This window comes from Dermacentor silvarum, chromosome 4 (genome assembly GCF_013339745.2).
Source record: "Dermacentor silvarum isolate Dsil-2018 chromosome 4, BIME_Dsil_1.4, whole genome shotgun sequence".
NCBI lineage: Eukaryota > Metazoa > Arthropoda > Arachnida > Ixodida > Ixodidae > Dermacentor > Dermacentor silvarum.
Window position 1 is genome coordinate 121,473,734 of NC_051157.2, and position 144,179 is coordinate 121,617,912.

General features: G+C 46.7%; 2 protein-coding genes across 2 annotated transcripts; both read left to right on the top strand.

Moving 5' to 3' along the window:
- Positions 1-13,718: 13,718 nt before the first annotated feature.
- On the top strand, positions 13,719-84,279 carry LOC119450606 (sodium-dependent phosphate transport protein 3-like). Its single transcript, XM_037714110.2, is given in 14 exon segments — positions 13,719-14,028; positions 14,916-15,006; positions 29,901-30,005; positions 30,007-30,140; positions 33,777-33,911; positions 39,664-39,819; positions 41,755-41,938; positions 46,128-46,267; positions 52,125-52,274; positions 58,537-58,666; positions 61,763-61,918; positions 64,268-64,353; positions 71,812-74,978; positions 80,975-84,279. Coding segments are annotated over 12 exon segments (1,668 nt in total). The 5' UTR covers positions 13,719-14,028; positions 14,916-14,996; the 3' UTR covers positions 72,094-74,978; positions 80,975-84,279.
- A 21,040-nt stretch (positions 84,280-105,319) lies between these two features.
- On the top strand, positions 105,320-131,389 carry LOC119448871 (high-affinity choline transporter 1). Its single transcript, XM_037712083.2, has 9 exons — positions 105,320-105,688; positions 111,246-111,353; positions 112,034-112,189; positions 118,895-119,043; positions 119,535-119,684; positions 120,406-120,535; positions 121,084-121,301; positions 126,997-127,709; positions 130,268-131,389. Exons 1-9 carry the CDS (start codon positions 105,496-105,498, stop codon positions 130,473-130,475), a joined length of 2,025 nt encoding a protein of 674 aa, XP_037568011.1. The 5' UTR covers positions 105,320-105,495; the 3' UTR covers positions 130,476-131,389.
- The last annotated feature ends 12,790 nt before the right edge of the window (positions 131,390-144,179 follow it).

Here is a 144,179-nt window from a genome sequence, read left to right on the forward strand (position 1 = left end):
GGGCACTAGCCAAATTCCGCCCCTACTTGTACGGCCGCACATTTTCCGTGGTTACCGATCACCATGCCTTGTGCTGGCTCTCGTCACTTTAAAGACCCACTGGACGATTGGGTAGATGGGCGCTAGGGCTCCAAGAATATTCATTTGCTATTTCATACAATTAGGTCAGGCCGCTTCCACAAGGACGCCGACTGCCTCTCCCTTCATCCTGTCGATCACCCTGAATATGATGCGCATGACAGCGACGCTTGCGTACTAGTCATTTCTGGTCTGCATGACATATTCCCACTGAACAACGGCGTGATGACTGCTTACGTGTTCTTATCGATGATCTCAATTCTGCGCATTCGGAGCCCACCCTGCACATGTTCGTTCTCTACAGTCACAGCTTACGCCCTGAGGGACCAGAATATTTTCTCGTTCTCCCGCGCCATCTCCATACCTCTGTTCTTGAGCAGTTGCATGACGCACCTACTGCAGGCCACCTCGGAGTTTCTCGAACTTACAACCGTGTACGTCGCCGCTTCTACTGGCCAGGCCTGTACCACTCCGTGCACCGCTACGTTGCAGCCTGTGCTCTCTGTCAGTACCGCAAAAAGCCTGCTGTGCTGCCCGCTGAACACCTTCACCCCATCGACGTGCCCTCAAAGCCATTCTTTCGCGTCAGTCTTGATCTTCTCGGCCCTTTTCCGACATCGCAATCCGGCAATAAGTGGGTCGTTGTCTCGACTGACTGTATACGTAACCCGTTACACGCGATCACGCGAGCTTTGCCCACAAGCTGTGCAATTAAGGTGGCTGATTTCCTTTTACGTGACGTCATCCTCCATCATGGCGCACCCCGGCAACTCCTCACTGATCGCGACCGCGCATTCGTGTCCCGAGTTGTTGAAGACTCACTTCGTTCCTGTGAGCACAAGCTTTCCACCTCCTACCACCACGCAGACAAATGGACCCACGGAGCGGCTCAAACGCACGTTGATAGAAATGCTGTCTATGTACGTTTCTCACGACCGCAGTGATTGGGAAAACGCGTTACCCTTCGTAACCTTCGCTTACAATTCATTCCGTCTCGAGACCGCTGGCTTTTCCTCCTTTTACCTTGTGTTCCGCCGCCACCCTGCTATACATAAATATTGCACTTCGCATCTAGATGAGGCAGGACGTGTGTCGAGTGAGCTCCTGAACAACATTTTTCAAAGTGGGGAACGCAGTTTAAATCATGGATGCAGAGCCTCGAAGAGGTGCTACGTAATGGTAACGCATTTGCCTCGCATTTACCTCTGAATCGCCACATATATCTTTTTTTCAGTTTCGGTATTAAAAAAGGCAATTTTTGAGACTTTGTCGCGGCGCTCCCGCTCGCCTTTCAAACGTAAAGTTTTGCACGGAGGCTCCTCGTTTTTGCTGCGGCTCGCTTCTGGCGGAATGTGCTCACAAACGGCAATTTGCCGACATGCTCGAACGCATATCGAGAGCGACTAATTGAACTCCTACAAAACTTTGTCAATGAGCTACCGTCATAAATGAGTGCCGCAAGAAACTATCAGTTCTACAATATTCAATTTGCATTGTAAGCATCGGTGAACAGTTAATTTCGCTTTTAGTCCTCGGTGCACCTTAGTTATGTTATCTATTATGTGAGATGATTATGGACATGGCCTTGGCATATTATTATTATTATTATTATTATTATTATTATTATTATTATTATTATTATTATTATTATTATTATTATTATTATTATTCACAGCTGACCTGCTTGACGTATTCTTCCCTAGACTGGTCACCAATAATCTATGTATAGACTATCGCTTCAGATACAGTTGTATTTATTTCTCATGATTTATCAACAAAAACGATTCATTGGTTCATTTATTAACTGATTGATTGATTGATTGAAAATAACATATGTCTGCAAAACTTCAGTTTGAAGGGAACCTGAAGAGAAACACCAAATCAGTTCAGACTGATGAGGCATTCCTTCAAAACGGTATAATTCGTAAGCGTGTGGCAATGCGTCGATCATTAGAGGAGAAAATGTAGGTCAATGTCCTACTTGATTTTCGCACCAAAATCCAGACGTCAGAGTGACGTCACCGATTGTTAAGTATTTTCTCGCATTTTGGCCGTTGTGGGTCAGTAATAGTGGTCAAAACTGGCCAAATTCTGTCTTTGGCTTCTTGATAGTACAACGTAGTTAAATCTTTACCGATAAAATATTAACTAGATTTGAGTAAATGCCGCCAATATCCGCGACGTCGCTGCGGGCCGGCGCGGGATGCTCGAGGCGGTGTCTCTCCCGTCTCTCGGTCTGGCGTCTTTTCTGGCCGGTTAACTTAAGCTTCCTATCACGAAAGAGTGGCTTCGTTTTGCGTATTGCGTCGTCGTCGCCGTCGCCGTGAAGTTCCCTATAGATAAAATCTTCGCCGCGCGCCGTATGCCCGAGCGGAAGCGTGTGGGGACGCGCGCTATCACGGAGAGCGAACGCACTCAATGACCCACGCGCAAGCAAGGAAGCGGGAAGCCAGCGCCGGAGGGAGCGCAAGGAGGGGGGGGGGGGGGGGCGCACTTCTATTCTGCCAACAACCGCGCTCGTCGCTCGCTCGCCCGCGCCGTCTCTTATCTCCACACGGCTCTGACCTTTATGCGCCGTGCATTCGCCGCTCAGTTTCCGTTGAAGCGATAGACCGCACGTACCTTCGCCCGCTGCACGGCGTATGCGCTCGCTGCCAGCGTTTTGACAGTCGTTGTCTGCAGTCATTCAGTGTGATCTATTCATCTTTGTTTGTGCGCGCTCACACCACGCTTGTTAATCAGTTAGTAATAGTCGGGCCGCATTTTCCAACGCACGCTACACATGCAATGCTACCCGGGTCGGCAGTGCAGCGCTACAGGTGTGTCCCTTCGCACGCGCTGCCCACGGGAAGCGCTTCTCATCAACGCCACCGTTTCACACGCGCCTCCTCGTGGTCATCGAGTCTCTCTTCATGTCGGTCTACTTACGCCGCAGCACACCTGCTTACTTATTCAGCTCATGTTTACTACAATTCATATTGCTACCAAAGCCGCTCACCTTACTTCGTATGACATTGCTGTGTTGCTATCGCATTCGTTGCTTCGCCCTTAGGGCGAAACTTTGACAGTTTTTGATTTAGATAATCCCCTTTGAAAAGTAGTAATAAGTGCTAAATCTCGCCTACAGTTGTTCCAATAAAAACACAGGTCACTGTATTTCAAGTGCCTTGCCGTTCGCACAACATCACTGCAACAGCCGTACCCCCCGCCCCCCCTCTCCTCCCTCAAGAAAAAGCAATATACTGAAAACAGCTCGTGCAAATAATGACAAACATTCGGCGTGGTCTTCTTTCGTAGTCGGTTTACCAGACCTGGCAAATCAGCTCTGCGGAATTCCGCAAAGTGGAGGAGTGTTCATGAAGGGAAAAATTGGCATCCACCCGTATCCAGCACGAAGCTACAAAGGAAACCCACCCGGGTTCTCAGCAACAAAGTTTCGTAGTTGAAGAAAAATATTCGTCCCGGTCCGGGATTCGAACCCGGCACCAACGCCCTTCCGGGGTGGTCGCTCTGCCGTGTCAGCTAACCAGGAGGCCAGCAGATCGCAGCGCGAGGGTGAATTAATTGACAACTCGAAGCACAAGGACACTGAATATGGCAAATCAGTTGCTCAATTAAACTCAGTTTAAACTCAGTTTAAGCCTACAGTTTACTAGTGTGTGTCTGCGTACCATGCACGCCAGTATGATCAAAAGCAACCCCCTAGCCTGCAGTAAGAGCTCCCCTTCAAAAAATATAAGGCGCGAAAACTTGATTTCAGGTGAACTTTTTCAGAGATGATGACACCGCGCCAAAAATCACTTGGTTATACTGTTTACGTACGAAAATTCAAATGGATCCATGCACTTTTCGAATTGTACGGAACATGTTCAACATCGTAAATCAATAGAGCAAAATAATAATATCTGAATAAATTATCAGGCGTTGTGGGAAATCCACGACTCGTGTGGCAAACGAGTGAAGAGATATTCCATAAATCTGGTCTATACTTAGGAAGGCATTATTCCGTAAGAAGAAGCTGATGGACAGATAGACTCCCTATATTTTTTAGTTTATTTTCAAACAACCCCGCAAGTCAAGACATTGTAGCAGGACAGTAGATGCAATAGAATAAACAGAACTAGAATCACAAAGTAAAGAAAAAAGTGGACAGGTCGAACAGGAGAGCGCTCATATAGCAGTATACAAGAAGGGTAACTTTGGCGATTCATTGATTACGTTAAGAAATGCAGCTATATCCATGTTCACTATGTCTGCATGAAAAACATTTTATTCAGAAATGGTTCAAGGGAAAAAAAGGTTAACAATCAATTTTTTTAACTGTTGCAGCGCCCTTAAATACCGAGGTTAAAAGGGCCATGTAAAATTTTCATTTGGACAAATTGTCTTGACACAATATTTTTATTACGTGCTTGTCAACGTGGATTACACAAAGAAAGAGTGTCGCTCAGAAATATCTGTGCTTGCGGCGTTGATAACGTTGACATAAAATCTGTCAGTGGGACATTAAGCGTCCTGCTCACTCCCATTCTTATCATTTCAATATAATACATTAAACGGTTGTGTTTCCAACCGAAATGAAGATTGTGCGCATTCCTAAACACTAAGGCTGGTCAGATGAGAGTTCTTTTTTTCTAACAAGACATACCTGAGCGCATAATATACAAAAGAATCACAGCTTTTTAATCGACTTTAATCTCCTAGCTACTAAGATGTTCGTATTTTGCAACGGCTATAAGTGCTCTTCTTAAAACGAAAAATCAGATCCTCGGAAATATAGCAAACGAAATACTTACACCATGAGTGTTTATATATTTTAAAAAAAGCTTTTGATTGGGCGTTCAGCAAAATATTTTCTTAAGAAAGTTTCTGATGTGGCCGCGGCGTGTCAAAGTTAGAGCAACCGAATCAAACTGTTCACTTGGCAAGCTAGGCCATAACGGAAAGAATGAATCACAAACACAGCAGTGCCCACCAGCAACCGGAACGCCAGAAGACACATGACAGGCGCACACACGACTGCGCAGCGAAGCCACATGACAAGCGCAAAAACGCTTCTCTGATATACAGAACGACGCCACATGACTGAAAGCAAGAACGCGCGTCTGTGAGACCTTGCGTCCTCCTACGTGGAAAGGTCCGAGCCCTTCCAAAAGGCCTCCGAGGTGAGCGACAATCTGAAGGTTTCTATATTTATCACGGCAATAGGGAAGAAAGCCTATCAGAGGTTGCAAACACTGGTGAAACCGGAAAATTCTGAAAGCAAGAGCGCATCTGTGATAACACAACAGTTTCCATGAAATTCACAATATTTGCCTAGGGCTTTGGTAAAAAATTATTTAACTTTAATTGAGGAATTCCCTCTTCGCCTTTTCTGTAATAAGGAGGGAACAAGCTCATAATATACAATTATACGTCTTAAGTCATAAACATGGAACATTGTGTAGCCGTACGATCTATCTTCACACCCATGTCATTTTTGCTGTGAGTGATCATTGTGGGCAATAACCTCTACTCAGAAATTCAATTCGAATATACAAATGCATTCCTTGCAGTCATCGATAGACAAGGACTTTGTAACGCCAAGCAACTAGGTAGAGTGGGAAATTAGGTATTTGTGTGAAAACATATAATATTCAATTCAATAGTAAGGAAATAAAGTGATTGCTGTTAAAATAAAAGTGAGTAAGAGTATCTACAGATGTGCCGTTAGAATTTCAATATAATTTATCCAACGCTCAACAACTGTTTATTTTATCCCACTGTACTTCCAAACGCCGGGTGACTGACTTAAATAATGTGAATTTTACGTGCCAGAATCACGATCTCATACGAGGCACGCCGTAGTGGGGGACTACGAAATACTTTGGCCTCAAGGGGTTCTTAACGTGCACCTAAATCTAAGTGCACGGGTGTTTTCGCATTTCGCCCCCATCGAAATGCGACCGTCGTGGCCGGTATTTGATCCCGCGACCTCGTGCTTAGCAGTCCAACACCATAGCCACTAAGCAACCACGGTGAATGCCGGGTGGCTGACTAAAGCCACTGCAATGGAAGATAAAGGGCATCTGGCGGACTTAGTCGGCTTTGACAAAATTTGCCACTGAAAACCCAGCCAAGGTATTCAAGAATGTTTTCTCTCTCTCTACATGTCCTACTTCAGAAAAACGCTCGCTGTTTCCACATATTATATCGGTCGGGGACTCAGGGCCAGTATAAACAAGCGACTGGAAATCGAAGTAGGTTAATATCTCATTTACCTGTAAATAAAAACTTCAAATCTAAGGGTACTTGTCCACTAATGTCTAGATAGATAGATGGATAGAAACTTTATCGGTGAAAAGGAAAACAGGGTTTGGGGAGAAGATGGTCGGAGCCCTCTAGAGCAAGGCCCCACTGGCTTTAGCCGCCCGCCGGACCTGATCCTGGAGAGCCAGCTGCTCCTCCAGGTCTGAACTGGACAGTTGTGCCTCCCACTGCTCCGGGTTTTGGATTTTCTGTATGCTTAACTGTGTGTTAGTGTCTGTGGCTTTTGTGTGCAGCTCCACGATGCGTGATGTAAAATGGGGCTACCTTCGCGCCACTGGCGAAGGTAGCCCTGTGTCCCGGACAGGTACGCTACCGGTCAGGGACACAAAAGCTGAGAACAAGTTAAGGACCTCACAAAGAGCGATGGAACGAAAAATGTTAGGCCTAACGTTAGGAGACAGCAAGAGAGCGGTGTGGATCAGAGAACAAACGGAGACACCCGATATTCTAATTGACATTAAGTGGAAAAAAATGGAGCTGGGCAGTCCATGTAAGGCGTAGGATGGATAACCGGTGGACCATTAGAGTTACAGAATGCATACCAAGAGAAGGGGAGCGCAGTCGAGGATGACTGAAAACTAGGTGGGGTGATGAAGTTAGGAAATTTGCAGGCGCAAGTTTGCAATCAGCTAGCGCAAGACAGGGGTAATTGGGAGATCACAGGGAGAGGCCTTCGTCCTGCAGTGGACATAAATATAGAATGATGATGATGATGATGATGATGATGTTGATGACCGGTCAGGAAACATGGCGTCTACCTTACTGGTGTTTACAATGGTGTTTAACAACATAAACGAACATGAAGAAAAACGAGAAGGCGAAAGCCAGCCAGCTGTGGAAGAAGAAGACAGCGAACGCGCGAGCAGTGGCACGGGCGTGAGTGTATGGGAACGCTGGCATGATCAGCGGCATCGGAGCCAGCTGTGGAAGAAGACGACGAACGCGCGAGAAGTGGCACGAGCGCGTATCTGTGACCACGCGACGTATGCAATCGGGCACACACTAGGCACACCTTTATTGAGCCACAACCATGGAGCAGTCATGGCTTCCGGGTCGTCCGATTTGGGGATCAAAACAAAAATCACTTGTTGGTGGGGTCCTATCGTCCAATAAGGCTCACCAACGTGGATTACAAAATATTCATGAAATCACTGGCCAAAAGGCTGCAAAGTGTGATAAAAAATCTGGCTGTACCACACCAGACGTGTAGCATTAAAGGCCGTAGCATAGCAACAAATGTACACGTTGTACGAACAGTTTTGGAATGTTGTGACGTGCCCCTTGACCGAGTACCAATGATGCAACTCGACTTCGCCAAAGCATTTGACTGGGCATCGCACGATGCTCTGCTTCTGTTATTGGAACACTCAAAAGTGTTGTAGCGTTCTTTTGGATGGTTTGCGAATGGCAGTATATGAACTGCATGACGCGAAAAATTGTTAGCAGTGAGCTCACTGACAGTATCTTTGTGCGATCTTCACTAAGACAAGGCTGTCCGCTGTCACCCCTACTGTCCGCGGCCTATCTCGAGCATCTTTTCCTGGGGATCATAAACAATGATCGTTTAAATGATTTTAGGTATACAGTCAACGCATGTGAAACTACTAGCATACGCGGATGGCATTGCTGTATTTTGTTCGAGCAATGAAAGCATTCAAGAAGTTACTGCCCTTGTGGGAAAATGCTGTCAACAGACAGGCTGTATAGTCAACTGGGAAAAAAGTGCTCGGTTTTGGCATGGTGAGTGGGACGCCACACCCCAGAACTTTTCCCGCTTGCGATGGTCGAACTTGCCAAATCAATGTCTCGGCCTGCAGCTCGATTCATACCGTGATCCGCCTCCTTACTGGGCCGAACAGGCGGCGATGGCGAGAGAGAAAGCCATTGTCAATGTTCTCGCATGCTTATGTGTGCAATGCGTTTCTGGTTGCCAAGATATGGTATGCAATAAATATGCTTTCTGCTGTCCGTGTTAGCAGAGTCCTTCCAAAGATGGAAGGACTCTGGTGTTAGTATCAAGAAAATCAATCGTGTATTTGCCGTTTTCATGTGGTCATCAACGTGGGAAAGATGTAGCAGGACAAACTTGTTTCTTCCTGTTAAGGCTGGTGGGTTGGGGCTTGTGCATTTGTTTTTGCGGCAGGTTGTTGCACGATTCTTTTTGTTCGCGACCAAAGTGACGCATTCCTGCGGACTGTCATGCAAGTACGACTGTATAAAATGCTTTTCGAGTTTGTGGCATCTTCCCGTGGGAATATGAGTGGCGCAGTGACAGGATATATGCGCGAAGTTGTCTTGTCATTCAGAATGTCGCACGCGCATTTTTCAATGGACTACTTAGTACAGTGAGCAAAAGGAAGCTTTATAAGGATATTGTGGACGCGATGATACTGTTGCCAATGTACCGTTTACCACGCCATGGAGGGCCCGGACGGGATGTTTTAAAGCGTGTGAAAAAGATGCCCGTTCGACCTTCAGTTAAAACATTCTTTTTTAATTTACATTCCAACACCTTACCTGTTAAAATTGGTTACACGAAAAAGGGGTATTCATTCCGTGGACAACAAACTGCCTCCTTTGCAAGAAGCCCGAAACAATAGAGCATGTCTGTTTGGACTGTTGGGAGCCCATTGGGATGTCCTCCAGAGAACCCTTAAAAAAGAACTTCATTTAGACCCATACGGCATACGATTCCTACCGGTTGAAAGTGAAGGCATTCCTTTCGATGTAATCATGCTCCTGGGCATCCACAGCTTGTAGAAAACGAGGATGCAAGTCCGGCATGCTGATGTCAATGCACGTCATGTACGTGAAAACTTTATTGAGAGTGAGGTACTCCTCAGAGAAGCTTATAGGGCTCTACCAGACCTACCCGACTGGATTACCTTATTGGATGAGCTGGTCACTCTGAAGAAATTTTAAACCTGTCATGACAGCCGAAGTGTGGCAATTGTTTTATTTATCGTTCTTGTGAAATGTTGCATTTGAAAGACAAAACAGGCCATAAAGAAAAAAAAAGAACCGTGGCTTCAGGGAGGCGTGCTCGTCTTGCACCGCGAAGGCCCGAGTTATGATTCCCACCCCGACCGAAATTTGGCAAATTTTCTTTTTAAAGCCACACATTTACTTTGCTTACAGGTACCTCCCTGAGAAATGCGACGTCAATCCGAGCATGTTTAGACGTGTTTCTGCTCTTTGCGGCATCGGCCATTTTTCGTCACGGCGCAGTTCCGCCAAGGTCACTGCAAGGTCACTGTCAAGTGCACCGCCAACATAGACACTTAAGGCTTCCACCTTAAAATTTAATTGCTACAAAAACGAGCAATAGGAATCACAGCAAATATTTGCCTCCCTGAAGCGTCATGCCGTACTTTGAATGCTAAGCTCTCTTTGCTCACCATGGCTGCCACTGTTTTGCCTAATATCCGCATGCGTCACGTGCACACGTGCGTGCGTGACACTTTTCATTGGGACAAAGACCCAGGAATGAAACGCGCGAAAACCTCAACGCTGCCTTTTGCGTCGTACTTCAAGCATTCTGCCTGCATCTCAATTATTCTTTCTTCGATAAGATTCGTCCTTCACGTCATTGTGCATTCCCACGAACTGCTGTTTACATTTCGGCATAGCATGGGAACTGTGCAATATGCTTAAAGATAAACATTGAATGACATTAAAAGGTTCTTAACTGTGTGGCGAATAAGCATTGCATGATGATTGCGCGTTGCATAAGAGGACGATAAAGAAAATTATGCGCTTCACGCTTAGTTTTAACGCACTTAATTAACTGCGTCACGAAGCTTCGCTTCGTACATACCGAGTGATCATCTTTTAAGTTTTACAGAATTTTTTAGTCACCTCTGGCAGATAACTTAATTATATTCCTTGAGCTGGATTATTCAAAGAGGCGGACATAATTTGCTCGAGAAATCGAAACACATATTCAATAATTTATAAAATCACTAATCAATTTCCTAATTAATTACTTTACGGTACATATTGCAATTCACGAATTGTAGCCGGTGAGCTTGGAAGGCGTATCCACTTAGAATGAATTTTCAGAATGACACCAGTGTTGAGATATTCATTGCCGAAGTGTGCGATGAAATACATGGGCGTTCCAGGGCCAGTATTTGTACACCGCTCACGGCCGGCTGATCCCGTTGATAATGCGAGCGGACCATCGCTCTGACCACGGACAAAGCGCGATAAGCGCGAAAAGGCATTATTACTTTAAAGGCATCGCTACAAAATACCGGCCCTGGCCTACTCCCAAAATTGACTTTGCCCACCTCCAAAATTTGGGTGTCCACACCCAAAGAATTGACTTTGCCCAATTCTAAATTTGAGTTGAGCCACATTCCAAACCGACCTATAGCCTACTCCCAAAGTTGACTTCACCTATCCTCAAAATTTGGGTGGCCCACCCCCAAAATTGACTTTGCCCAATTAGAAAATTGAGTTGAGCCACTTTCAAAACCAAAATGTTCCATTACCAAAATTGACTTAATCCACCCCCAAAATTAACTTTGCCCAATTCAAAAATTGACTTGACCCACGTTCAAAACTGACCTGGGGCGCTATAACGTAAACTTATTCCAAACTGTTTCGATTCCAAACTCCTGACGTCAAATTTACGTAACCACCGACGCAAGCATCGGGCGGTGACCCGCAGCGTTGTCTGAACAACCCAATCAAACACTCTCCTCGTTTATAGGAGGTCACCTTTGTTCGCTTTCAAAACCAATGACATTGTCTACACTCAGCGGTTTTTCTTATGTAATTGGCTGACAAGAGGCGAGGAGCACGCTCTAGGGGAGAGGGTTTCGATGGGGCCGAGCCAGCACAGTGCAAATAGATAACCGCACGAAGAGGGTGGTGCCGGCTTCCCCGATTGGTCCGCTTCGCCTTACTTAGCTTGCGATGGCTGGTCGAAAATCGCGGCGGCGTGCAACGGAAGGATAAGAAGGCCGATAAAACAGATCCTCAGCAAGGAAGAGTCAGAGCGATGTCGTATGCACGCCGAAAGGGTTCGATAACGTTTTACTGCGACGCAAAAAGGTTTATCATGCGCAAATAAACACATGCTCACCGACAGGTGCGAGTAGCGAGGGTGTGAGCGATCGGCGGGCAGCCATCTTCTCTTTCTTTCGGAACGGGGCAGTCTGTGGCTATTCAGAAATTTTTTCAGTTTTGTTCGGCGTATTAATGCATTTCTTTCGCTTACACGTCACTTTGACGTGGTGACTTTTCGCGGTTTTGTGAGGTAGCGTGACAGACAGGCGAAGTGGGCGTAGCCAGAAAATATTGGACCAATAGCAGAGGGCTAATGGCGAAAAGGCGTCGAGTCATGAATGCTTATTTTTATTTTGTGCGGTTTAATCATGCATAATCAGTGTGTACGCGTTATATCAGATGGGGAGCTATCGTGGTTTTCGTGACGTCGCGTGACAGACAAGCGAACTTGGGAATGGCCCGAAAATGTTTTGACCAATCGTGGAGACTGCAGAAATTGGAATCAAAACAGTTTGGAATCATTTTACGTTATAGCGCCCCTGGCCCGCTCCTAAAGTTTGGGTATCCCACACCCAAAATTCACGTTGCCCAATTCGAAAATTGAGTTGACCCACATTCAAAACTGACCTGGCCCAACCTCAAAATTGACTTTGCCCAATTCGAGCACATGACCAAGTGATCACGTCATGTGACAACGTCACGTGATATGAACGTCGAAATAGTATGGACCTCAATAGAGCCGACACGGCCAGAATGCTCTCGCATTCAGTGCACATAAGGAGATTTAAGTGCCTCTGCAACTTTTTGTGCTTCAATGCCTGAAAGTGCGTTTTCTTAAAAAATAAGTGGAACAACAGTTCTACATTTGCAGTGAAATAATTTAGTAACAAGTTAATTAGTTAACTTTTGTGAAACAATTCATTATGTGTCTCGATTTCTCGAGCTAGCAATGTCCTCCTCTTTGAATAATCCAGCACAAGGAATAGAATTAAGCTATCGGCCAGAGGCGATTTTTGAAAGTTCTGTAAAACTTTAAAAAATGGTAATCACCCCTTATATAGATTCCAACGTGTGCATTGTATCTGCATAATTTTATAAATATAAGAAATACCGAAATTAAAGCAACTGTAAAAATGCAAATTAACGCCGGACACTTTCCGTGAGCATATCACAAAAGTACTGTACTTATCCTAATAATGCATGCGTGCACACATGCGGTGTAACAAAACAATCGATAAACCTCGTTAAAGCACGAACTATAGAGGCGGAAAATTAATTTCATTCCAGACATAAACCTTGCACCTTAGAACTTTCAAATGACGGAATCGCACTTGGTGAATTGAAAAATTAGGTTCTGAGATAGCTCATTTTCTAGTTATTGATGCCTGTTAATATTTGCTGTTGCAGTGTACGGTTCTCTGTTTGAATTTTTTAAAAATTTTTCTTACATATGAGAGTCATATACGCGACAGTTGATTGCGATCTGTTATCTTATTATACCCAATGTCAATCGTGAAAATACTCCTTTCGCATTGTATACTATGTCTCGTGTATAGCGTATTGTGATGAAACCTGCTGCTGCTCTTAGTGAATAGGGTGGCTTGGCCTCTCAGGCACTTGTCGTGACCTTTAGCCATGACTCCCCGCAACATTTTTTTTTTCGACTTCAGTATGTTTGTGACGCGTGTGAGTATTTGTGTGAGCTCACGAGCTTATTATGAGCACACTCTACCAATGAGTCACGTCTAAGCAGCAACAGCGGTTCATTTCAAAAGTGGCAGCAGGTCTTTGCGGATTTACGGAAGGAATCAGCACGGTCGAGATAAACAGATGTAATGCATGGATGGAAAACTCCGGTGAGGGTAGCTGACCTGTACCGAAAACCGTAATTTCTTTTTTTTTTTTTTTTTGTCCCGGTCTTGTTTCGGAGTGAAAGTTTTAGCGGTCCGTTTCTTCTTCACGCAAAAAAAAAAAGAGACAAAAGAAAAGTTTTTTTTTTTTTCCTGTTCTCTTTAAATTTTTTTCTACCTGGTTTTCAGCGTTAAAAAGTTATTTAATATTTTGAGCAGCGCTACAAAAATGCTCGTGAATGGGTTCTGCAGTTTCAGCGTGCAATTGAATATTAACTGAACAAGCATGAATTGCTGAATCACTACAGTGTGTGAAGCACTGCTAGCCACCCTAGCACTGGGCAGCAGCAAAGGAAGTTGTTTCGGTTTCATTTTCGTCAACCAACTGCCCTAGCGGCAAATGCTGCGCACTGCGACATCCGGTTCTTGCAAGTTCCTCACTTCCTTTTTGTTGTTTAGTTTTCCAGTTGCGGATAGTGCGCGGCGGGGCCAAATTCCGATTTCAGCGTTCGGTAGCGCTGCATATTTAGAGGCGGCGGCGGCGGTGTGGCGTGTCGTGTTTCCAAATGCTCGCCGTGGTCGTTGGCTCGGCGTCCCGCATTGTCCCTTGCGCCAGTCGTGTGATGCACGGACGAAAACCGACTGGCCATTTCGGGCGCACACCGTCAGCAACAGTCGGTGCACGTGAGACTGCAAGCAGCATGACAACAAACCACACGTGAGCAAGCATCCTTGCGCAACACGCGCTCTTCCGAGACGGGTGCCAGCTTGCACGGTGAGACGATAACGTTGTCGCGGTAATTTGGCTTGATGCTGTAAAAGAGCTATAGTGGCCTGATAGCCGCCGTCTCTTACGAAAAATCGTGCTGTTTCTCGCCGTCTTCGCACACCTGCGCTGCTGCAGCTGCCCAAGATCGGCGTGTAGTACCTTCTCTCGTTGCGTGTATTCGTCTTTTATCTCGCCAGCAGGCCGACTGCTGAGCGCCTTAGGCCGGACGGATACGCGATTGCCAGCCGTAATTCAATAAAGTCTCGGCCTCGCGTTTGCTGCCTTGATCGTGTTGTCATCTCGTTTCGTCGATCATGTCGCACAACACGCTTCCCGTCTTGTGCTACTACTTGGCGATTACTCCCTCCCAACAGAGCAAGGATGAATGGTCGTTGTGGCTGTTATGTACGCGTTCGGCTTTAGTTCTTTCTGCACTTCCCTTTCCACTTACCGAAGCGCGCTAAAGCCGATTTACACAACCAGTCAGCGCCGGCATCACTGGAGTAGGATGGGTGACGCCCGCGTGCTAATGTTGTGCGACCTCGACTTTCGTGACAACCCGTGCTGCCAGGTTGTTCTTAGTGCACTTTAAGTAGCTCTTTGACCCTGTATACTCGCTGGCCTTTGAGGGTGCAATTTTATTATCTCTGTGCACCGCTCGAGATACGGCCGAGCGCGTCAGCTCAACTGGCGTGCGCGCGGGAAAGAGAAAAACAAATTAGAGAGAGAGGTAGGGAGACAGAGGAGAGAGAAGTTGTCGTTCCTGTGTGGCGGTTGTCGCGGTCGTCGTGGGCAGCAGTTGTTTCCTTCTTTGCTCTTTCATTGCATCGGCGCGCGGCGGGTGCACTCACCGCCCGGCGGACGCATATACAGACGGGGGTTTCTCTTTACAGCGCTGTCTCGCCGCATTCGTGTACCTGCCAGCTGCACGGTGCGCTTCGGTTTCCGCGGCTCTGATGTGAAAGCTGCGAATCATGGCGAAATGTAAGTTTAGGCCATCAAGTGGCATGTCTCCGTTCTTCCTGCTCCAACCTTTTATCATCATCGTTTTTTTTTTTTTTTTTTTCACTTATTCGTGTGTGCTTGGTTGTGTGCGTGCCTGTGGATAATTGCACGCTTGTTCGCGTTATGCTAGTCGTGCATTTTTCTAAAAAGAACGATGGCGCTGCATTAAACTATCGGCAGACGTGTGCCATGATTGCAAATATGTACAGGGTTGTGCATACATCGTGTAAGAACTCATTAGCATTCAATGCAGTAAAACTCGCATTACTTGTAATCCACATTATTAAATGGGAGAGTGGGGGTATTTAATTACACAAAAGGCTGAGGAAGACAGTCTGAGCTATAGGTATCTCTGGCCTACTACATACTGGAAAAGGGTACGGAGAAGAAAAAAAAAAATTGATGGCGAAGACAAGGAAGTGCATGTATGCAAGACCACCATGTTGCGGCATCTCTAAATCCGTGGATTTTATAAAGGCTGCAGCTTCCCTTATAATCACTATTGTGCCGTTTGCATCAGACTGACGACTAAAGAACCCAAGTAGACTTTGCACTCGATAGAGTGCATTCTTATTGCAGGACAGTAAGCTTTAACATTTCCCTTTAACATTAAACTCCTAGTACTTTCCTGTCAGGAAAGCCATGCACATCTATATGTGCCCCACAGCTATCCTGACAGGAAAGTAGCAGGAACCAAGCAATAAAGAAAGGAGAAAGCCACATTGCAGCGAGACTGGAGGCCAGCTGGTCTATCCGAGCAAAAACACAGACTGTAATAACAGAATCCATGAGCGTTCCATTGCTTGCGCGGTGTTGTGCCAGCAGATAATGATTCTGGCGGGCTTTGATATCTCGCGCCGGATCCGATGAGAGGGCAGGTAGAATTCCCGTGTTGCCAGGTGGCTATTCTGTCATCTGCCAAGCTCGGCAAAACAGACCACGCTTGCACATCCATAAATTGGGGTAGACCCACGATTCTGTTATCGACCATGCTTGACGAAGACCATGCAGACGTGTCCAATGTTTGGGATAGATCTATGAAGCCACACTGCAACGAGACGGGAAGCCAGCATGTAAATCCGAGCAGAACAGACTGTAATAACAGAAGCGATGAGTGTCCATTTGCCGCATCGTCACCATGGCAATGCGACCCCGATGGGGCTTCGTCCCAACACACATCACCAGCGCTGGTGTACACAAATGTTTGATGTCTACAAATCCTCCCGATTTTTTTTTAGTTCAGGTTAACCACTCCCAAACATTTGTTAAGCGCTCCATGGTGGGTGCTTTCAGTGCATACCCCATATGCGGGGCGGGGCCCAGTCTGGGTAGCAGCCATGAAGAGTTCCGACGGGTGATGACGTAGTAAAGTGGAGCCTCATTTACGTGACGCATTTCCAAATTAATGACTATGCAGCGATGTGCGCAATCTAGAAGTGATAGTAGTGCAGATCTTATGTAAACAATGTGCTACATGTGCACATACGCTTGGAAAGCTACAGTGAGAAATATGCATGAATGCGATCCGGCATGCTTGCACGAGCCAAATAAGCATATTCAAATAACCGATGTTTCACGTACCTGCTGAGAATTCACCGCAAGTTGTTCCGCACATGTTAATATGGGAAATCCATCGCGTTGTCACTGTTCAAAAAGTTGCCTGGTTTTATCGCTCACACACATGCACACCTGGGTAAATGTTTTAAACAATGAAATTCCCACTACATTGTTTTAGCTAATCTTCTTGGTTGCTGCAACACACAACAGCGTATGACACCATTTATTTGATGCATACTTGCCACAGTACATGCATTCTTCTCCTCACTATGGAGTGCACCAACATGGTACGCTGCTTAGTCACTGCCGTTCGTGCATACGCCCTATGCAATACCTTGTGCTTTACAGAGCTAATAGAGAAGTCATCTGCTCTGCAATCAGATGACCTGCCCACACTTTTTAATTTTATTCTCATCTAGAATGTCATTAACTCGCATTCTCTAACTCACACTGCTGTCTCCCTGTCCCTTAACCCTTTAACTGCCATTACTGCCGAGATAACTCGTGAAACCACGCACGCGCACCCCCTGCTATTCCCAAATATACTCGTGTTTCTTTTTAAACTCACTTCCTGCCGCTCCCGAGACAACTCGTGCAAAAAAAAAAATTATTGCGTTCATATCCTGCCATCTATGGAGAGGTCACCTAAACACATAGAACTTGTAAATTAAATTTTAGACAACAGATGGAGCGCACATGTTTACACCCACGTCGCTTCGTCTCGGCAGAGCGCAGCAGCCATGGCGAGTCAGCGTGCCACGTGCGTCCGCGCTTTGACGGACGAATAAATTCAAGAACTGCTGATGAATATCTTTACATGTCCTGTGGAGTGTGATGGTGCATTACTAGCATGAAATTTCCACTGAACCAACATGAAAAAAATACCCAGCAGGGTGTGAGGAGCGGTCAGAAAAAAACCCGGCAGTGAAAGGGTTAATATGGTGCCTATTGTATTTTGTTCCTTTGCTCATTTTAAGTAACTGTCAAAGATTCCTTGTTTAGAAAGAGAATAAGAGCGGGCTTACGATATGAGAAGAGGCAAAACATGCAAAATATCAACCGTGCATTTAAGTTAAAGAATGCAACGCCTGTGCTTCACGAAGACCATGCAGGTACGTCCTAGGTTTGGGGTAAATTCATGAAGCCACATTGCAGTGGGACGGGAGGAGGTTAGCTATCCGTTGTCATGGCTTTTGAATTATTATGAATCTGTGAACTTTTATTCGTTTAAGGGCGCTTTAACTGCGGCACCGTAATTTGATCAGGTACAATTTCTTCAGTGTTGTTATTATATTTGTTATTGTGTTACCTTTATCTTAACAGCGAAGCTGTTCTAGCTAACCGTAAAAAGTGCCGCCTGCCACACAACAACTGCGCCATAGCCATAGCAACAGACACAGCTCCGGCGAGCTCTCGTCAGCTGCGCGCTACTACGCATGCGCTGTGATGTCATCCCGGCGTGTCGTCTGCTGCGTGCCGCCCGTACACTGTGCATAGCTTTCGCCCCACTTCCCCTACGTGTGCTCCGACTGCAAGTGCTTCGCGAGGTGTTCCCCTATGCCACGGACAACGAGGAAATGCCTATACACTTTGTATAACTAAGCATCACTTGGCATTACTTCGTATAACTTAGCACCACTTCGTATAGCGAGGACCAGCTAGGAACCGATCAGCTCCACTGTGTCTGTAGCTTTGCGCCACTAGTGCAAGCTACCCCAATTTTTTTAATATAATCTGTATCCATGTCTTTGTGCTGCTGTGAACCCTTGTAATGGGGGTTGCGGGCTCGTCAAGCTGCTGAATGCCAACTTTTATCCGCCGTTACTGTGTCTTTATCGAAATAGACGAAAATGAAATTATTGATTGATTGATCGATTGATTGATTGTGTGGTTCATAGCTTCTTCTCAGTTTTTCTCTTTCTCCTTTTTGTTTCTTCTTTCTTTTTTGTTATCCTCCAAGTTTCAAAGGTATGATGTGGTTCAGATGATGCGTAATCAAATCACTCTACATGATTAGCAGCACAAGCAACACTTATCTCCCCTTCAGGTGGCGGTTAATTCCATCCATTAAAAATTTTGCATAACACATTTGTTGGCATCCTCAGCAATAATAAAACTAGGTAACATAAGAGCACTTTCAAAATGGGGAAATTTTCTGCGACTTCTATCAGCATCTAAAAGTGTGGACTGCCCGTGTCTAAAATCTGCAAAAGAAATATTTTAAATGTGGGAGCAAAGTCGTCTGGCAATCATTGTTCTTGGAAATCAGCCAGGTATATCAGAACATTGCCTGTTATAAAGCCTCAATGTCAAAAACAGAAAGAAGGAAACCAGCCAGATGATGGCATATGGATCACTCCAGGAAAACTGAATGTCTTTCTTGCATCTCATTTTTCCCATCGGATATTGTCGTCTACTTAAACCTTTATGGGCACCATTTTGTATGCATAATATAGCAGGAGGAGGGTACAAAGGAAGAAAAATATGTTAAGACATGGCTTCATGAACATATAAAGCAACTAGATATTTCATAAAACACAGGTAAGCAAAATTTAAAGGGTGGCAAAAGATCAAGTATATCAGTTTCTGAGATTAACTGTCGGTAATTTCTTTGAACTTGAGAGAGTTATGATCATTAACAATTAGTTTTGGTACCTTGTCTGATTCTTCAGTCACTGTCGATAGAAGAAATTAGTTGAAGCCATTGGTAAAACCACGCAAACGGTGTGCACTCTGAGTGTTGCAAGTTTGGTGCGACATGTGGGTAGACGTAACGAGACTTGTCTATGTAAGTGATTGATGCTGAAATACAATTTATATGAAACAGGCCAAGTCTGGTAATCTTGTTGGGGAAATATAATGTACTGAGGCCAAGCAATGCTTCAGGTAATGCTGCGCTGAGGACTTTGCATAGGCATGACAAAATGCTTCCAAATTATTGTGAAGTACATTTGACAAAAGTCACGTTTGTGACATGAGTGGTGGTCCTCGTTTTCTATTTCTCCAAGGCGAGCACTAGAAAGACATCACGGTGTGGTTAGGGTAATAGAATGGAAGAAAACTTTTTACATTTATTTACATGAATTGGTACCTATAAGCACCTAAACACACACATAGATTCAGAAACATCTTGTCTCTTCCCAGTCCAAGTTCCGTCGGCACCTTACGGCCACACTTGGAACTACCCTCGTTGTAGAGGAGGTTTCTTTTCACTGGCAGCTTATCACCCAAGCAATTGCTTATAAAAACCGGGGGCCTTGCAGATGGTGAGCTGGTTGACCCTCCCCTGGGTGTAGCTGTTAGCCATTAAAGAGCACTTTTCAGGGAACTCGGGCAACGCTATCCCAGACCACCCATGGCTTCTTTGTCGATGCCGAGTTTTCTGTGCATCTTGAGACTGCTCTCGGGCAGTCTCGTGGTATCCCTTGCAGCCGCAGTCTCCACCAGCATTTCCTTTGCCAGAGCAAAGCTTTCCGCTGGAGATGGTCCACCACTGCGCACACGCGCAGACTTGTGTGTGTGTGTGAAAACTTTATTTAAAGAGATCCGGGCGCTCGACTTAAAGGGATACGGACACAAAAATTGGCGGCTGGTTTTTTGCGTCGGAACAAAAGTTGGGGAACTGTTGAAACTGACGAATACAACAAGCTGCTTTGGAAAAAAGAACCCGAAACATCTTTTTTTTTTTTGCGATTTTCTGTTGCACCTTGCCTCCAAGCGGCCGCCGGCAGAAGCTGAAATTTGACGTCATAACACCCACCCGCGCACGCGGCCAAGGTCGGTTACAGCCGTCGCAGTGTTTCCGGGGGTGTCAGTCCCTTGCAGCGTTTGTTTAACCCCTTTCGGCGATCTTCACACGTGGTCCGTCCGAAACATTATCCCCATCGGCGCTCCACGCAGGTGGTGCATCTTACATGCGCCTTCCCACGGTCGTGGCTTGGTATTGACGCGTTCGTCACAGCGGAAGGAAATGCCCAGACATTGCTGTTGTAACAGCATCGTCGGTCGGGACATGCCGTCGAACACGTTTCCCAGAGACGAGAACGTGCGTAAACTTTGGATACCAGCCTGTCGGCCATCACGCTCAGCCTGGAGACCTCTAAAAAATGACTTCTTTGCACGGACCACTTCGTCGACGATAATTCTGTGACCAGCCCGGCTGTGCTGAAAAGCCTCGGCATGCCGCTCAAAAGGCAACGCCTAAAGCTTGACGCTGTGCCATCGGTCTTCTCACGAAAATGCAAAGCAGAAATGATCAGCGGTGCGTTTAAAAAGAGGAGGCAAAAAGTTGTCGGTACTGTTTTTGTTCACTTGCAGCCTTCTTGAGCAGTGTGAGGGCAAGGCTGGGGCGAGATGCCCGAGGCTGGGCACGAAGGCAGTGATGTCTTTAAAAATGTTGGAAAAGCATAGTAAAACAATACAAGGCTAGCGCACGCGACTGCGACTCACGAGATCAGTCCTACATGGCAGCGGGGCAGACACACACACAGCTCTACTTCTCTACAGGATAAAAGCGGGGAAACTAGGGACAATGCCAGACAGGTGCTGCCATCTGTTGGGCGGCTGGCAAAGTGTATTTGAGAGTCTCGGAGGTACTGATACCTCACAGCAGTTGCTCACGCCGACGGCATAAACAGTCATTCACGCAGTGCGGAAGCACCCCGCAGCTGCCTCGCCTGCGTGCGCTCTTGAAAAAGCAAGTTTACAGAGGAAATAACAAATAATTCTTGCACAAGTGTCTGGTGCAGAGCGAAATCTTCACGCTACGGTTCGCGAAAACCTGATCGGCACTTCCACGGCCGCCTGCTCTTTTTCGACGCTTGATACGGAAGGCTCGTAACCATAAGCGGTAATATTTCTTGCCAAATTGGGATGGTCCTCGTCTTCAGACGTCTACTCATCGCTGGTAGAGGCACCAGAACTCGAATCCATGCTCGCGATGGCGGCGTCGGCGCGCTTCAAAGGACCGCGGCCGGCCGGCTGGCTATCCGACGAAGGTGTGCGCACTCACAAAAACGCCAGAAATAACGCCATCAGCTCGAAAATGAGCTAAGTGACTACTTCTTTTCGGTGTAATCACACACTGATGATTCATATTCAGCATTTTCGTAAAATTTTCAGATTTTGTGTCCATATCCCTTGAAGCCGAGGCGGGCCGCTCCCACGTTGGCACTGTCAGGCCAAGCCCTTCAGCGACATCATGGGTCCTCTGGACAGCCCTTAGTTGATCTTGAAGCAATGGGCTTTTGATTTTTTTTTCCTATTGTGTCTATTCTTCCAGGAGGCTGGGAAGAGTTGCGGGGCACCCCGCGAGCATATGTTTGATTTCAATGATGCCATTACAATCATTGCATTCCATCCTAACCTCCCTCTCTGGATATATTTTGTTAATGTGGTATGGCGTGGGGTATGTACCGGTTTGCCATAAGCGCAGTGAGACTGCCTGAGCCCTGTTTAGTTTTGAGTGTAGCAATGGAAATTGCCTGCGTCCTAGATAGTAATGTTTGGTAATCTCATTATAAGTTATTAAATGATCTCTATGTTCCCCGGCCTGATGGCGAATGGCTCGGTTATGGCTGTCACGGTTAGCAAGTCCTCGTGCCAAGTCATGTGCAACCTTGTTGAGGTTTACCCGAGTCTCGTCCACTTTCCCCATATCCGCAGGAAACCACCGGATTTCTGTTCTCCTAATCCTAATGTTTTCAAAGAGTTTAGCTGCAACTCCAGCTATGTAGCCTTTATCAAAACTTTTTATAGCGGCTTTTGAATCACTGTAAATGAAGGCCCACTTATTACTCCTGATTAGAGATGGGTCGCTCAGGAGCGAGCCGGATCTTGTGAGCGGCTCTTCTTAAAGGACGAGTGAGCCGTGGTTCGGTAAAAGTGAGCGGCGGTTCTTTTGGAGAAAGGGAGCCGGTTCTCTCTCGTTCAGTGAGCCGTGCCGATGCGTTCCGTCAGAGCCGGGTCTTCTGCTGGGTGCGACTTCCGCACCATCTATTAGCGGTACGAGAAAGCAACTGCCCTCCCACCCTTCCTCGCAAGAGTCGCCTTCACCCCTCTACCTTCGGCTGGCTTTTGAGCCGCTATTTTTGAAGAACGAATGAGTCGTGGTTGACGTGAGCGGCAGTTCTTTAGGAGAGAGGAAGCCAGTTCTCTCTCGTTCAGTGAGCCGTGACGAACCGTTCCTAGAGGGCGCTCAGGAGCGAGCCGGATCTTTTGAGCCGCTTTCTTGAAGAGTGAGGGAGCCGTGGTTCAGTAAGTGAGCGGCGTTTCTTTCAGAGAGAGGAAGCCGGCTCTCTCTCGTTCCGTGAGCCGTGACGAACCGTTCCTAGAGAGCACTCAGGAGCGAGCCGGATCTTTTGAGCCGCTCTTTTGAAGAGCGAGGGTACCGTGGTTCAGTAAGTGAGCGACGGTTCTTTCGGAGAGAGGAAGCCGGCTCTCTCATTCAGTGAGTCGTGCCGAACCATTCCGTCAGAGCCGGGTCTTCTGCTGGGTTTCGAGGTTTCATTTTCTGACCGACGTGGTGGCCGGCGTAGGCAGACTCCCGCTACTCGTACTCGCTCACAGTGTGTGGTGTGCACAGCAGTCCTTTTGTTTTTTTTTGTGCGTCCTATGCCACTGAAGGGAGAAGTAAAGAAGCCTTAATTGGCAAAGGATGGTACCATTCATTGCCTGCTGCTGTTTGAACGATGTCTCACGACTCTCACCAATCGCACATTGTGCGCTGGTGCAAGAAGACTTCGAAGATGGTCTTCCGTGTCTTTAAAGACAGCAGGTGAACGTACAGTTTACGTCCTGATCTTCATTTGTGCTAATTAGTGTAGTCATGAAAATGTCGCCCATGGCATCCACTTCTGTGCTTTTTCTGAGCGTGTATAATTAGCACATCATTAAAACGAGGTCAATGATCTGTTGTGTTGTAATAAAACTTAATTTCTTTTTTTTTTCTTTTTTGTACTGGCGCATGATGGCATGATCGCCAGTATCGCACGTGCGCTCAAGAGAAAAAAATTAATTAAAAAAAAACGAAAGGTACGTGCGGCAGTTTTGTGGATCTTTTGTATGATTTTTGGATTGTACTTCAAGAAATGATTTCTACATTATTTTGCATGGCGTTACTGCTCACTCATATTATAGTTAGCGTGCGTATGTGAATAAATGAATAAAGTTGAAAGATAATATACATTCATTTTGCGTTCTTATTTTGACGAAAATTGATTTTAATGTACCACAAAAACAGACAAGCTTCTGAAATGACGAAGTTACGTATTTTTTTTTCTGAAAAAAGTACGTCGCATTCTGCCTGTTACAGTATCGTAAGCATTTTATCCCCAATATCAGAAAAGAAAGTTTCATTGCAACTAAAAATTCATGCTTTTAATATATGTAAAAATATTCTCTAAACATAGCGAAAATACCAATAGCACAGTTATTTAATTATGCATATGTCATTTTTTCAAAGTCAAATAACTATAGAATATGCATAACACAGGTAGCACATTTAAATGAACCAGTGAGCCGTTCAAATGAACCGGTTCATTTCAGTGAGCTGAGCCGTTTTGCCCATCTCTACTCCTGATGGCTAGAGCAATTGCCACTTGTTCCGCCACCATGGGTTTCTTGGTAAAAATAGCGATAACGTCTTGCACCTTTCCTTGAGAATTTGATACAATGGCCGTATGGGCTTCTTTACCTTTCATCCAGGCAGCATCAACTATTGCTGCCAATTGGTTCTGCTGCTCTATCTCCTGCAAGAGTGCTTTAGCTCTTGCCTTTCTCCTTTTGATGTTACACTCTGGGCCGGTATTTTGTAGCGATGCCTTTCTGGGGGGTGCTAATGCCTCTTTGCGCTTTGTCAGTGGTCAGAGCGACGGGATCAGCCGGCCGTGAGCGGCGGATGATAAGACTAGTGTAGAATAAGTCATAAGGCATTGCTACAAAATACCGGCCCTGGATGCATGTTTCTGGGGAGAGGGTTGGTTCTGATCCTATCCCTAACTTCAGTATTTAATTGCTCTTCAGCCTGTATTGGGCTTCTTGATCTATTAATTTCTACACCTATTGTCTGTAATATGTTTCTGCCAGCACATGTTTTTTTCATACTTTTGTATTGCGCTAAGTGTTGGGCCTCAGCGATTTATTCCATTGTGTTGTGGACCCCTAGACTCATGAGGTTGTCAGTTGCAGTAGTACTCGGTATCCCTATGGCTATTTTAACAAGTTTCCTGATGATTACATTGAGTTTAGGTTCTGCCTGTGTCCATTTGAATAATCCGGCCATGTAAGTGAAGTGGCAGAGAGCAAAAAAATGTATTGGCCTCAAAGCACTGTCTTCCCCCAAGCCTCTGTGTCTGTTGGTAATTCTCCTTAGTAATCTAATCACTTCATCTGTTTTGTTCGAGATATGTTTTATTGTACTATAATTGGCATTGTTTTCTTCTATGCTATAACCAAGAACCTTGATTTTTCCAACTAGCCTGATTGCGGATCCTTCATGAGCGTATAAGCACACGCTTGGCTCCTCTTCTGGAATGTAGCCTCTTGGTTTACGACCTTTTCTGCGATGTTTAATGACCAAGAGTTCCGACTTAGCTGCTGAGCATTTCAGCCCCATGTCTTTCAGTGTGTTCTCTACAACATATACACTTTCCTGTAGTCTGGTCTCTGTCTGTCCTACATTACCCTTGGCACTCCAAATGGTTATGTCGTCGGCATATACAACATAATGTATACCCTCGATTTTCTCTAAATTACTTGCAACCTTAGACATTGCTAAATTGAATAGCATGGGCGAGAGCACAGCTCCTTCTGGAGTGCCCCTGTTTCCCAAATTCTTAGCTTCTGACTGAAGTTCTCCCATGATGAGGTGCACAGTTCTGTTTCTAAGAAAGTCCTTAATCATGTTAAAAAGCCTCTTACCTAACCCCATCTCAGAGAAAATGTCAAGTATTGCCTTATGTTTTAAACGATCAAAAGCTTTTTCCACATCCATTCCTAGAAGAGCTTTCATGTGCGTGGGGCTGGCCTGTAAGAGTTGGTGTTTGATTAAGAGCATAGCATCCCGGGTCGAAAGCCAATGAGGTTGTACGGGAGGATGTCGTTCTGCTCAACGTATTTCGTGAGCCGATTTAGGATGGCTTTGCCTAGACATGACTCGTGCACAAATTTTTTAACACGAAAGTGTTTTATGCCGGGGTCCACCAAGACTTCACTGACGTATTTCCGTCACGGAAATACGTCATAGAACATAATACAAAGAAAGAAACCAGAAGAAAAAGTTCCACAAACATGCAAAATTTCGAAATCGAACCCACGACCTCTCGGTCCGCGACGATAGATCGCCGAGCGTTTAACCCATTGCGCCACAAACGCATTTGCAGAGAGCTACACAGACGTGCCTTATATATCTAACACTCCTCCGTGTACCCGCGCTCTTGCTCGGGGCGGTGCCGCCGCCTACGAGCAGAAAAGAGAAGTACTGCATTATGACACTAACGCGCACCGACAGTGAACGCTTCGGTGGTCTCAGCACTACGACGCCTCGATGCCAGCATTCGAAGGGACGCTGGCATCAAGAAGCACTACCAACGCCACCTAGGTGGCGTTGGTAGTGGCGTTCACCGTACTCAGCACAGCGGAGCGTGGCCTCCGCAATTAGCTCTGAAAATGTTTCTGAAGTTGATCGCGGAGGCTGCAATTACGACGCGCTGTACGCGCCGATTTGACTCGGTGACGATTCAGTTACGTGCTTTGTCTTGCGCGTTGTATTAGTGTGTGAGTTACGTGCTTCGTCTTTCGCGTTGTGCTAGCGTGTGCAGCGTAGTGCAGCTTCCATATGCACGACGGTTGCTCATGGTCATCGACATTGGTAGTCGTGATGGAGGAGACGTGCCACCAGGCGTCAGCGTGGGTGCATCAACGCCTAAGGGCGCTTTAGCCACAAAACACCAATAGACATTATATATCAATGTGCAATAAACATTACACTACTTCTGTGAAGACACGTTTCACTTTCGTGTTCTATACCGATTCCTATATAAGAGGGATCAACCACATTTCTTTGCTGCCTCCAGTGCCAAAGAGCATCAAGCACAACAACAGGGATACTGACCAATTTTTCAGCATGGATGTAATCGGAAGTTTGACGTCACAGAGTGATGCAACACATGTTGAAAGTCATTATGCATGCACGTAAATTATGTTCTTGACAATGCTACTTGCACCTTAGGATTTCTGCGCTGCAATTTGTTGCATGCCACCACCCTCGTGAGACTTGAAATTTACAGTTCCTTGGTCAGATCCAAACTTGAGTATTCATGCTGGGTTGTTCAGGTAACGAACCATTTTGAATTCATCCAGAATTTGAGCACACAGCTTAATCCCATCCACTGTCGCTACTCTAGTGCTTCTGCAATGAAACAATTACTTAGCTTTCATGATCTGGCTTTGCACACCGGAAGTGTTTACAGCTCTGCTTTTCTCACATAATATTCTATTCTGATCAGACCCTTAAAGACAATTTGCTCCGTCAACCATTGGACGTATCACCTCGTGCTAACTGTTCTTGAAAAGTTGGTGTACCCTCATTTCACAGCAATATTTAACCTCACAATTAATTTCTACCAATAATCTCGAAAGATTAAAACCGCCTTCCCTCCTCCATCACTTGCCATCTGTAATACCAAAAACTTCAAGATAGCCACGATTACATCAATCTGTTCTTGCACCTCCTATTTGTGAAGCCTTTGAGCACTTGAAACTATGAATTTGTTATTTCTACTAGTGCTTGCAATACTGAGCTGTTAATTTAATTTGTACAATTTCGACACAACTTCTAAAAGGGATATACACATTGTATATAAACAATATGGTGCTGGTCACTCTCTCATTCTTTAGACAGAGCTCTTCAGGAAAACTGAGTTAAAGGAACTCTGAAACGATATTGGGACAACAAAATTGGTGACACATTAAGTGGCACATCTAAGCGCTTTGCGTAAAACATGTAATTTGTTATAAGGTTTTAAATATGTGCATCGCTACCGTTCACAGCGGCACCGCTCGCCTGAGTTTTCAGCTGCCCCATTACAATCTACATAGTGAGGATGAGGAACACCTTTATATAGGAGTAACTGCTAGTCCTCTATGAGTGTTTTTTCTGTATGTCTTGTCTGAACTATTTCCATGAAATCTTCTTAGGAAAACGTATGCCCCATTATATGTGCTTGCGGCCTGTAATTGATGCAAGTGGTGGGACATGCTCGACTATTAAAACGTGTTTGGCTGACATTTATGCAATACTGCACAAAGGATTTGGGCTGCTGTCCAGCACATCTTCAGATATCACATTTGTTCAATGAGGGCAGTTCTAGAGATGGTGTCTCTGTAAGCGTATGGCTGTGAAATATAAAAAGGCCTGTTAAATGCTTGACTTACAATGTCAAAACGTGCAGTTCTGTTACATTACAGCTGTCAGGAAATGACAGGGAAGGAATACTTTTTTCTCCTTCTTCTTCGTCCTTGAGCATTGGTCAGAAACATGTGGTATTCATTTTCTTTTTTTTTTTTGCTATTTTAAGGCCACAAAGTTATTACTCGGATGACGCTGTGGCTGAAATAAAAAATTTTTTCAAGTATGCGATGGAAATTGTAGCTTTCATGATAGCCTTTGTTTAGTGTGTGTGCATGTGCATACATGCTCGTTGCTTGCAACTTCAGTGTGTGTTCTTCCAGTTATGATTCCTCTTAATTCATAATTTCTGCTTCGAGTTTCAATACCTTTATGATACTTTTTTGCGACATTTCATGGAAGACATTAGTAAACGATGTCCCAAAATACTCTGCCTGCCAGACCTACTGTAAGAAAACTTGCTAACGAAATGCTAAACAAAATGGAGATTTCTTTGCAGAAACGCATTCACAATGGCATTACCTAATGCCAAAAAATGTACCATAATGTCTCAACCACCAATAATGAAACCTTATGTATGAAATTATAAACCAGTACTAGGGTGGGAGAACACAGTCATAATGAAGTAAATACATCTTTAGGAAATTCTGAAATGACATATGTACACTTGATTGTGGTTGCTGTAAGTGAGCCTAAATTGTAAGTGTAAGTGTACACTTCCAAATGGTTGCTGTAAGTGAGCCTAAACATATATGCAGTTGAAAATGGCAATATGGTTTTCTTTTTTAGTGGAGCTTCCTTTGGAAAAAGGTATGCTAGTTTGTTCAGAAAAGATGGTCATTTTATTCTATTAGGGGCAGCACCGAAAAATTGTTGGGTCAGCACAGATTGCAAGGGTCAGCCCAGATGCAAGCACGAAAGTAATTGAAGCTATGCTAAGTTGGCTGAGTGTGCTAACTCTCAGATGGTAAAAGTTCAGTGTTTAAGAACAAGGAGTTAGTAAATAAACTGCTTTGTTTCAAAGTTTGCTGAGGCACAACAAATGTGTAAATTGCATGTTACCTCACCTCGATAAAGCAGTTGAGATCACTGAAAAAAGTCGTTAAAAAAATGTGCCGGAGCACGTGTAATGGCAAAACGTTCAGTGCTTCTAGGGATTCAAATTTTGCATTCCAAACATGAAATAAAGTGTTTCAGTGACATTCACACTCTTATGCAACATGTTGCATAAAATGCAGTTCCTATTCAAGAACATTTGCGCAGCCAGAGTTGCATTGATGCCAAGCCTAGCAAACGCCAAGCTTGTGTTTGTGGAATGCCCTATCCATCTGCTGGTTAAAACACCACTGCGGAATGGGGTTGCAAAGTGGGCATCTTTGTAGGTTATCTTGAAAGCATCCGAGCATCATGCAAACTAGACACAGAAACATAAAGTATGGCGACACACAAAGGGTGATTTGTATGTTTTCACATAGCCTCCTATAGCACTGTGTGTGTCTATAAATCCTTACAAGACTAAGAAGTCACAGAAAGATGGACTTGCATTGAACAACAGTGCCCGAACAAGCCAGGTCTCAGTGCTCTGCAAATGTTTCAAAAAAGGATGTCTTCACTACAACGCTGATGAAGATGTTTCTGTTGAAACATTGGCTCTAGGTTCAGGCTTTTTTTTGTTCAGGGTTCTTGTTTGCCCACGGTCAATCTGTACACAATATAGCAGTATTTTCTACACGAATGTATGATGTGTCATTTTGATCTGCTTTAGGGGCCCAGCTGGTATATTTACATTACCTCTGACATCTGTCTTGTTGCCAATTAGTGTTGCCAATGCAAGAACTGTTCTAGAGGCTGCTTCTGACATTGAAAGTTCAGCATGTAATGCATCTGCACTTGTCTTTGTCATCAACAGGTCGTGTGCCGGGGCGTTACTTGCTCCTAGCCCTGCTCTTCGTCGGCAACACGATCCTCTCAACACACAAATTTGATCTGGGCATTGCAATTTTGGCCATGACTAACCAGGTGCCTGCCACAGACGAAGCTGGCTGGTCTTGTACCCGGTGATTCCTGGCTGCAGCATGACAATGACACATTAGCAAGACAGTTCAATGCTTCTGGCACTGCTGCAGTGAACAGCAGTGAGGAAACTGAAGTAAGTGAATACTAGTTTGTGTGTTTTTCTTAAGTGTAAGGGCATGCAAGTTTGCCACATTTTGCTGACACTACATGCTTATTATAGAGTTTATTGCTCTTGAAAGCGGGTGTGTAAGAAATACATGCTATTGTGATGACCTCTTGGAAGAGACATCTTCATCCGCTACATCAACATAGACTGAAGTTCTCCCATTTTTCTAACTCTGGGTTAAGATGAATTATCTGATAAGTCGATTAATTTGGAGACAATCTGTAGTTCATACTGATTGAGTGAACATCTGTTTAGACAAACTTATGATCAGGTTAATTGACTTTCCGGGTCCCTGTATTCTCGCCTTTATAGGATCTTGTTGTAATTACATGAAGCGCAGTTTTCGTTTTGGCCTTTGAGTACATAATTTTGAGATTTGCTTTTCTTAACTGGAGTTCTCAACTATCCAATTTTGAACTGTCTTGAGTTGATTGTAATTCCTTTTATGAAAATTTTATGGCTGTGGTGCATGCCTGTGAATATGGCAGTGCATTAGTTTATAGGGTGCACGTCAGAGTTCCTCACACATTATGGAAAAGGAATTAGAGTTGGACCCAGGTTAAATCTTTCTCTTGAGCCTTAGTTCTAAGGTTCAATTATGACGGTTTTCTCTGAATGTGGGACTAGAGAAAGCTTTTGTCCTTTGAACATTGTAATTCCAGACAAACAACTGTGATTTTGTCACTTGCCATTTCCTGGCTGTTTTAATGGCTGGCACAATTTGCTGTACATAGCTGAGCCTACTTGAAATACTTCTGATACTGCCTTAGTTGTATTTGATTTGAGTGGTGCTAATATATTTCTCCATATATCGTGAGTGCATCTCTCTTCAATATTGTGGAACAGTCGCTCACACTTGGGTGTCTGCTCATGCTTTCTACAGCTTACTCATGCTATGTATTGCTTTTGTATTGCTGTACATGCTGGGTAAGTGTTACTTCTGTGTTGTCAGTAAATATAACATTCAAAGTAATGATGTGTAAGCCTTAGCCATTTTTCTTTTTTTACTGGGTTTGCTTTGATTGCACTATTTTCTGAGATTTTTAATTTATTTGTTTCACTTGCTTTGATTTTCAGGGTACTGTACAGTTGAGACTTCCTGTAAAGGGAGCAGGTATCCCATCAAGCTGGCATATGACAAGCTTTTTATCCCTGTTCCCTGCATTTTTATAATTTCAGTAAAAATGGTAATAATTGAACATATCATTTTGATCATCATAGTCACGATTTTGGAATGGACATGATTTAGAAAAGTTGTGGGTGAGTGTACTGACTTTTGGGAAAGTGCAGTAGTGCTCAAGCAAAAATAATGAAGTACCATCATATGTCCTTATGCCAAGTATGCCATGCTGACTTCAGCGTGAGGCAGCATTTCTGTAGTATATTGAAGACACTGCTGTTTTAACTTACTCAATTTCAATCTTTATTGTTTAGTTACTATTTGTGATGACAGTTGCTTAATTGTTCCTGACAGACCTTCTGTTCCCTCATGTGTCATATCTGTGCAGTGCTGTAGGTGAAGCAAATACAGAAGCATCAAAAGGAATGTGAAGGCGAGCTCACTGTTGGCTCCCAGTTTTCAGTATACTTCATTCTTGTCTCTCATCCCATGTCAATGTCTCTTTTCTTTCTGTATCTGCAATGCCTGCAGCACTGCTTTTTAGTGATGAATCTTGTACAATATTCAGCTTCGCTATCTGTGTGTGAATTAGTTGTGTGCCTAGTGGCAAAGCTATGGAATCCAAGCCCCTGGTAAAACCTCGCAACTCGTGTTCACAACTCCTTGGTACACTTTCCGCTATGCGTATCCTGTGAATAGATTGTCAGTAGACATTGCAGATACTGTGCTCAAGCATGATTTGTAGCTACAACAGCGCTCCTAGTGATAAACATATTAGTTAAGCACACAGCTTTCCACTTGCTAGTGTCCTTCTAAACATGGCAGTTTTCTAAATGTTGTGGCTGTGCTTTTTGTCATGACATAATATAACAGGATATTTTGACAATGAGACAAGAATGGAGAGTACGCAATGGTTGTTGCAAAGTCGGTGCTTTTTGTCATGTCATGTGCGCCATCCTTGTCTCATGTCAGTGTTACATATGTGCTGGCAATTGTAAAACTGTCAGTATAAGCCAACTATTGTAATACGTACACTCGCTTTTCATTCTTTTGCATTTGTTTTGCCTGTTCTGCTATGCTGCACATGAGCGTTTTTGCTTCACAAGTTCTATTACTGTATGAATACACAAAGACTGCCTCGTTGTAACAGCAGGGAAGTCCTTGTAGTAAATGTCTAGTCAACTAGGAACAAGAGATTGCTGCACAGTGAAGTGTTTATAGCATGATTAGGTCCCATGCAGTTGTTCAACTAAGTTATTACATTTAGTGATAATACCTTACGTAATATTCAGGGGTGCAACAGCTGCGCCAATTGCGCCATTCTGATACAATTTCGTATTTTTGCGCCGAGCTGCGCCAAAGCCACGATATACGTTGAAATTGCGCCACGCTGCGCCAAAATGCCCCGACCAGCCGCGAAATTTCTCGGTTACGGTAGTTTTAGCGGGAAATAAATGCTGCGTTGGCAACTTGCAGCTTGACATGCCATTACAGTACCAGACGAGACATTGGCATGTTTGGTAGTGGGCGCCGAAGAATATTTTCGCTGCTGGTTACAGTGTGGCGTGTTGTATATATGCAGTAAAATCTTGCGAAGACGCGGAGTGCGCGTTGCTTGCAGTAACGAAAGCAGTTCACCATTGCCAGTTGACTCAGTGAGATCCGTGCCGTCTCTGTGCACGCAGTCACGAACGGAGCGGGTACGAATGCTCCACGGCCATGGGAAACTCGCTTGTACGATACAGCAAGCGAGCCCAGCACTGACGGCGTGAGCTTTGTAGGCGACGCAATGCACAAAATTAGCAAGGGTTCGGTCGCTGCATGTTTCGACTACCACCGGAACGTCGCGACATATCGTCAGAAAAAAAAAAAACTGAAAGGGAACCACTCGCGAAGAAATGCATGTGTACTTTCCACGTGTTTGGCGGAAAAAGTTGCGTGCAGTGCACTGCTGGGGCGCGATCAAGGTCATTGTTCGGAGCGCATGTTCAATTTCGCCGGGCGCGGCCTAGGTCAACCGTGCACGGCGAAACTGAACGCGCTGCGAACAACGATCTCCGATTGCGCCCCTGCCCTCACCTACTGCTGGTAATGTGAATTACCATATATACTTGCGTAATGAACGCACTTTTTTCCCCAGAAATCCATTGCAAAGTTGGGGGGTGCATTTATTATGCCGGGTAAATTTTATGGCATTTTATGAGTAAGTGTTCTTTGTGAAACTGCTCCAAATTTGGGATTTAGTGCTCCAAAACAGTGTTTTCTTTTTCCCGTAACCTGCTCCAAATTTGGATTTTCCTGCTCCAAAAGCAAGATTTTCCTGCTCCAAAAATTGCTCCAAATCCTATTTTGGCTGTTGCACCACTGAATATTGCTCTATTTTAATAAAAAAAAGGAAAAAAAAACCATTATGAATGTGTAGTTAATGAAAGCTCAGGCAGTTTGTCGGTATGAAGCATTAACTGTTCAAATGTTGTGCTCAGGACAGTGCCTTCTTCACAACCACACCTGCAGTGTCATTGGAGGAGGAAAGCGCAGGAGCACCTGTATTCTCATGGTCACCTTCAGTGCAAGGTGTCATCCTGGGTGCATACTTCTATGGGGTAATTATGCCCCAGGTAAGATTATGCAGCTCATTTAAATAGTATGTGTGCACTCTCGGGGCTAGTGAATTACGTGCTAGTGTAGGAAGGTGCAGAGCAAGAAATCCAAATTGTCTCAAACCAGAGCTACTAGTCGTTATTTCAGAGGCCATATTCTCGGTCGATCACACTTTGGGATATAAGTTTCATTGGATGCTGATTGGCTAGAGACTGTTTCACATGGCACGATCTTCACTAAGCAACACAGCAATTTACATTGCTCTGCAATCATCTTGGCTCCCCTAGTCTTGGTTCCGCCAAGTTGTTCGCACCGTGTGGAGTCGTAGCGGTCGGCGCGATTGTCAGTGGGGAAACAGCAAGTTGCATCGTAATAAGGGCTCTCTTGTCGACGTCTATTTTACCTTGTTTTGTCTTCTCGGACTGGCATTCAACCACACCTGCAGACTAAACAATTGTAAATGTTCAACACTTTTAGATACTGCAGAGCACGGTACTTATTCTTTTCTTTTAATAATATAATTGTAGTAACTAGTCAATAACATTGTAAGTCAATAATTGTAAAACCAGTCGATAACATGACTGGTTTTCCAGCTGTTTTTACCGTAACAATACAAGTGTAAATGTACCTTTTGAGCAGAGCCTTGAGGTCTGTTTTGACGGAAATTGCAGCATCGCCGACACGGGTGAAAGCTGTCAACGAAAGTTGCTTTTTGACATGCACGGCGGCATCTCTTCTTCTTTCCCGCTCCAGTCACTGCCTGTGGAACAGCCTTAAGCGAGCAGGTGGATGCTGATGCTGTGTCCTGCAAAACTTGAAGTATCCATGAAAGAGATCAAAAGAGAACACGGGTTTAGGATTATAAAAGCTGGGATACTTGTTGCATTCTTTCCGATCCTTCCAAAGCTGTCACCTGTTTGCATATGGCTTTTCTTCTTTCTTATACTTATTATGGGTCTCCGAAAATCAACTGTGCAATGCAAAGTTTCCAGGAGAGGCCGAAAATAGGCTGGAACGGGAAGATGGCGTGTGCTGAACGCATTTACTGACCACTAAGCTCTGCCGAGACAGACTCTGCGACTAATGGGGTTGCTACTGGGGTCACTACAGGAGTCAGGTGTGTGCATGTAGACTGGTCAAGTTCGAATTATCTGGCGAAGGCAGATTTTAGGATACAGGGGTGGGACTCCGTAGAGTATAGTGCAATTTTGATACAAACGCGAATTCTTGCACCGAACTGCGCCAAACAGAAAATTGACCGAAATTGTGCCACGCTGCACCAGAACGGCTTCGGCACAAGTGTTCTGGAAGTGGTCACAAACAGTGAGCTGATTCGTTCTCCGCGAAAAAGAGTGCAGCCGTTCACATTCTGAATGCCGTGTGACGACGCCTCCTGCACAGTTTCTCATAATTTTCGCACTTACAACACTGGACTTCACAGCGCTTCCGGCATGTGGCTGGCGCGCGCGCAGTCACTCCAGGCTGTTGTCGCTGCTGTCGGAACAGCCAGGGCGGCTGTATTTAAAGTGTACTCGAGTACGGTTGAGTAGACCGAGTTTCGCGGCTCTCCCTAGCTGAGGCGCAAAACAACGAAAAGTGGGCTTACGGCACTGCGAGAGAACTAGATCTATATCAGGGAGGTGCGCACTGCGGCGGGTGGGTGCCTCTGTCCCCAGGGCCAGTATGACGTAAAACTATTCCAATCTGTTTTTATGCCTGTATGGACGAGGCCTGAGCCATTTTGACCTATCACGAAGGGCTAATGGCGGATTTGGAATAAAATGTTGCAGTTTCGCCCGAAAGGCGAAGCATTGATTGTGATAGCAAATTAGTAGACAGCTATATGAAGTAAGCATAGTATTTTTATCAGCCGTATAAACTTCGCTTACTTATTTAACAAGCATGGTGTCAGGCGCATGCACAAGCAAACGTGAGCACATCTCACTCTATATCCGCGGAAACTCGCTGTCAAAGCGAATTGCCCTTCATGCTGCCTTTCGCTTTAATGGGAACGAAGCGGAGAAAACACAGTGCATGCAAAGCTATCAGCAACTCACACTCTGTCCCCATTGCAGATCGCTTTCAAGATAGGGCCCGCGTGGCCGCGCCTTACGCAGCAGCTGCTGGAGTAGAACGCCCCCCCCCCCCCTCTCCGTTCCATTTCCTGGTGCCTTGTGCGCAACGGAATACAGCACACTTCCTCCCCGCTTTCACTCGCACATGCAGCAAGCATACGGCGCGCAGTGACAATGTTATTGCCCCTGGACTTTATACAGAACATCACGGCGACGATGACGGCAGAAATGCGCCTGTAGTTGGCAATAATATAATTGGCAATAAAAACAAATTGATTGAAATAGTGCTTGCGTTATACCAGCCCAGGGTTGACTGCGGCTGTCTGGGTCTGCGGTGACATATGGTGATGTGGAAATTATTTTACCGTGTCGATTGGACCGCACAATTTGAGAACATTTTCCGCTATCTTCATGAGCGTCGGCGCGGGAATATATAGTTCGATTGTAGTGCCACCGATTTTTTTGGCTTTACAGGAAAGCATGCGCCGTGCCGCCGCTCGACCCACTTTTCCATATTCTGGTAGGTTATAGCTACAAAGCGCGCTTCTTCGTGTTGGTTTATTGTGTATTTCGTATTTCGAAGTGCGCTACCATATTCCATTATTCCACCGAAATTCAGATTGGCCTGCTCCAAACTGCTTCAAAATAAAATTTTATTTGCGTCAAATTGCTCTTAAATGAAGTTTAGTCTGCTCCAAGCTGCTCCAAAATGCAATTTTGTCTGCTTCAAACTCAATCTTACTTGCTCTGAAAATTGCTCCAAAATGACTTTGGACAGTCCCACCCCTGAGGATAGAAGAAATAACAAGTTTGAGCCCATGGAAATGCATGGTGCCGGCCCGGACCTTCGGCCAGGATTGAATTAACCGGAGTCAAATTAACAGAGGTCAACTGTATAATGAGCATGGGTAAATCAAAAAATGTTTATTGTCAATATCTGCATGTAACAAATATAGGCTTATAACAAACGTGAGATATAACGAAGGAATTTGATGTCAGATACAATTTCATTATAGCGAGGTTCGACTGGAAATATTAAAAAATTCTAATGTCATTCACAAGATGCCACAGCTACATATCAAGTTCATGCCACATTGGAGAGAAACCTTTGATTGCTCATTGCAGCACAGCCCTACAGAGCTAGATAGCATTTAATTCAGATTAATTTGGTAAGGTTTCTGTAAGATTGGTGAGATTTCATCACCCAGAAATTAGTTTTTACAGCAATGCTATTAAGAGGAGTTCAACTACGGTTCTTGTGCCGCAGTGTCAAAGACCAACGACTGTGCAGCAGCGTGGTCAGTATCAAATGTCAGTCAAAGAACAGCCTGCAATGCAGCCTGCACTGGAGTCCCAAAGCAGCCATATGACGAGGGCGTCAGTGAGAATGCACAGCCGGACACCAGCGTCGGTAGGGCTGGCACAGTATACAGGAACATGTGTTCGATATAACGAAGAGTATAGAAGTACTAAGCTAGGATGTAGTGAAGCACTTGAAAAGGCTTAGTTATAATGAAGGAATTGCAACATATATAGTGAAGCGCTTACTAAGTCCTGGTTAAATTTCAGGCAGTGGCAAAACAGACCTTACTCAGGATTTTCCAAAAGTATGAGAATTCCCTTGTACAGCTTCACTGTCTTTGACGTAAAAGTTGCACTGGTCGTGGTAGTTGCGCAACTACCTATGGCAGGGGTTCTCAAGTACAGTCATCCCACGGAACCCTGCTTGGCTCCATAAAGTGCCAAGGAACCCCCCCCCGAATTAACCGAATGTCGAGTTATCGAGGGTATCAAGAAAACAATAAACAAATACTTCACTACGTCATCACGCTTCTATTTACCCAATGAATCGTCAAATCTTGTTTCTATTTAGCACAAGACCAGTGCGGAAGCTGAAATTCTCTTCATCTCATGACTGATTAGCGCTAGCAGCGGCGAAGGCCTCGCGACATCCCTCACGGCGCGCGTTTTCATCTGAGACGCGCTTTGCACACCAACGGGCGCACATCTCGATTATATTTTCGCCACTCAACTGCTCGCCAACAAATTGTCCGTCCATCGCGATGTAGCTGGTGCTTTTTATCTTCGACAGCTTTGCACTGAATCAAAGCGAAACAACCGCGGCCGCTATCGACGATCATGGACGGCGACTTTACGGTTCAGAAGGCAGGCGGCTGACGCACGCACAAAGTCAAAACGAAACTATCGTTCGCTGCAAGAAGTGCGGATGAAACTACGGCTGGTCGCTATCGACGCTGCCATGGGAGGCGACTGCGCAGTTGTGAAGGCATGCAGCCGACGCGCGCATCGAGTGAAAACGAAACTACTATTTGCCGCAACCGCGGCGGACGAAACTGCGGTGGTTATCGACGCGATTAGAGATAGCGACTACGCACTTACGGAGGCACGCGGCTAGCCGCCGACGCGGTGTTGCGCGCGGCGATAAACGCAAGAATAAAGGGTTTAAAGGTTAGGCACGAAGCGCTTCGGCGTTGCTGTCAGTCACGTGCCGCTTACGATCGCCGCTGAGGACCACAGCGATGCGGACTACACCGATTCGTTTCGATTGTACGCTACGCCGTTCTTGCTCTTCTGCGGCGCTCCGCGAATTTTTTTTTTTTCCTCCAACGTATACGTCAGTGCGCACACTATCGGCACCAACCCTATCTACAAATAGGAGAAACGCGCATGGTGGTAAGCTACGGCCTCCGAGATTCAAGTGTGAAAGCTTAGGCACGCTGCCCGTTCTCAGAGGTTGGGTGGCTAAAAGCTGCTTGCGTATTTATTGCGCAGTTCGCGCGTTGCTGTTACGCACTGTGATGTGCTTTTTGACACTCGGGCATGAGTAATGGAGGTTCTTTCGATCAAGCGCACCTCGTGTTCGCCGTTTTAGACACTTGTCGAGAGCGGGACCAGGGAAAATTTATCAGTGGCTCGCGGAACCCCGAGCAGGGGCCTGCGGAACCCGTAGGTTCCGCGGAACCCACTTTGAGAACCCATGACCTATGGCATTGCGTTGCTGAACTCAACATCCTTTGGTTCAATCCTGGCACTGCCGGCTGCATTTGATGGGTGTGAAATGCAAAAACACTTGGGTACTTGGATTTAGGGGGACGTTGAAGAACCACAGGTAGTCAAAATTAGTTCAGAGTCTCCCACTAAGGCATGCCTCATAATTGATCATAGATCCATTACATAAAACCTCAGAATTCAATTAATATTATTTTTAAGGTATGAGTCGCATTGATGAATGAACTGCAGGAGACTTGTCTGAATTAATTGTCTGAACTGATTGGGTTTATTTCTGGTCTTAAGATACACAGCCACTCGAATTGCCGATCTTCTTGGTTGTACTGTCGGGTGAGAACTGTTGCTGGGGGTCTGTCGTTCCCACCAGCACTCAAGCTGCTTGTCAGGTTACAATGCGTGGCAGCCTGGGGCAGACTGACAGTGTTATTCTACATCTTCTTTATTGCCTTCTTCTGTTGCTCCGTTTAATACGCCACAGTTGCTCAGATTGGCAAAGTGTTTTTGTAAGACAGATGCAATATTTTGACATATGTTTAACACCTTTCTTTGCACTAGCACTGCAAAGAATTACATAATTTTTGTGACTAACGTTCATTTGTGACACAAAAGGGTTAGCATTGACGGGCTGTAATCTGTGCATGTGATCTCACTTGCTGGCTATCAGGTTCTGGGTGGTCGTCTGGCGGAGCGCTTCAGTGCCAAGTGGACCCTGCTGGCAGGGCTGCTTACTTCCTCAGCAATGACATCGGCAACACCATGGATAGCCACATTAGGTGTCGCACCTCTAGTCGCACATCGGATACTCCTGGGGTTCGTGCACGTGAGTAGTTTGGCTGAACCATTACACATATTGTGGGCAAACTCTTTAACTGATGTGTCTTGTTTACTTGTTTAGATGCGGGTGGTTTATGGTCCTAAACGTGTTTATTCAGAAATAATGAAACAGGTGCAACTTTGTGTAAGAGCAGGGCACTTGGTACGTACAGGGGGAACAGCTGGGGATCTGACGAAGATGAAGAAAGGCACACAGAAGACACACACAGCACTGCACTTTCAACAAAATGTTTATTTTGCTAGCAGACAGATTATGTGCTGAACACTGTAGCAAAACAAGAAAATACTGCATTGATACTGCCTCTCCTACCACTATCTCACATTGGCGGTGGTAGCTAAAAACATGAGCTCTTTTTTGGACAAGGCTGCAGAAGCACAACTCTTCAAGAGTTTAGAGTGCTCAGACTCAAATGGGACTAGTGGTTTGTTTGCCCTAGGTTCAAACATCCAACACACATGATGTCTGAAAAATCAAACGCAGATCTAAAAACCGAATGTTATTGTTTTCTAAAAGTTGTACTGTCGGGGTTGGTGGGTTTAAAATATATTTGAAAATGCTACGAACACTTTGCACTACAACAATTGTGGTCACAGCTGTTATTCGAGTGATGTTTGAGGATGACATCCTAATTCTTCTTGTTTACTCAAAGATATATTCAACGATATTTTACACCAGTTTTGACACAGTTTTACACCGTAGTTCACACCAATTTTTACGCTGTTTTAAAAGGTACCTTACAGCCAATAACCCTGATGCCCTGATGTATGAACTTCCGACCCGCCGTGGTTGCTCAGTGGCTATGGTGTTGGGCTGCTGAGCACGAGGTTGCGGGATCGAATCCTGGCCATGGCGGCCGCATTTCGATGGGGGTGAAATGCGGAAACACCAGTGTACTTAGATTTAGGTGCAGGTTAAAGAACCCCAGGTGGTCCAAATTTCCAGAGTCCCCCACTACGGCGTGCCTCATAATCAGATCGTGGTTTTGGCACGTAAAACCCCATAATTTAATTTTTATGAACTTCCAGAAAACATTAACATTTCATGTTTAGATTTGCATCTGATTTTTCAGACATCCCGTGTGCTGGAAGCTTGAACCAAGGGCAAACAAGCCACTACTCCCGTTTGAGTCGGCGCACTTTTGGCTCTACCATGCTATCTCATTTGTATATGCACATGAGCTTGTCATGATTTTATAAGTAGCAGCACCTTTATTGCAGTTTTCAACGTTGCACTTTGAGAGGCAGTCTTGTTAGTAATGCACTAGTGAGCGTTTTGGAATTGGTGACCATTAAGTAGGTCTCTGGTGGTGGAAAATGTTCATGTAATAGCAGATTTCACTTTCGCACATGCAGCAAAAAGAAGCACTTCCTAGCTACGTGGTCACTTTTTATCACACTGGTATGTAATCTGGAGAAGTGCGACAGAAATAATGTATTGTTTCTGAAGGAGGTATGCCAGACTTAAATTTTTTTTTAATTGAAAAAAAAAGTGTCAGTTCTTGAAAATTACGATTTCGAAGTCATTACAGTGCGAAGTATGCGCTGGCGAAATATTATGGCTGAATTCCGTCAACAAGTGCTAGAAAACAATAATTTAGAAGCATTGACTGACCCAACTTCGAGCCATGGTAGCTCCGTGTGACAACAACTGATGAGCGCCACCTTGGTCTTGTTGCAAAGCAGCGACTTGGCGTTTGAGCTTGGGGTGCTTCAAAGCAACGTACGCCTCTCAGAGGCAGGGCAGTTGGCACCTTTTGATAGTTCGCTAGGAAGGCGTTGATTGGGTAGAATGTGCCTTGCTCCACAGTGCAGCCAGGCGCACTCTGGATTAGCCTTGATGCTTGCCTTCTCTCCCTGCCTCCCCTGGTGTGACAAAAATATCTTAGTCTTTACTTGCTTTTACTGCCACACCTTTATTCAGGGCCTGAGTATGCCATCGTCAGTTGCCCTGGTGGCACGGTGGGCCCCCCGACGGGAGCGGTCAACTTTTGTAGCAGTCGTGTTCTGCGGCCGGTACATGGGCATTGTGGTGGCCACCCTGCTCTTTGGTCATCTCTCCTCCTTGTCGGTGGCCGGAGGGTGGCCCTTTGCCTTCTACATGTCTGGTGAGCCATGTTCACTCAAAGAGCGTATCGTCACAAAAATATTGCCTTGCAGTTTTATAGATGCGATCAGACCAGTTGTGTAATAGCACCGGTTGAATCGGTATGCCAGGCACAACTACTGTCTCTTATTTTAACCCTTTGAGGGTCACATTTTTTATTGCATATTGAAGTTCTTCAGAGTGACTTGTGTCGAGAAAAAAACAAGTAAATAATTTTTAGGTGGTACAGTTAAACCTGGATATAACAAAATTGACAAATTCCCGAAAAACTTTATTATAAAGAGGATTTCGTTATATGCAGGTTCGGGAAGAAAATTCGAAAAAGAAACACTTACCGTATTTACTCGATTCTAACGCGCCTTCGATTGTAACGCGCACCCGTTTTCCATTTTCGTCGAAGCACTCATCCTTGGAATGTCACACCAGGTACTCGATGCGTGGACGTGTGTCATTTCGCACAAGCGCGAGTCGTTGGAAACGAAGAGTGAGCGACACGATGGTGTCGTAGCGTTGTATAGTGTCACCTAGTTTCAGGTTAGTGAAGCGCGGAGAAGGTGCTTCCGGTTGATGCTCTCGCAAAAATGACAAAATTTGGGGCGAAATCTCTAGGTTGTCGGCGGGGATCTCCCGCTGCCACTTCGTTACGTAAAGGTCTCAAATACATGTGCTTCTATGGAGTAATGGCGGGGAATAGAAAAACTTCGTTATATCCAGGAATTCGTTATATGGAGGTTCGTTATAAGCAGGTTTAACTGTATAAAGCGACACATTTTTTAGGTGTGTGCTGTATTATGCATTGTGTATCGCACTGTACTAGCATAGAGTTTCTTTACAAATGTAATAAAATTAGTGCACCTATTTTTATCTTTTACATAGGTTTTCACAATAGGGCTCTTATTTTGTAATGTACGTATTAGATTAATCCCACTAGGATGAAACTGATGACGCAGATGGATGTGGACGAAAGAAGAATGGAGGGGGAGGGACGGCATGCGAACTTGCTGAGGGCCTCCCGATTTAAGATCTCTTTGCTGTCGGTGCCAATGACCATGCGTCGCGGTGCCGAGCGACGTGATGCGCATTCCCCGCATTTGTCTGTCTTCCAGATTAGCCTTAATGAGCTGACGATAACCCACAGAAACCACCTGCCGTAAAGATGCCGTGAAAGAACCACCGTCCATAAAGATGAAGTGGAAAGCAGTATTTTCTAAGCAGTAGAAGATTGCCATTAAGCACAGTATGGGCCACTAATAAACGGAAAACCCCATTGGTATTTAGGACAAGTTCACTATTTCTTCAGCTTTAGAGGCAGTGATGATGATGATAAAAATGTAAAAAGTGCTCAGTTCCATTTGACAGGCATTCTATTTACAAAAAATATTTTCCAGACCTTCATATGCAAACTGAGTTATCAGTGCTTTCATAGTAATTGGGTGTAGAGCAAAGCAGAGCATACTATGCATCTCTATTCATAGGTGCCCAAGTTACTGATAGCTAGCAAGATTCTTGTTAAGTAATGTGATTAGCCTCCTGAGCATCTGCAGCACTGTTTCTTTTGTTTTTGTTTTTCACAAAATTTGAAAGCGTAAATATTTGTGTTAAACTTTGTAAGGTTCCATATTCGATTTGTTATCTGGCTTTTCTTTCTTGATTCGATTCGAAATCTGCTACTATTCGCTATTCGCGCACCCCTACCTAATATAAAATATGCAAGCACGGACATGAGCACATGGCAGTAAACTAGGCGAAGTAGGAATACTGCTAGACTACCATGGCCGCCGCCACTATAGAATCAAGGGAAAAATTGGTTTTTATGGAAGCCGAGGGGCGGCAACAAGAAATCTTTTTTAGAAGTCACAGAAGGCTGCAACACCTTTTGAGTAATGCTAAGTGGCACTTTGTTTCAAAAAGGCAAGTGTCTTCTTCACAAGTTAAAATTTTCGTTAAATTTAATGGGGTGCATTGTAAAACAAGAATTACAAGTTTGCCAGTGCACGGAGCACACAGATGTGCTAGGAATTCCATGCTCGGCACTTGTTTTGAGAAATACGAACTCAGTATGTGCAGAAAATAAGTCAACATTTGGCATTCATAACAAACAGCTACCATCAACATTTCCATAAGTTCTACGTAAAACAAGCCACCCATAACAGCGCTCTGAGGCAGCATTATTGAATAATTGAGCGTGACCCATCCCGAAAGAGAAAAGCAAGCATGAAATGCTGAGTGGTCTGCTGGTCAAAATAAAACAAGCACCCACCTAAAGGTCAACAAAAATAAACGTATCGTTCATATTGTTGATGTTTCTGGGCCTCACAACCACTTTACCGTAAACCAAATTGCGTCTTATACAATTTTGCATCTTGTACAGTCAAATCTCAACATAACAAACCTCGATTTAACGAAATCCGGGATGTAACAAATTATATGAATTTCCCGATCTTGGTTCTCTTGAATATACAATGTATTTTTTTGTGTGTGTGATTTCAGTTATCTTGGGACGCGGTTTCAGTTTAACGAAGTTTTTGGCTGTTTCAAGCATGTACTTGGAGCCTTTAGTGGCCACTAAATCTAGCAAAACAACTAAAGTTAAACCTCAATAGATCAATTTTCAGTACAACGAAATTCTCAATATCATGTATTTACGTTTTTATAACTTATTGTCCGTAGAACACCATGTATTTTAAACTTCAATATAACAAAGTGTGTCTGTAGGTGATTTCAATATTACGAAATTACCGAAATGTGAAACAATACCGAGGAAACGAATGGAAAGTGTCGTGGATACAAATGGTAAAATGGTTGAATTGTATGCAGCTGCTTGCCAACACACCTCTCAAATCGTTTGCCATGCGATAGAGAGTAGCCGCCAAACAGGAGCAGCTTATAGCAGCAGGGCCTTCTCGCCGTCATGTTCCATATAAAGTCGACATGCAATAAGATTTTATCGTGCCCGTTGCAACATATTCTGTTAGTGTGAGGTAAAAGTGGGCTAGGGTGGGGTGAGTCGATAGGGATAGTGGCATGAGGTACTGGGACGTACTTCCTAAAGAGCTGCAGAAAATAGTGCCTTTTCCTCTCTGCTATCACTTTCCATCGCGCGCGCATGCTCGCGGGACGGGGCGGCGGGTGTATGGTAACGTGATCAGGCGCGTGCTAAGGGAGGAGTTGGAGTCAGGTGAGCATGTGTCTCCTCTTCTAGCCGGGCTGAATGTCGGTCAGCTCTGCTGGGTGCATACGTGCCTTGCACGCCCTATCTTGGAGGTAAAATGCAGTGGGTGCAAAGTTGGGGCGAGCTGATATGGCCGTGGTTTCGTGTGTGCTGTCATCCCGCACATTTAGCGATGGAGGTCGCGTAATCTCTTGTTTCGTAGACACGTTGAAGCTAAAGACAGGCGAAGCGTTAGCTCTCCTCTGCCTGCTCTCTTCATGATTGTGTCATCACACTGCGGGTGACACTATATCAGCCGTGTTGGCATGCAAAAGCTTCGCAGGCTTCATTTCGCACCACTTGTCATTGACACATCATGAAACCATGACTTTGTTCGCAGACTCTAAAATTTAACAAAATAAAATTTTTTCCGCATTCATGTTCTTTTTTTTTCTTTTGCAATTGCCTGATAATTCGGAATATTTCACAACCCCTTCCGTGTAGAAAAATACATCAGCGACTGTACTTATTTGCATAGAAGGTCTAATTTTAATAGAATGCAATTTCGATATAGTGACATTATTATATCGATATAGTGACTTCATTAATTGTAGCTTTAATAGCTTTAATTGTATAAAAGTGTCGGCAAAGGCAGAAGTCATTATTTTCAAAATGGCATCGTGTGAACAATTTAATCGTGTTCCTCAAAGCGTGCACGCAGGAGTGCTGTGTGCAGGAAACATCAAGCTGGTGCCCCGATTCGCGGTGTTCCCACGCACCTTCAGCGACGTTGAGGGTGTGAACGCTAAGGAATAAAGCAGAACTCGATCAGCAGCATTGAATCTTGAATAAATGCATGTTTAGTGTGTAGCCACTGTTTGCATAATTCTGCACATCATTTGTTATGTCATTCGCGGTTCCAGCAGATAGTCATGTGCTCAACTCATGCAAGGGCCACACAAAAAAGTGCAGGTCTTACATAAGTTAATGTGGTGTTTTATAAATGTTCATTCTTGATGGCATACTAATTTCATTGCAGGTCTACTGGGGTTCCTGTGGCTAGCCCTGTGGTTCTTCCTGGCCTTTGACGATCCTGCCCGTGACCCAAAGGTGTCCGCTGCGGAGCTTCGCAATATACAGGCAGCGGATGGAGCCGGACCGTTCAAAGCCAACGCAGCGGTGAGGAGCAGTGTGTTCATTTCTTTGACCTCTTGCTTTGGCCTTGTCTCATATCAGCAAGACGTATTTGCAGCTAAATGGGTGGACGGTTCGACAAACACATCGTCATGTAAAAGCGACGAGCACAAGCAGGCAGGAAGGTGCCCAGGAACTTCAGACCTGAAAAGTGTTTATTGGACGTACTTGTGGCTGTGACTGAAAGTAATAGTGGCGATGTTGACAGCTAGGTCTGCAGTCATCGGATCAGATGACGCTGATGGGGATCAGCCCCTTACTTACTGGACTTTACCATAAGTTATGGGAGCTGCGATACCCACAGGAAAGATCCAGTTGGCATAAGCTTTATTGGTTGTATATGTGGGTTCTTTCATGTGTTGCAGCATGTAAACCCCTGTGAATGGATATTACCATATTTTTGCAAATCGAAGCACCCCCCGATTCTAAGCACCCCCCCTCTATTTTCACGAAAAAATTGGGAAAAAAGTTAGCACGCGAATCTAAGAAGAGCGCGTAGCCAAGGCCCCCAAGCGCGCTTGCTCACTCTCTTCGAGTCGGAGTCCCGAGGTGGCATGGCGTCCGCAGCGCGATCTCGCCGCACAGCCTGACTGCAGCGGCATGCGGACTCGTGACGCCTGCCAGTCGCACGGACTCGTGACGCTCGTGCGCCACGCGTACCCGGAGTCGTCGGAGTCCTGAGGTGGCACTGCTTCCGCAGCCCGATCTTGCCGCACGGCCGGACTGCAGCGGCACGCGGACTCGTGACGCTCGCGCGCCACGCGTAGCCGGAGCCGAGCGTCACGAAAGCGTGGGAGCGAAGCATCGCGGAGCCGAGCGTCACGGATATTTTTCGAATCTAAGCACCCCCCCCCTCACTTTGGGCATCGCGATCAAGAAAAAAGGGGGTGCTTAGAATCGAGTAAATACGGTACTAATGTGATCAGGATTCTTTCGGAATTTGGCCCAGTTTGCAGTATGAGTTTTGCGTAGCTTGACAGTTAGAGATGTTTCTAGCATAGGTCAAAGCAGCGATATCGCAAGATTTATCATTTTAATCATGCAAACAAATCACTACATCCCTGCCGTCTGCATCATCGTCCAGTGGCGCTTGGCAGAACCATCATCGCAACTCGCTGTTCCATGATTGGTTAAAAACTAAGTTGCAGATAACCACTGCATTGCAGCAAGAACGTAATAAAGTAAAAACTTATTTTGTTTTAGAGTGCAGCTCTTAGGCACCCATTCCTGTATTGAGCGTCGGTGTCCCTCGGCATAACGGGGCGAACGAGCACGTCGCAGGATGAAAGAGCGAATGCGGAGCGCAGCGGGGATGAAAGACTGCAATAACGAAGAGAGCGTGAGGAGGAAAGCGGAGGAGGAGGGTATTGTGAAAGCGTGAGAAGGTGCCACACAAGACGTGTTCTACGGCTACGATCTCTATGAGATAGTGCCAGAGTAGCGCATGTCGTCTGCTCACCGATGCATGAAGGCATGTGGCGGGCACGTCCACTGATACCATATAGGTCTGTCTGTGGCGACTGCTGTGAATTGCACCTACACGTTCCACATGCTGCCTCTAGCAATCTCCCGATTAGCAAGGCAGTCGCACCACACTTCGCTCCGTTTGCAACATGCCGCTGAAGACAGATTATCCACGCCAGCCAATATATCACAAAATGAAAACGCGTATAGAGCTGCACTCAAATTTCACATTATAGAGTATCGTAACCATTGGTGAAATTTTCTTAGAACCTCGTTGTAAAGTACAGTGGAACCTCATTGATACAATTCTGTGTAATACGTTTTTTGGGATGATATGTTTTTTTTTTCCCTCCAATAATACGATTTAGTTGGATAATACGTTGGATGATACAATTTTCAGATGATACGCTTTATTTTCCAATTCCCATGAAGATTGTATCAACGAGATTCCACTGTAGTTGAATACCACCAGGATGCTTCAATAGCAAACCTGACTTTAGAAGAAGAAAGGAAAATTTCAGCACCAAGGAAACTAGATACTGTATGTCTTCAACCATGAAAGCCTCTGAAAGGTTTCTTCCAAGTGAGCACTGTGGAAAGTCTTTGTTAAGCTCATCAACCAGCAGAAATTCCCACTTGCTTGTGGCAGCAATTTTCACGGCCATAAGCACATGTTTCCGCGTTTGGGCGAAAAGGAACATCCATGTGAGTGGTATTGTAAGCATGGTGCCCACTGTTGGCTCGGCGTGCGAAGAGATACCTGCCGATACTAGACGATAGTGTGTCCAGTGAGAAGCTGTTTTCTGTGTCTGAAAGAATTGTGACATGCAGGAAGCAGTCACTGCTCCCCGTACACGTCAAGCAGCTATCCTTGCTTCATGACAACATTAAGTAACTGCAGTTATGATACTGTCAAGCAGAAGTGTAGCACACTCGAATTTTTTTCACCACAAAGCACAGTTTCCCTGTGCGTTATTTGCTGTGCAGCAAACTTGCTTTTCTTTTTTTCTTACCTCTGGTTGGTGAAAAAAAATTGGTTTTGCAAAACCAATAGTATTTGTGTTCGAAAAATATTTACAAAATATTCAATTCAATTTCCACTTGGTTTGCTTTATTCGAATTCACTTTCAAGCTGAAAATTTTATATTTACTCACTCCTAGATAGCAGAGCTCACTACAGAGTTTCAACTGGGGTGTAGTGATTACAAAATATACTGTGTAATGGTATCATTCAGCATTGTGGTTGGCAGTGAGCTTGCCACTTTTGTGTGCCTGCTGATGTACCCGTAAGGTTTCGTGATTCATGGATTGCATGGGGATACAATAGTCATCATAATAGTCATCATAACAAATTCACCGTTTCAGACACTGTGTACACAATTGTGTACAGCAATATACTGCATCAACAGCAAAAGCACTGATGAAAGTAATGATATTTAAAATGTGTCGCATACATCTTGAAACACTTATTATTGGACTTGTGTTGCAATACTCAATACAGTATAGACCACTTATAACGTAACCACTTATAGTGCTGGACCGGATATAGTGCGGTCTTTTCAGACTCCTGTTAATTTTCCCATAGCACTCCATGTATACACGTATCGCTTATAGTGCAGTTGCGGGAAACGAAATACCGGTTACAGTGCGGCTGCCCGGGAGTACGGAAGACAGCGGAGACAGCGAACGCTCCCCTCAAACAGGCGCCCCAAGGAGTGTTCGGGGAAGAAAGCGAGACGAAGTGGAGACGGGCACGTGGTGCGAACGAACAGCCAGTGAGACTTAAACCAAAATCTTGAGTGCGAGTCGTGAAATATCACGGCGCGCATAGCGAACGAGGGCCACGAAACTGCCAACGCCGGCCAACGCTCGCTTCACGATAACGGCAGTAAACGAAACTGCAGGGAGCGGGCGGTGCCGATATGGCACGGCGAAGGGCGCACGCGGAGACCATGGAATGTGAGCGAGGAGGGCGGCAGGGAAGCGGATTTCGCCTCGGCAACTCCGTCGCTTCGGTGCTCCCCTCGTCCTCCCTCGTAGCTCCCTCAATTTCGACTGTCACCGTGCGCACCCGCCGCTGTGCAGGCGCTGCCGCTCCAGCCGGCCCGGCGCCAGCTCCCCGAAGTTTCGTTTTCTGCCGTTATCGGGAAGCGGGCGTTTTCCGGCGTGGGCAGTTTCGTTGGCCGGCCTGGGACAGTGCCGCTGCTTCCCACTGTGCCGTAGCCGCAGCATGCAAGGTCAACACATGACTAGAAAGTAGAGGAAGCATAAAGGAGAAAGAAGGGTTCACTGCCATTTTATACGCGTGGCTACGGTAGCGTGGCTGAGACGTCGGCACGTACACGCATGTTCCGGCGCAACGCAGAATCGGCGACCTTGCCATTTGAGAGAGGGTGAAATTTCCACCGCGTCTTTTTTTTTTTTTTGCGCGCTACATTGACGGGTCGCTCCTACGCTTTTACTCTATGGCGGTGCTGGAGCAATGCTGGTCGGAGGCGCCGTCGCGTGATTTGGTTCGAATTAACGAGATTCGACTGTAAATTGAATGTAAACGTTCTAGCCGCATTGCTCGACTGTCGCATATGCGTGGCGGCTCGGTGCACATGTTTTGCATATGTGCACGCCTTGAAAATTGTTGCTTTGGTTATAGTGCGGATATTCGCGACTCCGGCGACTTACTTTATAAGCAGTCTACACTGTAACATGTGCAGAATGTTTTAGCAAAATGAGTGGGAAGGTAGACGGTTGGGTGTCTTTACTCAGTGTCAGTATGTTGTTTGGCGCGGGTTCACTTCTTTCATAGTTTTTCACAATGTCATGCACCAGGCATAATTTTCAAGTGGCTGGATAAGTGCTTTTCAAGCTTTTCAAAACGCGAAATAGTTTCTCATATTTGGTGTTCCTGTAGTGAGTTCTTGCGTGGATCCACAATCTGTAAACTTGACAAAACTAGTTAAACAATTGAACATTCTTAATATTTTCTGCGGCTGTACACTTTCTGTGGTTCTGGAGATGCAAGAAATGTGGTGAACACAAGTTTTCAATCAACGGGATAAAGTGGCGTCTGACAGGGTTAAGCATGTCGTCACCTATTACACTCATGATAAGAAAGATTTATAATTGCATTAACGCTGCCAATCATCTCCTCAGGATCAATGCACCTGCCAATTTTCTTTTATTGCTGCTTCATATGAGTGGATTATTGTTTGTGGTATTGTATCACTATTATGTTGCTGTTTGTTCAACATTTATTGTTCTTTCACATGTCACAGCTTTTAAACCCATGGTAATGGTTGGTGTATTGAGTGCAGTATTGTGTGACTGTACAGTCGACTTCCGTTAATTCAACCCTGATTGGACTGACGCAAGCGATCGAATTATCCAGCTGGTCGAATTAAAAAAGATGCAGAAAAAACGCCCAACCACACCTCTGATTCATTTGTCAATATTTGTCCCCAATATTTGCCCCATTGCACCCCTGAATCAAATGTATACCAACTTTCTATCTACTTAAAGTAAAAAACCAACAGAGAAATTACAATAAAGCTCCTAAACAAAATGGAAATCTAACGTGCACCCGATTTTTTAGCAAGAAAACTCGGCAAGAGTCTAATACTATGTGTTGCTCAGTGGCGCCCATTTTCTTGAAGTCAGCTTCACTGCAATACACCAGTGTTCGGTAAGGCATACGAATGCAGCAAAGCCGGTTTTCGCTTTGTGCGCAAGCAGTTTTTAGCCTAATTCTTATTTAAAAATAAAAATGCACGTTAGAATCGGGTAAATACTGTAATCAGACATTGTGAGCAACGGTTATTGCTAGGAAAATCTTCCTAGGGCAGGCTGAAAATAGGCACTTTTGATAGGATATTGTTTTTACGTGTGTTCAAATCATTCACTGTCCCCTAAGCTCCAGTGAGACAGACACTACCATTAAAGGGGTCAATCTTAGGGTCACCTAGGGGTCAGGTGCATGCTTGCTCACTGGTCAAGTTCGAATTATTTGGCAAAGGCCGATTTTATGATCAAAGTAACGAATTTCTAGCCCCTAGAAATGCATGGTTTGGCCACGATCTTCGGTGGGGATCGAATTAACCAAAAAGTATAATTACCGCAGTTGAAATAACGGACGTCTGCTGCATTGTGTTACTACTTGATCACCAGCATGTCTTTATCCTCAGCCGAGATTAGGCTTAAGCACGTTAGAGCTGCATGTCTGTGACTTCTAGTCTGTGGTCCTTTCCGCTTCAACTCACAGGAAATATTGAAGCCATTTTCAACTTTCTAGCACTAGCCTACGCAGTAGAAAATTTCACTATGCCTGAAACCACCTAGTCTTGATGGGACAGCAGATGTAATGTGCGCATACTTTTTGATGCAGAAGAGGCCGCTGCCATGGCGAGCTGTGTTCACGTCTGCACCTGTGTGGGCCCTGGTGGCAGCCCGGTTTTCCAACCTGTGGGTCTCCATGCTGCTGTTCACGAAGCTGCCAGCGTATGTCGAAGGTGTCCTCGGGATGTCCCTGAGTCAGGTCTGGGCTTGCCCAAGTTAAAATGGGTGGAATAGCAAAAATTCCAACTTTTTTAAGTTCAAATTTAATAAGCCTCCTAAGCATACACCAGAGGCATTAGAGTGCAGTCCACTTATAACGATACCACGATATATCGGTTATAACGATGAGTCAACTAATGAGTATCAACTAATGCATTAGGGCTATGAGAAAAAAAGCACATAATGACATGTTATTTACCGCATATTCGATATAACGATCGAAATTTTGCTTCTGGGCGGTGTCTCATGCAGAATAGTGAAATTTGCATTTTAACCAAGACGGGGTGAAAAGTTTGCCTACGCGAGTTCGTATCTGCCACCATTACCGCGCAGTGCATGCTGCTCACGCGCCGATTGCGAAAGCCACGGAGAGCATCGCAAGTTGGCGTAGCGTGCACAGGATGGCGCCAGCTGTTTCGCGTCCGCGTCGCTGGCGGTCGCAGGAGCATCCATAGAAGAGGAGAAAAAAGAAAAAGCGATAAGCGAACGACGGCTGCGCTTCCTTTACAATGTCCCCCCCCCTTTCTCTCTCTCTCTCAGCGAGCGCGGACGCACGCCGCTGCAGCAGTGGGAGGTGTGCCAACAAATCGCAAAGCTGTGTCGATTGAGACGAAGTTGCAAATTTTGCAAGACTCGAAGTACGGGCTCACGCAGTCGATGATCTCGACGATTATGAAAATCAGGAGCGCCGCCACGATCATGAAGGCTAGAAGCAGTGGCCATTCCGATCAATAGAAAAGGCGTGCTTTGTGCGCCAGGATGAAACCCCATGGGTGAAAACACGGTGGAAGCCGCTGACATTACTGAACTCTGGGAGCATGTTGCTACTGACAATGCAATAGGTAGTGCTTCGATGGAGGAGTTTGAGTGCAGATAGTGCTGCCTCGTTCTGCGATGAGATCTCCGACGAGGCGATTGCAGCTTCCGCACTGCTTTTGTGCAAAGTAGCAAAAGGATTTGCTCATCCATTACACTAATAAAATTGTGCTGACGTATTAAGTATTTGCTTATTGTTTTCTGGATACCCTGATAATTCAGCATTCGGTTAATTCGGACATTTTTTTCGGTCCCGTGAAATTCGAATTAACTAGGTTTTACTGTAATGTGTGATATATACTATTAAAACTATTCGATTCGAAATTATTCAACCAAATCACTATTCGCTTCGAATTCGCTTCGACTTCGCTTCAAACCTCAAATTCACTATTCGCCCATCCCTACTGAAACGTTATTTATTATTTTATTTAGGAGTGAAACCAAAAGGTTTTTGATTGCTTTTCGGTTCAAGGGGAAAGTCGGCAATCCGAAACAACTGACGTCAGGCAATGTCAGAAATATTGCATATGTCAGGGTTCCACAGAAGCGCTTATCTCAGACAGGCATAGTGCAAGCGATAGCCAGTCAAACGCTCTACTAATCTGATCCTGCCGCTCACTGCACTAGCAGATTGGCATCGTAGCAAAACCCAAGGCTTGCACTAAGAGCATATCGTTTCGTTTTCTCCAGCTACAACACTTTGTTACCGAAGCTTTATCTTTCGTTTGTGTACTTTAAGTTCGTTTTTTCAGAACAGTGGTCTCGAATTACAGCGAGTACACATGCTGCTTCTGAGATCATGCTCAGTGCCTTGACTCAAGGCACTGAGCATGATCTAAGAACTCACTTTTTGAGAAAAATTATTGCTATTTTCATCATTACTTTGTTTCAAAAATTTTTGCATGTGAACCAACACCAGTATGAACTGCTACTCGTCATTTTTTTTTTATTGCGATAGCAATTATATGGACACTTTAACCGGATTTCTGCCGTCGCCGTCGCCGTGAGGTTCCCTAAAGATAAAATCTTCGCCGCGCACCGTATGCCCGAGCAGAAGCGTGCGGGGACGCGCGCTATCACGGAGAGCAAACGCACTCAATCTCCCACGCGCAAGCAAGGAAGCCGGAAGCCAGCGCCGGAGGGAGCGGGGGGGGGGGGGGGGGGGGGGCACTTCTCCTCTGCCAACAACCGTGCTCGTCTCTCCCGCACGGTCTCTTATCTCCCCACGGCTCTGACCTTTATGCGCCGTGCATTCGCCGCTCAGTTTCCCTTGAAGCGATAGACCGCACGTACCTTCGCCCGTTTGTGCGGCGTATGCGCTTGCTGCCAGCGTTTTGACAGTCTTTGTCTGCAGTCATTCAGTGTGATCTATTCATGCTTGTTTGTGTCCCCTCACACCACGCTTGTTCAATCAGTTAGTAATAGTCGGGTCACATTTTCCAACGCACGCTACACATGCAATGCTGCCCGGGTCGGCAGTGCAGCGCTACAGGTGTGTCCCTTCGCACGCGCTGCCCACGGGAAGCGCTTCTCATCAACACCACCGTTTCAAACGCGCCTTCTCGTGGTCATCGAGTCTCTCTTCATGTTGGTCTACTTACGCCGCAGCCACCTGCTTACTTAATCAGCTCATGTTTACTACAATTCATATTGCTACCAAAGCCACTCACCTTACTTCGTATGACATTGCTGTGTTGCTATCGCATTCATTGCTTCGCCCTTAGGGCGAAACTGTGACATTTTTCTTTTTGTTCCGGAGCAGAATTGGAACGAAACTAAAACAACAGCGAAAATTTTTCGTTCCGACACCCTGGGCATGGCGTTATCGTAATAACACCAAACAAGCAATGCCACTATAGTCCCGCTTTCAAACAAAAAGTTGTGCTAGCTGCAGAGGCATCGTCAAACGTTCAAGCCAAACGGGACTTCGGCATCGATGAGAAAAACGTCCATCGATGTAGGGGGCAACGGGAGATGCTTTTTGCATGCGCCGTAACGAGGATGCCATTTACCCAGGAACTTTGATTATGCACCCCTTCAAAAAGTGCAGCATTTGTAATGCGCTTGATAGTGCTGAATATAGTGCACTGTTTCAAGACGACAGCAATAAGGAAGGTAGCGATGAGGTTAGCAGCGATGATGACATAGAATGAGTTCGGCATGTTCATATTCAATAAATGCTGTTTTCATTTTGTGAACACTGTCCTCACTTTTTTTTTTGTTCGGCCTACATTCGAGGTAAGTTTTCTTTTCCTGGCTTCGGACTTTCAGGGATCAGCTTAGAATCGGGGTCGGCCTAGATTCGAGTAAATGCGGTACTTATTCTGCCTCTTGCTTCAACGTGTCTCTGAAGCTCGGGATTACGCAACCTCCACCACAAAACGCGCAGGTAGACAGCGCACATGATGCCCCGTCATCTCGACGTGCCCACGCATTGCACACACGGCAGATTACCTCTAAAGCAGCTTGTGCAGGCTTTGTATGCGCTCAGCCACGCTATCAGCCATGCATAGCTACGGCAGCGCTACAAAATGAGATGCATGCTAACCTGCCCCCCACTCCCTCCCACCCTTCCTCCAGCTCGCACGGAAAGATGGCGCTCATCAAGTGACCATCCTCGTCAGCTCACTCTTGCACGCTTTCGTTTGCAGCTAATGCAAATAGAGCGCACAGGATGTGATAGAATCTTATCACACTTGGACTTTACACAGAACGTGACACTGTTCGGCTTTGGCGGTTGCGGTATGCGCTTTGGGAGGTGTGTTTGCAAGCAGTCGCAGGTAATTCAACCATTTGGCCATCTGCGTCCTCATATGTTTCCAATAACAGTCAACGTTCGAAAAGGCGGGCAGTCCGAAAAAATGAATGCATGCCTTTTACTGCCCTAAGGGCTCAAATCGCCACAGGCACGTCCGACAAATTTTTGATGGCCTAGTACACTTATGAGGCATATCGGTGCTCATACTGCGATAGGAGAAGGCGTGTGCAAACGTGTGCAATTAGGGATACATACTGTGTCACGTGACAATTGCCCCTTCCCACTCTTGTTATGCTTCACCGCGTAACACTGCTGTATTGAGGCGAAATGACTTTTGGGAACCAGATGTTATGCAATGTGCCATGCTTTCCGAGCCTTGAAGCCAATCGCGACGTTTACAAAGGAGGAGTTGGCGCATTGCTGACAGAGGTGAATTATTTCAATGAAAAACACTGCACCGAACGACAGGAAGCTTAATAGCAAACGTGAAAGCCAATAGGCCTACCGTTGCTGCGGTGGTGGCTTTGATTAATGCCGTTCCGGACCTGCAGTCACGGCAAAAAGTCTGGAAAGTCGGATGGCAAAGGGTTCTTGTGTCCGAAATTTTAGGCGTTCTTATACATTGACTCTATGAGATACATGGTGGTGCCGCGAAGCCGTCCGAATGATTGGGCATGTCAAAAAAATTGGGCGTGTGGAAAATCAGTTGTTGACTGTGTTACCTTGGTATTCCTTCGTGGTGGCAGTAAAATTTCGTTATATTGAAATGGTGTATAAGCACACTTTGTTATAATGAGGTTTAAAATACATTATGGTTCTATGGACAAGAAGTTGCACTTAGTTACATCGAGAATTTCGCTATATTGAAGTTCGTCATATCAACTTTTAATTATATAACAGATTCTGTAGACTGCAACATTCTAGAATGCAATTTCTGTGACATCAGCCTCATTTCAGCTAGTACGCTTAGTTTTGGGGACTGCGCCATCTTTGGCAAATGGATACGTAGGCGTGTGAAATCGCAGTCTGAAGTTAAAAGGTCCCTAAACCAGTTGTCGTACGCCTAGACATAGAGGTTATCTCTCAAGGAATACTTTCTCACGAAAATTTCGTGTCAGCGCTATAATGGCACTGGTACAAGCGGTTAAACATTAACCTCTCCTCAAACCGTGGCATTCTCCCTTTAACTTTTCGCTGTGCAGCCATCGCCATGTCCCACCTCCTTCAAGCGTTGACGCAAGTGTTGTTTACTTACAGTTTATTTGAACCAAGTGTGTTGCATTTCTTTCTTATGCAGTTTTTATCCCTCAGTCTGGTCTACATGGAGCGAAACTTAAAGATAAACTGCGTGTGGTGGATGGAGATGCGGCAGCACTGCGCACAGTGTTTGCTGGCTTATTATATTTTTTTTAATGCTGCATGAAGCGAAAATATGCGGATGCTTCCACGGGCATTCGCCGCATTGCTGTGAGCGTGTATGCAACGTACAAATCACAAAGTAGCTGGATTTGGTTTGATAATTGCCTCATAACATGAAAATATCTAATACATACATTTGATATTATCTCAATATTGCACTCGTAAGATTTCTTTGTAGCCATCACCCATCGTGGTGGCTAAACTTCTATGATGTTGCACTGTTACGCACGAGGTCACGGGACCAAATTCCGGACGCAGCAACTGCATTTCGATGGGGGAGAAATGCAAAAACACCTGTGTCCCGTGCTGTAGGGACACGTTAAGATCTCCAGGTGGTCATAATTAATCCGGAGTCCCTCATTATGGTGTGCCTCAGAATCAAATAGTGGTTTTGGCATGTTAAACCCTAGCATCAGTCCATTGATGTAGCCGTGTAAGCTTTGTAAACAGGGAAGGCTTTGTAGCCCCCCCCCCCCTGTTTATTCGCCATTTGGCCAATGCATGCAACCAGGTCATGACACTTCCTCACCCGCAGTATAAATCCAAAGCTAGTTTTGTGGCGGGTTGCTCGAAGCTACGAACGCTATCAGTAACGAGCAACCACCACTTCGTGGCGCAGAGATGGCGGCCATGAACAACTTTGTTGCCATCCCACGTACTCACTTTTGTTTTGGAGGCGGTTTGTCTGCTTTCTGGGTGTCTCGCGGCTGCTGCGAATAGGTCTGCGTCGATTTGGCACCAAACTAACTTTAGTCGCCGACGCCCCATGAAGCAGTGCCAATTAGGAGAGAAAGAGAAACAACTTTATTGAAATAAATTAGGGCTAATGCACTGTAGCGTGGCCATGACGAAAATGTGCCGCTGGCTGATGTGGTAACGGGCCGCAAGCCTTTGCAGCGCATGCGACATGTTGCACTGCGCGGGTCTCTACACTATATTGAGTATTCAGGAAATCGAGTTGTAGATACTTGATTCGCGAATCAAATTATTCGAACATTCACTATTCGATTCAGTGGTATTCGATATTCACACGGCCCTAGCAATAACTAAAAGGGAAATGATAGTGAAAGAAAATAAAACTTGCTGCCGGCGGTAGTAAAACCCACAACCTTCTACCTTTCAATTTAACACAGACATTTGGTTTCCGTTACGCTTTCCTTGATGTCATTGTTTGTTGGCTTCATTTGGGTTCTTCCTGCACCTGTGTCATTGACTGGCTTCCCATTTCTACATTTGTTGCTCTGCCCAGAATGCCAACTTCAGCGCACTCGTGTTTGCCTTCACCATTGTGTCAATGCTGGGCTCAGGCTTGATCGCGGACTGCCTGCTTCGTTGCGGCTTCCAGACCACACTTGTCCGGAAAGCATTTCAGCTCACTGGTGAGTTATGTGGATGGACTGTTGTGTCTTTACAGCGAATGGGTCGCTAAGTGTAGATCACGCAGCCTTTGGTTCCTGACGTGTCTGTTACCAACATAGCCACCTCTGGGATCAAACAGTCGTTGATTACTGGGCCACAAGTTGTCGAAGCATGGGAAAAATGTAGTGCTAAAACACGTGGCACAACAGAAAAGAGATGGAGACACTGTCGCAAATTGGCTCATTGCACAGCCTGTGGCCAGACACATACAGTGTAGACCGCTTATAACGTAAGTTGCCGGAGTCGTGAATATCTGCACTATAAACGGTACCGTACTATAACCAAAACAAAGATTTTCAAGCCCTGCACGTATGCAAAACGTGTAGACCAAGCAGCCACACGTTATCATTATCTTTAATGACATCACCACCAAGGGGGGAAATGGGTGAAATTTTTGAAATTTCTGACACTTTACAGGGCTGTTCGATATTCAGACTCAGCCTTCATCACTTCATGCTAACTTGGCCACAGAGTCTAGCACAAATATCAATACTATTTCCATTTTGAAATGTCGCTAGCATGGTCATCAGTCATGTCGCCAGCGCCTCCTCAAAACTAAAACTAACGAAGCCTAGTCGAACCTGACGAACCAATAGTCGCGGACCGTGCCCACACCGCAGGACATGTCAAGCAAAGCCACAAGTTGTGAAGGCTACTTCGGCTGTATTTGCTGTTTGTCCTGCGAGTTTGGTTTGTATTTGATTTGAGAATTCATTATTCAAGTTGTTGAATGTTCATTCAAGTTGTTCAATCTCTTTCAAATATATAAAATATAAAAAATTGACCCCCAAGCACTCCGTACAGATGGTTAACCAGTGAAGCTGAAACGTGCAGCCCTGGTTTTTAACCACTGGGTTAATCCCGACAGTACATTAAAGTCTTTCACAATTATTGATTACGTTTTTGTGTTTCTTAATGAGGTTACAGACACGTTCGGCTGCGACGGAGAAAACGACGTCACTGACGGTATGCCCACAGTCTGCCGTTGTCACATTGCTGCTTGCTATTCTTCAAAATTACATCTGTCCGTTACGTAAGAAAATGAATGGCTCATACCCCCTTTAGCAATGGCTCATACCTCCGTAAACGCGGCCTCCCCATTACGACGACAGAAGAAAAATGAAATTCTACGCTGGAATGATGAGCGGCAATTGAGCCAGCTCTGGAAGAAGACGACGATGAAGGCGGGAGCAGTGGCACGAGCACGTATGCGCGGTTGTGCTGAGGGTCGCTAACGAGCCAGCTGTGGAAGAAGACGACAACGCAAGCTATTAATGATGATGGTATTTTCTGTGCAGAGGTGACAGACGGATGAATTGGCTAGCCATATATGTACAGCTTCACTGTAAAACACTTCTTGTCGTTTAATGGGAGAATGAACAGTAGGTATGATCACTTGTCCGAACAATTCTGCAGCAGAATAGCCGCGGTTGTTGCACAGGAGCACCAGTTCCTGAGCGAACACACGGGCAGATAAGTTCCACTCAATAATTTTGAGTCATTCAATAAGAGTGGCTCACTTTTGGACAGCTTTATACAAATTTGTTTCGATTTATTATCTAGCCGGTCTCACAATGTTTCAATCTCTGTAAAACAATGTGCGGTCCTTTAGTATAACCCTTCTTTCTTTCAGAGAACATTGCATGCACCTTGTAACATGTGCATTCCCTTGTTTTATTACTATCGTTGCCAGTGTTGCTCCAGATAATTCAATGCAGTTTATCACTTGCAAACTCCTCAGTTGTCCACATGTGCAGTTGTAAATGGTATTGCATGCACACATAAGCTTGATTTCATTTTTAACAAACGGATGCTGCAGAAAGCTAATATTACATGTTGATTTGGAAATTAGAAAATATTCGATTTGATATTCGGCGGTCATTTTTCTTGAATATTCGTATTCTATTCGTAAATTTTATGATTCGAACACCCCTCATTTATATGTTAAATAGTGATACGGTCCCGAGCGACTTCTCCAAGCAGTTTCAGGTGGCACAAACTCGACCATCTATGTCTGCACTGATGATGATGGTAATTAAGTGAAGGAAGCACCATACATTGACTGTTGCAAAGAAACCTGGACTCATTCAGTCATCTTCTGTTGTGTTGCCAGGGGATGAATATTTGGTGCATGCATTGACTGTACTTTAGTGTACCTGTAGCAACAACATGGCAGTGGTCGAAATACGGACTGCCCAGGTCGCACAAAAGTGTATGTGCATGCAGAAACACAACAGATTTGGGCCATCTTATAGGACGATCACATTCTAAGATACTTTAGTTTCGTAGTACCGGATGCATCGACGGGCAACAGTGATCCTGGCACTGTGGTAATACAGCGTGCTTGGCACTATCCAAGAGTACCATCACCTGTAGACACCGATGCGTCTGGTACTAGTCGTGCAAAATTTCTCGAATGGAAAGGTGCCTCCGAAAGTGATCATCCGAGAATATAGCAGAGCCCTCTTGCAACACATTTATCAACCACTTGTGGAATAAGTCACTCATTTTCTGCTGATTCCGATAGTTCAGACTCCCTAAAGGTGATTGAGTGCAGGGTAACACAAGGACAAAAGAAGGCACATTGGACACACAGGCACCAGTGTGCCTTCTTTTGTCCTTGTGTTTCCCTGGCCTCAACCACCTTCAAACAAGATGCACCAACAACCCCACATCACCACCCTTGTCTTCAGGCTCCCAATTATTGTAACTTTTGGGCAGTCCCTTGTCCATCTGAATTATCAGTCAGCGACTGTAAACTCTTTTACAGGCCAATTCGTGCATGGTGTCCTTGTTTTTGATTTTGAGCAGCACGTTCACATAATTTGAACAGCGTGTTCTATTAAGACATTTCCTGGGAGCTACATTTTTTTCTCATAGTCCTGTGAGAAATGTATTGGAGGGGCTATACTGTACTTACATACCCTCACGTGAGCATGGATGGCACGGAAAACTTGTGCATTGATTTCAATGCTCGTGGACATACTCCAGAGTTATTGGCATGCGTTCTTGTGTTGAGATTTGACACATGCTGTGTGTAAAATCCTGTCCTGCAGCCAACTTTGGCCCCACGCTGTGCCTTCTGTGTCTGACCTTGGCCGGAACGAACCAGTGGCTCGTGCTATTTCTGCTGGTCGTCGGCAAGGTCACACTGGGTGCCTTCACGGCTGGAAATGCGGCTGCAGTGGTTGATTTGGCTCCCATGTACTCGGGTATGTGGCCACACTCCTTATGTTTAATTACCGTATCGACTCGCATAATTTGCGCCCTTGCGAAATTTGCTCACCCCTAAATTATCTCCATATTTTTTGAAAAAGGACTTTTACTCGCATACAGTAGAACCCCGCTGTTACGTTCCCGGGTGCTGCGTTTACCCGGCTGTTACGTCGTTTTCGGCCGGTCCCGGCACAGCTCCCATAGAACCCAATGCATTGGTAACCCCGCTGTTACGTCGCAACTGTGGGACCGTTCCCGCATCATACGTTGCGAACTGCCACACCGCGCCGGCCCGAGCGGCCATTTTGACTTTTCATGTCGCTCGGCTTGGTTGCTTGACGATGGCATTGGCCGCCCAAAGTGCTGGGGGCGACATTTATTACGTATTTTCGGTTTCCGCCAGCAAAAGTATGGCCTTTGATATCCGCTTTTGCTATCTAAAGATGATGCTTATGACGCATTGCGGCCCTAAAATTGGTTTTGGCTCATAGATGTTCCGTATAAAGTTCAAAGGCGATAACGCCGTCGCCGCGCGCCGTATGCTTTCTTTCGCGCTCGAGACGCAGTCGTCGGCTCCCCTCGCACGCTTTCACTCGCACATACGGCGCGCGGCGACGTATGCTGTATGTGCGAGTGAAAGCTTGCGAGGGAAGCCGCGCGGCCGTATGCTGAATGTGCGAGTGAAAGGTTGCGAGGGGAGCCGACGACCGCGTCTCGCGCGCGAAGGAAAAGCAGAGAGGAAGCGCGCCTCCTTCCGTTGCACTCGAGGCACCAGCGAGGGAGAGGGGGGAGCGGGCAGCGTTGTGCTCTGGCATCATACTGCGCGGCGGCGCGCGCGCGGTCCCGCGGGCCGTATCTTGAAAGCGATCTGCGTGGGGGCAGATTCTACGCAGTGTAGGTGCGTCGGCGGCTCGTGGCTTTGTGCGTGCTGCGTGTTCTCGGCGCTCAGTTTGGGTTGAAGCGATAGACAACAGCACGAAGGTCACTTCGCTCGCTTCTGCAGCGACGCTTAACTGCGCGTGTCCGCGCTCATCGAGTGTGATGTGTTCATGTTTGCCTGTGGGCGCTGACACCATGTTTGTTAATTAGTTAATAACCGAATGTTTACAAGTTTATACAGACGATAAAACTACTATTCTTTGTATAGCTCATCGCAATCGATACTTCGGCTGTCGGACGAAACTACTTTTTGTCGCACGTAAGAATTAAAATAATATTGTGTGCAGTTCAACACTACTCGCATTTCTCAATTTTTCCTGTTTCCTGGCTCTTGCGTTTCCCGGCTCTTACGTTATTTTTTTACGGTCCCGTGAAAAACGTAACAGCGGGGTTCTACTGTATTTTGCTCTCCCGGTCCTACCCCACAGCACCCTGTCAATGCATGCGTAGTGCAGGCGTGAAGAGATTGGCGCGGCCGCGACGTCGCACACTGTCACTATGCTGGCGCCACGGTTGTGACAGGTGAAGGCATGGGCCAGTGAAGGGACGCTGGAGGCCAAGTGTAGCAAAGTCATATAGAAGAAACAAGCTGCAAGCGCTATTTCTTTTTTTAGTTAGCACTATTTTTCACATTGGAGAAGGGCGCAGCACTGTGCTGCGCAGACAAATCAGCAGCAGCAGTGGCACAAGGATATTGTGGCGCATTCTTGCTTGTGCAACGGCCGCTGGATAAAAAGACACACAACGTTGCCCACCACGTGCTTCAAAAAACACGGCTTTGGCTTGGTAAAAGTGCAAGAAACGGCATCACCTGTAGATGCCGACGCATCCCATTCCTGTCCAGTAGCGCCGTTTGAGCCAGCAAAGTGACTGCGAATGCAACTAGGGCGATCACGCTCGCTCCCACTCCAGCCCGCCTGACGCAGCAGGCTACGTGTGCATGGAGGAAGGGAACGACGACTTCTCAGAGTTGGATTCCTCCAAGAGCAACTCTGACTAAGCATGTTTTATTTGTGCTTATCATCACTCGCTGCCACTTTTGGTCAGCCTATTTTTCGGTTAGAATCAAGTAAACGCGATAATTTGCACGCTATGATCTTAATAGAAGCTATTTAGGACATGTTTGCCCAATTTTTATGCAGTTTGTGCACCCCCTATTCAAAGCCCTAAAATAAGGAAAAAAGGTGTGCAAATTATTAGAGTAAGTGCTTATTAAAAGAATTTATTAACCTAGTTTTGAAGTATTTTCTAGAATACAATACCTTCAAAAGAGATGTAGAACTTAGCAAAAAATATCGAATTGAATTTTTTCCTAAGATAGCTGCTATGGTTTTCATTTTTTGGGAAACCATCATCTCGTGGTTTCAGTGCTCTTGTCACTTTCAACTCAACTTTTTTTCATGCAGCTACTCTTAATGGGATGATCACAACATTTGGACAGACCACAGGAGTGCTGGCTCCTTTGGTTGCTGGACTGATGTCATCCTCTGCAGTAAGTCCATTGCTCACTTACCGTATTTATTCAAATCTAGGCCGATAGCTTTTTTTTTTTTTTCAAATAATCATAAACGAAACTCTAGGGTCGGCTTAGATTCGAGGATTTTAAAAAACGCACCAGTTTTTAACTGAGACTGATAAATATGGTGCATAGTTAGCGCCATCTAAAGAAAGTCAGTATCGCAGCCGCTACTAGAAGCGCCAGTAGCCATCTGAAGTACACGAGGGATGTCGCCATTTTGACCTGCGTCGTATCGGTAATGTGTAGTATCGGCACGCGGTGTGGCGTTAATGGCACCAAACAGGCGATGCCACTATAGTGCCGCTTTCTAACGTTCACGTTCTCTGCATCTGCTCTATCAGCATGAAGTACAGAGTTCATCATGATGCCGCATTTAAAAGGAAAGTGATCATGTGTGCGGAGACGGACGGAAATCGGGCCACATCACGGGCGTTCGGAGAATCCGAAACTTCCGAGCGGGACTGGCGCAAACAGGAGGAGCGGATTTTCGCCAGCAAAGCAATGCGGAACGGTTTCAGTGGACCGAAGCAGGACGTAATCTGCAACGATCCACTTCAGCGATACGATCACCTTGGCCCTATCCTGAAAGCAATCTGCGACAGGGAAAGTCTGCTGCGCGCCGTGTTTTCGCCGTCGCGTTGAAGAGAGGCATGCTAGCACGAAGGTCAATTCGGTCACCGCGCTTCGTCACTTCAGCGTTTTGACAGTTCGTTTCCGTGGTCAACGAGCGAGATGTGTTCATGTTTGCTTGTGCGCGCGTGACACCGTGCTTTGGTAAGCGAATGTTTGCAACTTTATACAGCCGATAAAACTGCTATCCTTACTTCGTATAGTGGTCTACTAATTTGCTATCGCATTCAATGCATCGCCTTTCGGGCGAAACTGCGACTTTTTTTATTCATCGCAACTTCAGTGCATCGAGAGGAAATCTGTTTTTCCAAATGACAGTTGTATTTCTGTTTGAAAGCATGAGGTGCGTGGTACTGTAAAGGACTTTTTTTTTTGGTCACGGAAAACAGGTGCGCGTTACAATCAAGGGCGCGTGAAAATTGAGTAAATACGGTAGTTGTGCTAGCCGTAGGGAGGCATTGTTAAACATTCAAGCCGGGCGGAACTCGTTGGAGGGGCCACGGGAGATGCTTTTTGCGTGCGCCGCAACGAGGATGGCAATTGATTGTGCGCTCCTTCAAAAAGTGCAACATCTCTAATGCGCTTGATGATACTGAATATAGTGCACTGTTTGAAGATATAAGCAGTAAGATAGCGACGAGGCTAGCAGCGATGGTGACATAGAATGAGCTCGGCATGTTCATATTTAATAAATGCTGTTCCATTTTGCGAATGCTGCGCTCACATTTTCGTTCGGCCTACATTCGAGGTAAGTTTTTTGGGGGGGGAGGGGGCTTCGGACTTTTGGGGGGTCGGCTTAGAATCGGAGTCTGCCTAGATTCGAGTAAATACGGTAAACCATATGTTGCGCATTGAAAAAAATGTAGCACACTTGACAGACACTTCCAGGTCAAGCATGCGCAGTCATATCTCACTTGGGCAAAGTCATACTTACTGCTGAAAAAATTTGTTTGATCGAAAACTTTGTTGCATTGAGATTTTTAATTCCCTGAATAGACCTGATGGCTCCTGTAATGATGTAATTGAGCAGCCATCACACAAGTTCTGGTGATACAGTGAAACCCCAATTATACGACATTCTCGGGACCACGTGAGAATGTTTTATAATCCTATAATCCAACCAAGAAAACTTATGGCGACAGAGTTGCGTAGTGCTTCAGTTTAAACTGTAGGCTAATACTCTGCAGTACTCGGAAGTCAAAGCCACCAGAAAAGTAAATGAAACTAATACTTCAGTGCAGGTGCCAGTTACATTTTTTTGTAGGATTTAGCACTCCATGTAGTGCTATCTGCACCCACCAGCATGCTAAAACCTTCTTTATTTTCTCACACACTGTTAAAAATCTGTCGGTTGGCAAGAGCCCCGCAGCGAGAGCTTTCTTTCAAATGTAGCAATGTGTGTGCGGAGGTCACTTACACCGTTGCCTGCACAGGCAAACCCCCAAATGTTAGCGATGCTGCATAGCATATCCGTGAATGTAGGCGCAAGCACAGCAGCGTCTGTGGCATCATCCTCGTCCGGGGGGGCAGCCCGCAGTTTTGGCGCTGATGACGCCTACGGCAGAAATCCTCTTTGAGTGTCCATATAATTGCTATCGCAATAATAATGTATATTTTGACGCTCGCACAGATTTCGTTTATTTTAAGCAAAAGTTTGTCTTAAGTGAGGCCGTTATATGTAGGCTTGACTGTACCGCCTAACACGTATGGAATGTGTAATAGCATGTGCGGAGGTCAAACCAATTAGCCGCTGCCAGAAGGCCCCCGTAGATCGTATTGGATACACGTGTTCATGCATGCAATTCGACACTTTCTGTCTACACGCGAGCACACAAAACTTCTCAGGTGTCTGTCATTGGTTCCGCACGGCTCGTTGTAGGAGACGGGACGTGCGAGCACGGGGGCGAGGGACGCACGCTTTCACGGAGAGCGAACGCACGGCAGAGAACAAACGCATTCTGCGCCGTCCTCCCTTAAGGGCTGCAGAATTAAGCATCTCCTTCCTCCTTTACAATCACCATATACAGTATAGACCACTTATAACGTAACCCCTTATAGTGCAGGACCGGATATAGTGCGGTCTTTTCAGACTCCCATTAATTTTCCCATAGCACTCCATGTATACACGTATCGCTTATAGTGCAGTTGCGGGAAACGGAATACCAGTTACAGTGCGGCTGCCTGGGAATATGGAAGTCAGCGGAGACGGTGAACGCTCCCCTCAAACGGGCGCCCAAGGAGTGCTCGAGGAAGAGAGAGATGAAGTGGAGGAGAAGGGCACGTGGTGCGAACGAACAGCCAGTGAGGCTGAAACCGGAATCTTGAGTGCGAGTCGTGAAATATCACGGCGCGCATAGCGAGCGAGGGCCACGAAACTGCCGACGCCGGCCAACCCTCGCTTCACGATAACGGCAGTAAATGAAACTTCAGGGAGCGGGCGGCGTCTGCACAGCACGGCGAAGGGTGCACGAGGAGACCGTGGAATGTGAGGGAGGAGGGCGGCAGAGAAGCGGATTTCGCCTCGGCAACTCCGCCGCTTCGGTGGCTCCCCTCGCCCTCCCTCGTAGCTCCCTCACTTTCGACTGTCACCGTGCGTGCCCGCTGCCTGCACGGCGCCGCCGCTCCAGCCGGCCCAGCGCCAGCTCCGAAGTTTCGTTGTCTGCCGGTATCGGGAAGCGGGCGTTTGCCGGCGTCGGCAGTTTTGTTGGCCGTCCTGGGACAGCTCCGCTGCTTCCCTCTGCACCGTAGCCGCAGCCAGTGTGCAAGGTCAACACATGACTAGAAAGTAGAGGAAGCATTAAGGAGAAAGAAGGGTTCACTGCCATTTTCTATGCGCGGCTACGGTAGCGTGGCTGAAACGTCGGCACGTACACGCATGTTCCGGCGCAACGCAGAATCGGCGACCTTGCCATTTGAGAGAGGGTGAAATTTCCGCCGCATTTTTATTTTTTTTTGTTCACGCGCGACATTGAGGGGTGTCTCCTATGCTTTTACTCTATGCGGTGCCGGAGCAATGCCGGTCGGAGGCGCCGCCGCGTGATTTGGTTCGAATTAACGAGATTCGACTGTAAATTGAATGCAAACGTTCTAGCCGCATTCCTCGACTGTCGCATACGCGTGACGGCTTGGTGCACATGTTTTGCATATGTGCGGGCCTTGAAAATTGTTGCTTTGGTTATAGTGCGGTACCGCTTATAGTGCGGATATTCGCGACTCCGGCGACTTACGTTGTAAGCGGTCTGCACTGTATATAGAGCAAACACGACTTCTTCCATCGTGCGAAAGGCTGTGGGGGGGATTGGAGGGAGGGGAGGTGATGTTTAGCTGCGGCACCAAATACGTATTTATATAAAAACGTTGCGAGGCGAGAAGGTGGTAAAGACTTCCGACGCTGCTCGACGAGTTTCCCGTTCTGATCTCGTCAAAAACCTCCGAGCCGCCCCCAGAGGCCCTGGCAACAGTCACCAACGCCGCGCGCGTTCGGTGCGAATGCGGGCAAAACGGCAACGGCGTTGACAACAGTTCTGCGCGTTGCTGGTGCTGCTGCATGTTACAAGTTTATTGAGCTGATAAAACTACTATCCTTACTCCGTATAGCTCTCTACTAAGTTGCTATCACAATTGATGCTTCGCCTTTCGGGTGAAACTGCGGCATTATTTTTTTCAATGGCACAAAATCACACGTGCAACGAATGTCTTTGAGCCCTGCCGATCGGTTACAGCGTACGGACGGCACAAACCCGGCGCCGCGATGCGAGATATAACAACGGCCTCCGAACCCTTCACGCGCGCAGGCTGCTTTCCCGAGCCTCCTTGCAGGCACGCCCTCTCCCAGCCGACACGCGCTGTCTCCGCGCCACCTGAGCAAGTGCGCGCGCCCGCCAGGCAGCAAGGCTCCGGGGGGGAGCCGCGTTGGTTTCGGAACTATGTGCCCCTGCTCTACACGCACAATGCAAAGGCATGGATGACGCGCAATTTATACACAAAGTGGCTGGGCAAGTTTGACCGTGACATGCAGAGGCAAGGAAGGCACATGCTGCTCGTGCTTAACTGCTTAGTGCACCTTGTTCTAACTTCTCTGACGGCAGTGAATCTTTTCCTGCCACCCAATACGACTTGGAAAGTGCAGTAGCTTGATTTAGGCATAATACATGCCTTTAAGGCATCGATAGGCGCCGCATTGTGGAGCGCTTGATCATCGCTGTTGACCGGCCGGCCGCCAACTTGCCGCTTCGAGTTTCACTGTATTCAGCCATTGAGATAGTGAATGCGGCCTGGGCGGAGGTGACGGCCGCTTGCGTGCAAAACTGTGCGTCATCGACTCCGACATGGGGGACCATGACATTGGCTGGGATGATTTTATTTCTGTTGATGAAGACACTGACATTGCGGAACCGTGCAATGACGAGGCATCGTTTGTGAAGTGCGGGCCAAGAGCGACGCGGAGGAGTCGGATTACGATGAAACTTCAGAGCCAGCACTCATATAAGTGCCTGTAGCAATGGGTCTCAGGCAACTTGTCTATGCCAAGGGCCTCAGCGAAGAGCATGCTTCCGCTTTAAATATTTTAAGCTGGAGACCACCCTTATCAGATTTACACTGCAGAAACGGACGAGCATCACGGACTTTGTTGCAAAAAAAATGTGTTGACTAGCACTTTTTTTTTTTTTGCTGTGGTCCACTTACTACGAACTTCAGGATATAACGAACAAACGCCGCGTGATGCTCAGGTTCGTTATAAGCGGGCTCCACTGTATTTTTAAGTGGTCACTTTCAGCTATAGTTTCACTTTCACAAGCTTTACACGGCGCCACAAACACTTTCGGTATACGTGAACGTGTCCAATGCCGCATCATGCGAAAGCAAACTATCTCTGAAACAAAATGTGGAGGAGCGTGAGTGGGCAGTCAACACAAAAAATGGGCGAGAGAGAAAGAGAAAGCATGATGAGACGACAATGAAGGGACGAAGGTGGGCAACAGTAGAGGGGCGTGAAGGAGGGGCAAGGGAAACGGAACAATGCAAGGGCAGCAAACGCAAGGGAATGGAAAAGGGCACTAGGAGGAAGCCTACGAATCATTTGGAGCTTTGCACATGCGAAAGAGAACTTTCCCCCACATGACGGACGGGAAGGTGCTGCAAATGAGCTGCCGAAGGCTGATGGCACTTCTCATGTGTCTGCCGTTGGGTTTGCAGTTATGCACAGGTCTTATGAAATAGACGTCCATGATGTCACGTCGTATAATCATCTTTAATACATTTTCTCTATGGGGAGTTCACCGGGACTGCACTAACTCGTAAAACTCAGGGCATCACAAAATCGAGGGATGCATAACTGGCGTTCTACTCTAATGGTTTTGATAGTAGGGGCACGTTTCATATTTTTTACCGTCTCAAGTCAGGGAGATGCCCAATGTTTTTGGGTGCAGATTCAATATATTGATGACCTGCCAATGCACAAGAGGGGTAACATTTAATTGTTTGAATATATTTTGTGTTTGGAATTTCTAGTATTGAATTAATGAATAATTAATATATTATAGCTTAGCATAGTATTAAAATCATACTGAAGTATGCACAATGCTTTTCAGCTGGCAACATTTCATGTGTTTGTTGGCCTGAAAAACTCCATACAGTAAAAGTTCGTTAATTCAAATTCAGCTCGTTAATTCAAATTCCAAGTGTATGCAACGAAAATTCTAATTATACAAAATTCTAACTAATGAAAGTCAGAAAAAGTCGCTCGGTTAACCCTTTAACTGCCACTACCGAGATAACTCTTGAAACCACCCACGCGCACCCCCTGCTACTCCTGAGTATACTCGTGTTGCTTTTTAAACTCACTCCCTGCCACTCCCGAGACAACTTTTGCAAAAAAAAAATTGCGTTCATGTCCCACCATCTATGGAGAGGTCACCTAAACACATAGAACTTGTAAATTAAGTTTTAGACAACAGATGGAGTGCACGTGTTTACACCCGCGTCGCTTCGTCTCGGCAGAGCGCAGCAGTCATGGCGAGTCAGCGTGCCACGTGTGTCCACACTTTGACCGACAAAGAAATTCAAGAACTGCTGATGAATATCTTTACATGTCCTGTGGAGTATGATGGTGCATTACTAGCATGAAATTTCCACTGAACCAACATGAAAAAAATAACCGGCAGTGAAAGGGTTAAGGCACATATATAAGCCAAAGTAGCGCAGACATGCTACGTCACGTTGGCGAGAACAACGACGTCCATAGTTTGATGCACTAGTGCAGCCAACATAACCGGACGCAGCCAACGCGGTCTAATGTGCTCGACGTCCACATGGCTCTTGCTCCATCCGCGCATTCTTCACGCTGACTACGCCGACCCACAATGCAACCGTCGCTTCGCCGGTGGTCGCAGACAGCCGTTCAAAGTGGCGCGCGGATTGGGGATCGTTCTGCGCATGCTCGGAAGAGAGCTCGCAACGTTTTCGGGGAGCTCTCGCAGCGCCGCCGCCGCCGCTGCGCGGCCTGCGCGGCAACACCAGCATGGCCAACATGCTCCCGCGCACTAGCACTCTCCCCATTCACGATGGCTCGGGGTTCGAATTATCGGTGGCGGTGTGGATTTCAGTGTTAATTAGTGGGATCATTACATATTGCTTTCAATACATTGTTGGACGGACCGTGGCAGCTACTTCGGATTATCCAAAATTTTGAAATAACTAGTTGTGAATCAATGAGCTTTTACTGTATAATGTGGTTTGCAATAACAAGATTTTAATGTAATGAGCAATAGATCTAACTTGGCACTCATTTCATTTTTTCAGAACGGTGATAAGGTGACACAGTGGACGCACATCTTCTACCTTGCAGCCGCCGTAAGCTTTGCCGGCGGTGTTGTGTTTGCCATCTTTGGCTCAGCCGAGCGGCAACCTTGGGCTGACCCCAGCGGCGTTGCCACCGCCAGACAACAACAATCAGTCCCGCCGTCGAACTGTGGTGACCCGGTGGCATCTGCAGAGGATGGTGTCATCGCAGCCAGCACAGCGCTTCTTGGTACACCAGCATCACCAGACACAGCAGAGATGTCACCCGCCAAGAAGCTTTGACGCTAGTGAGGTTTTTGGAGACTGCTTCATTGGTGTAGTCGACATTGTGCTGAGACTGCTTTGCTTTGGTCTAACAGCAGCGGAAATGATTGACGCTGAAGAACATGATGCACAGATGTGTGAAGAACAATTTCCATTTGCGAATGGATACGAAGTTATTGACTAAGATCAGTTAAGTCTAATGGTGCATTCGACGGGTCGGTTTTGACCACTCTGAGCATTCCAGTGATGAGATTTACATTCGGCTGATAGAAATTGAGCACTCAAAACACATTTGTGTGGTTCATCCATTGTGCAGCACTATGGTTCAGAACAGTCAGAGGCACTCTCACCTTCAAGCTGGGATTGCAACCAAAATTCGACAGAATTTCAGTCACCTAGCTCCTCTGATTGCTCTGGGAACAGCTGAATGTTTGGCCCGTAGCGACTTTCTGCGGCTTCTATCTTGAGAGATCTCTGTAACACCTAGCTCGGTAAGAGCCAGTCAAATGCACTGCAAGAAAGACAAACACAGCACTCTGGGCACAGCCTTTGTGTCACATTGTCTTCTTGTGGGCCGTTCTTGGTCGACTCTGAATAACCAACTTGCTCAGGCTTTGACATTGTACAGAAAGTGTGTGCAACTGTCACACAGTGCCTTGTCCTCACAATTTTTTGGACTCTTGCAAATGCCAAGTTACCGCGTGTTCACGATCATTGTAGACATATCCTGAAGGGTGTCACATGTTGCTGCTGTCTTTAAACTGCCTGCCAAAAGGAGACATTTGTTGTCGTACAAGGTGTGGTGTACAGTAGGCGGGAACGGGAAAATTCCTGGGGGAGAATCATGGGCTTCTGGGGCAATTGTACTTTCGGTCTATGACTAGTCATTACGTGCAGCTAAAGCTGAACTTTGTGCTGGTTGGTGAGACAATACTGGGGTTCTTGAAAGCAGTTTCTAAAGGGCTTGGAATTCTGAAAAGGGTACACTGCAAGTTTCGTAGATTCTAGGTCTTTGTAATAGTAGTCACTTCCAGTGACCCGGGAAAGCAGTCCAGGGCACGTGTTTTGTATTGTTCTATTTTGTTTTTCATTCTCCTTTTCTGATCGTACACTGCAGCGACTGGCTTATCCCAGTGATAACAGTAGTGCAGTGGCGTCCAAGCTGATGATGAAGAGATAACAAATTTTAATTAAATAGATCACTTGATTATGGTGGCCCACAGGTGGATTGTCTGAACACAGTATACCTGGAGCTAACAAAGAATGTGCATAGTGACCATGCTGTGTAAAGAATTCTACTTGGTTATTTGCTTAAAAACGACGGATCAAAGCCCACCTGTTGTTGGGGGCCATACGTGATGACCATTCTTTTCTTGTTCTGTAGGGTTGGCGGTGATGTCAAAAGTGCAAAAGCAGTATCGAGAGATTTCGCACGAATGCATTGATGTGTGACGTTCCACAAGTCGCAGGCATTCGAAGTCCTAAAAAGATTCTTTTGAATTGCTTTGCGGGGATCTATATAAAAGTTGATGACCGATAATTTGGACTCCACAGGGAATCTTAAAGACCCCGAACGGGGTCGTTAAGGTAATAAAATGAAATGAATGTAATTAAGTCCAAACTATCGAATGTCTCAAAATCGAATGTATCCAGAAAAGATCGTTTTATTTACGTTTTGAGGCCCCTGTGCAAGGAAGCAGCGGTCGATGTGTTGCTGCACGCACTTCCACTTATGTGCAAGCAAGTCCACCTGTATTTCTGCCAGTGTTGTGTTGTCGCTGTACGCAGATGCAAGAACGGCAAAGGCTTGAGTCGGATCTGCATGTGAAGGCTCCAGAGTACACGGCACTTCATCATCATCATCCAAGTCGGAGTCGCTGTTTGACGGCGGGAGAACTTGCTCAATTATTTCGTCATCGTTCAGTTTTACAGAAGACGACACTGCGCTGTCGACGTCTACAAAGTCTTAAGATGTAACAGCAGCAGGAATCGACACACTGCAGCCTCACACGTCATCAGTGATGTCCGCATTTGAGCTCGTTGTGGTCGGCGGTAGTTCACGCTCTTCATTAGCGGAGTCAGGCTCATTATCGAAGATAAATCCAGCACGATGGAAATAATTGCCGAGTGCGTCTGCTGACACTGCCTTCAAGGCATCAGCAAGAATGCTCACGATGGACATCAAGTCCACGTTGTACTTCATCTGACTGTCTAAGCACAGTATCACATGGTGGTGCAGCAGGCGGGAACGATAGAGCACTTTTAAATTCTTGATAATACCTTGATCCATAGGCTGGAGAACACTGGTTGTGTTTGGTGGCAGGTATTCTATCTCAGTCACTTTCATACTGCTGATCGGGGTGTGGCCACTGCAGTTGTCCACGAACAGAAGGAACTGAAACTTTCGGTCCAACTTGCATAATTATCCTTCAAACAAGTGTTGTGTGATCCACTTCTTAGTATTGGCCTCGTATCGCATAGGCAAAGTCTTTTTTAAAGCATCGAGGGTTTTTCGATTTGCCGATGACTAATAGCGGACACTTTTGTGGCCCCAAGTGTTGCTGCCTACAACAGTGAGTTGTTCCTTACTAAGCTTCCCACCGTGGCAAGATTCTCCAGACAGGGCAAGTTTCTTGTCTGGCAGCAGCCTATAGATTGTGGGTTTTGCCCAATTACTGACCTAATTTACCAAAAGAAGCAAGAAATGGGGAAAATATTTGTACTTCATCACTATCATCACCATTTATTGTAACCTTAAGGGTTGGGATCCTTGCGAGGTGTTACATAAAGGGGGGACAATGTTAAAGATACTGGCATTCATCAGTCGGGTGTGTTCATTCATAAAATTATACGTTAAATAAACAAGCTCTGACACAGTATATCACTAGGCAAACAAGCAGTCGGTAAAGAAATACAGTAAAAGCTCGTTAACTCGGATCTCACGGGACCGGAGAAAATGTCTGAGTTAACCGAATTCCGAATTATCGAATGGACCATGAAAACAAAAGGAAAACGTACACGGCACAGACAAACCTTTATTTCTTGAAAAAGTGTGTTATTTTCGTCTGCCTCGCCGTCGGAATTTCTGACAGAACGATCTTATGTAATCCCATCAGGTGGTGGTGCGCACGTTCACTGTCGCGAGAACAAACGCAGAACTCCTCGAGGACAGCGAGGGCTTCGGCGGCCTCCTGCACGGTGTGATGACATCGCGTTGGCGGATCATCTTGACCGTCATCATCGGAACAGTGATTTTGGTCCTCTTCAAGCACTTCCGATAATACAGTCTACGCCTGTTATAACGGACCCTCATAATCCGGCGAAAAACGTCTGCTGTATCCGAAGTATGCAGGGGGGAGGGGGGGGAGGAGGAGGCGATCGTGTGACATAAAAATGTTACCGGAACGTAATATGCTTTTAAAATCGCGTTCTTGCCCGTGGAACAGCCGATACGACATAATCTGACGAATTACGGCCATGAATCAAAGATTAGACCAGTTTGACGCCGCACGCAAGCTTCAGTTTGTACACAAGGGTCTGGTACCACCCCCCCCCCCCCGCTTGAGGCAATTCTTACCTTTTTCATTGAACGGGAAAGGTGCATGTGAGGAAAGAAACTTCATGGAACATGACTTTTTATTTCACAAAATATACTGAGTGATGAGGGCCTGCTTAGCTCCTGCCAGAGAAGACGCGGTCACCTTGTGTTGCATTTCTGTGAGCTGCAGAACTTCCGCGGAGCAGTCACCTTGCTGCTGCAGGAAATATCCTTTCAGGGCCTCAATGTAATCCATGGCCTGGGACGAAGAAAGCTTAACAGGTGCTTCAGTCTCTTCGCTACTGTCGTCTTCTAATAGCGGGTCAGAAGAGTTCTTTACAAGTGCTGCGATCTCGTCGTCCGTCAGTTGTTCGCTGTCGACGATGCCATCATCAAAACTGACGAAGTCGGCGAAGTCTTCGGCCCCGAAAGCTTCTTGAATTTGGGGCCACACACTTGGCACACATGGATCTTGTGGTGCAGTGCTGGGTGCGTCATTCGCTCGGCAAAAGCCTGCCTGCCTGAAGCAGTTGCGAATGACATCGCTTTTTAGCTGTGCCCAAACTGCTGGAAGAACTTCCACAGGAAACTTCACGTCAATTTTGGTTTCCCGCTTCCTCTGCATGTCAAAAAGCAGGCGCTCTGTAAGGCGGGTCCGGTACGCAACCTTAACGGAATGGACCACACCTTGGTCGATTGGTTGCAGTGCCGACGTCGCATTAGGCGGAAAGTACGCCAGTTCCGTTGCCTCAAGTGACGGGGGTTGCATGTGTGATGAACAGTTATCAAGGAAGAGAAGTACTTTCCTTTTCTGTTTTGCCATCCCCCTATCAAACTTGAGCAGCCAAGCGTTAAACAAATCCTTCGTCATCCATGCTTTTTTGTTAGCCTCCCATTCGATCGAGAGACTTTGCATGTGATGCAAGGCACGAGGTCGTTTTGACTTTCCAATCAGCAGAAGTCTCACCTTTTCTGAGCTGTCCATATTGCAGCAAAAAAGGACAGATAAGCGCTCTTTGGAGCACTTCCCACCGTGACACTTTTCGCCGGAGAAAGTGTATGTCTTGCTCGGCCTGGCTTTGTACACAAGTCCACTCTCGTCCGCATTAAAGATGTTTCGGTCTTCATATTTCGCGAGAAGTGCAGGCAGCCGATTTGTCTGCCAGTCCGAGACAACGCTCTCATTGACGCTATCGCGCTCTCCACACATGGCACTGAACACAACACCATGCCGTGCCTTAAACCGGCTAAGCCAGCCCTCGCTGAAGGTGACGTCGCCATGTCCCAAAATCACAGCGAGTTGCTCAGCTCTGCTCCTGAGCAAAAGTCCGTTCACTTGAATCCCACGAGCACGCGCGTCCCGTAGCCATATGAGGAGAGCAGACTCGACGTCCGGGTGCGCCTCTTTGCGCATTCGAAAACGCTTTTCCTGGATCTCGCCGGAGTCGCATTTTTCGGCGACGTCCTTGTTTTTCAAGATAGAGTTAACTGTCTGCTTAGACAGGCCCATTCTTCTGGCGATGTCCGCCTGTTTTTCGCCATTAGCTACACCGTTAATTATACTTACCGTATTTACTCGAATCTAGGCCGACTCCGATTCTAAGCCGACCCCCCAAAAGTTTGAAGTCCGAAAAAAAAAAAAAAAAACTTACCTCGAATGTAAGCCGAACGAAAAAGCGAGGACAGCATTCGCAAAATAAAACAGCATTTATTAAATTTGAACATGCCGAGCTCATTCTATGTCACCATCGCTGCTAGCCTCGTCGCTATCTTCCTTACTGCTGACATCTTTAAACAGTGCGCTATATTCAGTACCATCCTGCGCATTAGAGATGCTGCATTTTTGGAAGGAGCGCACGTTGCGGCGCACGCAAAAACCATCTCCCGTGGCCCCCTCCAACGACAGACCGATGCCGAAGTTCCGCCCGGCTTGAACGTTTGACGATGCCTCTACGGCTAGCACAACTACTGTATTTACTCGATTCTCACGCTTCCTCGATTGTAACGCGCACCCGTTGTCCGTGAGGAAAAAGTCCTTTACCAGTACCGTGCACCTCATGCTTTCAAACTGAAATACAACTTTCTGTCATTTGGAAAAATAGATTTCCTCCCGATGCACTGATGTTGCAATGAATAAAAAAAAGTCGCAGTTTCGCCCGAAAGGCGATGCATCGAATGCGGTAGCAAATTAGTAGACCGCTATTAACAAACACGGTGTCCCGCGCGCTCAAGCAAACATGAACGCATCTCGCTCGTTGACCGCGGAAACGAACTGTCGAAACGCTGGAGACGAAGCGCGCCTTCGTGCTAGCATGCCTCTCGCTTCAACGCGGCGAAAACACGGCGCGCGGCGGACTTTACCCGTCGCAGATTGCATTCAAGATAGGGCCAAGCCTGATCGTATCGCCGGAGTGGATCGTCGCAGATTACGTCCTGCTTCGGTCCACTGAAACCGTTCCGCATTGCTTTGCTGGCGAAAAAACTCTCCTGTTTGCGCCAGTCCCGCTCGCAAGTTTCGGATTCCCCGAACGCCCGTGATGCGGCCCGATTTCCGTCTGTCTCCGCAAGGATGATCACTTTCCTTTTAAATGCGGCATCATGATGAACTCGATACTTCATGCTGATATATAGAGCAGACACCGAGAACGTGAAGACGGACGGTAGACTATTGCCTAAGCACGTGTACTGCAGCACACGGAGGAAGCTTCCGCATGCTACGGTAGCTAGGCACGAAGCGCGTGCGAGGCGGCCATTTTGAAATGCCGACGCAGATTTAGGGTCCTGTTGAAAGTGCGCGTTAGATTCGAGTAAATACAATATTCGTTTAGAAAGCGGCACTATAGTGGCATCGCCCATTTGGTGCCATTACGATAACGCCACCCGCGCGCCGATGCTGCACCATACCGATACTACCGATACGACGCAGGTCAAAATGGCGACGTCGCTCGTGTACTTCAGCTGGCTACTGGCGCGGCTAGTAGCGGCTGCGATACTAAGTTTTCTAGATGGCGCTAACTATGCACCATATTTATCAGTTTCAGTTAAAAACTGGCGCATTTTTTAAAATCCTCGAATCTAAGCCGACCCTAGAGTTTCGTATGTGATTATTTGAAAAAAACTATCGGCCTAGATTCGAATAAATACGGTAGTTTTTCTGACAGTGAAATATGCTTCCTCTTGCGTCCAGCCATTCCACACAAGCGCAGCCGCCGCACGAACACAAAGAAGAAAATGGACGCAGCGAGCCACTTCACTGGATTGGCTCAGCCGCGCCAGCGACCCGTTAGATGCTGACAACGTTGCCAGACATACTATTGTTTCCCGGCTAAGTAGAAAAAAAAAGCATATTGGGTGTCGGCCCCGCGTAACTCTGCCATATAAGCTCAGTCCAAACAATTTTCGCCCTAAATTTAGTCCGTTCTAGCCGATAGTCCGCTATAGCAGGGTCCGTTGTGAGCTGAGTGGATGCCATTTAAAATGCGTGGTGACCAAACAAACCTAGGGATATGGTCCGTTGTAACCGGAAGTCTGTTGTTCCCGGATCCGTTGTAACGAGCGTAGACTGTATATCATCGTCAGTCAGCGGACCAGCAACGGCAACATGATAGTCTATAGCGACGTAGTCTAAAATCTGGACGCCACTAGGAAGGACAGAGTCAAAACGCGTGTCATTCACCTCGTCGTCCACATTTCCAGTGGGCTCGCGGGTGTCCTCTGGAGTGGCCTCTGGAGGAATATCCGAGTCGTCAGGGTGGACAAAGCCGCTGTGCCGGAAATAATTTGCAATGACCGCGGGCGGCATTTCGCTCCAGACATGCGCTAAAATGTGAATTGCGGTCAGGAGAGTCAGGTCATATTCTCGCCCTGCTTCCTTGCACAGCAGGATCTGTTCCAGCACATGCTTTCTGTACCTGCTTTTTACGTGCTGAATTATTTCTTGATCCAGCGGTTGCAGAGCAGCCGTCGTGTTTGCAGGTAGAAATACAAGTTCGATGCACTCCAGCCCTGTCACTCTGGTATGAGCGCTGCAGTTGTCAACTAGAAGTAAAACCTTGCGCTTGTTAGCAGAGAAGCGGCGGTCAAGCTGGCGCAGCCAAGCTTGGAAAATATCCGAGGTCATCCAGGTCTTTCTATTTGCATGATATTGCACAGGAAAGTGGTGAATTTTCTTAAAACACCTTGGGTTACGTGCCTTCGTGATGACTAGCAGTGGCAGGCGCTCGGTGCCCGACATATTTGAAGCGAGAAGCACAGTGACCCTTTCTTTGCTCCTCTTCCCTCCAACGCACGGGTCACCCTTGAACGTGATCGTTTTTTCCGGCAAGGCTTTAAAAAAGAGAGCCGTTTCATCAGCATTGAAGACGTTGGCAGGTTCATAACGAGCCAGGTACTGGGGAAGCTCAGTTGTCTTCCAGTCAGCAATACGCCGTTCATCCACTGCTGCTTTTTCCCCGCACACGTTTCGAAAGACCAACCCGTGCCTTTCTCTAAAGCGGGCAAACCAGCCTTCAGACGCACTGAAAGATTCGATGTTCATTCTCAGTGCGTACCTTTCAGCTTGCTGACAGATCAAAGGTCCACTCAAGGGAAGCTGGCTGTTCCGCATGTCTGTTATCCACCGCAGCAGTGCGTCTTCCAGCTTCGGGTGTGCTGCCGTCCTTAGTCGTTTTCGTTTTCCGGTGAATTTGCCGCTGTCAAACGCCTCGAAAATTTTTGCTTGGTTCTTCACATAGTCGCTTAAGGTGCTTCTCTTAACATCGTACTTTTTCATTATCTCTTGTCGAGAAACACCTGCGTTCACGTCTTTCAATATCATCACCTTTCTTTCAAGATCATTTGCTGGCTGCTGTGGCCGCTTAACTCCTGTGACGGTCGCCATCGGTATGAAGCGCGACGGCGGCGGCAACGCGCACACACACAGCCGCAACACGCGAAGTCGCAACACAAAGAACTACGTCAACCAAGTCATGAAGTACACCAGTAGGCGTAGAGAGCTGCTGTTAGTAGACACTGGATGCGCCAGTGGCCCAAGCACTTCCGCCGGTTGGTGACTAGCGCCACCTAGCCACTTCCCCCTCATTCACTATCATCATGATCATATTCTGCTGCAGTTCGTTCGGTTCGGTTTCTCCAAAACTCCGGTTCCGCCGTCGGTTACGGCAAGCGGTGCTTGAGCCTCCAAGCCGCTGAGATCGCGTGACTCTGGAGTCGCGCGGAGTTGTCCGAGATAACCGGTGCGCGGCTAAATCCCTCTGAATTAATGAGCATTTGACCCAATTGAAATATACACAGTTTTGCCGGGACCACGCCGCGAGTCCAAGTTCACCGAATTTCCGAGTTAACGAGGTCCGGATAAACGAGCTTTTACTGTACAATAAATTAACGAGTTGTGACACAGTAAAAAAAATAAACGTTTTAAAATAAAAATAATGGAACAGCAGAAAATACAAATTAGTTTACTTAAACAACATGATGAATGGAAAGAAAGATATGAAATGTTATAACGTTAATTGTTTCATTAACAAGTCTGAATTTTTTATGATCACATTCATGGACAATGTGATCAGGCAAACAGTTCCATGATCCAATCACAGAGGGTAGGAACGATTAATTAAAATCCTTAGTTGATCCGTGCAGGCACTTAATCGTAGCCACCCCCACCGCCATTTTGATTATCTCGCCTCCTCAAACCTGCGCTATCACACGCAGATACGCTGGCAGCCGCAGTGACCACCGCGGCAACGCTAGGCCTAGCTACTTCGACGGCCAAGCTTCTTTTTGTATGGTGCTGTGTTTTTCATTCAAACAATTCGCCACTGCTAGCAATGGCACCAACTCCGCCTTTATAATCCTCGCCTGTGTCTTGGAAACTCTGAAAGCACGGCGCGTTGCATAATGCCGGTTCCCGAAAGTCAGCTTCGCCTTTGTACAGCTGTGTTATGCAGTGAAGCATACGCGAAGTATTGCAGGTGAAGCATATTAAGAGTGGGAAGAGGCAATTGTCACGGCACGCAGTATGTATTCCTTAATTATACATGCATACACACGGCCGTCTTCTATCATAGTACAAGTTACGATACGCCTAATAGGTGTACTGGCAGGCCTTCAGAGCTATTTGGGACGTGCCTGTGGCTATTTGAGCTCTTGGGGGCAGTAAAAGGCATGCATTCATTTTTGCGGACTGCCAGATTTTTCCGATGTTTTCGCGGCCTCTAGGGAGTCCGAAATATCAGACGTTGACTGTATATGGAACAGCTATAAAATCTCCTTGAAAATTTCTGTATAAAGCTTTTATTTTTTACATCGAATTACCTATATATTGCATTTTTGTGATCCACTTCAGATTCGATATATCCGGCTTAGACTGTATATTCAAATTTCATTATTATACGTGTTGAAAGTGAGCAGCTACAATAATTGGAGGCATCATTTTAGTTTCAGATAGAACCTCTATATCAAAGCGCGCTTCATAATACATTGTTTATATTTTTCATTTCCGTTCTTATGATTGGTTTCTTTGCAAATCTAATCTTTACGCATTTGCATACTAACAAGCACAAGATATACATACTACATAAACATACGCCATCAGCTTACACACCTGATGGCTGTTAGTTGCATGCATTACTATGTGGCATGCACTGACAGGCAGAACTAAGCCTAGCAAGTCACACAAAACTGTGCATTTCACTCATTTTGTTGCACTAGTGAGCTTCATCATCATTCAATATTTTTTATTATCTATGTGTTATGTGTCCTGCTCACTTTTTGTACTACCCACTGAAGTGACTGTAGACAATCGTGTCACAAAATGCACACTTTTACCAGCATTTTGTAGAGGTGACTGTGCCGATTTCTGAAGAAGAAAAGAATTTTTGTAAGATTTGTACTGTGCTTTCGTGTTACTCCGTTTCCCCCAAAGGGAAAAATGAGAATTGAGGTGTGTTCTAATCCGCACATTTTTGCTTGTTGTACACAGTTTTTGTAAACTGTTTCTGCGAACCTGAATCTTTAGTGCATTGATCGCCCAGTGGTCTCCAAGTGCCTCAAGAAAGTTGTCCAGCGACTTCTAACCCTTGAAATAAGTCACGCAAACAAAAATCCTTTTTGTGTCATTGTAAAATGGCCAAAGCAGTGCAGCACGAAAAGATTTGGCAACACAATTAATGCCGAACACTGTTCAAATTTCTGCACAGGCTTTGGCATATGACATTGTAGGTCATATGCCATCAGTACCATCGTGCTCCATACAATGTCATCCGAGACACGTGATGTCAAGTTTCTTATCAAGTAACAAAGCTTTTTTATGAGAGTTTTGGTGTGTGGTCTGTTGATGCCTGCTCAAATATGCAGTAAATTCTTTTAATCGTAGAACAGAGTACACATAGGACACAGGGACACTTAAGAGGTACATTAATCTGGACTGGCAATTTGCGCTTCTCAAATAGTGAAAAGGACGCTTTGTAAGTCAGAAATGACAAAAAAATTGAAAAACAAGTGAGTGCCTGGCCTAGGTATACCAGCACCAGTTTTTCACAGTGTCTGGGATTTTGACAGCATCTGCTTAAGACCAATTAACTGTTTATCGATAAGGATTACATTGTATTGCAAAGGAAGCAGAAACTCAAACTAGCACGTTTTGAAACGTTGTCTTTTAAAAACTGTCTACTGTAATGTCACACTGACATGCGTGCGAGATTTGAGAAGGGGAAGTTTGGCCCTCATTTTCTTCTCTGGTAATTAGCAGTTTTCTACCAAATAAATAGCTAATACAATTTTCAAAGAATGCATTACCAGTCTAAGCTGATGTAGTGACATTCTTTATTCCCTCTTTAAATCACTAAATAATCACCGTACTCCCAGGTGATCTTCTTAAATATGAAATGCAAGGCAAACAGGTGAGACAGGGTAAACCTTTGTATCTTCAGGCATTGTGCCAAAGCTGGTTGTCTTTGTGCCTGTGTGTCCATTGTTGCACGTTAAAGAACGTTTTAATATGACTTTGATCTCTGTTTTAATCACAAACTTTCGGTTTGCATTTACGAGTGTGCTTGTTTTTATCATGGCAAGTGTGGTAGTGTTGCGTGTAAGCTGAGCATTTCGGACAAACTGTAGTTTTGTCAATTTCGCTTGTAGCGTGTTTGTTTGCACGTTTGTTTGGAATGGTAATGAGCTTCTCACTCTTTCTTATGTGTCAGATTTGCTTGAGTCATTTCCTGTACATCTTGCGTGCATATTTATTTTGTTAAACACTTCGCAATTTACTGTTACTGGTACGTTGCAGTTGCAGTAGGGTTCTCTAGACACATCTGCAAAGTGTTCCTTGGATTGACGCCTGTGGTTCCTACAAAACAGGCAGAATAATTATATTCATCTCCGATGTGAGAAAGGCTTCAGTTATTCAGTAATTTGTACGGTTGGCATTTTTAAACGTGGTTTGTCAAAAACACGTTTCTTTTTCTTCCGGTGAAATACTTCTAGTCAAGGTCTTGTTCAAGTGATTGTGTCACGACGCAGCACACCTTGTCTTGTCACAAACTGTTTACTTGTTTTCTCGTTGGCTTTTCCGTTTGTAAGAACCAGTGGAGTGTTTTAGTGAGTTGTGCAGTGTGTAATGGCCTACCACTTGTTTCAACTTGGAAATTTTATAAATAAAGCAGTGTGCCTAAGACATGGAAAGGTGTTTTATGGTGCAGTTGTCAGTGTCACAAAATATCAGAAATTTTGTGCCAGGAATTGATTAGGAACCTATTTAATTTACGTTGCCACTTCTGGCGATGATACTGCATGAAACAAAAATGTCCTTCATGGCACATTTCGGGGATGTGTATCTCACAGCTAGTGCTCGCTAAAGGATTCGAAGTGAATTAGCACTGGCTGGCTTAAATTCCGCAGGAGTCGTAACATGTTACAGTGTTAAAGTTTAAACAGTTTTAAATGGTTAGGGTTACTAGTTGCGAGTACTTCGCACACAATTCTTGACTTATGGTGCAGCCTACAATGTCCAGTCAGTGAAATCACCCTTGCCTTCTTTGTTGCCATGTGGCAATACTGCCACATTATTGCCTATATTGCCAGGATCATTGTGGAATCTATCCTGCAGTGACCCTGATAACCTTTCGGTGAATACGGGCTGACAGGTCTTTTTTTTTTTAATCTTGTCACTGGTTTATAATACGCATAATTTTGCTCTGGTTCAGTAGTTCACTTCTGGCTACCTTAAAGGGCCCCTCACCAGGCCACATAGCAAATTTTGGTTATACGCTGGAAGTTATGTACCCTCTTGGGAGTGTTCTACCGCAAAAATTTTTCACACTGGTTCATTAGTAGGCGAGATAGAAATATTTTAGTGCCACAAACCCATGATTTCAGAAGGCGAGCGTCGCCACCAACAAGGACATCTCTCTCCACTTGCGTCGTCTAGCCTCCGCAAGCGAAATTTCTTCCCTGCATTCTCCCATACCGGAGCTGGTGGATCGCGAGATGCACACTTCGCGGGCCCCGCCTTCCTTTACAGCGAAGCTGTCTATGGCTATGGTTCTATGCCTTTTTCGTGTCCGTCAACAGATCTGCATGTGCAAAAACTGAGCTCCCGAATTTGATGCAAAATTGCTTCATTCTACGCCAAAGCTTATACGTCTTATCACTTGGGTATGCATTTTCAGTAGATCAGTTAAGGATAGGCACCATTTTCAAAATCAGTAGTCTCCCAGGTAGATAAGGGTTTCTCAAAAGATTTGCCGCTGTGCGACCTGCGTCGGCCACGTGTATGCTCACACGCCCTCTCATTGTCATTGTTACAAGCGCTTGCGAGCTAGCTCCGCTTTCCCGGCGTGGCGGTACCGTTGCACTATCTACTTTCCGGTGGTTCCCCAAGGTGGCAGTAGTCTTCCACGCGAGTGCATGCCGCCGATCAAAATAAAAGTGTGTGTGCGTGTGTCTTTTCGGGATGACCGCCATCGCCGCTCAAGAGAACTAAAATTTGCTCATGCCTTTGATCTAAAATTTGTGTCACCTCTATGTCATGTGCTAAACTGCTTCGCTGGTAATCCACCTTCATAGCTGTGGAATAAATTTTTTTCTTTGTTTTTCTTGCTTTTCTTGCTGCGCGGCGCACTTCCGCTGACAGTTTCGCGCGCCAGCTGTTGTGTTTGTCTCGTTTCGCGCAGTGCACGATTTTGCACACTGTGCACGAGAACATCTGACTAGGGGTGTAATGTCAGTGCTACACGAACACTGAGTTAGACGCAAGTGGATCAAAGAGCATGATTGTGCGCTAGAACATCGTAGAAAAAGACATAGTTTCGTTCTCTGCGTGCGCGACTGCACGACGTGGGAACAAGTAGAGGAAACTGAAGTACATCTCTCTTGCTACGGTATGAAGTAAAACAAAAACAAGCCGACAGTGGGTTCGTATGTTTATTTCTCTAAACATTAATTCGTCTATTGAAGCAACTTATTAAATAACTGATGTTGCCTTGAATAATTCTTCAAGCCACGTGTCACTGAGAGTGACGTCACAGCACTGCAATGTACGTAGCGCACTTGTGATATATATGCCACTCTACGACTGGGAGCAGCGGCACCTGCGAGGAGAAGGGCAAACGGCGTTTGGTTTGAAATTTCAGCTCTTTCCGCGGCGCGCAGTGATGTCATACTTAGCAGATAGGATCGTTAGCGCGCAGTGTATGCACTGCGCTTGTCAACTCAAAATGGCCAGTCCTGGTGAGGGGCCTTTTAGAGAATAAGATAATGTTTTGTTGTTTGTAGGGGCCCCGGAAACACTTCTTCAACATAGTAGGAAAATGTTACTGTTCTGTAGAAGAGGCTCATGTGAACATGCGAGCCAAATATTACACTGCATGCTGCAGAGAATTTACACTCGTGTCAAAAACTGCAAGAAACTGCTTGTTTTTGCCTCCGCAATGTCCTCATTCAGGCATCATCGCAAGCAGCGATGCCCATCAACAGCTATTGGCTGATTTCATGATCGTGCACGAGAACATTCTCAGTAAAGTTATTGCTAAGATTGTCTTAAATCAATGAAAAAATGTCTGTGATCTCAAAAAGAGAAAAAATTTCATCTTTGTACTGCTGGTCTACACACGACAGTTGTGCGTAGCTGCACCTTAATTAGTTCGCCAAATTTCGCCGAAATAAAACTACGAAGTTTACAACGAAAAATGATATTACAATTCTGAAAACTGTTTTAACAATACATCTAAAGCGTGCGAGATTGATATATTATAGTCTCCTGTGAAATTTACTACCGTATTTATTCGAATATAGGCTGACCTCTTTTTTTTCCGGAAATATGTTACCCATAATTATAGCTTCGACCTATATTCGTGATCAAAGCTAGCAAAAGTGCCGAACTAATGGAGTTCCAGTGTGGAACAGGGCCGCCGCCGGAGTTGCCGGCTTTGTGCTCGCCGAGTACGCGAGCGCTCACTGAGAGGAAATCCAAAACCACGTCAGCCAGGACGGGGTGGCACGCGCTCGCGTGTTCGACGCAACTTTGGAGCATAAACCGCGGCGCTGCCAGGGCCGCAGTGGTGACTTCCTGCTGACGGCGGCGTTCGAGCACAATGGGAGCCGTCAAAATACCGCGCAGACGTCGGCGATGGACAAGGCGACGACCACTCGAGGTGACTAAAACCACGTCAGCCGGGGCAGCGCGCGCTCGTGTTCGACGCAACTTTGGGGCATAAACCGCCGTGCAGGCAGGGCCGCAGTGGTGTCTTCCTGCGGAAACACACAAGTGTGTTTATTATGGGTAAAGAAACACTTGTTTACTGTTTGCTTGGTTGTATCCCTCTGTGCCACCATTTTTCGATCATTTCTACGTGACGGTTCGCATTTGCTGTTGTGCGGCTGTGCGACAATTATTATTTGGTTCGTACACATATACATACAAGGACACGAAGGAAATAGAGAGGGAGAAAGCTGACAACTGCCACCAAGAGGTGCACAACGCCTGCCTACTCTTTCAGGAGGAGGGAATAGAGGAAATGAAAATAGGAGCAAAGAAAAGAGGAAATAGACAAATGACGGATACACAAACAGAAGAAAACAAAAACACAAATAATGTCTATAAACGGGAGGCCAAGGCAGGCCCTTCAACGGGAGGCCCTTCAAAAATGTTAGCAGGGCTCTATGGGCCTGGTCACGACTTCTTTCACGCTCGGAAAAACACATTTATGTAGCACGTATTGAGCAAGAGAAAGCTGTATCGGGAGTTTTTCATGTTGCTCTACAATCTTCTCATTGACACTTTGATAATTAGGACAGTGCTCCTCGAGTTACATAATTAATTACAATTACTTAAATAAATCTCAGTAACGAAAGAATTACTGGCGGCTACTCTACTGTACTGCAAACAATATGCACTAGGTTTGTTTCGCGTAACGTCGTTCCTCTTTTTTTAAATCATGCTGCGTGATAGCTGGGACACCCTGTATGTATATATGTATATATATATATATATATATATATATATATATATATATATATATATATATAACGCCTAGTCCTGTTATATGTTTTTCCTACGTGCTTCTATTTTTTGAACTATATCAGAACTATATAGGGGTCGACCTATATTCTTACTCGACCTATTTGCAAATACATATGGTACTTTGTGAATTGGACTAGTACTTTGCAAAACTCTTGTAAACATTGTGAAAAATCCACATAAGCTGTAAATTAATATACTAAATGTGTCCGCTTTAAATGCATTGACGGATGCGATATCTGCTTTCGTTGCAGAGCTGCGATTTTGTAAACTTTGTCTTTTTTTTTTGTCAAGCTTAACAATTTGTGGCAATATACATTAAAATTCAGGCCCTAAATCAAAGTATTGCTTTCTACAGTAATTAGAATTTAGTTTTCTCTTTCAAGTGCAACAAATTTCATTAAAATCTGTCTAAGGGTTATCTCAGAAAAGCATTTCTGTGTTTTACGTGCATGTATTTGAATTGGTAGCATCGGAGTTGGACCCGAGCTAAAGCTTCCTATTAATTCTGTCGTCTGAAAATGTATTTTCACCTCAGCTCTTCCACCTTCAGAAGCACGAAACGAGGCGAGCAGCGGAACGGATTAGTAATTTTCAATTGTTCCGTGACTTTTGTCAATTTACCGAATGAACCCCGGCCATGCGAGAACTCCCCATGGGAATTTCAAATATTACATCAACTATTTTAACGTACTTGGAGATCACCTGTCAATCGAGCAACCAGAAAAATATGCCTGATGGAAAATGCAAAAACAATTAAAGTAGTTAGCCCCCTAAATGACCGCCTACTGACACCAAGAGCGAACACACAACAGTCTACCTTTCAATTAGGACCTCGTTTTACTAAAACCAGAGTTAAGTAATAAGGGACTCTGCTAAAACACTTTCCACATAATATTCAAGCTTGCAGCACAGATACAACCAGAAAAGTTTCAAGATGTCTACGACACACTTTAAATATTGTTAGTTTTATCAGTGTTCTTGCTTTTGATAGGCGTCTAGCTATAATCGCATAACAACTAGCTGTTGCTTGTTTATGTGATGGCAAAGTCACTGACGCTTAGTTGATTTTTGTTCTGCACTTTGAAATTCAGCTGTTTGCTCTCGATCTTCCCGAGCGAGGACACCTGAGTACGAGCAAAGTTAATTAAGTGCGAGTGGTGCCTTTAACTGCAAAAATAGGCCGGAAAGATACGAACGTAGACGCGACTTAAGTGGTTGTCTGGGTTCCTCGTCCTCATCAAAATCGCTTAATTTAAGCTACCTTTTCAGCCTTCACTGCAAGAGATACGACGTCTATTGCATAAGTCATCCACAATCTTCAGGAGCCCTTTCCTTTGCCTGTGTGAGAAACCTTTTTTCTGTCCACGCTCGACATACAGTTCCCGAACACCTTGGTTGTGAAGTGCAAGTTTTTAAGCTCTCTCGCATCCATTGAGTCTGCAGCTGCAACACACAGCTCGATCGTGCCTCGACACACAGTAGCTGACACCTCAGAATGGCTTTAAAAAAATTGGAATGGAGGCTGGTTCGTTTACTGATCGATTAAAGGGCAGCTGAATCAGTTTTCGAAAAAAGTGAGCTTTCAACGAATTATTATAGTTCTTCACCCCCTGAGTACAAAAATTATAGTTTAAATAGACCAGAAGTCACCACAGTTCCTTTAATTTAGCGAAAACAAGCCACAGCATCTGCGGGGGACGCCGCGGGTCGTTTAACGGGCTCTGATGGCGAAGACGATCTTGACGTCATCTTAGGTATCGGCAAGGAGCGTGATTCGAAGAGAGCGCTCACGTGACCCCTGTATTTACATCATCCTCGCGCTCGGTCATTCGCTGCTACACTCGGCGCGCGAAGGGGGCGGAGCTTCAACGAAAATTTAAACCGCGATTGCAGCGCTGCTACGTGCATAATGGCGAAAATAACTGCAGGAGTTTAATTATACTGTGTCAGCCTTCCAAGCCACCGTAAATCTTCCAAATCTAAAACCTCTTCAGCTTCTCTTTAAGACACCGAGATTTCCGGCGGCAAAAATAGTTAACTTAATAAGACAGACGGAAGACGCTGGATTTCAGAACGAGATTTACGGAGTAAAATTTTCTCCTGGGATGGGAGTGAAGAAAGGGATGGGATTATTTGTCAGTGGTGCTGCCATTGTCTGCGAATTGGTCTTTACTTAAAGCAATCGCACATTTTCTATGTGCGCTGGCATGCTACACTTCTGTTCGCGGCACCCGATCTGGCTCAGTCTCGAGTTGCGCACTCTCGCCGTTGTGGTGCATTGTGGAGCGCAGCCACATGGGCCAAGATGGCGAGCGCTTCATGTTGTCGGCGCCACGCCGCAGAGTCACGCCAGACAAAAGCAGTGCCAGTGCAACTGCATCGCTGTTTGGCTTCTTAGTTGTACGCTTCTTCCATAGTTATATCAGAAGCCACTTGCACCACCCAACCCAAATTTTGAAAGGTTCGCTGAAACACCCTGTATACCCAAGTGTGTGTGTTTGTGCATGCGTGCATATCTGTGTGTGCGTGTGTGTTATAGGAACGTTATAACCTCAGAACCTGTTTCGTTACGAATAAGGCTTAAATTATCCTGAAAGCGGTGCAGTGTGGAACACAACGTTTCAGAACACTATAGCAACCACGGGAAAAGAATGGGAGAAAATGCGGTACTGTCGCTTTTATAGACAAGTTGCCAAAATGCGGCGCGACGCGCACAAGAAGTAGTGGTACAGTGGACCGCCACTCGCGCGCTCAATTTATTCCCGAGTCAGAATGGAAACTGGCGATTGCGCACGTGCTATAGGCCCACCATCAGACACTCCAGTTCATTTTTATTGGCAAGGCCTCAAATGATGCGAGACAGGAACCCAGGTATATATTTTACCGCCAAGTGGCTGAGATGAACCATGCAAATAATGCTTCTCATTAAAAACGTATCCCGTGCCAAAAAAAAGAAACGGTGCGACAAGCTGTCATTGGACAACTTGATATTTTATTTTCTTCATTTTCAACTTTGATATTTTGACAAAAACAGAACAAAAAGGCACTGTTTTAATTGAAGGGTATAAGACATGACATATCAAACATAATACATTTACGTATTTGAAAACTGGAACCAAGCCAATTATGCGGATCCCACGCACTGTGGGAATCGACGTAAGCGAAGCTTTCTCTGCTGTTTGCTTTGATTGACGATAACTAGCGGCGATGTCGACAGCGAATGTTGAAGTTCATCAGCGTTTAGTTCAATACGAGAGTGGTGACTCAAGCAAAAAACTTAGCTCGGCTGGAAATCGAGCGGCCGCCCTTGGCCAGGTAAATTAAGAGACGAAGGCTCGATCTCGGCCTTCTGGGTCGGGCCGAGCTCGATTGTTGCACGTGGCCAATCTGTTTGCCGACCACCTACCGGTGGTTGGCAGTCGGCATTGGGCCGACGTCATGGCTGCCGGTTACTTCATTGTGTCCGTGGTTGGCCGCCGTACGGACCAACGACTTCCACACGATGGTCACAACGTAGCTTGTCACGGCCAGCATTCTATTGCCGGCATTTGTATGTAGGCTTTTTTTTCGCTCACATGCACTGTTTTTTTTTTTTTAATGCGAAGCATTTCTTGGCGAACATTTGCTACTTTGACAGTATCTATCTATCAGCCGCCTACGACTTTGTGTTCTCATGGTCGTTTCGTTAACTTTGTATGTACCAAAATTGGCATAGTATGACAGGAGTGTCTGACGAACATAAGTGATAGGTCATGACATAAATGTCATGACATGCATGTCATGTAGGTCATGACAATGACTCTGCGAAAAAATATTAACACTCTGAAACCACTGAAATGGGTTCGCACGTGGGTACTAAGTGAAGGAAACAGTGCAGGATGCTGGTAGAAGTCATAGTCATGAGCATGACTCAGCATAAATGACAATGACTCAGCTAAAAAGATTAACACTCAAAATCCACTGAAATGGTTTCTGACGTGGGTACTAAGTGAAGGAAACACTAAAGGATGATGGTAGACGTCATAGTCATGACCATGACTCAGCGAAAAAAGAATAACACTCAAAAACCACTGAAAGGGGTTCGGACGTGGCTACTGAGGAAGGAAACACTAAGGGATCATGGTAGAAGTCATAGTCATGAGCATGACTCGGAGAAAATGACAATGACTAAGCGAAAAAAAAGGTTAACACTTAAAAACCACTGGAATAGGTTCGGACGTGGACACTAAGTGAAGGAAACACTAAACGATGATGGTAGAAGTCATAATTATGGGAATGACTCAGAAAAAATGACAATGACTCAACAAAAAAAGATTAATACTCAAAAACCACTGAAATGGGTTTGGACGTGGGCACTAAGTGAAGGAAACGCTAACGATTGTAGTAGAAGTCAGTCATGACCATGACTCAGCAACAATGAGAATGACTCACCGAAGAAATATTAACACTCGAAAACCAATGGAATGGGTTCGGATGTGGTATTAAGTGAAGGAAAAGGCTAAAGGTTGATGGTCGAAGTCATACTCATGAGCATGACTAAGGATTTTGCCTTAAGGTCTCTTAGGTGTAGCTAAAGGGAGTCCTCATAACATGAATGGACTCATAACATTAATGTTATAACTTGAATGTTATGAGTCCTCAATGTCATGAGATGCATGTTATGTAGGTTATGAAAGAGCTACCTACGTCTCGGTGCTCTCATGGTCGTTTCGTCAACATGGTAGGCGGGGCACTGCTTCGCATAACATCGTTTACCACACGGCGTGGGATCTGCCAGCTTTTTATTTTTTTCTTATGTCGATTTTTTAAGGCCCCTGCTGCAGATACCAAATATTCCGCTTGTTCAGCAGAGTTACCTTAACTGCAGACATTACATTCTGGATAGCTTGCAAGTGCAGCAGCATTTAATTGAAAGAGTCGCGCTGATTATACTTTTAATTAATTGCTTTAGGGTACATGTAATGGTTAAATTAGAGGCCGTAAGCGTGCAGGACCTATTCAATCAGAACGAATTTTTTAACTAGCACCAATTTCGAGATATACGAAGTCAAATTAAGTCAGCAAAATGAGTTGGTGTCCTGAATACTACCCTCGAGCATTGCATATATTCACAGTGCCGCAAGAAAATACAGATGACACCAAGGCATTTTTGCCCCATACTTTGACGTATACCTTGAAACTGCATGGTACTAGTTACAAAATTGGTTCCAACTGAATAGGCCCTGTATGTTAACGGGCTCATTTCCACCATTGCAACATGGGCACTAAAGTTAATAATTAAAAAGATAATTGGCACGGTTTGGTCAATTAGCAACTTATGCACTATACTGTTCATTTAGAAAGTAATGTCCACCTGTTAAATGCAACCGAGATGAAGAAACGGAATGCTGTTATCTGCAACAAGAATAAAAAAAAGATAGTTTGACATAAGAAAAGACACGTATAGTTCGCTATTTAATTCATGCACACGTTTGTATCCTTAAGCGCGCTATATAAAGAAGGCGAGCACTTTGTAGACAAATTATTCCTACAGTTGATTTTTGTAGACATTTATTGAACTATTTAGATACAAACACAACAGAAACTGGAATACTTTCCTAGGTGAACTTGTCTGTGGCGCGAAATGCATTAATGACAGACTGAGGGAGCATGCCAATAGTATTGGTAAGTGTGACAATGTGCATCTTCCTGCACATTGTAAGGCCTGTCATTGTGAGCCACGCTTTAGGCAAGTGTCGATTCTGGGCAAAAGTAGCGACAAAACTTCGAGGGAGTTGTTGGAAGCTTACTTTATTAAAAAGAAAGGGTCTGATTGTGTTAGTGACACATCCATCACATTGTATTCTGCAGAAATGTGCTTTCTTGATAAAATGTTATCATGACCATGTAGTTCCATGTCATACCTTGGCTCTCTGCGCACGCGCGGAAGTTAACTTTGTTTCTGTATGCTCTGGCGCTGTCATTAAACAGTTGGTAGTTTGGCGCTTCACTGTCTCTTCTCTTCTGTCCCCTTTTCACAAAATGCATTTCGCGCCACAGACAAGTTCACCTAGGAAATATCAACACCAACTTGCCCAAGAAGAAGTTCTTTTGGAATATATTTCTCGTACAGTGGGCTCCGGGTCTCTTTTCCCCGGCCATTCTTCTTCAAGTCTTCCCGATGCGAACAAGGTGACAAGGAACATCGTGGCAGCGACATGCCAAGCACGCTATCTAGGGTTCTGCATCAGGAAAGGCCTTCCACCACGTGAAATCACTGCCCTCTTCGGATCCGTATTTCCGTCCTGGGGCCACATCAAAAGAATGTGCAAGATTCTGCGTTCCGAGCTGGGTCGTCAAGTCCGGCTTTTCAACGACCTTCTCAGGTGCATGTGCTACACTAAATTCCCTGCATGGGTGGCTACAAAGAAACTTAAGGACTACCGGAAGGTGGTGAGTACTGCCATAGAAACGACGTGGAACAGCATGCTCTCTTGCCTTCTAAGGAGTATGAAGAAGGCAACCACCATGAAGAGCCGGACAGAGAGACTGAATGTTATTGGTGATACTAATATTCCCGACGACATAGCCAACCTTCTTAATAAGGGACCGAAATACGGACTTGAGCCTCAGGTTTCAGCACAAGAATTTCTGGCGTGGAATCGGCAAGTCGCAAAAAAAGCGCCCCAGGAACAACGCGAGCGTTGCCTACTAGATGGTGTAGACAGCCTACACAGGGCTGCCCCCAAGGCCGGAACTGGTCGTCAGGCGCGAGTGTTGCAACGGGTGGTGTCTTTTTTCAGAGACAATGAACTCTGTCTAATGCTGTCCGATAAGGAAGGCAGTTTTGTGGCTCTGCCTAGACAAGCCTTTAATGACAAAGCACTAGAGGCAATCAACAAGAACTTCAAACCTGTTAAAGCCAGCTTATCAAAAGTTAAGAAAACCATGATTTCTTTCTGTGAAGAAATTGGCTGTGAAATATTAGCTAAGCAGATTAGAAAGAGCAAAAAGGATTCTCTTACAGCTTTCTTCAGTGCCAAGACCCATAAGGTTGAAGTCCCGTTTAGAACGATTATTAGTGAACGCGATACATGGCAATATCAGGTTAGCAGTTTTTTGCTAAAAGCTCTGAAGCTTCTTGATTTTAATGACCCTTTCTTGACGAGAAGCTCAGATGAAGTTTTTGAATATTTCCGTGGAAGCCAAGCAATAGGCTATGTGTTCTCTATTGACGTGAATGACCTTTTTTACTCAGTTCCACATCATGAGCTTCTAAAAGCAGTCATGCAGTGCATAGATGAAAGTGGCGAAGCTGGTTTTGTGTCACAAATGGAGATGTCGGCATCTAATTTTGTTTCTCTCTTGGAAGCTTACCTCAACCGCACCTTTGTTTCTTTTGAACATGGCATTTTCTTGCAGAAAAAGGGCATTTGCATTGGTTCACGTGTAGCACCCATCTTATGTGACATCTTTTTATCTTACTTTGACCACGCACTACAATGTGTTTTTACTTCATCTCATCCCAATGTTCTTAAAGTTTTTAGATACGTTGACGATTTTTTAGTTGTTATTGACAATAGGTGCCCTTTGCCATGCCATGAAATGGTTGAGCAGATTTTAGAAGTTTTTAGAGTAAATGCAAAAGGACTTACATTTACTAATGAGCTTCCGAAGGACAGTACGTTGCAATTTTTAGACCTTAACCTAACACTTCTGAGTGATCACGTTTGCTGTGCGTACATCCCTCGAGGCAAAAAAGAATTGTTGCAGTACGACTCGGCACACTCTAAGACTGTGAAGCGTGGAATCGCCTTACTTTGCCTAGAATCGGCTCTGCACAAGTCATGTGTACATCAGATGCAGGCGAGTTTTCGCAATCAGCTTGAGAGACTGTTAAGGGCTGGCTACCCTCAGTCTGTCTTAAATTCTGTGATTGAGTCCCTGCTGCAAAAGTTGAAAGCCTCCACTGCCAATGTGAAGGCGCACTCGAAGGAAAGGGAGCGTGTTAAGCCAGAGGTAGTCCCATATGTTCACCGTTTGAGCCATAACCTCAAGAAGGTAGCTGCCAGATATGGCATTCCCGTTGTTTTTTCAGCTCCCAACAAGTTGGCTCAATTATGCCCTCGTATCACACGCGATGGGCCGCGCGGCTGCCAGAAGCAGCACACCAACCCTGTCAGAAGCTGTATTGAAGGGGTGGTCTATGAGATACCCCTAGACTGCGGTAGGTCCTACATTGGACAAACGGGACGTTGCATTAATGACAGACTGAGGGAGCATGCCAATAGTATTGGTAAGTGTGACAATGCACATCTTCCTGCGCATTGTAAGGCCTGTCATTGTGAGCCACGCTTTAAGCAAGTGTCGATTCTGGGCAAAAGTAGCGACAAAACTTCGAGGGAGTTGTTGGAAGCTTACTTTATTAAAAAGAAAGGGTCTGATTGTGTTAGTGACACATCCATCACATTGTATTCTGCAGAAATGTGCTTTCTTGATAAAATGTTATCATGACCATGTAGTTCCATGTCATACCTTGGCTCTCTGCGCACGCGCGGAAGTTAACTTTGTTTCTGTATGCTCTGGCGCTGTCATTAAACAGTTGGTAGTTTGGCGCTTCACTGTCTCTTCTCTTCTGTCCCCTTTTCACAAAATGCATTTCGCGCCACAGACAAGTTCACCTAGGAAATATCAGCACCAACTTGCCCAAGAAGAAGTTCTTTTGGAACTGGAATACTTTGTTGTGAAATGCTGTAAAAGTAGGTTAGTGCTTGTGACAAACATAAAATGGGAATTAATCAATGACAGTCTTGTATGGGTATTTGAAAGTGTCCTTCCTTGAATTGCATAAGCCCGTTTACCAGAGAACTGTGCAGTCAGGTCACTTGACTGATTCTGCTATGGTCCCACTCTGGTATCTGAAATACAGACATGTAACTACGTAAGTTTCAGAAATGGGACATGTGTAACTATAATATTGGACCAGATGCTTCGTGGCCTCGATTCTGACAAATCCATGATATTCCTTTACAAACCCTAAATACGCATCGCACATGCAAACACAATCTCACATTATTTAGCCTCAAAACAAGCGTCATGAAAATCTGATGCCAGCAGGGCAAAATTCGCCTTTCTTCAAATTACCTTGGGCGGGTCACTAGGACTGCAACGTGCATACATCGTGCGCACGGCGTATGCAGGGTGTCCCAACTATCATGCACTAAGATTTGAAAATATGCAAATGCCACGTAGCTGGACAGAACCAAGATAATGTTGTTTGCCATCGCTTGGCGATACTCAGATTTTTTTTCATTCCGCCTAATCACATATTTAGTCCTAATAAATAATCTACTTTTCAAATATTATAATTAGATGAAAAGTGTCAACGAGAAAATTGTAGAGCGACATGAAAAACTCCCGATACAGCTTTCTGTTGCTCAATACGTGTTACATAAAGGTGTTTTTCCGAGCGTGAAAGAAGCTCGCGAATACACGCATAATGGCCGCGCGACTCACTGCTCGAGGCACTTTGCGTGTATTCGCAGGCTTCGCGAACGTGTATTCGCGGCGTGTATTCGCGAACAAGAAGCGCAGCGCCATAGAAACCGTGCGAAGCTGCGCCGACCAAGCAGCCACTGAACGTCTGTCTCTTCTCGTCAAAAGCTCCCCCGAAAAGCCACCATCTACGCGCCTGCCTCTTGCCGGTTCCTCCGCGTGAATTCTGCCCACGGTGTAAGAACAATAAAGAGAGGTGCTGACCGCGGAGAAAGAATTATTCTTTCTCCGTGGTGCTGACACACTCCCCACAACGCGCGCGAAAGCCCCGCACGCTCGCGTCCATTATGTTCGGCTCGGTTACACCTCGGTCGACGCCGTCGTAGAGGGCGCTGCGGAATGCGGTCCCAATTACGGTCCCAGCCTCGGCGGCAAGGCGCGTGCTGCCGCTGCTGCGTCTTCCTGCTTGCATGTGCGGCCGCGCTCTTTTGAAGGCACGCTTTTTGTTCGCGTGCGTTTCATGAGCTAGTGCTTGGCCACGGACCCTCGACAAAGGTGGCAGCGGCCTTCTGAGGGGCGTTTAATTGAAATGGGTAGAAAGTGCTTCGTTCCAAACAGCAATTCTGGACACCGGACTTGTGCGGAGCGTGTGCCTCTATTCAAAGCGCCGTCCGACAGCGGTCGTCTAGAGCAATGGTGCCGTGCAAATCTGAGGGCAGACCGAACTCCAATGACATAGGGAGCCTACACGCAAAAACGGCGTTGCATGTAGGCTCCCTACAATGACATGGCTTGCACGTGACGTCACTTCCGCCACAATCAAGCGCCGGCGTCCATGCTGGTGACCCAATCTTCGTTTCGCAGCTCCGCCCGTGCGGTCCGTAGCGTCAAGTGCCTTGCCTGTGACGCCTGACCGCTCCCGATACGCTGTGGATTGTTTTCTTATCCTTTCGGCAACGATGTCTCCTCCCCAGAGGAGTGAGCCATTCAGTGCAGGCTATTACTCTGAATTTGTGGGATCGGCGCGCGTACGCTACGAAGAAAAGGTGCAAATGTGCGACGGTATATGGACCCGTACACGCTGCGACCGGGCGTCGACACGACGATCGACGTGAATGTGTTCCCTGAAGTGACCCACGGGCATATCGTAAACTATCTAGTTTACTCCTCCAGCTTTGTGACGTTGGAAGAAATGAAAGCTTTCAAATCAATGGAAGCACACAACTGTTTCACCAGCGGGTGGGTGAGAAGCCTGTCTGCATGAAATGCGTCTACGAGACGAAAACGTGCTTCTCCTCGGACAGGTGAGCTCAAGAACCTTTTCTGGCACGTTTCTCGAAAAATAGCCTGCCATTGTTGTGATTTACGCGGAGTGAAAAAGTGGTCGCAGTTTCACCTGAAAGGCGAAGCATCAATTGCGATAGCAAATTTGTAGAGAGCTATGCGGAGTAAATGATAGTAGCTTTATCAGCTGTATAAACTTGGCACATGCAGCAGCACCGGCAACACGCAGAACTAATGTCGACGCCGTCGGCGTTTTGCCCGCGTTCGCACAAAATGCGTGCGGCGTTGCTGACTGGTGCCGGAGCCTCTGATATAAATAGGCACTTGGTGCCGCAGCTAAAAGTCACCTCCCTTCCCTACCCCCCCCCCCCCCCCCCCCACACACACACACACCGCCTTTAGCGCGTCGGAAGAAGGCGCGTTTGCTCTCATATATGGTGATTGTAAAGGAGGAAAGAGACGCCTTCTTCTGCAGCGCTTAAGGAAGCACGGCGCAGAACGCGCGTTTGTTTTCCGCCGTGGGTTCACTCCCCTTGAAAGAGCGCGTCCCTCGCGCCCTTTCACTCGCACATACAGCGTTCGGCGGCGCGCGGCGACGATTTCATCTCCATTGACGTCATACGGAACCTCACGGCAACGACGACGGCGACGCGGACGGCAGAAGTCTGCTTTGGAGTGTTCATATAATTGCTATCGCAATAAAATACATCGTGCACCTGGATGTAGTGGCACCCTGTTTAGATGGCGGGCAAACTTCAAAGACGCCCGCGTACCAAAATTTACCGAGCATGTCAGCAAATGCTATACGAGGTTCAAATTCCGCCCCGATTAGTCTGATTCCCACTGTAAAAATACAGTAATGAAGATAAACAATGCCTGTTCTTTTACACTGCTCTGTTCGCGGCCAGGTTATCTGGTGCTTGCCAGGTTATCTGGTGCTTGCCAGGTTATCTGGTGTGCATACGCCCGTTTTTCTCTGCCGTCGTTGCTCGCTGCGCTCGTTACGATCCGGGGTTCTGGGGGTACAGATAAGCTCGAGTAATGCGAGCCAGCCACAACTTGCGCCGATTTGTGCTTAGCGTCTTAGAGCGCTCGCACCTGTCTACGACGATCATCGGAATTTGGAAGAAGTTCGTGTTAGTAGGCTTCTTCTTTCGCCTGGAGCTATCGCTACGGTTGGAGCAGCCAACGACTGAGCAGAAAAACATATTGAAGCTGCGAGTGGTCGCGAACCAACACGATGCGAGCTGACATAGGTGCGAGCTGACATAGGCTGACAATGAAGATAAACAATGCCTGTTCTTTTACACTGCTCTGTTCGCGGCCAGGTTATCTGGTGTGCATACGCCCGTTTTTCTCTGCCGTCGTTGCTCGCTGCGCTCGTTACGATCCGCATCTGCTTGCCTAATGGTGTAGCCGAGATGCAGCGACGGGGCCCAGTCTGGGTTCGTGCTATCGAAAAAACCGGTTGGCGTCCCTGCGAATCAAAAAAATGTCACAGTTTCGCCCTAAGGGCGAAGCAATGAATGCGATAGCAACACAGCAATGTCATACGAAGTAAGGTGAGCGGCTTTGGTAGCAACAACACGCAGAACTGTTGTCGACGCCATCGGCGTTTTGCCCGCGTTAGCTCAAAATGCGTGCGGCGTTGGTGACTGTTGCTGGAGCCTCTGATATAAATAGGCACTTGGTGCCGCAGCTAAACGTCGCCTCCCTTCCCTCCCCCTCCCCCACGGCCTCTCGCGCGTCCGAAGAAGGCGCGTTTGCTCTACATATATGGTGATTGTAAAGGAGAAAAGAGACGCCTACTTCTGCAGCCCTTAAGCGAGCACGGCGCAGAACGCGCGTTTGTTCTCCGCCGTGCGTTCACTCCCCGTGAAAGACGCGCCCCTCGCGCCCTTTCACTCGCACATACAGCGTTCGGCGCGCGGCGACGATTTCATCTCCAAATGACGTCATACGGAACCTCACGGCGACGGCGACGGCGACGGCGACGCCGACGGCAGAAATCTGCTTTTGAGTGTCCATATAATTGCTATCGCAATAAAACATTCACTTCTTCAGAGTGTAGTCCTTGCTTCCCACGTTTTCGCGAACATTTTGTTCACGGCACAAGCCTCTTACATGTCTGAACTAGAATATACTACACCGAAGTGCGCTCCGCACACACGTAAATTGGGGTTCTGGGGGTACAGATAAGCTCGAGTAATGCGAGCCAGCCACAACTTGCGCCGATTTGTGCTTAGCGTCTTAGAGCGCTCGCACCTGTCTACGACGATCATCGGAATTTGGAAGAAGTTCGTGTTAGTAGGCTTCTTCTTTCGCCTGGAGCTATCGCTACGGTTGGAGCAGCCAACGACTGAGCAGAAAACCATATTGAAGCTGCGAGTGGTCGCGAACCAACACGATGCGAGCTGACATAGGCGGCGGTAAGCAAGCAGTGGCCCGGCAGCGGTGCGTCAGCATGGCCGACAGGCATCTCACGACGACCGGATGTGACGTCGGTGCAAGCCACGTATACCGACCATGTCTGCGCCAAGCATTTTTCAGAGAATATGATATCGACCGCACATTACGCGGAGCTCGATAAAAGGGTGCTACTTGACGCGCCAAAGAGCCCTGTTCTGTCTGCAAATGCAGTTCCCACCTTATTTGCGATCTGTCCAAAGAACCTCACACGGTCAAATAAACCTCGAAAGCCGCTGCGGAAGAGAGAACCACCTGTGTGCCACAAAGCCTGCCGTGTACCACAGCAGCTTATGCAAATTTTGCTGCATGTACAAGATATATATATATATATATATATATATATATACTGGGTGTCTTAACTATCATGCACAAAGATTTAAAATAGTAAAACGTCACGTAGCTGGACATAACCAAGGTAATGTTGTCTGCCGTCGCTTGGAGATACTCATTTTAGCATTCCGCCTAATTACATAATTATTTTCATAATTGAATAATCAACCTTTCTAATGCTATAATTAGATAAAAAGTGTGAGCCAGAGAATTGTACAGGAACACGGAAAACTCCCTATACAGCTTTCTGTTGCTCAATACGTGACACATAATTGTTATCCGAGCGTGAAAGAAACCCGCGAATACACGCAAAATTGCCGCGCGACTGGCCGCTCGAGGCACTTTGCGTGTATTCGTGGGCTTCTTTCACGCTCGGAAAAACACTTCTACGTAGCGCGTATTGAGCAATAGAAAGCTGTATCGGGAGTCGTTCATGTTGCTCTACAATTTTCTCATTGGCACTTTTAATCTAATTATAATATTTGACAAGGTTATTATTTATTAAGACCAATTATGTAATTAGGCGGAATGCAAAAATAATCTGAGCATCTCCAAGGGACGGCAAACAACATTACTATGGTTCTGTTCAGCTATGTGACATTTGCATATTTTTAAATCTTTGTGCACCCTGTATAATACTGCTGTTTTCTGTGCAGATGTGTGCCTGATTTTCAAGTTTGTTTCATCCATGGCTACTGAACTTCTTTTTTTTTTTTTGCAATGCGCGTGCGGTGCATATTACACGCTTGCATGTTTTTATTCAACATTATTGCATTGTGGGAGTGTATGAGAGCGTAAGCTTCCGGGATGGTTATCCCCTATTAATATTATAGAGCTGCTTCATGCACAACTTTTTTCGTATTGTGTCTTTGCAACATAGAAAATAAAAACGTCTGTGAGATTATTCTGTGGTGGGTGTAAGTATATTAATGGCCAGGCCGTAGCATGCATTGTCAAACACGCTTACATTTGCACATTCTCATATGCAATTCAAGAAGAAAGTAAGTCACCTCTTCTTTTTTTTTTTGGTTTTGCAAGGGTCACTCAGTCCTCAATGGACCAAAGCCAAATGAATAATATACACCATCTATGTTATCTGGAATTGGAATAAAAAAGGCATTTGCTCAGGTTTTCATCAGTAAACTGTATTAGTGATGCTGTAATTCAAGATAAGACGCCTGCCTTCGTCCCGCCTAAAATTCCCATTTGAAAGAGCTTTTACATAGCTGATGTGCGTTCTTATAATAAGTTCTAGCCATGAACAACCACTTTGCTCTAGTGTGTTGCATATCGCAAGCTTGCGCCGCTTTATTTCTTAATTTATATCGCGGCCGCACTGAATTCGCGCAACGATGCTTGAATGGTTTTCTGAGTGGGAATGGAAGCAGCGATAAGCCTGAAATACAACATTTTCCGGTGCAGTCACTATTTTCTTCTGATCGAGGGGTAGCACGTGGGCTAACGCTTTTATTTTGTTATGTTTGGATGAAGGGCTAGACCGGACGAAACAAATTGTGTGCGCGAGCGTAACTTGAGTGGGCTTTGAGTGCTGCCCGATAGATCCGTGTTCACGTCATTCACGTCCTGCGCAAGGAACCTTCATGTTGGCGAAGCATTAAGCCTGGTTCACTTATCACTTTAATCTGAAATAACAAATTTCCTTCGCGCTTTGAGTTTTACTCACTCCACTATGAACAACAATTTAGGGGAGGCAGAGCAATGTCAAGCCGCACGCGCCGCTAAGCTGGGACCGCTGACCGCGGCGCCATCTATCGGCGCGCACCAGAGCTACTCGGTGCGCCCGCGCGCTGCCGAACATAATCTGGACGCTCGCGCGCGCGCAGTGTCAACACCTAAATGTTCTTACACCGTGATTCTGCCTGAACCGACTGCCACAGACGGTTGAGGCGATCTCCTTCTATATTATTTCGCTCCCCAATCCCGTCCCCCCAAGTCGGAAGTCGACGACGACTAGGCGGCGACTTCTATTCGGGCGCCGACTAGGCGGCGGGCGGGGGCATCCTATAAACCCATATGATGGGCCAGCAGCGTCAGGCCAGCGTGAAGCCGACGTCTCTGGCCAGCCAAAACTTTCGTGCTCGGCATTATGCAGCCCTACGCATCCGGGCCAGCATCCGTGACCAAGCCAGCGCCGACGGAGTCGGCAACATAAGTCGGCCTTTTTACGGCCCAAGCTCTTCAAGCCGACATGATCGGCTCCCAGCGATCTGCTGAGCACCACCCGATGGTCGGCCCTCGGCCAATTTTGCTTGGGGAGGTGATGGCAAATGTTACCTTGCGTGCACTACTGCTGTTCGTCTGCGTAGTACGCAGAACAAACGGTGAGACGTGTTTGCTTGAGGCGTTGTTGTGCGCCATTGTTCATAACCTACGGAGAAGGTTAGTATTGTCATTGCCTCAGACGGCACATCACATCGTGGCAGAAGTGTTAAACTTTAATTGAATTATGGGGCTGTACGCGCCTTTTGTTCGGCGGTTCATGATGGCGTATGCAATGTCACCACTCCCCGTTCGGAGGCGGGCGACTTGAACTGCGCTAAGGGTGGGTGAACCCTTCAGAGGCGATTTTCTTTTAAGCTAAATCTTATTTATTACGATAGCAATTATATGGACATTCCAGGCGCATTTCTGCCGCCGGCGTCGCCGTGATGTTCCCTATAAAGTCCAAGGACGATAACATCGTCGCAGCGCGCCGTATGCTGTATGTACGAGTGAAAGCGAGCGAGGCTGAGCCGACGACCGTGGCTCAATCTCGCGCGCGCAAAGAAGGAAAGCGGGGAGGAAGTGCGCCGTCTTCCATCGCGCGCAAGGTAGGGGGGGGGGGGGGGGTTCTACTCCGGCAGCGGCTGCGTATGGCACGGCCGCCCGGGCCCTATCTTGAAAGCGATCCGGGATGAATACAGAGTCCAGGTGCACCGAGGGCTAAGAGCTTCGTGTGCGCTCTGTTCTCGCCGCTTAGCTCGCTATGAAGCGAGAGGCAGCACGAAGGTCGATTCGCTCTCTGCAGCTTCCGCGCTTTTTCACTCGCCCAAATCATGGTACTACGAGAACATTTGATCAAAGTCCGACATGGTAAAGTTGAGGTTCGAGTAACATTTTTCTTGACTTGAATATCGTCGGCAGGATAGAAAGAAGTTGTCTATGGATCAAATTTTATAACATGTATGGCATAGGGGGGACACCGTCAGAATCAGCCTGTATAATTAAAATTTTTACAGCAGGATTGTGTAACGGTGGCAAATTGGTTGGTGGGTTTGACCTCTATATATGGCTCACACTCCATATTAGGATTGGCCAAGAATCGAGTGTAGTTAGAAATATAATCACTCGATCAAGTCTAAAGAAATGACACACCGATGAAAGTGTTTGATAAATCAAAAGAAAAGTAAAATAACGTAGCGTTTTAGGAATTTAGCAGGGAATTCATTTTGAATCAAATAGACATATTTTGAACATTATGAATTTTATCACAAATTTGACCATAATTCATAAAATATTCTAACATTTTTTTAAATTCTTTATTATTATTTTTCTTTGCTTTCTATAGCTTCTATAGAAATGCACTGCGCGTGAGACTGGCTCAAGGGCGAGAACAAGGCGCCACTCGAGGCACGAGCTCTGTGCTTAAAGCACGCTAGAGGAGGAAGACGACGCCGAGGAGCAGCGCGCAGCGTCCGCCATAATCAGTTTTGACCGTCGAGCTCGCAGGTCACGCACTCAGCTGCTCTTTCGCCGGCGTCCCTGTCTGTCCCCGAGTGACTGTCCGTCCCCACAGCACCGACGCGAGATGGCGATCAACGTCGCGGGCCTGCTGGCCATCATATTCTTCTACGTCATCATCCTGGTGGTGGGCATCTGGGCCGGCCGCAAGACAAATGCGCCGCGTCGAAGCACTTTATCAATGAGCATCGGCGAGCAATCCAACATCATGCTCGCCGGCAGAAACATCGGCCTGTTCGTCGGCGTCTTTACCATGACCGGTAAGCGCCACCGGCAGCCTATGGGCGACGCTAAGGTGCAAGCAAATTTGGATCGTGCGTCGATTTCGGTGTCCCCGTCTGTTGGTGTCTGCGGCGCACGCGCACGCGCAGGAGCTGAGATTAGTCTATAATTTATAGAATCATTGGAGGTACGCGGCAAGCAGTAGTGAGTAGCGCTAAAGACTGCCATCTCTGAGAACAGTTCCCAACAACGTGCTTCTCTATAGCGAAGCCATGGTAGAGCTTCAATGACGTGACCTGTGCGAGCGCTTGATAGGTGACTCCAGGGGGATATTCTGTAAGTGTTCACATACGGACATGTTCATTTCGTCTGCTGCTGAAATTCTGATTGGCTGGGCTGTGGTATGCGCCAGAAGACAGGCGCCCCCAGCCAATCAGCACTTCAGCATCAGACAAAATGGACATGTCCGCCTTACAAGAATCGCGCTTTCGTCAGCAAAAGTGCCGTTCTGACCAGTCAGGCGACTAAGACGGCTCGCTTTCCGAATCACTATAATATCGCTTCCCTAACCTTAAGAACGAAAGAGCAGCTATGGCACACCTGGCGGGGGAGTAAAGAAATGACTCCCGACATGGGCACTCGGAATAGCTATGGTAGTTCTGCTCAGATGCTTACTTTTGCGTGAAATGAACCATGTCGACTAACAACATTGCATTTGTTTGATAGTTATAAAGACATGATACTATAATGTTCCAAATCACAATGAAACAAACGCTTGCGAGTTCAGTTCTGCACAGAGGTAATTTGAAAGCGCCTGGTACCGTGCTAGAATGATTACACTAATTGCATTAAATCTACAAAAGAAGTGACAGGTGAGCTCCCGTTGAAAATCTATGTATGCACGGAAGCCCAAAAGAGTGAGGAACAAATTCCCTGCCAATCTTCAACAGCAGGGAGCGTCAATATAATTTCCACAGCTGTCGGCACTTCCGCAGTTGCTTCGCAATTTTTTAGAAAGGTTATACCTCGCACAGTATATGCACATAGTTAACTTAATTGCGAGGGCGCATAGCGGCTTTACTTCTATTTAGCTTTGCCGATGACCTAGGTGCTTTCAGCTGGAGCGTTAGCTTTCAGAGCTATACGTATATGCCACAAGTTTGAAGCCCGCGGAGGTGCCTTACTTTCTTCAACAATTCATATACTATATACAAAGCCTGGCATTGCTATGTGATAATTATTTTCAGAGGGTTATACTGTGGCCGGCGCTACCGGATACGGTGGCGCTGCAAAGGCGACTGGAACGAGCCGATAAATTCTGTTGCTGTATACTTAGACGTAGTGATCGCTGTCTACTACCAGTACACGTGGTCACAAAGTGTATAGTTCTTAGGCGAGTGCAATTTGTCAGAACAGGCGCTGGCCGATCTCGATGGCAAACACTTCAAGGGCAGCCTTCTAATTAATTTGGTTACACACAGTTCTTATATAGGAAGCAAAAAAAAAATCACCGACGATTACGAATGCTCCCTAATGCTAAATTTGAGCTCAGCTCTATACGTGTTTTCATTTCGCGATATATTGGCTGGCGCTGACAATCTATCGCGCGGCACGTTGTAAACTGAACAAAGTGGGGCGCGACTGCCTCGCTAATCGGGAGATCGCAAGAGGTAGCGCGTGGGTGACGCGTATGCGCGATTCACAGCAGCCGCCGCAGACAGACCTCCGCCCATGCAGCGCTTTGTTTCCATATATTATATCGGTGGCGTCATCGGTGAACAGACGACGAGCACTACTCTGGCGCCCTCTCGTAGCCATCGTCGCTGCAGTGTCCGTCTTGCTAGTGTGCCTAGGATGCCCAGCGCCGCTTTCAGGGTGGGGACACCCACGCTTTTCGGCGCCATCTTGGTTCTTTTCAATACCGAGGCGCTGGGCGTGTGGCGGCTGCAGATTAACCATCGGGCAGAAAGAAAGGGCATCGGGCGTGCTAAGGGCGATATCGACGCGATTTAAATGTAGATTTTGTGTTTTGACATCTAATTAACAGTTTGCTTGCATAGAGTGCTCGTTTCAAAAGAGGTTGTTCGACACTTTTCGCGTGTATCGCAAGCTGAAGGTGGCACGATTTGTTTGCGAGGTTATCCCTGTTTTATTTACTCATTTAACTGGTGAACGTCCCAGAAATATTACTGGAATTGTACACTTGGATGAAATTTTAAGTTTGAAGCTTTTTTAATAGTAATCTTGCTTCTTATGGTTATCCCGTCATATTTCTGAAACTAGGGGAAAGATTATGAGACGTCGCGTTAGTAGGTCTGCAACAGTGCATGTGCCTACTGAAGAAGAAAAATGCAGAGATCAGTTTTCAACACCCTAACAGAATTTATTTACAAAAGTAAGCGCTAATTAATATACGGCGAGGTTATCTGGTTAAAATAGGGTTACTCTACTGCACGCTCGTACCTGCTACAGTCTTGCTAGCATAACACTCATCTGCCTTTCAGGAGTGTTAAGCCATCGTAGATAGATGCGGAGATGTGTGGACACAAATCGCTCAAGAAGTTTTCCAATCGCATCTTTGTGCTGATAACGTGGGTTTTCCTAGCAAGGTTACATTATTTCCAATAATTTCCTTCGGTGCTTTCAATGGTGTTCTCAGACAGCTCAGATCTTGACCTTCAGCAAGACTTGACAGCACTGTCACATTAAAAAACAAAGTGCAGAATTTGTCTGCTTCCGTAAATTAAAATTTTCCGCCTTGGACATATTCATTTAGTTGAGTAAGGTGGTGTTCCTGTCCAGGTTCTTCAGCCGCTAGCATGCACATGCACACAGAGCAGTGTTCCACAGTGCGGATAATTGGCTTTAACAAAAAGCCTGCCAAGTGGGTGAGCACATCTTCTTCAAGAGAAGAGACTTCCTCTAAGTCGAGAATGAAGTCGCTTCTCTCATCATTCTTTTCCGACTGAGTGATGTTTTGTGCTTGTGTAATTTCTGCTGAGAAAAAATCGACGAGGTAGGTACTGTCATCGATCGCTTATCCAGGAAATGAGGTTACAAGTGCCCCAATACTTCAATCTACAAAAAAAAAGACCAAGTCACAAACGCGAACAAACCTACGTCGTTGCAACAAGTCAAACACGGCGATCACACCATACCGCAGACTTATAATCACTAGAAAACGCACGCCAACATGTACAAGCAACTTCTCTGTGAAAATGAAAACGATTACAAAGGGACATTATTCTTAACAAAATCATGATCCTCACTCGCATATAACTTCGTTGTGTCTGTTGGTACCCAGTTGTGACGTTTTACTTGCGCTGCCCATTTCTTCCTTCGTTCAACGTCACGGAGGTAACAAAATACCCGCGGTGGGTGACGCGTAGGCGCGATTCACAGCAGCCGCCGCAGACAGACCTCCGCCCATGCAGCGCTTTGTTTCCATATATGGTATCGGTGGCGTCATCGGTGAACAGACGACGAGCACTACTCTGGTGCCATCTCGTAGCCATCGTCGCCGCAGAGTCCGTCTTGCGCGGCACTACGCTTTTCGTCTCACGCTTTCGCCATAGACTCCTCCGCTTTCCTCCTCGCGCTCTCTTCGCTATCGCAGTCTTTCATCCCCGTCAGCGCTCCGCGTTCGCTCTTTCATCCATCGCTGTGCTCGTTCGCTCGGTTACGACGGACGCCGACGCTCGCGGCAGGAACGGGCGCCTGCTGCGCTCTAAAATATTTGCTAATTTAGGCTCGCGCGTTTCGCAGTGCCCATCCTATTTTCACCACTGAAGTGGTTTTCTTGCGATAGCAATTATACGGACGTTCGAGGCGCATTCCTGCCGTCGGCGCCGCCGTCGTCGTGCTATCCCGCCATCGACGGCTCATTCGAAGCTTTCGCGGGGAGGGTTAGAGGGTCTCCAGAGTTGCGGAGTGCGTTTGGCAGCAAAAACAACAAAGCAAAGCGGACGCACCATCAATGCTCCGCTCAAGCAGCTCGGTGACGGAGACAGGGTGTCGTTCTGCCTTCCACTGCATGCATGAGCGTTGTCTGCACGCGCACTGTTAGTGCACTATAGCGTTCCTGTGGAGATGCTGTTGTGTGCATGCACTGGTCCGTGCGGAACAGACAGTAAACGTCAAGCTAAGGTTTGGGTGCTGTTCCTTGTTTCTCAGCAGCAGCTTGTAGTGCGTGCTCTCTGTCGCGCTAATACGTAGCATCCGCGTCGCTTATAGTTCGAACACCGTCCGAGCAGTTCAAGCATAACGCTTGGTATCGCTGTCAATGCATCGCCCTTCGGGCTGAACTGCAATTTTTAATGCGTTAGCATTAGAAGTGTCAAAGTGGAAAAAAGTGTGTGTGTGTGTGTGTGTGTGTGTGTGTGTGTGTGTGTGTGTGTGTGTGTGTGTGTGTGTGTGTGTGTGTGTGTGTGGGTGTGTGTGTGGGTGTGGGTGTGTGTGTGTGTGTGTGTGTGTGTGTGTGTGTGTGTGTGTGTGTGTGTGTGTGTGTGTGTGTGTGTGTGTGTGTGTGTGTGTGTGTGTGTGTGTGTAACTTTGCAACGCGGTTGACATCATGGATTCGGGACCTCAAAAAGGTGCGGCGTAATGCTAAAGAATTTCTCTCGCATTTACCGCTAAATCGGCGCCGATTTTTTTTTTTTTTTGAGGTATCCCGTAGACTTCCTTTTCATGGAAACTACGTTATTCCGCCCGACATGGCTCAACACAGAAAACACACACAGCGAGTCGGAGTATGTCAAGCTTCCTTGGAGTATACACTACCGCTCCAGATGCACCACTCACCGGGTCTGTTTTCTCCGGAATCGCGCAACGAAACAACAGACGCTACCTAGTACCTACATATCAAATATACTCGTTGTCAAGCGTACTATTTCTTTTATAAAGCGAATCGCTTTCTTCGATCTCTTCTCCCAGTTGAAAGTGAATAGCTTTCTGTGGCTCTTTTGCCCGTTTTCGTGCTCGGAGGGCTCTCGCGTCAACCGAGCTGCGTGGCACGTTCTTGCCGAGCGCCAACTATAATAGCCATAGAGTTTGGTACAATAATTAATGTATGAAACCCTGATAATATAGCTCTTTGAGACGCACATGCTGTCGCTCGAGTCCTTGATGGCGTCTGAAGGTTTAGATGCTGGAATCCTTGCCGGAATCTTCTGTGCGCCTTTTGTCGAGGTGTGTCGAAATGTACTCTTCTTCCATGGGTAACACGTTTCCCAATGTCATGTATACTTTCAAATCTATCTGATTGCTTTCACTGTTCCTTACTCAGCGGCAGTAACATCTGTGGTAACCTAGCTTGGTTTAGGTATTAAGTAACCCTTATGTAATCTTTTTTTTTTAATTGTACGCACTGCTCTTGCAATGATTCATTGTTACCGATGATAAACTTGACGCTTACACCAGAAAAGGGATGTCAGAATGAACCGTTGCGGGCTGACGTTTGGCGCGTTTCCGTTTCACGAGAGAGAGCTAGTGCCGCGGTGATAAGCTCCTACAGTGGTAATACGGTATAATACGACCCGACTGCTGCAGTGTTGGTATGCCTGGGTTATGACGCCTGAGCCTTTCTCGTCTCTTCAGCGACCTGGGTCGGAGGCGGTTATATCAATGGTACCGCCGAAGTGGTCTACATCAGCGGGCTCGCCTGGTGCCAGGCTCCCTTCGGATACGCCCTCAGCCTGCTCATCGGTGAGTTAAACCGATCGGATACTTCGATGTACAGTATAGGGCGCCATCGGTGACGTCCTCGTCACGTCAGTTTGAAATGTGGTGCATGAATATTGACACAAGCACGTTGTTTACAAAATATAAAATGCGAAATATCGTACCTTTTTGTTCACTATACTGTAGCTATACAAACAAGATCACACATATGTACACATGCTGACGCACACAACACACTCACGCACACATAGCACGCACGCACACGATGTGACTTGCACTTGTCGCGTATTTTAATGAAAAAAAAAATACTTTTCTCTACAGCACTACGGGGACTTAACAGGGATATGCAAAGAAGCAGAGAAAGGCCTGTCGCCGTGGTCCTAAACTTTTTGCAAAAGGCTGCCATAGTAGATACTCGAACAGGAAGCTCGGTGGAGGGCACGTGGTGGCTCGCCACTTGCTTCGTATATTTACCGTGGCACAGTGCAGCGTAAATATGATTAAATGTGTGGATTTTTATGGCTCAAAGATCAGTTATGGCCAAAGACATCCAGAGCCTCGATTGGCTCACCGAGCGGAATCGGTGCATATATATAATAGGGCTGAAAATTCGAACGCGGCAGCTTTTCCGAGCAACATATATGCAAGAACAAGCACCAAGATGGCGCCAGAGGCGCTTCATGTGCCGCTTATGCTCTACGCAGGCGGATACCTGTTCGCGGTGAAGATGAGGAAGGCCGGCTACAAGACGATGCTGGACCCTTTCCAGCAGCACTTCGGCGCCCGCATGGGCTGCTTGCTCTTCCTGCCGGCGCTGTGCGGCGAGGTGTTCTGGTCGGCCGCCATCCTTGCCGCCCTCGGTAAGATGGCGCCGGTTGGTGCTGTCACGGCGCTCTTTGCGGATGCTTGCGTGATAAGCTGCAACTTGCCCGCTTCGCCATCATTGTACGGGATATTTATCTGGTACTGGCGTACGAACTTTAATCTCGCTAAATATACTAAAGACGAAGGGATGGCACAAACTGAAACCAACCGTCGAAGCACTTAAAGTTTTAGCTCGTGGCCAACTCCGATGCCGCCTGTTAAAATACATGTAAAATGTAGAAATGCTTTTGTTGTGATAGCAATTATATGGACACTCCGGGCGCATTTCTGCCGTCGTCGTCGGCGTCGCCCTGATGCTCCGTATAAAGTACAAGGTCAATAACATCGTCATGTGCCGTAGGCTGTATGTGCGAGTGAAAGCGTGCGAGGGTGAACCGACGATGGCGGCTCAATCTCGAGCGCGCAAGTGAGGAAAGCGGGGAGGAAGCGCGCAGTCTTCGTCGCACGCAAGGTACCCCCCCCCGGGGGGGGGGGGGGGGTTACTTCGGCTGCGGCCGCCCGGGCCCTATCTATGAAAGCGATCTGCGAGAATACATAGTCCAGGTGCACCGAGGGCTAATAGCTTCGTGAGCGCTCTGTTCTCGCCGCTTAGTTGGCGTTGAAGCGAGACGCAGCACGAAGGTCAATTCGCTCGCGGCCACGCTTCCTCACTCCAGCGTTTTGACAGCGAGTTTCCGCTGGTCATCGAGTGAAATGCGTTCATGTTCGCTTGTGCGCGCGTGACCACGGGCCTTGTTCATTTAGTTAGTATGCCTATGTTTACAAGTTTATACGGTCGATGAAACTACTATCATTACTTCGTATTAGATGTAGACTCATTTTCTATCGCAATCGATGATTCGCCTTTCGGGCGAAACTGCCCATCTTTCTTCTTTTTTGTTTTCTCGCGTTTCTTGATGCGTGGCGCACTTGCGGTGACGGTCCTGCTCGAGCCCGCGAGCTGCTGCGTTTGTTTCGTTTCTCTCTGTGCACGATCTTGCGAGCTGTGCACGAGAACGCCTGCGTTGTTTTCTGGCTGCTTCTGCGAATTGGATCCCTCAGTGCGCGAACGTTTGGAGAGGCTGGCCCGGCTCGTGGATCCTTATAACGGCGATACACCACGTCGTGGTACCGCTGGCACCTGACTAGCAGTGCCACATGAACACTGAGGCAGGCGCAAGCGGATCACAGAGCCTGATCGCGCGCCGGAACACGGTAGAAAATGACATAGTTTCGTTGTCTCCGCGTGTGACTGCACGACGTGGGAACAAGCAGACGAAATGGAAGTACATCTCTCTTGCCAGGGTAGCGAAGTAAATAAAACAAGGACTCGCAGACATTCGTTTTGTGTATTTTACTATTTCGCTAAACTTCTTTCTAAATTATTCTTCTAATTATTCTTCTTCTAAATTCTTCTAAATTATTCTGTGGAAGCAACAGGTCAAATAAATAACTGCTGTTGCCTTCAATAATTCTCAAAAAGTTCTCACTCTGAGTGACGTCACAGCACTGCGAATACGTAGGCGCACTTGTGCAAATGACGTCGACTCTCCGGTTGGGAGCGCGGCACCCGCGGGGAGAAGTGCGCACGACGTTTGGTTTGAAATTTCACCTGTTCTCGGTGGCGCGTAGCGGTGTAATAATTTGCACACACGATTGTAAGCGCGCATTGTGTGCATTGTGCTTGTCAGTTCGAAATGGCCAGACCTGGTGAGGGACCCTTTAAAGGGACACTAAAGAGCAAAGTGATTTCTGTATCAGTAAATCACCCTTCTAAAATATCAAAAACACCACTCGTACCACGATAAGACGCTTGGTAAGCCAGAAAAGGCGCAATAACAAAAGACAGGTGGTGACACGTCCTTGAGTTGCGCGCGCCAGTTCGCTGTGACATGAATTTTCGACAGCGTCTTCTAGGGCCTCGTTAATTCTTTAGCGGTAAAGATAGACTACATTGTGTTCTAATGGAGCCAGAGATTAAACATGTCGAGTTCCGGGAACAATTGCTGCGCCAAAGGGGCCTAAATACGAAAAAAAGAAGAAAAAAAACTGAAATCCGTGACGTCAGTGATGTACCGCCGTTTGCAATCCGGCTCGAAATTCAAGAACTGAAATTTTGACCTTAATTTTCTCCTTTAATAGTAAACATAATATTTCGAAATTAACGACAACAGAGCTTTCAAAAAGCGCTTTATCCGTCTAAACTGATTTATAGTTTTGCTTTAGTGTCCTTTTAAGCTTTGTACAACCTTTCGGACTTTGTACAACCGACCATTCGACACCGTAGTTTCATCGTTAATCTTTTTTTATAAGCTAAAAAAACGTATACAAATTTGAAAGCTTGCCATAGACACCTGTTCGTCAAATATCACAGTCGCCTGCCGAGAAAACCGATTTCTTTTTCCATGTATTCAGATCGGAGCCCCCGAGGTAATGCTTTCTGGTAAAGCAAAGTGCAATCCCTTGCCGACATATTTGCTATACGCGACACCTACTTGTATAGGGCCCGGGAAGGTCCGACCTTTCGTGGGCCACGAACACACTTGTACGTAACGAATTATAAGTAATTAATGACTTGTAACTGAATACATTTTTTGGTAATTTTGCAATTAAACGATTACATTTTTTGCTCGGTAACGCTCAATGTAATTCAGTTACTTTTTGAGTAACCAATTACATTCAATTAGTTACTTTACGAACGAGACAAGCGATGACTGTGACGTCATCGTAGCAGGCATCGTCATCGTAGCAGTCATCATCATCGTAGCAGTAATCATCATCGTAGCGTCATTGTGACAGTGACGTCACCGTAGCAGGTGACGCAGCTTAAGAACCTGAATTTGGTGGAAACTACAGTAGAACGGCCGAGATCGCGCGAATACAGCAGCCTCGTGGACACGCATGTTAAGACGGCCAAACCCGGAACCTCAATGTTCGTTTCCTCATGTTAACGCTCCACCAAATGTTGTCCGACGAATTGAACCGGTGCTGGTACGTCTCGATAGCGACGACCACTTAGGACGTTAATGCCAGGAAATCGACTACGCACAACTTGTACAGCTTTTCGGTGGCGCAACCGGGAGCGATCTTCTTGAAGTCCCAGCAACTATAATACAATGGAGCGCTGCGCTTTACAGAGGACCCAGGTGCTGAGTAAGGACAATCTTGTGCGCAAGATGTCCGTGCGTGACAGTACCGCCCTATATACCCCCCCCCCCCCCAAGCGCGCACATCGAGCGAGTTTTCATTGTCGCTGCTGATGTGTTCACGACAAAAACAAGAGAAAATGACCAATTGTTGTTTTCTTTTTTTTTTTTTTTTGAAAGCCATTGTTAGTAAGCAAGAGATGTAGGCAGGGCTGAAGAGGATGCGCTTAATGTGTCGGGCCAGCTCGTTCTGTTCATGGTATCTGCGCAATCGTTATAAAAGTTCGAACGAAGGTAACGTAAAAGTAATCGATTACTTCTGATCGAGTAATTCTTCAGTTATTTGCGTCGGGCAATAATTATTAACTGTAAACAATTAGATTTTTCAATGAAGTAATTGTAATCAGTTACTTTTTCCTGGACATTTGTGCACTCTCGAGTATGCTTTATGACTTGCGTACAAAAGTACAACGTATATACGTATATTGTCACGTAGTAGTGACGCCGAAGTAAATAGTAATAAAACTGTGTATGACGAAACTGATTCTTTATTGGTCGAACCTGTGCCGACAAAAGCAAGCTACACTCGGAAGCACAACGAAAGCGGCGAACACAGTCGGCGATCGTCGAAAATCTGATCAGCGGTGAAACGCGCCGGCTTTTATACATGAGTCATCGAATGTTCCAGATTAATCGCTGGTACCCGCAGTGTCTTCCAGAAAGTTCTAGACAATTCGCGCCGGTCATACAATCAGATAACATCAGCGTAGGTGAAAACAGGCAACGGAAAGAAGCATCGATAACGTTCTAGAAACTTCCGATACAGGCGCGTCCTGCGCCGAGCGATAACGTTTAACATTTGTTAGCCGGTGGAGAACGGCCGCCGGTGAAAGATAAACATGTATACGTGTCAATATATACATTCAGGATAACAAAACGAAGAACACAGTGCGCCTCACGCCGCACATGTTCGCCGACAAACAAACGAGTGCTGTTATTTTCTTTTTAACCAGAATGGGCAACCAGCGCTGAAACTTCGCGTTCCAGCAGCAGCGCCGTATAACACACAGCCTATAGCGAGCGGTGGAAACAGTTTTCAGCTGCACATGCTGAGATTTCGAGTCATCAATTTCACCACTCTTCTTGAGGTACATGTGTCCAGATTTTGGCCTGGCTGGGAACCGGCGTGCTAGAACGCCTGAGCGCATGCGCTTTTCTCCACCGCGCATCAGGTATGGCCGTATGGCCAGAGCTTGGCTCGATGCATAGAACGAAAGCAAACGTTGATACAGGCGCGCGTCCGCTATCATCCAAAATGTCGTACCATTGTCGTGGTCTCCCTATCGGGTGGTGTCAGAATGTTTCAGCTGCACATCCAAACTGCCGTAGCGCCTCCTGGCCAGCGCTTGTTCCCCATTGTGGCGCAGCAAGACCCAGAGATGACAGAAGCAACATGGAGCAGGCGCGCACTTTCAACTAATTTATTTCCAGAAGAAAACAGGCCATATGCAGCACATGCGCATAGGCATAAGCAAAAGCGATATCTGGGGATCACAATATCGTTACTGTTGATCACAATAGAAGGTTCACTTACGCATGTGTCTGCCTTATTTTTGATAAACTAGGCCTATGCCAACTCACGCACTACTGCATCACAGCTTCGTTTTAGGGTTCGAGTCGCTGACAGCGCGGTATCAGAGCCTGTGCATGCTCAAGGTAAACAATTTGTATACAGTCCTTTTTTTTTTCTTTTCGAAAAAATGTCACAGTTTCGCCCTAAGGGCGAAGCAATGAATGCGATAGCAACACAGCAATGTGACACGAAGTAAGGTGAGCGGCTTTGGTAGCAATATGAATTGTAGTAAACATGAGCTGATTAAGTAAGCAGGTGTGCTGCGGCGTAAGTAGACCGACATGAAGAGAGACTCGATGACCACGAGAAGGCGCGTGTGAACCGGTGGTGTTGATGAGAAGCGCTTCCCGTGGGCAGCGCGTGCGAAGGGACACACCTGTAGCGCTGCACTGCCGATCCAGGCAGCATTGCATGTGTAGCGTGCGTTGGAAAATGTGGCCCGACTATTACTAACTGAATGAACAAGCGTGGTGTGAGCGCGCACAAGCAAACATAAATAGATCACACTGAATGACCGCAGACAACGACTGTCAAAACGCTGGCAGCAAGCGCATATACGTCGCAGCGGGCGAAGGTACGTGCGGTCTATCGCTTCAACGGAAACTGAGCGGCGAATGCACAGCGCATAGAAAAGGTCAGAGCCGTGTGGAGATAAGAGACAGTGCGGCCGGCGAGCGACGAGCGCGGTTGTTGGCAGAGTAGAAGTGCGCCCCCCCCCCCCCCCCGCTCCCTCCGGCGCTGCCGTCCCGCTTCCTTGCTTGCGCGTGGGAGATTGAGTGGGAAGTTCCCCTTGCGCCCGGTTGCAAGATAGGCCTTTGGTGTCGGAGCGCAGCGTCGCCCCGCCTCCCTCCCTCCCTCCCATATCCCCACGCGCGACGGTCGCGTTTGCTTTCCGCCGTGCGTTCGCTCTCCGTGATAGCGCGCGTCCCCCGCACGCTACCGCTCGGGCATACGGCGCGCGGCGATGATGTTATCTATACGGAACCTCACGGCGACGGCGCCGACGGTAGAAATCCAGTTTAAGTGTCCATATAATTGCTATCGCAATAAAACAAGGGACGACAGCACCAACATGTATGTACAAGACGCTCACTTCCCATAAATTTATTATTGCGATAGCAATTATATGGACACTTAAACTGGATTTCTGCCGTCGTCGTCGCCGTCAGCTCACCTGCTTACTTAATCAGCTCATGTTTACTACAATTCATATTGCTACCAAAGCCGCTCACCTTACTTCGTGTCACATTGCCGTGTTGCTATCGCATTCATTGCTTCGCCCTTAGGGCGAAACTGTGACATTTTTTTTTGTTGCGCCACAATTCTGGTTAAAGAAAATTGTGTATACAACTAGCCCAGCAAAGCGTTTTATTGAGCACTGCTATATGGCGCGACGCTTTAATCTTGAGGCATCTGTTTCTGTCGTTCCTCCTGGCGGTTGTCCTTGCCGTCCATTATACCACTGGCGCTTCTGCCGATTATTGCGACAGTTGCCACACACAGGAAAACAACGCATCGTTTGTGCGGACATACTCGCTCACAATTGTGAAGACAGTGCCTTCCTCAGCGAGTTACCTCCACTTTTCCGTGTCGGGCTTTTGGGTTTCTAGTGTTTTTCGTGGACGGATTCCGAACATAGTGTAGTCTAAAAATGTGGGCCGATGCCGAAGGTAGCGCAGTCTGTGAATGGGGGCCGTTCCCGTGGATATCTGTAGTCTAAAAAGAAGTACAGTAAAACAATTGAAGCACTCCGACGCTCCTCCTACTCTTCTCACGGGAGGGGTTGCGCGGTAAGCGCCGTGCAGAGTGACTATGCCCATTCTCCCCCCCCCCCCCCCCCCCCCAACTTGCTGAGGAAGACATTCTCTTTTATTGACTTCCAACTAGAGGCTGAATCGCGCTTCCATCCATGTATTGCGCAGGCGCCACCGTGGAGGTCATCATGGACTTTGAACGCACAGAGTCGGTGGTCGCGTCGGCGTGCATCGCCCTTTTCTACACGTTCACGGGCGGCCTCTACTCGGTCGCCTACACGGACGTCATCCAGCTCCTGGCCATCTTCTTCGGCCTGGTATACGGTCCTTTGGTTGTCTTTTCTGTTTAACATTCTCCGTAAATGCTATTGCGTGTGACGACAGTAAAGGGCATCTGCCTAATCTTAGGCCTCGTAAAGTGAATGCGTTAAGGCACGGCGTTCTGGAATTGTTTTTTAGCTAACGTGCCAATTCAGAAGTCCAAAATCGAGAAAGGGGACGACGGAAGGAGTTGCACACGGTGGCATGAAAGTTACATAAATGGGGATAAAGTGCCTCGGAAGGACTGGCTAACGTTTCGATAGGTGGACCTACATGTTTGTCAAAGGTGGCCTTCTCATCCTCGGAGAGATGACAAGGTCTCTTTGACAAAGGTGGGTCCACCTACTGAAACGTTGACCAGCCTATCTGAGGCGCTTTATTCCTGTTTATGCAACTTTCATACCACAGTCTTCAGTAGTGTAATTGCACTTTTCTATAGTGAGCAGTGGCACAGCTTGACGTCGTGTTTTTGCCCCTCGTCGCTCAGTGGCTGTCGGTTCCGTTCGCCATGTTCCACGAGGCGGTGGGCCCGATCTCGTACCCGAGGAACGACTTCGTGGGCAGCGTCGAGTGGAGGGACTTCGGCATCTACTGGGACTCCATGCTGCTCCTCATGATGGGCGGCGTGCCCTGGCAGGTTGGTGGACCATGTGCTCCGAACTTCTCGCATTGCTCCCTGTCAGGCTTGTCACCAGTCGTGTATTATAACCCCGTTCTTTACACCCGCTCCAGGATAGTGCACTAAACTCCTGCTGCAAAAGTAAAGCAAATACCCTCTTCCATTCCGCGGAAAATATTGTTGTTAAGCGAAAAAAAAAAAAACTGAGGTAACCAAGACGCAGGACCAGAAGGAGGCGCGCACACACAGTCGCCGGACTTACAACTCATTTATTTCGCTTTACAACATGAACCAACTAGCCCAGCAATTCACGCTTCTAAAATATTGTTGCTGCGTGTACTTGTCACCGTACATTTTCCAATGGTGCATGGACCTGCGGAGCCGCGACTAAGGCATTTTCTGTAGCGCTTGGGAAAGTTGCTTATCTTCGCAGTCCGTGCTGAAAAAATACTGTATTAACAGAACGCGACATAGACATGTCATGTCATAGACGATCTACTAGAGACGTGGAGAAATATCAAACCTATTATCTAAGGCAATGTCCTGCATGTCTACAACAACGCTAAGTAACGGTCGAGTGAAGTATTACGTCCTCGCCTGTTTTAGCGCTGCTCGTCCAATGCGAGCGTTCGCCGACTAACTCAAAAGTTTCCCTGCTAAAGGCACGTGCTCGCCGCCACCTCTCTCCTTACGCGCTTACCTTCCGCTCTTCAACCCACTCAACGCGATGCGCTCGCAGGTGTACTTCCAGCGGGTTCTCTCGAGCCGCACGGCCGAGGGCGCCGAGCTGCTGTCGTACATGGCGTCGTTCGGCTGCCTGTTCATGGCCATCCCGCCCGTCATCATCGGCGCCGTAGCCAAGGCGGCCAGTGAGTACAGCACCAGTACTGCTACACACACGGGAAAGCACAGTGTGCAGTGCAGTGCCAGCGACTTGTAATTGCCAGCGTCAAGGAACAGGAAACAGTCCTTAAGTGCACTGCACTACGGAATGGGGTTTCTTAAACCAGCCCTCGTGGTGCAGTATCAAATGCACTTCAGCTGTGAAGGAAGGCTTGGAGAGAGATGGCATTTATAACCGATGGACATAACCTATAAGGATATGCCACACGGTACGCGACGTGACACGAAATGTGTGCCAATATATAATCCACGGCACGGACGTCTGCTCGCCTCACGTCGGAGAAATAATAAGCGCCATTGTGTGGGGTTATTGCGGCTGCTGTTTTCAACTTAATCGTTATCCTTTGCGCCGTTACGTGAAGCTGCCATGCTCAGATGGCACAAGAATTCGCGAGGTTATGTGGTCGCCGCAGAGAGACGGCTTTTCCGTCCATGATCGATTCTTGTCCCATGCATGACCCGTCCACGGGCCTTCGCCGCCGTATTCGCACCGTATCTGCGCCCTCGCGTGCAGACTTGACGCAGGCGGGCTACACGAAGCCCATTCCGCTGACGGGCGAGGCGACGTCGCTGACGCTGCCGCTGGTGCTGCAGTACCTGACGCCCGGCTTCGTCTCCGCCATGGGGCTGGGCGCTGTCTCCGCGGCGGTGATGTCCTCTTCGGACTCGTCCATCCTCAGCGCGGCCTCCATGTTCGCCTGGAATATCTACAAACTCGGCATCAGACAGAACGTGAGTGTTTCGCCTGGTCCGCTTTTTTTTTTCTTATTGGCTAATAGAGGTGGGTGATCGGGGAGTTTCCTTCTGTAGCCAATAATGGTTCAGCGTTGCAGTGCACTGTGAATTTTCTGCGGTGAGTAAACATCACAGAATACACAGGGTGTGCACACACATGCAGCTGCCACTACTATTCATTGAATCTGACGAAAAAAAATGGAGGACGCTTAAGCTCGTCTTTAAGAGATGAACGCGATAGCATTCAAAGATCCCTGGCTGCTTATCAGGCCTCCCGGCAACTGCAACTTTCTTTTTCTCCAACTTAGCCTCCGCATGCGGCGGCCGTAGAGAGCCTACATGCAACGCTGTTGTAGGCTGCCGAGGCGAGCGCCATCTGGATGGTATTTTGGCAAGGAAAAAAACCGCGGCGCGCCGCTGTTATAAGTACTGAAAAAGGCGCTTGTGTTTCAGTTTCCGCGTAAGAGAATTATGTTCTAGTTTTAGCGTGGAAGCTTGGGCCTGTTGGTGATTCATTGGAAAAAAACACAGCGCAAGAAAGACAGGGACACGAGAGAGCGACATGCGCACTGCAGCGCTGACTTACAACAGTTTATTCATGAGGACATGAAGGAGTAAATATATATGGCACTACCATGCGCAACATGTGAATACTTAGCAAAACACTACCTGAAAAGCTACCTGAAAATAACTGTCTAAGGTTTTTGGACGCCAAACTGTGCTCTTTCAGCAAACATTTGTGCTGGTCCTTCGAACCGAGGAGCGGGAAACCGGTTCTCTCTTTCAAGTCAGCACATTCGAAATTAGTCAAAAGAGGAGTCGTTAATGTGTGCCTCGTCAGTGCCCTCAGAAGGTCATGCGCGCATTCTATGCAAAGAAGTTTTGATGCGCAGGTTAATTGACCGCTCGTTATCTGCCGGATACACGAAGGCTTTAGTATAAGCCGTCGTGGAAAAGCTTTTTAAGCAAATCAAGCGGGGTGAAAACAATCGAGCGCCACGTCCGCCAGTGGAAAAGAAAAAAAAAACTTGCAGTACTTCCGTATATACATGATGTGTCCCACAAACTGAAGAGGTTAGGGCAACGCGCTGGTGTTGCGGTGGTTTTTTCCGCTCTGGAAAAACTATCGAAGTTTGGTTCACAAACCAGGCGTGGTCGTTGTACAGTGAAACACAGGAATGGTTTCGTGTCCTGCACCACTGGCGTGGTGTATGTGATTCCTCTCTCCTGTGGAAAAAAGTACGTGGGACAGACCGGCAGGTGCCTAAATGATCGTCTCAGGGAGCACCATAACAATGTGTACAACACGGTACAGGGTCACTTGGGCATTCATTGTCGTAATCACAGGTGTAAGCCCTACTTCGAAAAAAGTGAAATGCTGGCTAGACATAATTCACAGCTGACACGTGGAATCATTGAGGCAGATTTCATCAGCAAATTTCATAGCTCGTGCGTCAGTTCTCCTTCTATTGCATTTTAATCTCAGGAAATCGCATATCTTAACAACATTTGAATGACAAACAGCCAGTGTGCATTGTCAGCACGTGGCTATCATTATCAGCATTGAAAATGATGCTCCAGTGTTTTGATAAGTATTCACATGTTGCGCATGGTAGTGCCATATATATTTATTCCTTCATGTCCTCATGAATAAACTGTTGCAAGTCAGCGCTGTGTGCGTGTCGCTCTCTCGTGTCCCTGTCTTTTTTGCGCTGTTTTCTTTTTTTCCTATGTTCTAGTATCTACAAATTACAATCCGACGCTGTCACGTCTTTAGGTTGCGGTTACGTCGTACTTTACTATTTTTCTGACGCATTTTATTATGAGAAATTTGATTAGTACACCAGCGCCTCTGCGCCACGCGGAGTGCCTGCGTGGTCGGCGTGGTTCGGGATTTTCTTGGCCGGGCAACGCCCCCGACGCCGATACCGACGCCGACACCAACGCCGAATTTTCTGCGACACGGCGTCCTTAACGCTATCGCGTTGAAAATTGAAGCAGGCCATATATACTTTTAAGTGAATGTGCATTACCATAATAATCAGTCGAGAATCGTAAAGCTGAGACGTAATGGATTGTGGAATGTAGAGGCGGAGGCTAGTTTCTTGTTACAGGAATCGTTGCCTGTCATTCGAAATGAAAGAATTCTTTGTAAAGGAGTTGCCGATCCTTATTACGAATAAAGGATTTACCCTAGCTGACCAATATTTCCTGATAAAGAAGCCATATCAGCGAAGAGACCGCGAATTCTGACACGAAGCAGCGACTGAGTCGTGGTCCCACCGTCTGAGCGTGGGGATAATCGAGAATACAAGGCCTCTTTTTTTAACAGCGGAGCTATTTAAGCAGGCCGTTAGTCCGTCCGTCGCGGACAAAAATTGTGAGCCGATGCTGGCGGTAGTGCAGAAAGGGTCCAAGCGCAATGGCAACCAGCTATGACCGCTGGATACATGATAACAGATTCCACAAAACACTGCTTCAATTCATACACAACACAGGCCTCACAGCACACATATAATACACATATACACATCAAGAATTATGCCTTAACGGCAAGTCTTTATCGCAATAAAAAAAAAAGAAAAAAAAAAAGCGCAATGGCACATACCCCTGTGAACTAGCGAAGCTGAACCTGGCTAAGTCTAGCTAAGCATGGTTAGGACTACTTAAGCTTATAGTCCGATACAATTGTCAAGAGAAATGCGGCTTTTCCCCGCCAAAGGACCGGACCCCCTTCCAGCCAATGGTGGCGCTGTGTCAACGTGACGTCGCGGACGACGTCACGTTTCTTTTCGCGCCGCGGTCGCGAAAAAAGCGTCTTCTTCCGCGCTTACGAACTTTTAGCAATATGGTCGCCTCCGCTGTTCGCGTCTACCCATCGGCGTTGTCAGTGAGATTGTGCTCTCTCAAGCTGAATTTAGTGCCCTTGTCATATCCCAAGGTGAATTCCGTGAAAAGCCTTGTTTGTGTGTTGCGTGCAGTGTTTTTAACGCGCTCGGAAACGACGATCGCTCTGGCGTTTCGTTTACTGCGTCACCGCTCGGCGCCCTCGGGAAACCGCCGCCGCTGCAGTTTACTGAAATATTTTCTCGCTTCATCGGCGATTAAAAACGCTGTGTTATACACGGCTTATTTTGCTGCAAAGTGTTGGTAACTTCCCGCAAATAAATGCGTGGATGTTCGCAAATAAACAACCGCAAAAAAGAAAAGAAAAAAAAATCACCAGCCCTTCCCCTGTCGAGAAAATGGGGGTAAGCGAAGCTAGTCGTGTGTGTATCTGACCTTCGTGGTGATTTTCTTTCTCTCTCTCTCTCTCTCTCTTTATTTTTCTCTTTCTCTCTTTTTCGTCACTGGTATGTGCCAATGAGCTTGGAACCTTTCTGCACCATCGCCAGGATCGGTCCACTTGGGCGGAAGCTTGGACTCTTTCTGCACTATCGCCAGGATAGGCCCACTTTGGTGGAAGTTTTTTGCTGGGCACACAAAAGAACCGTTGGTTGGTGGAGGGATATAGCTTCGCTACAAAAAAAGAGAACATTTGTTTTCATTGCACTGCCCCAGTGTAGATCACATTTTCAGCTGCACTACCTTTTGTTCAACTCACTACTCTAATTGACAAATAAGCCCTTTCACCTCTTGTATTGGAACGGGCAGATACAATTAATTTGCAGCTAAGATTTTATTTTCGCTCGAAATAACGGCGTTCTTCGGAACTACTTCTGCGTGCGGATTTACTCAGAGAAACGTGGCTCCAACGGCGCTACTCGTAGGTGTAAGGCGGTCCGTCACGTTGACGCGCTACAGTGTACTAGTACACTGTAACGCGGCGACACGATTGGCTGGAACGGGGAAAAGCCGCATTTCTCTTCACTTGTATCGCACTAGAGTCATCGATAGCCAATTGATATCCAATGAATAGGTAATTGATAATCGATCAATAATAAATAATTTTCGGAAAATGCTGGGGATGACTTGGTAGTGCTTAGCCTAGCCCAAATACGTAGTCAATACCTTGTGATAGTCAATCGATAACCAATCAACAGCTAATCGATCAATAATCAAATTCCGGAAAATGCTGGGGACGACTTGGTAGTGCTTAGCCTAGCCTAAATACGTGGCCAATACCTGGCGATAGCCAGTCAATAGCCAATGAATAGCTAATCGATCAATAATCAAATTCCGGAAAATACTGGGGATGATTTGGTAGTGCTTCATCATCATCATCATTAGCCTGTATTTATGTCCACTGCAGGACGAATGCCTCTCCCTGTGATCTCCAATTACCCCTGTTTTGCGCTAGCTGATTCCAACTGCGCCTGCAAATTTCCTAACTTCATCACCCCACCTAGTTTTCTGCCGTCCTCGACTGCGCTTCCCTTCTCTTGGTATCCATTCCGTAACTCTAATGGTCCACCGGATATCCATCCTACGCATTACATGGCCAGCCCAGATCCATTCTTTCCTCTTAATGTCAACTAGAATATCGGCTATCCTCGTTTGTTCTCTGATCCACACCGCTCTCTTCCTGTCTCTTAACGTTAGGCTTAACATTTTTCGTTCATCGCGCTTTGTGCGGTCCTTAACTTGTTCTCGAGCTTCTTTGTTAATCTCCAAGTTTCTGCCCCATATGTAGTGTTGGTATGCGCCGTTGGCTAGTGCTTAGCCTAGCCCAAATACGTGGCCAATACCTTGTGATAGCCAATCAATAGCCAATCCATAGCTAATCGATCAATAATCAATCAATTCCGGAAAATGCTGGGGATGTCTTGGTATTGCTTAGCATAGCCCAAAAGTCAGGACTAGGTAGGTGCCCATCAGCTCCGCGGTCTCTTTAGCATTGCGCCTCCAGTGCAAGCTACGCAAATTTTTTTTCGTACTGTTGAAGTATAAATTTCAAAGAAGACAAATACAGAAGCAGGTCTCGTCAAAAGACGTAATGCGAGGCCTCCTGTTAATATTTCCATCAAAGAAATTAGTTTATACAATGAACAGCATCAGGCTATTCAGAACAACTATCATACACTGTAGAAAAGCTTTAAGTGAATACTATACAACACTGCAAACAAACAAAACTATGAAAATGAGACCTTTTAAATGAATCAACGCAACCCTTTTCTATGCCGGCAGGCAATGACTTCAGCATTGAACCAGATGAAAAATTAACAGTGAGCCGTAATTAGTTATGGACATAAGAGTAATAAGTAGTTATTTGATGTGACAAAACGAGTCAACAGAACACGAGGAAACTGACTAGGACGTAGGAGAGAAAATGGAAACTTTCCGGACGCTTACTTAAACAAAAATTCAAAGAATATATCTGTTTATATTCTGCACAGATAAAATGTTATGCGTAAAAAGTAACGAAGAAGCCCTAGACATAAAACGTATTGATTGATTGTGAATGTGTTGAACTGAGGATAAGTGAGCAACGTACGTGCTGCCCCATCATAAAATGCTATAGGGTATACGACTATGAAAGCACTATGCTTGTCCTTGTTTTTCGATTCATTCTGCAGAATGAAGCGCTTGTCCTTGTTTCTCTCTTTCTTGTGTCTGTCTTTTTTTATTGCGCTGAGTTACTTGTTCAGTTATTCTGCAGAATAAGTGTACGTGTTCTTGTAGTTGCGACATTCCCTTCCAACCCGATGCGCAGTTGTCGTTAAAAGTGTGCCGTTCCACTGACGCTTCGCAGGCCACGGAGAAGGAGGTGATCGGCGTGATGCGCGTCTCCATCGTGCTGGTGGGCGCGCTGGCCACCTTCATGGCGCTCACGGCCGAGTCCATCTACGGCCTGTGGTACCTGTCCTCGGACCTGGTCTACGTCATCCTCTTCCCGCAGCTCGTGAGCGTGGTGTACCTCAAGGAGCACGTCAACACGTACGGCTCGTTCGCCGCCTACGTGGTCGGCTGCGTCCTGCGCGCGGGCGGCGGCGAGTCCATCCTCAGGATACCGCCCTTCATCAAGTACCCCTTCTACGACTACGAGCAGGACATGCAGCTCTTCCCGTTCCGCACCTTCTCCATGGTCATCAGCTTCCTCACCCTGGTGGTGGTGTCCGGCGCAAGCTCGTGGCTCTTCGCCGGTGGCCATGCGCCTCTCGACTGGGACGTGTTCCACTGCTTCCAGCCCGACGCCAAGGTGCCCGACGCCAAGGTGGCCGACAAGGCACCCTTGGTCGAAGGCGCGGCACTGAAGGCGCATCCCGCTGCGGGCCCACCGCCCGCGGCTGCAGAGCCTGCGCTGACGCCGTCCGCGGCGTCCGCAGCAGAGACATCTGCCGCGGTCGGAAGTACGACGTCGGCGTCTACTACGGCTCGTGAAATCGCGGTGACCGCGCCTCCCAGCGGCTCGGAAGAGAAGCTGTCGCAAGTCGAGAAAGTGCCCGACCGCCCTTCGCCCCACTCGTAAGCGAGCCAGCGAATAGCTTTTTTTTCCCCTTCCTCTGGTATACGCACAGCAACCATCACGGCTGAGCGCACTATAGTGTGCACCGTCCATGGAGGAAGGAAAAAGTTGGGAGAGAGCATTACGTCACGCAGCTATAGCCTTGGCAAGCGAACGCTCCGTGACGCCAGTCCCTTTTCTCAGTGTCGGCCCAACACGTGACCACTTGCGTCGAGAACACGGTGCAAGAATCGAGATTTGCCGAGGCGTTTGGTTCCGAATGGGCGTGGAGTGGCATGGAGGAAAGAAAATGGGAATGGGATAAAATGGGAATCGAAAAAATCAACCAGGTGTACTAAAACCTCCCGCGCAGTCTGACGTATCCTCAGTGCTCTGATGTTTTCAGCACGTGTTTGGACGACACTTTGGGTTTCAATTGCGTTGCACGATGCTCCCTCCTATCTTTTTGCAGCGGAGCTGCGCATGTCTACCCTCCCACAGATTTTTCAATGTCCGCGCCTCAAAACTGAGGAGCAAACCAATAAGGCATGCGCTGACTCCCTGGCGTAGCAAGAGGAAAGAAGAAGCCACCCAATAGTTTCACAGAATAATTACTAGAGGGAACTCTGGCGCTAGCGTCTACTAGAGTTACTGTATACAGTAACTGGAGTTACTGCATAAGCCACATACATCCTGTGTCTATGGGGGCTGCAATTGGGGCGGTTCTAGCCAGCATGGGAATTGTGGGAAGTACATGTATTTGCCTAAATTTCGCCCTTCTGGCTATAAGCATCTCTTCGACTTTTGTATAGTCGTCATTTTCAACAAAGTACTGTGTAGTAAATAATTACATAAACATTATTAAAATCACTCTCCGACGGGATTCGAACACATTACCTGTAGCGCAGAAGCCCGACATTGAAACCATTAGGCCACGGACGCATGCATCGACAAGCAGCATAGAACGCCCTTATGAATTTGTTCTTCCTCTTTCTGGGGTTTACGTGTCAAAACAGTTCAGATTATGGGGCACGCCGTAGTGGAGGGCTCCGAATTAATTTTCACCTCCTGGGGTTCTTTAACGTGCGCTAACGCAAGTGCACACGGGCGTTTTTGCATATCGACTCCATCGAAATTCGGCCTGCCGCGGCTGGGATTCGATCCCACAACCTGTATTGTATTGCGATAGAAAATATATATATATGGACGCTCAAGGCAAATATCCGCCGATGGTGATGGCGTCGCCGTGATGTTCCGTATAAAATTCAAATGCGATAAGATTGCGGCCGCGTGCCGTATGCTGTAGGTGCGAGGCAAAGCTTGTGACGGTTAGCCGCGAAGGATGGTGGCTTGATGCGGCGGCGACTTCTCCCGCGCTCTAGGGAGGAAGGCGGGGAGGGTGCGCTTCGTCCTCTGATGCGCGCAAGGGTGGGAGCGGGAAAAGCAAGGATCCGGTCCTTGCTTCTGTATTTACTAGCATTTGAAACCCAGGCCACGTGCACGTCACTTAGTGCTGAAGTACGCTAAAGTATCGGGGAAAGAAAGCTTGGGATAACAGGGGACTTGCACCAGATGTAACGAATCGATTGAAGAAGTATGAGCCGCTTTTCTTTTCTTTTAGTTTTTGCGATGATCTCAGCTGGTACACCTCTCTTGAGTACAACGTAGTTTTTTTTATTGGTAACTATTCTTGTAGAGTTATTCATGCTCTTGCATACAATCTTTATTTCCTCATTGGAATGACCAATAGACCAACGTGCGATGCTTGTGGATCGAAGAAACTATCGAACACTTGTTGTGCACTTGCTCTCAGCACGACATCATCAGCGCCTCTCCAGACAACTTTAGACCAGCTAAACTCGTAGAATCTTGGTTTGAGCTAGTTTGCGCGTCATATTTCAGGCAATCAAAGGCGCCACTGTCCCAGTATTTTCTACTCAGAAAATGGTACAGAGTACGTATTATTTCAGGAAATAAATCAAAAGCGCGAAATATACGCGCAGAAAGACGCATACGACAGGGTGTCTTTGTTCGAGTCTATTTGGCGTCTTTGATTGCCTGAAATATGATGTGCCAACTAGCTCAAACCAAGATTCTACGAGTTTAGCTGGTCTAAAGTTGTCTGGGGAGGCGTTGATTTTTTTTTTTAATCAACGCCTCTCCAGACAACTTTAGACCAGCTAAACTCGTAGAATCTTGGTTTGAGCTAGTTCGCGCGTCATATTTCAGGCAATCAAAGGCGCCAAATAGACGCGAACAAAGACACCCTGTCGTATGTGTCTTTCTGCGCGTATATTTCGCGCTTTTGATTTCCTAAAATAATACGTACTCTGTACCATTTTCCGAGTCGAAAACACTGGGACAGTGGCCACATCCGTCGATGGCGCGAAAAGCCGTTCGCGCTCTAGTGCAGACCAAGTGCACCTGCCTGAGGGAACGGTTATAGTCCCCATGTGCATATTCCGTTGTGCGTAAGGACGCATGTTCGGTTGACCTCCCTGCCTTAACTCTCCTTGATTGTTTTTTTTATTTCTCCTCCTGACAATTGATCGTTCCCGCAACGGGGTGTATCTCGCAGAGCGGACTTGACGTTCAAGAGCCACCCGGTTGCATCGGCGAAGAGCAACACGAGCAAGGATGCGAGCGAAATGTCGACCAGCAAGCGCAAGCGCAAGAAGCACCGTCGCTCCAGCCAGGGGTCGCGCAAGTCGGCGCACAGCGACACCTCGCAGCCGCGGCGTCCGTCGGCCCCGCACGAGGAGGCCCACGACTCAAAGCATCACTGAAGCTGCGCTGCATGGTGCCGCCGAATTCACGGCGAGCACCACGTTGGTCGGGGCGGTAATGATAAAGAGAAAAATGCGCTCGTCTCTTGAAAAACCAGTTCGACATGGGTATATTTGTGTACGCAGCCGATCCTCTCGAGCTCTTAACCACGCATTGTAGCTTCGAGCGCTGTAGAGGTAAAGGCCTGCGAAAATGCACACAAGACGCTGCAAGATATGCCCAACCGTAACGCGTTCATTAACTCGGAAAGCGGAAAGATAAGAGGCGTCCGAAGGCAGCCGCTGCGTATACACGAGACGGGCCATTATGAGGCCGCATGTCCGCAAAATTAGTTTGCGTGGGAGAACGCGTTAGAGGCGCTGTCGCGGCGCAGCGGCACCGTTCCTGTTTGCGAGAGTCTGTGACGTTTCTTTGCCTAGACACACATAATATGCTAATGGCTTAGGGTTGATGAAACGGGACGTAGAGGAGTTCACGGGGCTTACTTTCTCGGGGCCGAGTTCTCGGGCTAACTAACACTAACTAGCCCATGGGCTGCGAACGACGGAGATGCGCGGAAGGAGGTGCGGCTGTTAGAACATTCATTTGCACAAATTTGTGGTATACTAGCGCAGCACATGAAGGCGCAATGGCACGTGAAGCAGCGACGTCCAAATGGGAAAAACGAGCGATGAAATCAAGATTTGTTGACTGACAACGTGCCCGGCCGACTTTGTTTTTAGAAGTTACCAATTCATGTCTCAGTGCCATACAGCGGGTAATATTCTTAAAGTTCTGGCGCTGTACGACAGGCTACATTCTAATGTTGCACCTATTCGTCAATATTCGCTTGCTCTTTAGTCTTCAGACGTTCACGACAGGCGGTATCTCGCCTGCTTTTCAGGTTTCCACAGCCTTGAGATCGAAAATATTCGCCTTTCCATATCACATATATGTTCTTTAGCGAATCAGTTAAATGATTCTCGGAGTGGCTTATACTAGCAGTTTACTCGAATAAAGGCTTATTTTAACCCTTGCACACGGCTCCTGGTTCTCTTCCACGCCATGTTGCTGTCACAAGTTGCTTCCGACACCACATTGTCCAGGTAACGCAGCGTGTCTTGTAAACTGTCGCATCTGTGCCTCACTCCGTATATGCACGCACGCACGCTGCCTCGTACCGCTGTGAGACGCGCACTTTCACGAACCATTGAAATCGACAATTAAAATCCGCAAGCCCCATTGGGTGCCTTCCGCAAGCTCGCACAAAGGAGCCAATTAGGCACGCGAACTTAAATGGCCTTTGGTTTCTTGAAAGCCAGCGTCCGACTGCGGTATCTAATTACGTGTCCAAGCATCGTAGCATCGGCGGCATTCAGTAGCAACAATATTTCACTAAATAAAGTTTAACAATAATGACTCTACAGGGCATTTGATTGCTACTTCACACGTCCAGTACTCAAGAGATGGCATTTTGTTACCAACCTTGCACCTCGCGCAAGTTTATAGGTATGCGTGCATATTCTGAAATGCTGGTGCAGACGGATTGCTGTTTAGCGTTGCCGCATTGGGAAAGATAGGTGGATGCACTGTGCCGATCTGCTCAACTAGTACGAAACGAATTCACCACGCACTATCAGCTTAAATTCAAACGCTAAAAAGTTGAAAGCGAATAAGCGGCATTGTCGCCGTTTCCAGCTTCTTCTGCATTTGTAACAGTGGCTGAATTCAAGCTCTACAATGCGTATTATGGGTGCACACCATGCTTATAGACCAGCTATAGTCCTCCCTTTCTCTCCCCACTCTGTCATTCCCACCACCCCCTCCCCGTGCAGCTAGTACTGATGAGGTGACCTCCTAGCGAGCGACAGTTGCAGTACTACACTTATATCTTCCTTTTCGACCAACTCGGTCACCAGCTATATATTAATTGAACATAGCTCTCCGCTGTGGTTACAAGGAATAGGTGTTGGTAACTTGGTATTAGTTTTGATAGCGAAGCTGCTACTGATTACACTCCCGGGTTTGACATAGCTGCTGCTGGCTTGGTCGGTATACTCGGCGGATGTCTTTGAGAATATATGCCAACTACCCCGAATTTGTCGTAAAGTTTGCGAATTCGGGCTTGTTCTACAATTTTACGAATGTTGCGTGAAGTTTTACGAAAAATGCACCCTAGCTGCTCGCTAAAATGTTTTAAAGCTGTTGAAGGATGTGGGCGAGCAAGGTTGAGGAAAAAAAAACATTGGGCAGAATTATCTACGCTGACTATCCACTTAATTTAGCCGCCCAATTCATGGCCAATCCCCCAATGTGGGTATGCGCCACGACCACTTGGGTCAACAACAGCAGCAACGACGACTATCCAATTAAGTCTGGGAATAGTCGAAACGCGTCATGTGAAAGGCATGTACTTTAGCCGAGCTCTATATACACGCTGCGTTTTCTGGCGGGGCCGCCGTGAAGTCGGCGCCTACGATGTGGCACATACACAGTCACCCAAGTTGGTGTCAAGGAGGTTCATTTAACAGCGGCACGTACCCACGCGAACGGCCCAGATTGTTAGGCTTTACTATACGTTCGGGATCGGCCTACCTTTTGACGCGACAGCGTTAAGGGCCCGTGTCGCAGAAAATTCGATGTAGCGGAAAATCCGTGTTCCGTCAGAACAAATTATCCCGAGCCACTACCACGCTGGCACTATACGTGTGGCGCAGAGGCGTTACTGAAGTAATTGAATTTCTCAGAGTAAAATGCGCAAGAAACACAACCTACAGACATGATAGCGTCGGATTGTAATTTTATTACGCGAGAAAATAGGTTGAATTTACTAGAAAACGCAATTCTGTTACGCGGAAACTCAAAACAGAAACCCCTTTTTCCTTGCTTAAGGGGGGTATGAACCATTGATGACTTACTGCTTGTAGCCTAAGCTCTGCCTTACGGGGGTATGAGGAATTGCTCTGCCCTGCACTGCCGTCGGGATCGGCCCACCATTGTTTTCTATTTGGCCCCAGGTCGCACAAAATCCGGTGTCGGCGTCTACGGCGCCCGATAACGCTATCACGTTCAACTCTCAAAGGCGAAGCTTAAGCGTCCTCTAATATTTTTAGGCTGCACTATCTCCGGGATCGGCCTATATTTTCGGCAGCATAGGCGGATAACTGTATAGCCGAAAATAAGACAAGTCTGCGTATGCCAAGAATGCTGTTCGCATTAAAAATTCGTATAAGAAATTAAGTTGATATTACCTGCACAGCCCCCCCCCCCTTTTTTTTTGTGTGTGTGTGTGTGTGTGTGTGTGTGTGTGTGGCAATGCAAAGCGCTCAACAAGGCTATTTCCTTCAGGCAAGTTGATTCAGACAACCACCTGACCCATACTAAATCGCCAAAAGCAAAGTCGCTGATGAAGTCGTCACTCTTCTCTAAATACACTGCATTGCATGCTTCTAAATTTCTGCTGTGCCTATAGGTTGCTGCTCCTTATGCTTGCGTCTAAACGTAAATAAAGTACGCACGTATCCCACAGAAGATGTTCCCTCATGGAAAACAAACCAAAAGGTCTGCTTCTTTCTATCGGAGGCATCTCTGCCGTGTCTCAATATTTTAAACAGCAGCCATCGCGCAGCGAGAAATAAACGCGCCGGCAACGGGCAACGCTGTTGCGGGTCGGGTAGGAGATTATTCCGCCGCTGCTGCCAGTTTGTTGAGACTCGGGTAGCGTTTAGGCCGGTGATCCTTCAGCCAAAGGGATGAGTACGTCCGGGAGTACGAGCGAGAGAAAAAAGGGTTTATTCTACATATTTACAGTGGCTCCAAATATGGAAGCCCACTCCATTGGAGAGCACTTTGAAAGTCTCAGCTCACTACATGTCTGAGCACATATTAGAACAGGTCAGGACACACCACTGCACGCAAGGTGTCCCCTTATATAACATCGGTCTTCCCTAGTTGATCCGACTAGGGAATCAGATGACCTTGATGCGGCCAATCAGACGGGCCGTCTTGCTCGCTGAACTCCGCCTCCAATGTTGCACCTTCGAAGCAAGGACGAGGCAATCCGGAAACAGGGGGTTGACGCTCCTTCCACGAAAGTCGGTGACCTGTTTCTGGCCCTCCGACGGTCATCTTGCCCGGGTCGGGAGAATGGCCTTTGCACTAATCCCCGCGTCTAACGAAGGGGGGCAAGCTTCGTGAGCTTCTTTGTCATCGCGTCCCAGTCGGTGTCGCGCCGCGTCGCCAAGTAGACGGCTGCTGATGAAGGGGGTGGCATCGGGGGAAGCATCTAAAGAATGCGCACTGCCTAGTTTGGGCGCTTGTTTGCCCGTCTCGTCGGTGTCTGGCACTGTCGCCGTCTGGACGACGCTCATGAAACGGCCTGCCTCGATGGGAAACAATCAAAGAATGCGCCCGGCCGATTCGGGACGCAACAAGGCTATGACGCGGAAAAGCCGTGTAAATTCCCTTCACCTTGTTGCCGCGTTATGGTGTACGGAGTTCGTCCGCAGCTTAAAGGCATTTTGAAGCTAGTCTGACTACTGGTCAAAAATTGGTATTTCTCCCAGCGTGGCTGTCTCAAGCGATATCTCCAAAAGATCAGCAGCACCTCGCGGTACATATCCAGCGAGCGCTGGATCTGTGCGAAGAAAACACCCTGGGCTAAGGGCGTTGTGTCCCTGCCGACAAATAACGCTTTCATCATCATCATCATCGATCACTTCACCACACTGGTGATAGAGCACTTCCTGCAGCCACTTTATTTTCTTCCTGCGAATCTTCTCAAGCCACTTGTCGCAATGAGGCCGTACGCAATTCGTGTTCATCGTAGAGCAATTCCTTCATGCACTCTACATTTGCGCAGGCAGAGAGGGCTGATGCGCGACAGCGTAACGTTGAGAAAGTGCACTCGCCTCCGGTGGAATAATGTGTGCATAATAATGGTGGACTAGAGCAAACGCTTCGTCATAACTATATATATAGTTTAAGAAACGAAGGGGCACACTTACGAAAATTGCACGTATAATGATTTAGCGTTTCAGCCATCGCACGGCCTTCGTCAGAACTCTGACGGCCACGGCCGAAACGGTACACCATTAAATGTGCCCCTTCGTTTCTTCAACTACCTATGCACCAAACCTACAGAACTCACTATACTCACTACAGAGCCGTGGCCTAGTGGTAGAACGCCCGCCTCGGCTGCGGGAGGCTGTGGGTTCGATTCTCACCGCCGCCGGGCACCCACTGGTTCAAAAGGGTACAAGCGTACCCCGGCCTGGCGTTCGGCTTCCTTCAGGGGTGATACGCTTGGGAAAGGAGCCTGCGCCCTGAATTCCCGTCGAAACCACCGTGATATATATATATATATATATATATATATAATTTATGACGGGAGTCCGCTGCCGGGGCATGGCATATGCCACGTCTCGTTTAGCGGAGTACTCGAACACACTCTCGCTTGACAAGCGTCTTATTCCACGCATGGCCGTATACGGTCGCCGGCCGTCCTCTCTCTCGGGGCGTCTTCGCTGGATTTAGGCCATGCGAAACTTGCATTGCCGCTTTAACATAATCTTTGACTTGAAGGACTACCACGTACTTTCGAAAGTTGTCACTGGGTAACAATTATTAACCCTCGAGTTCTTTTTATTTACATTGTCACCAAGAGGAAGCCTAAGGCAGAAATGTATTTACAAACTATTTGCATGTAAATGTGAACTGATAGGTACTCGAGATAAGGCCAGCAGCTTCAGCAGCCGGTTGGTTTGCCTTTAAGATGATGATTCTTTACTTAATGGCACAAAACCACTGTGGGGAATGGACTAGGAACCGGGTGGCAATATTATGGAAAAAAAAACATTGCGGCAGATCCCGTCTCCCGATGATTGTCGGTGGTTATGCCTTAGCATTCAGTCAATATAGCGCCACAACATATTGCTACCATCGAAACGATTTATGAATGTGGCGTGTACTACAGCGGCGCTATCTAGCGCCGCCGCCGCAAAGCTTGCGCGTGGCCCCCGAAATGCACGGCGCGCCGGTGCGTCCGAGCCCTGAGAAACGCGTCATGGGGCAATCGGGCTCCTCTCTCACGCTTCGATGATGATGATGATGATGATGATGATGATGATTTATTGCATCCCCTTTGAAACGAGGCGGTGACAAATAGACACCTAGCGTGCTTGAGTTAATCAGGTATGATACACACGCTTTTCATTCTAGCATTTTGGTATAAATCTCCATAATGTTTTTTCTCTCTCCCTCAAAACTTCTCTATGTATATATACCTTGTTCCGCTAGCTATGCCTGTAACGGATCCGGTGGTATCAATCTCCTCCCTACTTTATTTCCACCAATGCTTTAAACGTATCTTGCTTATCACGACTGCTGACCGGTCGATGCTTCCATCCACTTTTAAACCCTAGCGCTTCTGGAAGGCGTACGTACGTTACCTATATACTGTTCTCGCAGGGTGAACCCCTTCGCATTTCATTAGGATGTGTTGAGTGGTCTTCGGATCTTCGCTGCAGCATACACATGCCTCATCTCGTCCCGAATATTTGCTCTGAAACGTTTTTGTCCTTAGGCAAACAAATCGAGCCTGAAATAGCAAGGCACTGCCCTTTGTGTTATCGTACAGAACTTTCCTTCTAATTTCTCTCTTCCCATTCTGGTAAATCTCCATGGTGAGTGAGTGAGTGAGTGAACTTTATTGGGTCCACAATAGACGCGAGTAAACTCGACGTCACCTGGCTAGGCCCACTCGGGGACCATCAGGTCAAACCTGATGGCCCTCTCGCGGGCCCTCTGGACTGCCAGGATTTGAGAGGTCTGATCATGGGCCTTAATAAGCATCATCATTTCCTCTTGGGTGAAAAATGCGCAGCCCCACAGGACATGCTCGAAGTCCGCATAACCACCACACAGGGGGCAGTCCGGGCTTGGGAACCGTTCGGGGTACATTGTGTGCAGTGCTGCAGGGCTTGGGTAAGTGCTGGTTTGTAGAAGTCTGAGAGTCACTGCCTGGGCCCTGCACAGTGAGGAGTGTGGCCATGGTCTTTTTTTTTTTTTTTTGCTTCCATTTTATGCATCTAATTCACTGTCTCTGTTTCTCTCACTTTCTTTTTGATGACTCCTGGTTGTCTATTTACACTTTTATTACCATGTACTCGGTTGCCAACTTTCTTCACCTCTTCCTCTATTCTGCGTCCACGCTTTTCAGGTACGGATACTTGTGCACTATAGCCGCCCACTTATTTTGATCAATGTAGCTGAGTCTCTCTCCAAAACTAATTTTGTTCTGCACTTCTCTGACATCAAAAGACGCCCAATCCCACGTCACCCTGCACTGCCTCATTGGTGGTTTTACCGTGGGCTCCCAAAGCCGACCGGCCTACCGATCTTTGGTAAAGTTCGAACTCCGACAAAATACCTGATTTCAAGTACAGAATGGCATTTGCGAACGTTAGCGCTGGCAACATTACTTCTTTCCAGATTCCACGCACTACCTGACATTTAAATTATGGGGTTTTACGTGCCAAAACCACCATCTGATTATGAGGCACGCCATAGTGGGGGACTCCTGATTAATTTAGACCACCTGGAGTTATTTAACGCGCACCTAAATCCAAGTACACGGGTGTTTTCTACATTTCGTCCCCAAAGAAATGCGGCCGCCGTGGCCGGCCACCTCATATTTCATGTGGCCCCAAATTGCTCTATGTTTCTTTATTGCTGCATTCCGCTTCCTCTTTATTTTCAGATTATCTTGGTGGGTGCTTGAGTAAATATTTCCTTCGTTTATGTATGCGCCGAGGTATTTAATTTCTTGACTATGGGTATGACTTGCTCTTGAATTGATACCGTGTAATTACACGTCTATTCAATAAAAATTATAGTTCCTTATTTTTCTCTGCTTAACTTATGGCCTAGTGTTGTCGTTGTGATGCCACACATATTCGCAAGTTTTTGGAAATCTCTTGCATTGTCCGCTAGCAGCATTATGTCGTCCTCACTATGTCGGACCCGTGTAGGCAGTAAAATGGTTAGAGAGAAACGTACAGATTTACACAGATACAAATTAAACTACAAGATAGATAGCCCCCGGAAAGCGCGTGAATTACCCAAAGAATGCTAATGCATTAACAAGGCAAAAAACATGAATGACACATCCAGCAGCTGGCCTTCCACTTCATCTTCTTCTCGCGCACGATCTTTTCCAAAGTCTCCGTGGCAATATTCAGATTTCTTACAATGCCTGCAATCATCTGTTAATGTCTCACTAGCAGTTATGCGCACGCCATACATAAATTAGCCAAAGTTTAGATTTGAATAACTTCTTATGCCCTAAAAATATATTAAGAACATTCCGCTGCTTGACCAAGCATTCTGTAGCGGGTAATTGGGACTTCATGGAAATAAGAATACTCTGGTAAAATTCGTAGGAGATCAAAAAAAAAACACGTTTCAGGAACATTATGAGTGAGCATATGTATCAGTAACATTAATGCGGGTATTTAATATTATGGTGGCCGTAAAAAAAATACGATATTATGATCCGCGTAAAGCATATTCGTTGGAGTACGTGTTGCCCATCTCCGGGGTATGCCACAAGAAAGTCGAGGAAAACGAATTGCTTCCGCTCGCGCCCTTCCTCGTGCGTTGCAGCCCGCAGCAGCCACCGAATCTGGATGCGCGTCATCTGAAACGACAGCCTACTTAGCAGCACCATGAGGAAGACGACCAGCGCCTCTAAGAACCCACCGAGGGCCTCGACACAGGCCGCCTCGTCGACGGGAAAGGACACGAGTGGCAAGACCACCGCGAGGCAGTCGGAGGCGGCGAAGGTGGACGGCGACTACTCGCCGCCATGCACGCGCTCGCAACCCGAGCGCTTCGCGAATCAGCTCAAGGTACAAGAAGAAATCGAGGAACGCCGCGTGTCCATCATACGCCAGCGGGTTAGCGATCGCTCCATACTGAAAAGCATGGGGAACCTCCGACTGAGCGAGGTTGGCGAGGGAGACCAGAGGAAGACAGCCGTGCTCAAGGACGACAGCGACGGCAAAAAACAGGCTGCTGTTTTACACAAGACGACGAAGCCACCGTCGAAGACTGAAGCAGCGTCTGCATCTGCTGGCGATGGGGGAAAGGAGGAGTGCTTCAAAAAGCCGAAGGCCAAGGCGGCTTCGAAGAAGGCGAGTAAGACCACGGCCTGAAGTGGCCCTCACATTGTTGCCAGCTGTCTGGCAGGGGTTGGCCGAGACAAGCAAGAAGGGTGTTACGGAAGCCTGGTCGGCTGGACTGTCGACTCCCGCTTCACGTTTGCTGCAAGAGCCAGGGACTCGACCATCGGTACAGGAACATTCCTCTTCGGCTCGCAAGCGTCTTCGGTTTCTCCTGTACGACGGATGCCTGTGTGCTCTCAGTTCGCCCAATAAAAAAACGCCTCGCTTTCTTGAGCACCGTTTGCTTGCGTCAATAACTTAACTGTGTCTCTATTCGCGACAGAAGCCGATCATGTGAGTAAAATTTCAGCGATAACACGCCGTTTAGGTAACCTAAATTTCTATCTAAGCGATGCCACCAGTTTCAAAGGTAAGAAAAGGCAAAAACAGGTGATCGGCTGCTACCAATTGCAACTAGATGGCAGGCATTCGGGTCAGTTTAATGCAGTTTATACTTGCTTGAACGGCACGAGAATAAGAACGAGGCAACCGAACTACCTGCATATGCTGCCGACACCACCTTGGTTCTGCACGCGTTGATTCTTGGCTCCCGAGACATTTACATCTTATTCGTTTGGTATGGTTGCCTAACCGCAGAAGTTCAGTCATAAATGAATATCTACTGTTTCGTTCGCTGTGGCACCCCATGATTATGTAATCCCTGATTCACCAACGTTATTGTACCTATGAACGTCGGCATACATCATCACGCGGTGGTGAGATTATCCCTTGCTGATGGCTGATGATGATACGCTCAAAAAACGGTGCGAACTCACTAAAGGGTATATGGCAAATTTTGGGTGGCAGCAGGAAAACAAAATGATAAATTAAAATACGAAGTAAACCAGTCAAGACTTAAATAAAGGAATGAGTAATAAAGTATGTCCAGCTTATACAAGAATGAAAGAAACAAAAATGGGGGAAAAAAGACATGTGATAAAGGGGACCCCCAACATTTCGAATGCGCTTTTGAATTTCTCCTTCTCGGCCTTTTACAAGGAGCAAGGAGAAATAAGTCATGGGTTATAAGGATGGATGGATTAATGAAAAATTTGCCGTGTATCTGCGTGCTTCGCTGCAAATGTCGTCGAAAGACGGTAGTCTTCTGCCGGCCGTACTACATGAGTGCTGGTCTGATCCACGGCCACCCGTGATGCTGTTCTCGTACCATTTCCGTCCTGGCATGAAGGTTTGTTTGAACAGATTTCATTTTACCGCATTATTTCATCAAGCGGCCATTTATGTTTTGCCCTGCCTCAGACAGCGCTTCCTTTATGTTGAATCGGCCGCATCTGGCTGGCATTGATAAAATTGAGGAGGCGCTGCGTGAGACATGGACGCCATCTGGCAATACATCGGGAAACATGAGCTTGTGCAGAGGGTTTCCTTCCTCCATGGCAGAGGGCGCTCGTCGGCGCGCAGTCGGGGAACGTCGTTTGTCGGCGCGCATAGCATGGCATTTTCAGCGCAGCTTAAGAAACTAGGGTCTTTAGAGTTACGTATCTATGTATTTTCTATTAAAGGAACACACCTCCTAATACTTACCTAGTGATGTTGCGCCTCAGATATGCGTAATATTTACTTTGTGATCGATAACGTTCACAAGTATGAACAGCCGTACCAGTTTAAGTAGTGTGGGCGGTAAGCAAGTGGTCCAACTTTGGCCGGGTGGCTGAATAGGGTGACAGACACAAACAGACAGACAGACAGACAGACCAAATTTTCAGCGTTTAAGTTCCCCAAGAAAGACTATCGTCTTTAAAACTTTATTATGGTCCTTTAGCAGTGGCGTAGCCAAGGGGGGGGTTGGGGGGGTTCAAACCCCCCCCGAAATTTTTTGCACCCCCCCCCCCCCCCACTAACCCACCCTTTGCTCTCGTCGCTTCGCGCTGACATATTTCAAGAAACCGGTGCTACTTTCACACTTTCATTCCTGGGCGCTTCCGTTTGGGTTGGTAATTTACAGCGAATCATGTATGCATATGAAAAAAAAAACTGTCACGGTGTTTGTCAAGGCCTTGACACTCTGTGAGGTTTTGGGCGCGAATGTGGCGGCCGCATTCTGAAACAACAAATGCGCAACAAATGAAGCAACAAATGCGGCAGCCGCATTTTAGATGAAGGCGAAAATGCTCGAGGCCCGTTTATTTAGATTTAGGTGCACGTTAAAGTCCCCAGGTGGTCGAAATTTCCGGTATACATTTCCGCCGCTTCCCTTCAGGTGCCGGTTAGGCCGCGTTCGCGTAGGAACTTGGTCTCGAAGCTGGCGGAAGCGGCAAAATCTTGCAAAAATCCGCCCGCCTAGGCGGCAAAACAGGCAGAAAAACAGGCGGCGAGCCAAATTGGTCTCGGACCGATTTTTTCGCCATGGCGAAGCGGAAACGTGGCGGAAAGTCGTTCTGCTCGACCGGAAGCTACACTAGCATGTAAACTTCCGGTCGTAACATTGAACATGGCACCAAAAGTGTAGGCTGCAATGCTGATCGACGCGATCAAGAACCACCCCTTGCTCTACGACAAGAGAAGTACTAAAACGTACTGTCAGCAATACTCGCGATAGTATTCAACGTCGCGCGACCGGAGGTGCGGCAACGAACCCTTGGCGTGACCCAACTTCTTACACTTTACCAAAGCCAGGCGAACCCACCACTGCCGTTTCCGAGGTTTTCTTGTCTTCCGTTTATTCATTGTCCATTTCTAGAAAACAAGTAGGTAGAAGTATAAAAGCCATTTCTTCTTCCACTTCCATGACAGACAATAGTTAGGCAGATTCCTCGTTGGCGCTCCATAATTCTCCTCGCTCGTGCACGGTATGTTGCAGAAGTCGCGGGGTGCTTTTCTCGTCGCGACGATAGATTGGGAGCGTAGGTCTCACGTAGGACGCGCAGGCTTCGGCGAGCCCCAACACAAGGGCCAGCCCGGGTTTTAGCTTTGGTGTTCCCGTTGCCGCTTTCGTGTCCTGGAGGCGCCGAAAATAATACGAAATGATGAAATGTTATTACAACTTGTAAATAAAAGCTATTAAAGAAATATAATCACGCCTACGCAGCAACCTGTGACACAGCGCTACCGCGCCCGTCTGAGGAGAATTACAGAACGCCAACGAGGAACTTACCGAAGGTCGCAGATGACACGCGAAATTGCGCAAGATGATCACGTTTGATGACGGGTGGGTCAGTGAATGAACATACCGCTCGAAATAATGCGATAATGAGCGCCACCCCGCCGACAAACGTACGCAGACTATAGATGGATGTGGACGAAAGCGGCAGCGGTGGCCGCGGTGGTAGCAAAACAAATGTGAACTTGGACATGCGCGGAAAAGATTTTCCGGCCGCTTTGGCCTCTCCACCCGCTTGCCGCTTCCCAAGTGTGAACGTAGCCATAGTCTGCAGCGCAAAACGTCTCTCGTTTGCGATTGCGCCCCTACGGAAGGCTGGTAGTTACTGTTGTGTTGCTGAATCCCAAACCAGCAATTACGAAAGGCTGGTAGTTGCTGTTGTGTTGTGGAATCCCAAACCAGCAATGTACACACGAAAGGGTTGATGCCAGCAGTGAAATTCCACCGACTCGCAACAGAATGCACGAAACAGACAGCCGACAAGCATGGATTACTGCTGTGCGCAGTACAGCGTAAGTAAACTCTTGTTGCAGGCGCTGACAGTTCTCGTCGGAGTTCACGCGTCCTGAGAAATTGATTATGTGCACTATGCACTGAACAAGACCGGAGTTCATTCCTGCATCACTAGTACACCAATGAGTCGAGATTCTGTGAGGTACAAGGCCGCTTCCTGTTTGCACCGGCCTAAGTGAAGCAGAAATGACTCGCACGCACTACTTAAAATGCGTACACATGCCGTAACTATGCAGTGCGGTGAAATATTCTGTACAATTCTGAATCTGTTGACGTAAAGGCAAATGACGGCTGCACGCTCACACACAGCGGAAGACACAGCGGCCCATGCACTTGCCGCAGGAAATGCAAGGCGACGAAAGCTTCGTAAAAAAAAGCATTACTCGTTTTTGCGCGTATTTAAGTTTTCTAGCGCAAAGCCGCAGCGAACAAGCTATTGCTATGGGAGTACGTATAGCCTGGTAACACGTGCATTTTCACATGTATAGCCGTCCTTGACCTGTGAAACGCACTTAGCCCCGACGAGGACGACGCCATCTACGCTTAACGGAGATTAACAATTAATGATGCCGTCTCCGATCGGGCGGGTCGTCTCAGTGATGCGTTTTCGAAGACTGGTCCATTCAGTGGCGCGATCAGAGACGGTTGCTCCAAACGCCCACTGTACCTGTCGTACTTACTGTATTCTACTGAGCTTACATTACTTTTTACTTAATTTCTTCACAAGCACACAGGCACACACACACGCGAGGGGGGGGGGGGGTATACATGCAGAGAGTGTGCTTAAACTACCGATATTTATTATCGATCACGTCACGTAGAGGAAAGCAGACGCTTACCCCCCCCCCCCCCCGCCCCCCGGTCGG

Bases quoted from the DNA above. Each gene is read 5' to 3' on its own strand.
- LOC119448871 (XM_037712083.2), top strand. From the start codon at position 105,496: ATGGCGATCAACGTCGCGGGCCTGCTGGCCATCATATTCTTCTACGTC. The intron at 105,689-111,245 runs GTAAGCGCCACC...TCGTCTCTTCAG, and splicing joins CGGCGTCTTTACCATGACCG to CGACCTGGGTCGGAGGCGGT. The intron at 111,354-112,033 runs GTGAGTTAAACC...TGCTCTACGCAG, and splicing joins CGCCCTCAGCCTGCTCATCG to GCGGATACCTGTTCGCGGTG.